Source organism: Balaenoptera ricei, chromosome 1 (genome assembly GCF_028023285.1).
Source record: "Balaenoptera ricei isolate mBalRic1 chromosome 1, mBalRic1.hap2, whole genome shotgun sequence".
Lineage (NCBI taxonomy): Eukaryota > Metazoa > Chordata > Mammalia > Artiodactyla > Balaenopteridae > Balaenoptera > Balaenoptera ricei.
In genome coordinates this window covers 98,091,402-98,234,291 of record NC_082639.1, presented here as the reverse complement: position 1 = coordinate 98,234,291, position 142,890 = coordinate 98,091,402, and the positions used below count along the sequence as shown (strand labels likewise).

At 42.4% G+C, this 142,890-nt stretch overlaps 6 protein-coding genes and 1 pseudogene across 8 annotated transcripts; 4 read left to right on the top strand and 3 right to left on the bottom strand.

Moving 5' to 3' along the window:
• The first annotated feature begins 36,727 nt into the window (after positions 1–36,727).
• ADORA3 (adenosine A3 receptor) lies at positions 36,728–39,420 on the top strand. The gene is made up of 2 exons (XM_059901085.1): positions 36,728–37,110; positions 38,814–39,420. The coding sequence occupies exons 1-2, from the start codon at positions 36,728–36,730 to the stop codon at positions 39,418–39,420; spliced, it is 990 nt and encodes a 329-aa protein (XP_059757068.1).
• A 17,694-nt stretch (positions 39,421–57,114) lies between these two features.
• On the top strand, positions 57,115–64,363 carry TMIGD3 (transmembrane and immunoglobulin domain containing 3). Its single transcript, XM_059918392.1, has 5 exons — positions 57,115–57,235; positions 59,107–59,454; positions 61,588–61,654; positions 62,375–62,475; positions 64,272–64,363. The coding sequence occupies exons 1-5, from the start codon at positions 57,196–57,198 to the stop codon at positions 64,361–64,363; spliced, it is 648 nt and encodes a 215-aa protein (XP_059774375.1). The 5' UTR covers positions 57,115–57,195.
• A 10,284-nt stretch (positions 64,364–74,647) lies between these two features.
• C1H1orf162 (chromosome 1 C1orf162 homolog) lies at positions 74,648–75,883 on the bottom strand. Its single transcript, XM_059918262.1, has 4 exons — positions 75,832–75,883; positions 75,362–75,511; positions 75,025–75,074; positions 74,648–74,809 (listed from the first exon to the last, which is right to left on the bottom strand). Exons 1-4 carry the CDS (start codon positions 75,881–75,883, stop codon positions 74,648–74,650), a joined length of 414 nt encoding a protein of 137 aa, XP_059774245.1.
• Positions 75,884–88,213: 12,330 nt separating this feature from the next.
• On the bottom strand, positions 88,214–102,899 carry ATP5PB (ATP synthase peripheral stalk-membrane subunit b). Its single transcript, XM_059927680.1, has 7 exons — positions 102,804–102,899; positions 102,491–102,527; positions 98,634–98,779; positions 95,873–96,036; positions 95,361–95,486; positions 89,696–89,875; positions 88,214–88,631 (listed from the first exon to the last, which is right to left on the bottom strand). Exons 1-7 carry the CDS (start codon positions 102,841–102,843, stop codon positions 88,554–88,556), a joined length of 771 nt encoding a protein of 256 aa, XP_059783663.1. The 5' UTR covers positions 102,844–102,899; the 3' UTR covers positions 88,214–88,553.
• A 108-nt stretch (positions 102,900–103,007) lies between these two features.
• On the top strand, positions 103,008–120,302 carry WDR77 (WD repeat domain 77). Of its 3 annotated transcripts, XM_059927666.1 has the most exons (11): positions 103,008–103,334; positions 103,596–103,781; positions 104,621–104,762; positions 105,041–105,090; positions 107,476–107,546; positions 107,683–107,737; positions 108,212–108,283; positions 108,885–108,993; positions 109,526–109,594; positions 110,180–110,255; positions 110,311–111,293. In XM_059927666.1, exons 1-11 carry the CDS (start codon positions 103,220–103,222, stop codon positions 110,371–110,373), a joined length of 1,008 nt encoding a protein of 335 aa, XP_059783649.1. In that variant the 5' UTR covers positions 103,008–103,219; the 3' UTR covers positions 110,374–111,293. The 3 variants fall into 3 exon arrangements, 2 of the variants coding, with proteins under 2 accessions (XP_059783649.1, XP_059783634.1); XR_009504174.1 differs by lacking the exons at positions 109,526–109,594; positions 110,180–110,255; positions 110,311–111,293 and adding exons at positions 117,865–117,984; positions 120,114–120,302 and having other exon boundaries at positions 103,009–103,334; XM_059927651.1 differs by having other exon boundaries at positions 103,013–103,334; positions 110,180–111,293.
• Positions 113,484–114,012, bottom strand: LOC132351148 (NEDD8-conjugating enzyme UBE2F-like; annotated as a pseudogene).
• Positions 120,303–120,916: 614 nt separating the features above from the next.
• On the top strand, positions 120,917–134,995 carry LOC132368877 (oviduct-specific glycoprotein-like). The gene is given in 12 exon segments (XM_059927637.1): positions 120,917–120,968; positions 124,292–124,321; positions 124,730–124,934; positions 125,916–125,972; positions 127,628–127,793; positions 128,278–128,402; positions 129,691–129,799; positions 129,900–130,085; positions 131,662–131,778; positions 132,997–133,132; positions 134,118–134,576; positions 134,579–134,995. Coding segments are annotated over 10 exon segments (1,683 nt in total). The 5' UTR covers positions 120,917–120,968; positions 124,292–124,321; positions 124,730–124,854; the 3' UTR covers positions 134,827–134,995.
• The last annotated feature ends 7,895 nt before the right edge of the window (positions 134,996–142,890 follow it).

The window sequence follows — 142,890 nt, the reverse complement described above, 5'->3', positions numbered from 1 at the left end:
TTATCTTTTGCCTTATTTCTATCACTACCTAACCAATCTCTCTGCCTTTCATTTTGTCCTGCTTAAAGCCATCCTTCTTTCTATAGTTGGAGGAAACTACCTCAAACACAAATCAAACCACATCATGTATTCTCCCATTCACTACTCCAGAGTGTTATATATAATTGGTACTGGAGATTGGGAATATTGTGTAAGCTTATGAGTAACTTTCTTGCTTTCTGGGTTCTTAGGGGTTTTTCTGTGGTAAAATTTAAATAACATAAAATTTACTATATTAATCATTTTAAGTAGCAGTTCAGTAGCATTAAATACATTTACATTGTTGTCATACTGTTACCCTCATCCATCTCCAAATTTTTTTCATCTTCCCAAACTGAGACTCCATATCCTTTCAACACTAACTCCCCATTTCTCCCTCTGCCCACCTCCTGGCAACCACCATTCTACTTTCCATCTCTATGAATTTGACTGACTACTCTCAATATTTCACATCAGTGAAATCATACAGTATTTGTCCTTTTGTGAATGCCTTAGTTCACTCAGCATAATATCTTCAAGTTTCAGCCATGTTGTAGCATATATCAGAATTTCCTTTTTTAAAGGCTAAATAATATTCCATTATATTGCATATGGAGCATTTTTTTTATCCATTTATTTGTTGATGGACATTTGGGTTGCTTCTATCTTCTGGCTGTTGTAAGCAATGCTGCTATGAACATGAGGGTACAAATTTGTTTGAGTCTCTGCTTTCAATTCCTTTGGAGATATACCCAGAAGTGGAACTGCTGGATGATACAGTAATTCTGTTTTTAATCTTTTGAGGAACTGCCATACTGTTTTTCACATTCCCAGCAGCAGTGCACAAGGATTCTAACTTCTCTGTATCCTCACCAACACTTGTCATTTTCTGATTTCTTCATTTGTTTGCTTGTTTTTTTTGTTTTGGTAATAGCCATCCTACTGGGTATGAAGTTGTATCTCACTGTGGTTTTGATTTGCATTTCCCTAATGATTAGTGATGTTGAGCCTCCTTTTATGTGTTTATTGACCATTTGTATATCTTTTTGGAGAAATGTCTATTCAACTCAGTTTACCCATTTTTTAATTTGGTTGTTTGTTTTTATGTTGTTGAATTGTAGGATTTCTTTATATATTTATATATAAACCTCTTATCAGCTATATAATTTGCAAAAATTTCTCCAGTTCCATGGGTTGCCTTTTTACTCTGTTGACAGTGTCCTTTGATGCACAAAAGTTTTAAATTTTGATGTAGTACAATTTAGCCATTTTTTCTTTTATTGCCTATGCTTTTGTGTCATATTCAAGAAATCATTGCCAAATCCAATGTCACGAAACTTTCCCCTATGTTTTCTTCTAAGAGTTTTATAGTTTTAGTTCTTATGTTTAAATCTTTGGTTCATTTTGAGTTAATTTTTGTTTTATAGGGTAGGGTAAGTGTCCAACTTAATTCTTTTGTATGTGACTATCTAGTTTTTCCCATCACCATTTGCTGAAAATACTGTCCTTTCTTCATTGAATGGTCTCTACAGCTTTTCATTTGACCATATATGTGAGGGTTTATTGCTGGCTCTCCATTCCATCCCATTGATCTATATGTCTGTTTTTATGCCAGTACCACACTGTTTTGATTACTGTAGCTTTGTATTAAGTTTTGAAATCAAGAAGTGTGAAATCTCCAACATTTTAATTTTTTTTTTTCAAGATTGCTTTGGCTATTTGGGCTTGTTGTTCCTAGTTTTTTTTTTTTTTTTTAATAAAATGAATGCTAATTTTATTGATAATAAAACATTAAAAGGTAAATTTAAAAAATACTATCCACCCAAACAACTCCCTACATAAGCAAAACAAAACTCACCAATGGGTATCCCTTATGTACTGAATAAAGTCCAAACTCTTTAGCATGTCACCCAAGGTTCTCTGTATCCTATCTATCTTCTATAAATCTACTCTCCCTTGTATCACCTCTGTCCCCACCTTCCACCTTGTAGTTCTTTTATAACTACTTAACTAGTGCCTAACTATGTGTACAGCCCATTCTCTTTATGATTCTGTACTTCTGCTTATACTGTTTCCTCTGCCAAGAACACCCTTCCCTTTTTATGATTGACACCCCCTAATTCTTCCTTTAAGAATATCATCTTATATGTCATCTTCTCCAAGAAGCATTTCCCAAGCCCCCATGTTGGGCTATGATGCTCTCTTCTGAATTCCAATGCCCCCCACCCCAACCTGGTCTGTGTTGTTTGGTTAAGACATTATATTGTATAGTAATTGTCTATAAGCTCTTCAAGATCAGGGACCAGATCTTCTTCTTTTGTTTAACTTCCAGTGGCTAAACACAATTATTGGCACATAGATAACATCTGTTAAAATTAATTTAACAGAACCAAAGGGAATTTTGTATCTTCAGGGCAAGGGCCTGCTGCTAAGAGTGGGATAGCTCTGCCATTGGCAAAGAGAGGCTCAAGTGGGAGAAATCCTCAAGCGTTGGTCTTCAGGATCAGGCTCACTAGGGTGTAGAATATATGGACCCTTGCAGAGGAATATGAGTATCACATGGCTTCTGAATCATAGACTGGGAAAATGCTCCTGCTGCCAGGTCACCATGCAGGGCTTCTATTTGAAAAAATATATAAATTTCAGGCCATCCAAAGGCCACTAGGCAAAAGTCCAATTCCTCTGTGGTGTGGTAGTCCTTTCCTGGAGGAATGCCAGAGGTCCTGGGAAGCTTTTTTTTTATTCTCCAGTGCATTTAGAATGAAAAATGTTTTTGTGAAACTTCAGTTCTTTAATTCTTGAGACTGTTTCTCAATATGCATTTCATTAACTGTAGATGTTGCAGTTATTTTGTAGACAATATGGTTCTAAACCCAAAGGAGACCCAGTGAACTTGGTTCCTGGGATCAAAAATGGGCCAGTGCATTTAGGACAAAATGTGAAGTAGTAGTAGGTGCTGCCCAGTACGCAGGGTCAGATGCTGGGAGCAGATCGATTCAGCAGCCCCAATGAAACAGAGACATCCTCACTGAGAGCCTCCTTCTCACAGCCTTCTCAGAGTCATTAGTTACACACAGACATGTGGCGTGTCTAAACAATGAGCCTGGTAATGGAAAGACCTTTCAATTTCTGTAGACACATGAAGGGTGTTGAGTGATGAACTTCCCAACTCAAATCCTCCTCCTGTATTTGGTAAACTTGAGAGCAAGGAGTTGCTCAGGTACAGCTTGGTTTTCTGCACAGCATCTTGTCCATAATATGTATTTGATAATGTCTGTAACAAGAGCTAATTCCAGAAGGCCAAATTATATTTTCCAGTGAAATTGCTCCAGTTTTCTGCATATCATGAGAAGTGTATTTTTAATGGCTGGTATCATCTATGATATCATCCTAATATGTTCAATTTTCTGACCCAATCATTCTTCTAAAATTTGAGAAAATGCTCTATGAGCTGACAAATAGCAAACAAGTCATTGACAATTTTAAATGCTTAGGTATTTAAGGAAAGTATTTAAAGAAAACAGTAAGAGGGCCGTTCTTGTAGTAAAGGCATGGGGATAACATCCTCTTGAATAAACATCCTCTTGAATAAATAAATGGTAATTAAAGTGGTTCAATAAAAAAGATCACATCTATTTTCATCCTGGTTATCATAGCTCCCATGTGTCTCATGTTGCTAACTATACTGTTTTAATTTTTTCTTAAAATGTATTAATTCCAGATTAGATATGTCTTCCTTAGGCTTGGTGAAAGGAGATTGTTTCCCTCGGAAATATAATATTTCTATTCCTTAGCATTTACGAGTGAGTTCAGACTCCCTTCTTTCTAATTCTTTAAAATCATGTGTCAAAAGGGAAGCTTCCCTTTGAAAGGAGAACTCTCTGGTGTTCTAGGACAGTTTGCCCTGGGGATAACTTTCAAAGTGCTGCTTGGATTTGAGTCTCTTTGGCCTAGGTTACCCAAAAAGGGAAGTTTCCCTTTAGCAACAATGCTTTTATGAGCATAGTTTTGTGTCACAATTGCTATTTACATCCTTGCCTGCATCACTGGATGTTGAGCTCTGATGTCAGGTTACCTTCAGGTGCTCAGCAAGTCTTCATTGAGCACCTGCAGAGAACTCAGTGCTGTGCTAGGAGCTATTCATTCACTCCATGCAGGACATTTATTGAGCACCTATGCTCTGCTGGACATTGGAATAGGACATCAAAAGGATGGTCTCTGTGTTCCAAAAGCTCAGAGTCCAGGTAAGGAGATAGCCGATGAACAAATAACCGTACAGCAATCTGAGCAGTCTTGTACTAGAGGTGAGTGCCCAGGGAGGTCTAAGAGGGAGTGACTACTGTGATGCTGGGGAAGAGGAACTTTTCAGAGAGTAGATGAAACCTGACCCCAGGCCTTGAAGGATGAGTGAAATTTCACCAGTTAAAGTAAAGAATAGTTAGGTGGGAATAAAGGGGAAATAAATTTGGGTAGATAAAGTGATTGCAGGAAAATTTGAAAACCAGGGGGAAGAATTTGGACCCAAATTGATTGGTAATAGGAAGCAAGCAACTGCAGGCTGAGGAGCAGAAGCACGATGTGACCAGTGACTGTTCAAGGAAAATTCATCAGACTTGACCTGTTGCAGACAGAGAGGTTGGCCTGGAGGCAGCCAGGTAGTTCTTGTAAATACCGGTCAATTGGAAGTTGATAAAGCCTGGGATTGAGGTGATAGCAGAAGGAACAGAGAGAAAAAGAATGTACCCCAGTGGAAAGGGACAGTGGTTGGCTCATGGTAGGGGATGATAAATGTCTGTTGAGAGAAAGATGGAATATTTACATGAATAATTAATAGCATTTGGTGTATCAAAAAGGAGTGAACACGAGACATGTCTATGACTCTAAAAATTTGAACCAAAGGGACAAAAAGAATGGTTTATTATTTCATTGACAAGAATGAGAAATATTAGAGATGAAGTGAATTCAAAGAAAAGAAAATGAACTAATCACTATAAACTCCTGCAGGGTAGAGTTTTGCTTCCTTCTCCTGAGCACAGGACTCAGTATATAACAATTTATCAGTAAGTGTTAATACCACGTTAATAATGCAAGTAAATGGGGAAATGAGGGCATGGCTTTCAGTGTCTCTGGTGTCCTAAGATGGCTTGTCCTGGGGCTACCTCTCAAAGTGCTGCTCGGGTTGTTAACCTCTTTGGCTTCGGTTTCCTCATCTGCAAAACGGGGAGTTGATTGGTGGCTAGCTAACATCCTTCCAATGTTAAGAATCAGGGACTGTTCTTTTTGCTGGTATCTTTTTCCTTAAAAAACAACTCAGAAAATGAGCCTCAACTCTTCAGATCCATCCCTTCCCTCTGAAGTGAGCAGAGGAAACTAGTGTACGAGGTACAGAATCTAAAGGGCCTGCGAACTGAAGGGCTATTTCTCACTGTTTGAAGGATCCCATTGCCAAAAATGGAAGTGGTGTTTGGAGTGTTGTTTTTGCCATGTCCCCTGGACTTAAATGGAACTAAATTCTCTTACAAAGATGGAAAGGAGAGGGGAGAAGAGGAGGGGGCCTTCGCTGGGAGCTGGCTGCTAATCTATGCACTGAAGGTCCAAGTTCAAAAATGCTTGCAGGAAAGCTTCAGTTCAATTTTTTTTCTCCATACACAATGAAGCTGTTGTGTGTCCAGAAGCTGGGAGAAGGCAGCTGGATTTCTAGAGCTCAACAGCCAGCATCATTTTTATTCCCCTTTGATGCTCCTCTTTTGGAGATACCCCACAGGACACATTAGTCTGGAGAATAAAATTCTAGTCAGTCCCATGTTGTAAAGTCTAGAAAACAAGAAGCACATCATGAGCAGGAGTTATCAGCTCTCATTAGCGTGAGGCCTCAGTGAATATGTGAACAATGACTTTCAGTAAAGCAAGGAACGTTAAACACTTTCCACTCACCTGAACATTTGCCCTGCCTCTGATGACCATTTTAGGTGGGTAAGTTCCTGCAGTGCTGGGTCCTTTTGCTGTGTTAGCTTAATTTTGTAAACTACCCTGTACAGGAATGTGTTGAATAAATGCCCATCTGATTTAAAATCTGGAGGGATTTCTGTGCCTACTGCTTTATGGGATCTAATCAGATGGTCCTTGAAATGGCTCTGACCCTCTCTTTGGGAAACATTTCTAAAATGATAAATTATTTCTTCTGCTAAACCTCTGTGATAGTTTTTCTGTGATTTCTCTTTAAACAGATGAAGCCTAAGGAGATGACACAAAAGGAAACTGGGGTTTAGAGATGGGGGTAGTAGAATACATTTAGATACAATGATAATAATAGTTGACATTCAGAGCTTACCCTGGTGGGGGTATTTTAGGAACTTAATTCATTTAATCCTCAAAGTGACTCTATAGAATAGATATTATTGTCTTTGTCACTTTAAAAAATGAGGAAGCCATGGCTTAGAGAGGTTAAATCATGAAGCTGATAGGTAGCTGAGCCAGGCTCCCAAATGTGGTCCTTAGAGTGGGACATTTTACTAATTTCCTGTGAGCAGGGTGTTTCTCTAACTCTCATGCCTCTTGGTTTCCTGACAGCTATGTTGTATTTTCATTCTAGATACCAGTTTTGACTATTCATTTTCTTTATACTCTGGTTCTGCAACATAAGATGAGCAGAAAGTCATGGGAGAGTCAATAGGGGTGGAGAGGAAGGGAAGAAGTCATGGCATCAAGACCACACACACACACACACACACACACACACATGCACACACGCTCACAATAAAATTTATATATTTTATCCTCACATCACTCATGTGCTCTCAGAGGCTCCTTTCCTGCCAGGTTATACATAGTGTTTCCCTGAGGGCTCAGTCCTTTCCACTCCAGGTCATGGGAAGGGGCGGGAAGGAGATGACTTCCTTTCCAAGGGCCTGCTGGAAAACCATGTTTGGAGAGGCACGCTTGTAAGATTTGATCAATAAGAATAGCAACTGTGGGCTTCCCTGGTGGTGCAGTGGTTAAGAATCTGCCTGCCAATGCAAGGGACACAGGTTCGAGCCCTGGCCCGGGAAGATCCCACATGCCGCGGAGCAACTAAACCCGTGCGCTGCAACTACTGAGCCTGTGCTCTAGAGCCTGCAAGCCACAACTACTGAGCCCACATGCCACAACTATTGAAGCCTGCGTGCCTAGAGCCCATGCTCTGCAACAAGAGAAGCCACGACAATGAGAAGCCTGTGCACTGCAACGAAGAGTAGCCCCCGCTCACTGCAACTAGAAAAAGCCCACGCACAGCAACGAAGACCCAATGCAGCCAAAAAATAAATAAATAAATTTATTTTAAAAAATAATAAAATAAATAAATAAATATTAAAAAAACAAAACAAAACAGAATAGCAACTGTGAAGGACAAACCTCTATGAGTGAGACGGTGCAAACACCAGCTCTCTGAGCATAGAAGGAAGTCAGTCCTGCCCTTGAGGAGCTCAGCACTGACAAAAGCAAACGCCAGTTGTGATGTGTCATCCCCCACACCCCAAGACTGTCATCTTGGGACATATTCTGTGGCATGCTATCATGTACTCTATAGTTTCTTGTACTCTGGATTTAAAAACAAGTCCAACTCTTACAACCATAGTGTGGAACGGTGTGCTGTCATTACAATGAATGAGGGTGCATTAACATTGAAAGTTACCCTTGGTGTGTTCATTAGGTGAAATAAGCTTGCAGAACAATATGCATGGTATACTCCCATTTGCGTAACCAAGATAAAAGCACATGCATAATAACAATAATAAAAATGCTTATTATACACAAGGCATTATTCAAAGTGCTCTACATTTATTAACTTAATCTTCAGAACAATCCTATAAAATGGATACTAATATTAGCTCAATTTTATATGAAGAAATCAAAGTATGGAGAAGTTAAGTAACTTGCTCAAGGTCACCCAGCTAAGTGGCAAAGTCAGGATTCAAACCCAGGCATCCTGGCCCCAGAGTGTCTACTATTAACCAGTATGCTGTACTTTAAATGCCATGGAAGCAGAGAACAATTCTAGACAAATACACGGCAAACTGTTAACAATGGTTAGCAAAGACATGTGGAAATTTGGGGTTGGATGAGGGACAAGAGAGGACATTTTATTTTTATAATACGTACTGCTGTACTTTGGGGCATTATTCTTAAACTATCTGATTATTTGTTTACAAGTTTAAAAAATCCTTTAAGTGTTGCAGGCAACCATTGAATTTGAAGTAGCCTAGTCAAAAGAAGAGATTTAAGAAAATTCTGTTTTTAGGAGGAGAGAATGGGAACTGGGTTGGGTTTATAAATCAAAAGGAAAGAGTATGGATATGGCTTAAAGAGAAGGGGGAGAGATGAAGTACCTAGAGCAGTCGAATTCATAGAGACAGAAAGTGTAATGGTGGCTGCCAGGGGCTGGCAGGAGAGGGAATCGGGAGTTGTTTTTTAATGGGTATAGAGTTTCTGTTTTACCAGATGAAGAGCTCTGGAATTGGATGGTGGTCGTGGTTGCACAGCTACGTGAATGTATTTAACATCGTTGACCTACGCACTTGAAAATGGTAATGCACTTAAGACGGTAAATTTTATGTTGTGTATTTTACTACAATTAAAAAAAAAAACTGGGGGCTTCCCTGGTGGCGCAGTGGTTGAGAATCTGCCTGCCAATGTAGGGGATATGGGTTCAAGCCCTGGTCTGGGAAGATCCCACATGCCGCGGAGCAACTGGGCCCGTGAGCCACAACTACTGAGCCTGCGCGTCTGGAGCCTGTGCTCCGCAACAAGAGAGGCCGCGAAGGTGAGAGGCCCCTGCTCGCCGCAACTAGAGAAAGCCCTCGCACAGAAACGAAGACCCAACACAGCCAAAAATAAATAATTAAAAAAAAAAAAAAAACTGAAGAGAAAAAAAGAGAGAAGAGGGAGAAAGGTGACTGAGGAGCTAGTAGAAGCAACAAAGAAGGGAAAGGAGTGGAAATCAGTGCATGGAAGTGTGACAAGGAACTTGGGCATCTAGCCCTGCCGACTTTAATGATCCACACTAAATATAAGGTCTCAGCAGAGGGAAAAACCTGTTTTCTCCGTCTACAGAAATGAAATATTTTACACACTTTATAAGTTAACCAATAACTGTCCTTTTGGAGGATGGTCCGGAGGGTCCCGGGAAGAATTCCAAGCATAGTGCAGTTGTCTCCATCCTGAGATCTAGTGTCCCGGTTTAGAGGAAAGTTTGCTGTTTTAAAACAGGAGTGGGCTCCCAGTCTCTGAAAAATGCAAATGCAGATTGATCCTCCCCTCTACAGAGCAGTTCAGGTAAACGGGGCCACCCAAGACCACACCAGAGTGAGAGGGAAGGGATCAGGTTTCAGCTGCTGGGACACCTTGCTGGCCTGGTGACAGGCCTCTGTGAGGTGGCCCTGTTCCAGCAGACCCCAGCAGCTCCTTTGCCAGGTCTGCTATCAGCTCCACCACCTTTACCCTTGAGCTAGAGCCAAGGTCTCTGGAGGAAGGAGCGTGCTATTGCCTTTCATATCAGGGCCTTCCTGATGCACAGTGGACAGGCAGTGCTCAGCCCTGAGTGGCTCCCAGGGTCTCATGAGTTGGGCACTGTCATTAGAAAGACTGAATCTCTGGAAAAGGTAGCCTCTAAAGGACTGTCAGTCAGGGCCAAGAAAAATCATCCTCACTTGAGATAATTCTGACAATTTAGAGTTTGGGGAGTACAAAAGAGATTTTCTTAGTTTTTTCCCTAGGCTTGGATGGACTTCTACTTAGAGCATGGCATATTTTCATCTTGACTAGTATAAAGAGGTCCCACCTTCCTATTTTCTTCCTGTTTCATCCCCAGATAGCTACCATAACTGTAATTATAGCCATATTTACTGAATGAATATTATATGCCAGGAATCATACTTGTATACTTCTCGCAACAAAATGCTGCAATAGGGAATATTATCACCATTTTACAAGTGGATGAAACTGATCATCAGAGAAGTTAAGAGTCTTATCCAGGGCCACTCACTTGTGGCAGAGGTGGGATTTGAACTCAGGTCTGTTCAACTCCAAAGCTGGTAAATTTATACATTAAATGTGTACATTATGCATTATGCTAGATTGCTCTTTCAAGTGCAAATAGAAACTATTTTTTAATCAAGTAGCTCCTTAATAAACAGGTTGCCAGAGCTGCAGCATAAATGCAGAGTTGTACCTTGCCTGACACCTCAGATTCTCCTCTAACTTACTAGGTATGACTGGCACTTGCATATGGAATTTTTGGAAGCTACATTTACTCAGCTACTAAATACCATGAGGTCCTAGAAGAGGGTTACTGTATCCCCAAAGTTCCTCATTTCTGATGAGGATATAACTCTATCACTAAGGAGGATTTGCTCTGATTGTGTTCAGAGGCCTGTAGAATAAGCCAAGCTGGTGCATCCCTCTCCCATTCCAAGGCCAATGGCTGGCTCTCTGAGCACATCACTGCCCACAGGGGAGGTAGGAACTACTGTCCCAGTACTTTTGGCTAGGTCTCCAAGGAAGAATCATTGATTATCTTTCAGGGCTAACTGGCATCTAAGAGTTGCTTCTCTGCTCATGGTATCTCCTCATGGTGAAGTTGTTCTGGGTGGTTTGTTAGGGCTGGCCTTGATTTCCCATTGTCTCCTGTACATGATCTGAATGATTATTTACACTATTTGAATTTAAGTTCTCAATCTTTATACAAGTTACTGAGTGCCTTTACAAAGGCAACTTGGGAGCATTCTGTTAAAGAGGTGATTTTCTAAAGCTGGTTGACCTTTGCATGACTGAACTCTGCAATGGATGGAATTTTCATTATTCATGGAAATGTATCTTCAAAGACAGCATTTTTTACACTTCCCCCCACCCCACAACCCATACAAAAAAAAAAAAAAAACATGTTAGACTTTTAATTACAGGCAAGATGAAGTAAAAGGAACCAGATTTAGTTTTCTGCCAGAAATAAGTAATAAACTGAACAAAATATATGAAACAACAATATTTGAACACTGAATATCAAGCTCCCAAGAGAGGGAAAACAAATGAAGTTAGCCCCACAATTACTCCCAGCTTATTTCTGGGAGACTCTCTGAGTTGCAAAGCAGGGAGGAGAAAGCCAGGCAGAGCGTGGTGATTGAGGAGATAGAGGTGGGAGCCTAGGGAGGGCAAGGTGGCTAGAGTCTGCAGAAGAGAGCACGGAACAGGAGAGAGCTTCACAGAGAGAATGCTCTGGAGATCTGCAGAGGGTCTCCCTCTAGTCTTTGGCTGAATATTGGTCAGCACATGCATATGAGGAAACTGCCTAAAGCTGGAGAAAACCACCCAAAAGGAGAGAGGACAGGACCAGAATAGTTCATGTTTCTTCTAGCCAGAGAGGAAATCTTCAAATTAATGGGGTTTTGGTTAGAGTTCTTATAAAGATACTGCCTCGGCATAGGACAAAATTAGTCCTAGACTAAAAGCATCTCTGGTCTTACTGAACAAAACTTAAAAGCAAGCCTGGAGAGGATAAAACTGTTTCCAAGTAACTTAACTGTGCTCCAGAACAAAGCTCAAGGAGGACAAAAATATCTAGCACTAACAAGGTAAAATTAACAAGGCCTGGTATACAATCAAAAAATTACCTAGTATGTAAAGAAACAGGAATATGACCAGTAATGAGGTATAAAGTCAAAAGAAACAGACCCAGAAATAACACATATGATAGAATTAGTAGACAAAGTTTAAAATAGTAGTTATAATACATTCTATATGTTCAAGAAGGCGAAGATTGAGAATGTTAAGTAGAGATGTGGAAAATATTAAAAAGACCCAAATAGAATTCTAGTGAGGAAAATGAAAATATCTGATATGAAAAATACACTGGATGAGATTAACAGATTAGACACTGCACTATAAAAGATTAGTAAATCTGAAGGCTTAGCAATAGAAATGATGCCAAATGAAACTGAGAGAAAGGAATTTAAAAAAATCTAAGAACATCAGTAAGCTGTGGTAAAACCTCAAGCAGCCCAATGTACACGTAAAAAGAGACCCTGAAGGAGAGAGGAAAGAGGAATGAAGAGTGAAAATGTTTGAAGAAGTAATGGTTGAAAATTTCCAAATTTGATGACTACTATAATGCCATAGGCCCAAGAAGCTTAATGAATCCCATGCAAAAAAACCATGAATAATTATACTAAGAGACAATCAAATTTCTCAAAACCAGAGATAAAGATAAAATCTTAAAAGCTGCCAGAAAGGGAAAAAAAGAAGACACATTACATATTGAGGAACAAAGAATGAAAGAAGACATCATGTCAAGAACAGTGTGAGACACAAGACCATAGAGCAACATCTTCATAATGTGGAAAGAAAAGAAAATCTGTCAAAACCCAGCAAAAAAAAATTTCAAAAATAACTTTTGCAGATAATTCAAAAATTGCTTTTCCAGGCATACAAAAACTGAAGGAATTCATTACCAGCAGACCTGAACAAGAAATGTTAAAGGGATTTCTACAGGGAGAAGGAGAATGATATGAGATGGAAATCAAAGGAACAATGAGCACTAGAAATGGTAAATATGTAAGTAAATATACAAGACTTTTTTATTATTAAAAAACTCTTTAAAATAATTGACTTTGGAAAGCAAAAATAATAACAATGTATTGAAAGGTTTATGACATATGTAAAAGTAAAATGTATGGCAATAGCACAAAGTCCGGGAAGGGGTTAACTGGATATATATTGTTTCAAGGTCCTTATAGTATGTGTTAAATTGCATATTATTTGAAGGCAGACTGTATATTGCAAACCTTTTTTATAAAATAATAAAACAAAGAGTTACAGCTAATGAGCTAACAAAGGATATAAAATGGAATCATTAGAATTATAATTTTAATAATTAAAGAGGACAAGGATGCCCCCTTTCATTATTCCATTTCCACCTTGTACTGGAAGTCCTAGCTAATGCAATAAGACAAAAGGAAACAAAAGGTATACAGATTGGGAAGGAAGAAATAAAATTGTCAATTTTTGAAGATGAAATGATTATCTATGTAAAAAATTCCAAAGAATCAACAAAAAGCTCCTGGAATTAATATACAATTATAGGAAGGTTGCAAGATACAAGGTCAATATACAAAACTCAATTGCTTTCCTATATATTAGTAATAAACAGAATTTGAAATTAAAAACATAATATCATTTACATTAGCACCTTAAAAATATTAAATACTTGAGAGTAAATCTAACAAAATATATGCAAGATTTATGTGAGGAAAACTACAAAAACTCTGATGAAAGAAATAAAAAAAAGAACTAAATTAGTGGAAAGATATTTCATGTTCATGAATAGGAAGACTCAGTATTGTCAAGATATCAGTTCTTCCTACTTAGGACTATAGATTCAACATAATCCCAATCAAAATCCCAGCAAGTTTTTTGTCAACATTCTAATTCCAAAGTTTATATGGAAATGCAAAAACCCAGAATAGACAACACGACATTGAAAAAGAAGAGCAAAGTTGGAAGACATACTACCTAACTTACTGTAAAGCTACAGTAATTGAGACAGCATGGTATTAGCAAAAGAGCAGATGAATAGATCAATGGAACAGGGTAGAGAGACCAGAAAAAGACCTACATAAATATAGTCAACTGATCTTTGACAAAGGAGCAAATGCAATACAATAGAGGACAGTCTTTTCAACAAATGGTGCTAGAACAACTGGACACCCACGTGCAAAAAGTAAATCTAAACATAGATCATATACCCTTTGCAAAAATTAACTCAAAGTGGTTCATAGACCTAAATGTAAAATGCAAAATTATAAAACTTCCAGAAGATAACATAGAAGGAAATCTAGATGACATTCGGTGTGGTGGATGGCTTTTTAGATTCAATAGCAAAGGCACAATCCATGAAAGAAATAATTCCTAAGCTGGACTTGTTAAATTGAAAAGGTTCTGCTCTGCAAAAGACACTGTCAAGAGAATGAGAAGACAAACCACAGACTGGGAGAAAGAACTATTCTGATAAAGTTCTGTTAAAGAACTATTAGCAAAAATATACAAAGAACTCAAAACTCAGCAGTAAGAATGAGATTAAAAATGGGCAAAAACACCTCACCAAAGAAAATATGCAGATTTTCAAATAAGTATATGAAAATATGTTCTACATCATATGTCATCAGGTAAATGCAAATTAAAACAACAATGAGGTACCACTACATACCTAACAGAATGGCCAAAATCTAAAACACTGACAACACCAAATGCTGGGAAGGATGTAGAGCAACAGAAATTCTCATTCATTGCTGGTGGGAATGTAAAATGGCACAGTCCCTTTGAAATGCAGTTTGGCAGTTTCTTGGAAAACTAAACATACTCTTACCCTATGATCCAGCTATTGTGTTCCTTGGTGTTTACCCAGATGAGTTGAAAAACTTATGTCTACACAATAACCTACACATGGATTTTTATGGCAGCATTATTCAGATTTGCCAAAACATGGAAGCAACCAAGATGAATTTCAGTAGATGAATGGATAAATAAACTGTGGTACATCCAGATAATGGAATATTATTCAGCACTAAAAATAAATGAGCTCTCAAGCCATGAAAAGATAAGGAGGAACCTAAAATGCATATTACTAAGCGAAAGAAGCCAATCTGAAAAGACTACTATAATTCCAACCATATGACATTCTGGAAAAGGCAAAGCTATGGAGACAGTAAAAAGATCAGTGGTTGCCAGGGGTTGGGAGGGGAGCTTAATAGGTGGAACACAAAGGATTTTTAGGGCAGTGAAACTATTTTGTATGATACTATAATCGTAGATACATATTGTTATACATTTGTTAAAACCCACTGAATGTACAACACCAAGAGTGAACCCTATTGTAAAGTATGAACTTGGGTGATGATTACGTGTCAATGTAGGTTCTTCAATTATAACAAATTGTAACAATAACAACTACAAAAAAACACCCCACACTGTGGTTGTTGATAATGGTGGAGGCTGTATATATGTGGAGCAGGGGATATATGTGAACTCTTTGTACTTCCTGCTCAATTTTGCTGTGAACTTAAAACTGTTCTAAAAAGTAAAGTCTATTTTTAAAAACTTTCTAAAAAATAGTCCAAAAGAAGGCATAAAAAGAGGAAAAAAGGGAATCAAGAACAATGGAACAAATAGAAAACATATAGCAAAATAGTAGATTTAAATCCAACCTTACCAATAATTACATTAAATGTTCATTAAAAGGCAGAGATTGTCAGATTATATACAAAAGCAAGAATGAACTATATATTGCCTCCAAAGAAATCCACTTTAAATATAAAGATAAAACGGATAAAAGTAAAAACATGGAAAATAATACAACATGGAAACACTAATCAAAGGAAAGCTGAAGAGACTCCATTAATATCAAACAAAGTAGATTTCAGAACAGAGAATATTATTAGGGATAAAGAGAGTTATTTCATAGTGATAAAAGGGTCAATTCATCAAGAGGACACAGTAATCCTAAACATTTATGCACTTAATAATAGAACTTCAAAATACATGAAACAAAACTGATAGAACTGAAAGAGGAAATAGACAAATCCACAATTATAGTTGGAATTTTTAACACCCCTCACTCAATAGTTATTAGAATAAATAGAATGTCAGCCAGTATATAGAAAAACTGAATAACAACCATCAATTAAGTAGGCCTAATTAGCATTTATAGAACTATCCATGCAACAACAATAGAATACATACTCTTTCCAAGTACACATAGAACATTTACCAATAAAACATAAAACAAATCCCAATAAACTCAAAAGAATTTAAATCATACAAACTGTTTTCTGCCCACATGGAATTAAATTAGAAATAAATAATAGAAAGATATTAGGAAAATCCCCAAATATTTAGAAATTAACATACTTCTAAATAATGTATGTCATAGAAGAAATCAAAAGGTAAATTAGAAGGTATATTGAAATAAATAAGAATAAAAATATAACATCAAAATTTGTAGACACAGCTAAAGCAGTGTTCAAAAGGAAATTTATAGAATGAAACACCTCTATTAGAAAAGAAGAAAGGTCTCAAATCAATGACCTCAGCTTCTACCTTAAGAAACTAGAAAAAGAAGAATAAATTAAACCCAAAGCAAGCAGAAGAAAGAAAATAATAAAGATAACAGCAGAAATTGATGAAATAGAAAACAGAAAAATAATCAAGAAAATCAACAAACAAAAGCTGGTTCTTTAAACATATCAATAAAATTGACAAACTTCTAGTTTGACTAATCAAGAAAAAAGGAGAAGACAAAGTTACAGGGGACATCGCCACAGGTCCCACACACATTAAAAGAATACACGAAATTATTTATAACTTTGCTGATAAATTCAACAATTTAGATGAAATTATTAAAAATTTTTGAAAGACAAACTACCAAAGCTAAATAAACTTTATTTCTAGTTAAAAAATCTTCCCATAAAGAAAACTTCAGGGCCAGATGACTTCATGAGAAAATTTTATCAAATATTTAAGGATGAAATATCATCAATTTCATCAAAACTTTTCCAGCAAAATGAAGAGAATAGTTCCTAACTGAGTCTGCAAAACTGGTGCTGTTTTGATACTGAAATCAGACATGCACTACAAGAAACTATAGACCAATAGCCTTCATGAAATTAATAAAAAAAAATTCTTAATAATTTTAGTAAAGTGCATTGAACAATACATGAAAAAGATAACATATATGTCCAGTGGGATTTATCCCAGAACCCAATCTATAATTCAAAACCCAATCTGTAATTCATAGGTTAACAGACTAAAAAATAAAAATCTTATCATTATGTCAATAAATGCATAAAAAATATTTGACAAAAATCTACTATCCCTGATATAAATTCTTAGTAAGATAGGAATAGAAGGGAACTTCCTCGATCTGATGTAAGGCAACTATGAAAAACCTACAACAAATATCATATTGGAAGACTAAAGTCTTTCTCCTAAGATCAGAAACAAGGCAAGGATGGCCATTCCCACTATTTCTATCCAACATTGTATTGGAGTTTCCAGCCAGTGGAATAAGGCAAGGAAAAGAAATAAAAGACATTCTGATTGGAAAAGAAGAAGTAAATTGTCTTTATTTGCAGATGACATGACTGTCTATGTAGAAAATCTTATATAAGTTCAATATGCAAAAATTAATTGTACTTCTTTATTCTGGTAATGAACAATCAGAAATTTGAATTTAAAAACAATACCATTTGCAACAGCAGTAGCAACAAACAATACTTGAGGATAAATTTGATGAAAACTATGTAAAATCTGAACACTGAAAGATACAGAACATTGCTGAAAGAAATTAAAGAAGACTTGATGAAATGAAGAGATACATTGTCTTCATACATTGTAAGGTTCTGTGTTGTTGAGATGGCAATTCTCTCCCAAACTGATCTCTCAAATTTTACACCACCTTAATCAAATTCCTGGAGATTTTTTTGAAGAAATTGAAAAGCTGATTTTAAAATGTATATGAAAATTCAAAAGACCCAGACTAGTCAAAACGACTTTGAAAAAGAACAAAGTTGGAGTACTAACACTACTTAATTTCAAGACTGACTATAAAACCACAGCAATCAAGATGGTATGGTATTTGTGTATGAATAGATGAATTGATTGATGGAACAGAATATAGAGTCCAGAAATAGACCCACACATAATGGTCAATTGATTTTCAAGAAAGATGCCAAGGCAACTGAATGGGAAAAGGACAATCTTTTCAGCAAATGGTGCTGGAACAATTGGATAGCCATATGCAATAAATGACCCTCAACACTTATTAACACCTTATACAAAAACCGACTTGCAATGGATCATAGGGACTTCCCTGATGGTCCAGTGGCTAAGACTTTGCGTTCTAATGCAGGGGGTGCGCTTGGGGAGCTAAGATCCCACATGCCTCACGGACAAAAAAAACAAAACATAAAATGGAAGTGATTTTGTAACAAATTCAATAAAAACCTTAAAAATGTTCCACATCAAAAAAAAAAATCTTAAAAAAGAAGAAGTAGACCATAGACTTGAATATGAGGCTAAAACTATAAAATTTCTAAGAGAAAACCTAGGGGAAAGTCTTAGTGGCCTTGGGCTTGGCAAAGACTTCTTAAATATGATGAAAAAGGCACAAACTATACAACCCAAAATAAGTAAACTAGATATAGAAGTAAAAATAAATAATCAAAATTAAATTTTTTGTCCTTCAAAAGGCACTGTTAAAACAATGGAATGGTTAGTTAGTCTTTAGAGACTGGGGGAAAATATTTGCAGAATATATATCTGACACAGGACTTGTAACTAAAATATACAAAGAACTCTAACAATTCCATAAGAAGATGAGTAATCAAATTAAAAATGGGCAAAATATTTAATAGTCACTTCACTATACACAAATTAAATGAGATACTATTGTATAACCACTAGAATGGCTAAAATTAAATCAACTGACCTTTCTAAGCCCTGGCAAAGATCCATGTAGTGGAACTGGAACTGTCATTCATTACTGGTGGGAGTGTAAAATGGTAAAATCATTTTACAAAATGGTTTGGAAGTTTCTGAGGAAGCTAAATATACATCTCTCATATGATTCACTCATTCCATAACCAGGTATTTACCCAAGAAAAACTATGTCCACATAAAAACTTGTATGTAAATGTTCATGGCACTTTTATTTGTAATAGTCCCAAACTGGGAACAATCCAGATGTCCACCAACAGGTGAATGCATAAGCAAATTGTGATAGAGCTACACAACGGAATCCTACTCAGCAATGACAATGAATGAACCACTGATGCACACAGCAACATGCATAAATCTCAAAGTAATTACTCGGATTGAAAAAAGCCAGATAAAAAAGAGTGCGTACTTACTGTATGACCCCATTTTCTATTGCACAAAATACAAACTATAGTAACAGAGAGCAGATCAGTAGTTAAGTGGAAGGAGGGATTACCAAAGGGCATGAGGAAAGTTTGGGGAGCAATGGGTATGTTCCCTTGATTGTGGTGATGGTGTCACAGGTGTATACATGTGTAAAAATTTATCAAATTACATACATTAAGTATGTGAAGTTTTTTGCATGTTACTTATACTTCAGTAAGGGTGTAAAACCAAAGGAATTCATTTTTGATTGCTATCCACTGTACACTCAAACATAACTGAAACGAAATTACAATGTGCAATGTAATCTGATATATACATTTTATTCCATTCCATTTAATTGAAAATATACTCTGATCATGATCTACAAAGTTGATTTCATACTTCTATAGTGGATTGAGATCTGTAGTTTGAAAAACACGGCTTTAAAATATGTTTGAAAAATGAATGGCTTGAGTCCAATACCGTCTCTTACACTGACAAGCCTCTCTGAGTCAGTTTCTATGTCTTGACCACTAACTTTCATCTCCCTTTCTGTTAATGTGGTTGAGAAATTATAGAACCTTAAAGTAGAAGTCCTAATCTTTCAAATTCTTGCATTGGAAACTGAGACTTACACTCCCCCTTTTGCCATGATCTGCCACTGACTTGTTCGGGAGATTGTTGATCTTATGAGCTCATAATGAAAATTCTTCTGTGATGACTGTAGGCAAAAGGAACACTATGGGGGGCTTTTGAGGAACAGTGAGATGGCAGCTACCGACCACACAGTTACTGTGGTTGCCAAGGCTTTTGGACTTTACCAACATGGGTAGCAGCTGCTATTAGTTATCATTTCTCTCATAAAAGAAAGCTAGCAGGCTCTGGCAGTGAACCTACTCTTTGTGATGACTTATTTAGTTTCCTGCAGAATTTACTTTTAGTTTTTGTTTTTGCCCGTGCATGAAGAAGGCCATATGGAAAGTGGTTCCTTGTTTCCTAACATCTAGTACGTTAACAGCGGTAGCTGTCTGTGCACAACAGGGTTTAGCAAAGAAGAGAAAAAACTAGGAGAGGGGAGCAGAGAATAAAAAGTGATGAAAGAAATCTAAGCTTGGGGTAGTTCAATTCCTGCTGTGACTTAGGTTCCCGTATGCAACTTTATATTCATGTGCCTGGCAGTCTCTCTTCAATTACGCACAGTTTTATGTCACAGGAAGTGGTATAATGTGCAAATTCAGTCCATTTTATGGCCATGAAGATTTTATTTTATTTTTTATTGGAGTATAGTTGATTTACAATGTTGTGTTAGTTTCACGTGTACAGGAAAGTGAATCAGTTGTACATATACATATATCCTCTCTTTTTTCTTTTCCCATATAGGTCATTACAGAGTATTGAGTAGAGTTCCCTGTGCTATACAGTAGGTCCTTATTAGTTATCTATTTTATATATAGTGGTGTGTATATGTCAATCCCATTCTCCCAATTTATCCCCCCCGCTTTCCCCCCAGGTGACCATAAGTTTTTTTTTCTACATCTGTGACTATTTCTGTTTTGTAAATAAGTTCATTTGTACCATATTTTTTAGATTCCACATATAAGTGATGATATATGATATTTGTCTTTCTCTGTCTGACTTACTTCACTCAGTATGACAATATGTCCATGAAGCTTTTAATCAATGAACTTGGAATCAAAAGAAGATGGAACTCAGGCAGAAGTTTGGGTTGTGATTCTGGCCTCAGCATGTTTCTAGAAAGTGGCTGTGGACAAGCTACTGGAAGAGTTGCTATTATTTCCCAAGACTGCAGCCTTTCCATGGTTCCAGAAGAACCAGTGCAGTAGATGTCCAAACTAAGCTCATGGCACACATAGGAGAGACAGGATTGTAAAGAAGAGCTTAAATTTCCACGTTTGACAGAGTGGCCTAGGTCTCAGTTGATTTAGCTCCCAAAGTCTAGATCTAGAGTGCTCAGATAAGCAGTAGCCAGAAGTTGTAAGTTCAGAATCTGAACACTCTCCGGGGTGGGGAATCAGTTTATTGATGCTATTGCCTCTGGGCAAATAGATTTCAGTATTGAGTTCACACCTTCCTTATTTAGAACGAGGAGAGAGCATGACAGAGTGAAAAATACCTGGTTTTGGTGTCAGGCACACCTTGATTCAGATTCTGTCTCTGCTGCCTGCCAGCCTTGTGGCCTTGGGAAAATTGCTTAACCTCTCTGAACTTCAGACTTCCCATTTAGAGCAGTAGCTCTCAACTGGGAGTGATTTAGCATCCCCCGCCCAGGGAACATTTCATAACATCTAGAGACATTTTTGATCATCACGACTCACGGCTTGGGGGTGAGGGGGTGATATTGGCACTTGGTGGGTAGAGGCCATGGATGCTGCTAAACATCCTACAATGCACAGAGAGCTCCTCACAGTAAAGAATTATGTCGATAGAGCTGAGGTTGGGAAATCCTTGTTGAGAGATAATGTATGCAAGTGTCTGGCATAAAACAGGTGCTGAATCGGTGGTACTATCGTTACCAAACGATCAATTCAGTGTGGTTAATTGAAAACCAGATTCTGGGGATGCAAGGACTGTGCAAGTGTGCCTTAGGTTCTGGAAAAGTCCCCAACAGTGCTACCTGCAGTCCACTCAACAGTTAATGCAGGTGTAGCAAAGAGGTTCTAAGTGGGGGCTCTGGAGCCAGCCTGCTTGGATCCAAATCCTGGCTTTACCACTTACTACATGTGTATTCTTGCTCAAGTCATTTAACCTCAGTCTACTTATCTATAAAATGGGGACAACAGTGATACCTGCCTCACAGAGACGTGTTAAGACACACAAAGGATGGGTCTGCATAGCTTAGCAGCTGCTCAACTCATACTTTCTATTATTACAAGGGGAGTAGTTACGGAGCCAGTGCTGAGAGGGGCACTGATTTTAATCAGAAGCTCTGAACTTTTTTTATATGAACTATGAAGAGGAACACAAACCAAACAGAAATGGATAATTCACACAGCAATAGAAAGTTCATCAACCCGCTAAGGACCCAGTATGTGTTGCTGGGCAAGTTGCCAGGTCTTTATAAATATCATCTCATTGAATCCCCTTGACAATTCTTTGAAATGGCTTTCATTAACCTATTTCAGGCTTATTTTACAGCTGTGGAAAGAGGCTCCAAACAAAGTAACTTGCCCAGACTCACACAGCCCTAAGGGGTAGAGCTAGGGTTCTGAATCCAGGTAGGACTCTAGCCTGTGCTTTTGTGGGCTGAAATTCAGAAATGCCCACCTCAGGGTAGATTCCAAGATATAAAATATTCAGCTGGTTGGTGTGTTCTGTGTTTAAGGAAGGGAGGAAAAATGTAAAGCCAAGCCCCTGTCTCTAGTACCGGCTGGGACGAGTGGCTTGCGGGATAGGGGGATGAGGCAAGGGGAGCAGGACACAAGTGACAGGAGCAGTCCTTGCTCTTGTCCAGTGACAACTACTAAGTCCAGGAACACCTCCTTGCCTTGCAGAGCAGCGTAGAGCTGCTCATGGAGAACATTTCTTGGTAATGGCCGAGGCTTGGCAGCCTGAGAGAAGGGATGTGGGCCGATAGGTTACTCCCTGTTGGTAGTTTCCGCCACAAGGAGATATTTTCTAGAGGATTCCTGAAATGCCCCTCCTCTCACTAAATGTTTCATGAAGCTAGTGCAGTGTGTGTGTGTGTGTGTGTGTGTGTGTCTAGTGAGATGAGACCACAATAGCCTGGGCCTGGGGAGCCGGCAGAACCAGGAAAAGGTCTCTGGTAAAACGGTGGCCTTCCTCTAAACAAACAGCTCTGTTTAGATAAGGGTGGAAATGGCACCTAAAAATAGCCAAGAGGCCTGAATGTACCCCAGGACTAATGGTGTTAAAGAGTTGCACCCACCGGAGCTCAGGGCTGGGGCTGTGAAATAGGTGTTTCATGGATCTCTGGCTCTCCTGTGGGTCCCCTTCACCCTGTCGCTATTGGAAGGTATCACAAGCTGCTTGCACCCAGAAAACAGTCTGGGCAGACCTCCAGGTCCCCTGCTTCACTGCACAGACCATGCTGCTTGAGGCCTTGTTGGGAACTCTGGGCCGCACTCCCCCAGCACAGGGGAGGAGGAGCCAAGCACAGGCCACTAGGCCTCAGGGTCATCCTTCGCCCGCGGGTTCCATGGGAGGCTGTGTTCCTCCCCCCGCAGCAATGCTCTCTCAAGTTCGCTAGCCTGGCTGTTTAAATATAGGAGAGGAAACAGCTGCTGGCTGGGCGGAAGTTTCTGAGGAGACAGGGTTTTGGCGGGGGCTTGCTAAGGCTGATAAGGACACAGGGTGTGCTCCCAGATGGGCGTCTGCTGATTTGCTTTGGGCCTTTCTGACACTGCCCTGAGCCACCGCTGTCAGAACTTGGCTCCATGTTCACGACTGACATGGCAAGGAGGGTTGTTTTTCAGCTGATCTTTGTGACTTCCTCTTGGCCCTGGTTCTCGCTCTCCTCTCGCCGACGCCCTGAGAGCACCTTCCTGCTTAGGCCAGCTCGAGCCCAGGTGATGTGTGCAGGGTCGCGGAAGGTGAGGGTGGGCTGTGTGCCAAGGCGCGTGCCAAGGGCGCTGTCCTGGCAGGCAGAGCCCAAGCCCGGCTCGTCTTACAACAGGACAGAGGAATCCCAGCCTCAGGCTCCGCTGACGGGAGCTGGGGAGGGAGACACAGCCCCCAGATCAGTCACCTCGGGGGAATCGCGGAAGCTGCAGTTCCGGGACTCTTGGGGCGTGTAAGTGGGTGGGTACCCACGCCCGCCGCAGAGCATGGGTATCACGGCTGGACCTGATCCTAATGGGGGCGTCCCTCTCTGGGCCGGGCTGTGCTGACGAGAGCGGCTCAGGTCTGCGGTGTGCGGGGAACACCCCCTCTCGCGTCCCTTGCTCGCAGACTTCCAGAGGAGCACGTCCGGCCGGGTGTACCACCAGCATCCTCAAATTGCGTGGCGGATGAATCAGCGCCAGAGTTCCACTCCCTCCATCCCCGCGTTAGAGCAGCGGAGCTGAGCTGACGGCGCAGTGACCCCCTGGGGGTGCCTGGGAACCAATACTGCCCCGCACCAAGCCCCCCCCGCCCCCCCGAGAGCTCCACCTCCTCGTCCCTGCTTCCCTCCAGTTCTCAGACCTGCGGTTGGGCTCAGCTGCCTGTGAGGACACGGCCCATGGCCTCAGCGCAGGGCACCTTTAGTTCCTCGCAGGGACCTCCTTCCTTGTCATCTGCTGCGGGGGACACTGACAGCGTCACCCGCTCCCATGAGGAAGCACACAGCCCCTTCCTCGCACAACATCCAGGGGCTGAAAACTCCTCTCCGCTGGTGTTTCCTTCATCAAATAAGCAGGGCTGCGGACCGGCAGGGGGCAGTTTAGGAAACTGGTGTTTCCTCTTCCAGACCCAGGGAATGAGGCTCAGGCTTACTCGGTGGGAGTCCTGGCTGGGCAGCCTCTGTGACCTAGTCTGTGTCCCACCAGCTGTGCCGGCAGCCAGCCCTTGCGATGCTCAGAAAGGCCTTTCCAGGTTAGGGTCTGGGGTCAAGAACTAGCCCTTCCCTCTAAAGGTTCCCACTTTAGGGGAAAAGCAGATCCTGGGGCTGTCTTACTGTTGAATTCCGGATTCGAGCTGCTCACCTCCGGCTCTCATCTGCAGAGACTGGCAAAACCCGCCTCTCAAGGTTGCAACGGGACTGAACGAGCAGCCCGGGGCAGGGGTTGGGCAGATGACTGACCCAGGCGGATGTTGGCTCTACTGTCTACAAGCAGTGCTACCTTGTTGAGTTACATAACCTTTCTTTCTTTTTTTTTTTAAATGTCAATTTCTTATTAATTTATTTATTTTTATATTAATTTTTGGCCGTGTTGGGTCTTCGTTTCTGTGTGAGGGCTTTCTCTAGTTGTGGCAAGCGGGGGCCACTCTTCATCGCGGTGCGCAGGCCTCTCACTATCGTGGCCTCTCTTGTTGCGGAGCACAGGCTCCAGACGCGCAGGCTCAGTAGTTGTGGCTCACGGGCCTAGTTGCTCCGCGGCATGTGGGATCTTCCCAGACCAGGGCTCGAACCCGTGTCCCCTGCATTGGCAGGCAGATTCTCAACCACTGCGCCACCAGGGAATCCCCTACATAACCTTTCTAAACGCAACTTCCCTACTGCAAAGAGCAGATGTGATGAAAAGGATGTGTTCTGCCATAGAGCCATGGCAGGGATCAAGGGAGAGCGTGTGACAGAGCACTAAGCGTTGTGCCAGGCCCGGAGGGCGCCCACAGGAGGGTTAGTGGCTGTCGCTGTATTACTGTGGCTCCTGACACATAGTAGGCGATCTCTACTTGCTATTTTTTCTTTTCCTTCCTCATCCACCTGACTTGGAGGCGGTGTGGTATAGGGTGTGTGTGTGTGGGTGCGTGTGTGCCCACACTGCACACACACTTGCAGCGGGGCAGTGGTGCTGCTGGGTACTAGTTTAGACTTGGCCTCTAACTTACACATCTATTCTGTCTTTGAAGCTTTCTTATCACCTGTGAAATGGGGAGTTTGACCTATTGTTTTCTCAGATCCATTTCAGCTTTAACATAGAATTTAACATTTAAAATGGCATTTATAAAAGGCTATGCATATACTCCGTTCATTTGGTCAAGACGCAGCCGAGTTCATCTTTGGAAGCAAAATCGGGGAGGAGTTGTGAGGCCTGCAGCAGTCTTGGGCCATTACACCAAGGCCCCTGTGCCTCTCTGTGGTTCTCTGCTGAGGCTTCGCCCTTTGCCCTCTTCCCTGAGGTTCTTTCATCTTCCTTCGCAAACCCCTCCTCCATCTCCCCCAGTCCCACCCTAGGCAGCAGCTGCCCTTGCCTCCCTGCAGATGTTTCCAGTTCATAGATTGCGTGGAGTTCACGTTGGTCATTTGTTCCATTTGCTCAGAAACAACAGCCAGCATTATTGGCAGGAAAGGGAGAGTGTGCCAACTCCAGAATCACATAAAAAGCTCTAGTCATGGGCACTGGGCGGGGCACGGGGGTGGGGGACAAAGGGGCGTGGGTTGGACTGTCTTGCAGTGACCTAGAGTTCTGTTGCCCCAGCTGAAGTCATGGTCATTAAAGCGAGGTCTAGCCTTCCACTGGGACTGGCCGGAGCAGGCCAGTTGACTCATCTTGGAGGGACAAGGACAGAATGAGATGCTATTTTGGAAGCCGGGAGTGATTGGAGCGGGCTTCACAGCCCGCCTCTGAGCCTAAACCCTTGACCTAAAACAAACTTATTTCTTTGTTGCTTTGAAATCAGGAAAGATTCCAGGGTTAATGAAAGATTGGATGATGTTTGGTGTTAAGGGTTGAGAGCAAATACAAATGGATGTAATTCAAGTTGAATTGTGGGCCTCATGTGCCCCCAGATTTGCCATGCAGCTGTTTTGGCAGGAGTTGGCTGTAATATTCAGCAACCTTTACACCCTGCGCAGGAGGGGGCCCTTCCCAGTGGTGAATAGTGTCGAGTGATGTGCCAGGCCCTCCAGAATGAATGACACATGAGAAATGGAAACTATGATTATTGCTTGGGATAATCTGGCTCTTGAGACCGGTGCTGGGAGAGTGTCACCTGTGGCACGTCGGGGGCCAGAGTGGCTCTTAGGGGCCAGTGACCTGGCAGGCGGCATGTCTGGAACTGAGCATCTTCAGATCTGAGCTGCCTTTCCCCAGGCTCACAGAGGAGTCATGGGTGGGACTGTTGGGAACCCACCGAGGTCACCTGCTTCTGCTTCCCCGGGGGGGCGGGCGCCATCTCCAATGCTGACAAACCACTCAGAACGGGGTAAGCAAGTTCCCCTGGCAACTGCGGAGAAGGGAGAGGAAGATGATACTGCCTCCTCCAAATATCCTTTGGACACTTCCTGTTTCAGAAGCCGGGAGCCCTGCTGGGGGATTTGGACAGGAGTAGAGCCGCTCCACCGAGAAACTGGGAGAGTCAGTGCCGAAGAGACCAGCATCTCGGGAGTCCTTCCTCTTGGATTCCCAAAAAGCCTGTATCTCATGCTTTGGGGAGGGTGGTAGGTGTGAAATGATTTTCCTTTAAGTCAATATTTATCAAGCACCTCTTAGGTGGAGCCGTGGGCTGGGCGCTGGAGTGGCCCTGACCGTGCAACAAGGACCCTCCCCTGTGGCACTCACACACTGGCAGAGGGGGAGGTGAGCAAGTTCGTGGGCCAGCTGCCGGGCCCACGTTGCTTCCCTCAGCCCTTGGTCAGCTATCTTTGTCATTTATCAAGGGGGAAATGAAGACACAGAATGAACAATTTGTCCACCATCATCCATTTAGAAACGGAGTCTAAAGAAGACAGAGGAGCGTGTCTTGCAGCACAGGACTGGGCCTGACAGTAATCTCTCCCCTGCGGCATGTCGGTGAGGGCGGAGCGGGGCGGGCCTGGCACCTGGATGGAGAGGCACGGACGTGCGCGCTGTCAAGCATCTCACCGTAGCTGAACATCCATTAGGCACAGCCGGGGTGCTCCAGGTGTAACTCATTAGCACCCACCACTGCACCCATCCGCATGGGTTGACAGGCAGACTGGTCAAGGATCAAGTGCAGCCATGAAAGAAGAAAAAATCAACCACAGACTTGGTGGGAGGGTCCTAGGCGCTTTGACTGGGGATTCAGAGAGAGGGGGGACCAGAATGACAAAGGAGCCAGAGAAGCAGAACATGGATAGAGCCCCTCCAGCAAGAGACTGAGAGAATCAACCCTAAGAAAATGCAGGAACTGGGGAGCGCATCGTTATGGATTCCCAGCCATGTGGATTCCCAGCCTTTCTGCTAGCGAAGAACCCTGGCTGCTTGCTCCAGGTTTGACCTTGAACTAGCCACTCTGGGCATCAGATTCCTCTGGTGCTCCCTCCCACCCCAAATCCTCATATTCTGGAAACCCCATACCAAACCCAGTGATCTGGGGCTTCTTAGCCCCATTACATCATGTGTCACACTAAATGGGCTAGCCAGGACCAGAGGTGGTTCTGGGTCCTGCAGATAGAGCAGTGACAAGCCAAGTGAGGAAAGGAATAAACTCTGATGAAGAGCTCTGGTTGTGAAAGGGGTAACACAGGAAATAAACAGAGTGAGATGATGGAGAGTGCATGTGTGTGTGTGTGTGTGTGTGTGTGTGTGTGTGTGTGTATGTGTAGAGGTCTCCATTTTAGATAAATCACAGAGATGAGAGAATGAAATAGGCTATTGTATATAAAAATGCTGAAACCACAAACTGTAATGTAAATAGCAGACATTCTCCCTGAGGGTGCCTTTGACCAGACCCAAACTTTGACCAGAAAAATGTTGCTCTCTATCTGTACTGGTTTGCAATTGAAGTTAGATGCAAAAAGCTATTTTTGGTGAGGAAGAGGTCTTCCTAGATCCCTCCTGACTCCTCGGTGGACGTAGAGACATATGGTCAGCATTCTTGCAAGGTGAGGAGCAGAGAGACCTGAGAATAATACACCACACATTCAGTGAGAATTTATTGTAGGTCTCCTATGTGCCAGGTACTATTTCAGGCTCTTGGTACTTTTGGGAGAAGGGGAGAGGGAGGGAGATATAAAGATGAATAAGGTATAATTTCTTATGGAGTTTACTTAAGGAGTTTACTAGCTACTGGGGTTTGCTAGCTAGTGAGAGGAGCAGTCACGTAAATAAATAACTACAAAGTGGTGTAATAAGTGCTCAGAGGAATGTGTGAGATGACGTGGGAGTACAGAGGGGGAAGCTGTTGACTCAGCCTGGTAGTAACTTCAATCCTTTGTGGAAGTGGGTGGGGTTACATAAATAAAAATAAGTTCCACCTGGAGAATCATTATATTATGCGCTATACAGCATCATTCCTAAGGGAGCATTTACTAGATCCTGCCGGGTACTGATGCTTCAAGTATTGTATTGAAAGCTTTCCTCAGAGGACTCACTGAACCCCAGAGCGCATTTCCAGTGTCAACATATTTTTTCTTTTGCCCAAACTGATCATCTAAAATATGATTGTGGGTCACTTGTCCGGGGAAAAATCCTCACCTCCAAGTCATGGGGGGACTGACAAGAATCTTTGTTTAAGAACATGGGTTGGGCTTCCCTGGTGGCGCAGTGGTTGAGAGTCTGCCTGCCAATGCAGGGGACACGGGTTCGAGCCCTGGTCTGGGAAGATCCCACATGCCGCGGAGCAACTGGGCCCGTGAGCCACAACTACTGAGCCTGCGCGTCTGGAGCCTGTGCTCCGCAACAAGAGAGGCCGCGATAGTGAGAGGCCCGCGCACCGTGATGAAGAGTGGCCCCCGCTTGCCACAACTAGAGAAAGCCCTCGCACAGAAACGAAGACCCAACACAGCCATAAAATAAAAAATAAATTAATTAATTAATTTTTTTAAAAAAAGTTAAAAAAAAAAAAGAACATGGGTTAATCAACCAGCAGACCTGCCTTCAGAATAAACGCTAACGGGCCTTCTAATGTTAGTTCTGTGTGTTCATTATTTACACCTTGCCTACTTCCAGAAAAGGATGGGAGCCGTTCATAATAAAAAAACAAGGCACGATGGAATCCCTGACACAACAGGTGCCAAGGGCTGACGCGGGGCCTATAGATGCCGTGGGATACCTCAGCAGAGTGTGGTTACTGAGACAGAACACCAGTGCGGAGCCTCTTGGCTGCCCACACGAAACCAAATTATACAAAGCTCTACCACTAAGCAGTTCAACAAAGCAGGCTAGTTTATTGAGAAAAGCAACTTTTTTTTTTCTTTTTTTTCTGGCACTAAACTCCTCGGAGAAATGTATCCTGAGAAACTTTCTATAGGGAACATAGCAGCAGATAGTATCTTCGGTCATGATGAAATGCAGTACATACTTCCTCTGACAGCTTTCTGTATTTACCTTTAATAAAACGCAGAGAGGCTGAGGTTATCTGGGAACGTGTCTCAGTAGGGAACTAAAGTAATATGGTTCCAGGACACCATTGTCTCATATGGCCCACTGCAGGAGTTGCACGCAGAGAGTGTGGAGGGGGAGGGGACTGGCTGATCTCGAGGCCCAGGATACCCCCCTGCTGAGCTGAGCTTTGACAGGTGCTGGAACGCAGACAATTGGCCCAATAACACACTGCCCCTAGTAGCTGGCCTGACTTCTGAAGCAAGTCTTATCAATTAGGACACTGAAGGATTTCTGCCCAAATGACAATTTGGGTTTTGGCATAATTGATGTGTAACTGTCCTCATGGGGTTCATCGAGAAGAGCCAGGGCTTTGAAGGCAAGACAGACTGGGGTTTGGGCCCAGTTCTGCCATTTACTGGCTGTGTTGCCCAGAGCAAGTCATTCACTGGCTACCATGCCTTAGTTTCCTCATCTGTGAAATGGATCTAATAATACTCACTTGAGGGTTGCTGTAGACTTGTGAATGATGTGTGTACAACCCCTGGCACAGTGCCTGGTACAGGTTGCTTGGCATACAATCATGCAGCTCTCATGATCATAAATATGACAGGCCTTGTGGAGTAGGAGGGGAAGACACATATGTCCTCAAAACAGGGGCGTTCCCACCCAACCCCTGCAGGAGTGTCATCACATTTGTTAGGTAGAAGGTAAAAAGCAGGGCCCGGGGCATGGTCCTGCTGGCAACATTTAGGATCAGCAGTTGCTCTATCCGGAGTTCATTCCTACACCTTCTGGTGTTTATAGACAAAGGGCGTGGGGATCGAGAGCAGGGTGTACAGTTGGCCACCCTGGGGACTGTGGAGATACCCAGCATGGGTGGTCAGAAGCCTGGGGCTGTGATGAAGAGGAGGCTGGATTGCGAAGAGACCCAAGGTGGTTTGAGAACTCATGTGCACCAAAAGACAGGAAGCACTCCAGCAAAGGCCGGGAAAATGGACCAGTGGGACCTGTGCCCATAGAAGGGAGAGGACAGGTCAGAGATTGGCAGGCACCGAGGGAGGGCCTGGTGACATAGGCATAGGGAGCGAAACATCCCGGTGGGACCTCCGCGGGGGGTTTCTGTCCCCCCCGCCCCCCGAGTCAAGGAGGCCAGAGATGGCTCCATCTTCACACTGCCTCTGACCAGATGGGCGACCTTGAGTAGATCCCTCTGTCTCTCTGCCTCAGTTTCTTCTGCTGGGAGATGAGACGAATGATACCTACCTTGCGGGGTTGTTGTGTTCACTTACTGACGTGGACCGTGTGAGGAGTTTTGCACGCTATGAAGAACACCAAATATTGTTTTTACTGGAACACTCACGGGTTTGAAAGGAGAAACTGCTTCTCAGCCCCTTGAGTCAAGAGGATGGAATTTGGTACTGCCCAGGAATATTCTTTGGGATTGGATTGAATTTAGGCAGATGGCAATCTCTCTGTGTCTCCCTTCCCCTTAGTTCTCTCTTTCCTTTTCTGCGCGGTCTGAGGGGGCTGGCTAGGTGGTGCTCCAAGGCTGTGCTGCTAAATTCTCAGGGATTTTCTTGCTCAGCCTGCACCCTGAGTGGCAGTGGAAATGTGCTGCCACCTGGTGGTCACTGCTGCACATAGCGCCCCCACAGGGACACAGGAATAAAAGCCTCTTACCCGCTAAGACTCCGGCAGTTGGAGCACCTCCTCACTTTCTAAGTGCCTAGAACCTGGAACAAATAGAGTTAGCTGTACCCTTCTCTGGATTCTCCACTAGAGCTCAGAGGCCTTCTGACACACTCAGTGTGGGTGGAGGGTCTGGTGGGTGGGGTGTAGGTGCCACGAACAGTTCCCCTTGGCTGGGCAGGATTTCCTGTTGCTCAGAGTGAAGGAACCTTGACCTCTCTCCTCCCCCATCACACTGGCTCTAAGTGAGTCTCTCTTGAACTCAGGCTATAGGGAGTCCCTGGCTCCTTGGTCACAGCTGAAGTCCTAGTAGGAAGCCCCCTGGGGACAGTGGCTCCAGATCAGCCCAGCCTCCTCCCTCTGGCTTGACTGAGAGGCAGAGAAGGAAGGGGGGCTGGCAGAGGGGGAGTGAGAGCAGACCACGGTCCTGGAGTGACTCTGATCACTTGTTCTTTCTAAGCCTCTGCTGCTGGCTAGCAAGCATCAAGTTCTATAAAAATATAAATCTTTGGGGAAGTGGCGATGGGGCCAAGAGGAAGTGAGCAAAATGATTTTGTGCAACTCTGCAGGCAACAGTCGAGTCAGTGAGAGCCAGCCCCCTGGCAGAAGCCAGCACCTTCCGCCTGCCTGACATCCTGTCTCAGCAGCCACCTGCACCGGTTCTGGGGCTGCAGAGTCCTTTCCTTGGGCCCCTGCTAACACTGCCTCTTGTTGTTACTGCAGGCTGGGTGCTGGGATTTCCCAGGCTTTTCTGAGAAGCTGCAAAGGATCAGATGAACCATCTCTGGCCAGGCTCTTAGGCTACTAAGCAGAAACCCAAGGGCCAGGTTGCGGCCTTGCGGTTGATCTGAGTCCAGTTGCCTCAGCCCACGGTGGCTCCAGGCCAGGGTTTGGGACGCGAGAGGCCTTTCCCTAGGACTCCAGTTGCTTTTTCTCTGATTCAGGCTCATGGTTCCTCCCAGACCCTTCCCTCCTCCAGATTTTCAGGTTTTTTCAGTAGAACCTAAACAGACATGGGCTTTCTTTTAGATGGGAAAATCTGCTGAGCCATGTTTCACTTATAATTTATTTTATTATTAAATTTTTTGTGTGTGGGGCACCTTGGTCCAACAAAAGGTTTTCTTTCTGGTACAGCGCTCCCCTTGGGGCCCAAGCCCTTCTTGCGGTCTGCTCGTACAAGTGTCTCTCTGGTGCCTCCATCTCTTCCTCGCTCAGAGTTGGTGCTGGACCTAGGTTATAATTGTGTTTTGTTCCCATAGTCTTGGTCCCCACTTTCTTTTCCAGACTTGGGTTTAGAACCTCTAGTTGATAATGTGGCAACATCAAATCCAGGGACACCTTGTACTTGTGAAAACTTGTTCACTTGCTTATGCATTTACCGAAGCCAGGAGCCTGGGTTTGAATGCCAGCTCTGCCACTTCCTAGCTCTGCACCCCAGGGGGCAAGTTACTTAACCCTTCTGAGCCTCAACAGTAACGACAGGATCTATTTCATCAGAGAGAATCGAAGGAGATCAGATGTATAAAATGCTCAACACAGCAGCTGGTATAATGGAAAGTGCTTCACAGGTCCTAGCTGATTGGTATTCTATTCCCAGTGCTAAGTTTATGCCCCTGGTTCACTGAGGTTCCTACTCATTCATTTGTCAATATCCAGAGCACCTAGTAGCTGCCAGGCATTGTGGTAAGGCATAGAAATGCAGAAATGAAAAGGGGAGATCCCTGCCTTCCAGGAGCTCAAAGAATAACAGGGGAGGGATTATATAAACCCAGCATGGGACAGGGGCGGGTGGGGTCTGTAAATTTTTCTTCAAGGTTCTGTTTGAGAAGTGTCTAGAAGGAAAAGTGCTTGTTTTCTGGGTGGATGCACAGGAGAAGGGCTTTCCTAGCCAGAAAGGAGCTTGTGCGTAGGGGAGAGGAAGTGAAAGAGCTCGCTCTGAGCCCCGGGACACGTGGCCCAGTGGCACTTATGGTTTCCTGATGGACCAGGCAACAGGAGACTGCAGGGGCTGGGAGACCCCAACACAGAGAGTCTCCAACGCCATTCCAAGGAATCTGGACTAGATCGTGGGGGCAACATGGAGGCTGTAGGGGGACTTGCACCTGGGGCTGGGTTAGGGGGCTCAGAGGTGATGAGGGCAGTTCCCTGACTAAGAGTGGCTGCGGACTGGGGTGGGGAGATGGGGAAAGGGGACAATTCCTCCTGGTTTCTCTGTCCTCTTTCCCTGGCTGCCCTTTGGTGTTCGGTCTAGAATGAAAAGGACACTCAGGGCCCCATCTTACGCCAAAATGCTAAGTGGCTGTGAAAGCCTTCCTCCTCACCCCTCAGATCAGCCCCCTGAGTATCGATGGGCTCTGTCTACTCAGAAAATATAAAGGAAGGGCTTCCTTTATTCATGGAGAGGAAATGCCCCAGGTTTGTGCAGAGGATTCTGGGAACAATTCCTGGGGAGGGGCTGGGGAGAGGTGGCTGGGTCGGTGGCCCCAAGTGTGTCCCCTGTCTCTCCTTGTTCCTGTGTGTTACGGTCTCACAGGCTACCTTGTCCCCACCACGCTGCCCTTGTGACCGGTCCTGGAGCAAAACCCTTCTACTTAGTTTCTCTAACCCAGATGAGATGGGCTGATTCTGGAAGGACTCACCTGGGTCTTAAAGGAGGGGAAATAGGCTGGAATCTGAAAACATACACCAGTAAGGTTTCCAGCTCCAGCTGTCACTTCCATCCCTAACAGCTCGGCTCACTTCTGGTAGGATGGATCTGTGGTTCAGGGACTTTCCCTGGCCTCCACCTCCTTCTCCCTCCCCCGAGCTTCTGGCCCACAGCTGCACAAGGGCCACAGGCTTTTTTCTTTAAATGCAGGAGCTGTCCACTGTCTGCCCAGCTCCCAAACACAGAGCAGCTGTCTGTGCCCCACTCTGCCATGAGCCCACTCGCTCTGTCCTCGGCCACCCCAGGCGGACCCGGGCTTACCAAACCCTCCAGGAAAAATGTTCCTTAGCTACACCATCACCACCGCCAGGCAACACGACTCATCCCTACCCCAGAGGGTCTTTCTCTCACATAAGGTTTTGGTGCTACTGGGTAGCTGAGGGTTGGGAGCCGGGGTACCTTGTTGGCAGTGAGTTACCAAGATTCAACAACTGCTTTATAGCGAGAAGGACTTGTTTTGGTCGCACGCAGCCTCCTAGAAATCGCTCTCTATGTCTTCCTTCTCCCGAGCAGAGATAAAGAGAGCAGCCGCAGTAAAGACATTTATGAGAGGTCACGTTGGAGGCTGGTGACAACTTTCATGTTCCCAAAGTGCAAGGATGTGGGCACGGCTAACACTGGAAAATGCTGGAGCGACAGAAATGCAGTTGGAGAGGACTGCCTCTTAATGTCTGGGGAGTTGGCTCAGCTCCCCGAGCAAGTCTAGCAGAGATGAGCAAGGTACACCAGACAGACTTGGGATGCGGCAGGGGTGGGGAGTGGGGGGGTAGGGGTGTCGACGGATGATGCCGAAGCAGAACAACTAAAGAAGACCCTGGCAGGCCCCATGCTGAGGCATCTCGCCAGTGCCCCAGTGAGAGGTGCTTGTTAGTAAACACCAGAACAGCACTCCTGTGATCGTCGAATTTTATTTTTTGGCTCTACAGAGATTTGTGCTTAGAAGTAAGTATTATCAACCCTTCAATCCACAGTGTGGGCTTAGGTCCAACTGTTCCTTTTGCTGTCTCTCTAAATAACCCCTTTTGGGCGGCACTGAGAAACACCTGAACCAGGTGGACTCCAAATAAAAATTGCATTCAAGTGTCTGATTCCCAGGAGTTCCCAGGTGAGCAACTTCAGGGAGAGGGTCTGATTTTCAGATAGATGGCTGTTCCTGCAGGGTAGGGGTGGGGCTTGGGGCCAGAGGGCAGGAGGTATGCTGTGTGATCATGTGTACATGTTGCCCTTTCCCTCCTTTCTGCATGGCTGGTCATCCCGTTGTCCCTCAAACAGATTTGACACAGGCTGGTTGCTAGTGTGAGGGCATGGTGGGTGTGTGGGCTGAGAAGGGAAGATGAGGGTCAGCAGATGTGATGCTTACGGGAGGTGCTGAAGTTTTGCTCATTTGAACAGGGAATCTTAGTTTGTCTCTTTGGCAAAAAATCTTTGATACAAAGGCTGGGTTCCAGCTATGCCCCAGCAGAGTCAACTCATGTGACCGAATTCTCAGTCCTTACTGTTATGCACTGTCTTAGTCCCTTTGGGCTAATATAACTGAATACCAAAGACTAAGTGACTTAGAAACAAGAGAGATTTATTTCCCACAGTTCTGGAGGCTGGGAAGTCCAAGATCAAGGCATCGGTAGAACCTGTGTCTGGTGAGAGCCAACTTCCTGGTACATAGATGGTGGAAGGGGCAAGGGAGCTCTGTGGGGTCTCTCTTATAAGGACACTAATCCCATTCATGAGGGCTCCACCCTCATGACCTCCTAAAGCCCCCACCTCCAACTACTTTGACTTGAGGGTCAGAATTCAACCTATGAGTTTTGGGGGGACACAGTCAGTCTATGTCATGTGCTCTTTAGAAAGAGTACATTCTGGCTAAGTTTAGGAGCCTGCCACCAAAGTCTATTTCTTTCTCTTCTGTGTGTTCTGTTTGCCTCCTCATTGCGCGATCTTTCTGATAAGCTAGCAGAAAGCCAGAATATTACGTAGTCAGTGTTCCCAGCTCCTCTCTCACCCAGAGTGACATTCTTATCTAGTCCCTGAGTAAATGAATGCTGAGTCTTCTCCATGCCATGAACATGCCCCCACCCAGCCCCCATTCTTTCCACCTTCTTGCTGAGTGTTCCTGGCTCTGTGCTTCCTCTTGGCCCATCTCACTTCCTGAAACACCACTGAAGAACATTGTTTATCTTGATGGAGCTTTAGTAGCCCTCCAGGGGCAGGGGAACTAAGAGCAGCATCATTTTCACTTTCAGCCCACGTAGAACTGTTCTCCAGTCTTCTGGGAGCCCAGGGGTGTACGGCCTGCATTGGGGCTGAAAGTGATGGCCCTGTAATGGACTGTCTCTAAGGAGAGGGGGAGAGGGGGTTCCACCAGAGAAGAGAAGGAATGGGCGAGTTGTGAGTTCTGGATTGTGGCTGCTGCACCTGGACCTCTGGCAAGATGTCTGGCGAGAGCTAGGCTGACTTGTCCACACGGATCTTGTTGGCACACATGTCACCTGGGAGGCTCCACTTGGAAAGCGAGATGCCTGTCAACAGCACTGCCGTGTCCTTGGCCAATGCTACCTACATCACTGTGGAGATTCTCATTGGGCTCTGTGCCATAGTGGGCAATGTGCTGGTCATCTGGGTGGTCAAACTGAACCCCAGCCTGCAGAACACCACCTTCTACTTCATTGTCTCCCTAGCCCTGGCTGACATTGCTGTCGGGGTGCTGGTCATGCCTTTGGCCATTGTCATCAGCCTGGGTGTCACAATCCACTTTTATAGCTGCCTTCTCATGGCCTGCCTGCTGCTGATCTTCACCCACGCCTCCATCATGTCCTTGCTAGCCATTGCCGTGGACCGATACCTGCGGGTCAAGCTCACGGTCAGGTAACTTGCTTGGAGAGGGGTGGTGTGGGGCAGTGATAGAGGTGCCTGGGAAATGGGGCTAAAACCTCCAGATCTCACACTTTTTGAGTGGAAACAAATCCAAATTGGCCTCTTAGCTTGAAAGAGGTTCTCTTCACCATTTGGTGTGTGAAGGGTTTAACAACGATGAGGAGAGACTTGGGAACTAGAAACAGAGGAACACTCCAATCCCTCCCCACTGACTACAGGAGTATATGCTCAATACCCTGGCGGGCTAAAGATGATAAAAAATCGATGCATCTTTAATTAGTGAAAAATGCTCTTGACTTTTAGAAATGATAGAAACATACTAGATGATAACATAAGCAGAGAGAAAAGAAGGAGGTAAACTGATGTTTCTCTTCTTTGCAAATGTAGGCTATTTTAAAGTTATTTTAATTTTGCTTCCTCTTCCATGTTGAGAAGGGGACCAAAAAAGTTCTCCATTGCAGAAAGTAGTAACTTTTCATGTGACCATGTGAACAGAACAGACTGCCAAATGAAGAAATCTAATTCCCCAGGTGTCCTGAATTACATTGGTATCTTGTTGCTCCTCTCTTCTCTTGGGGAAAGAGCATGGTGAGGGAGCTACAGACAACTTTTGATACAAACGAGCCTGGGTTCAAATCCCAGATCTTGAGATCTGATCTTGGGCAAGTTATTTAGCTTTCTGCGTCTCAGTTCCCCATCATAGTGTTAAGATGCTCTGAACTCAGATTCACCTCCATTCCATTTTAGCTCCAACACTTTTAGCTTCTACAAGTTGCTTAACTTGTCTGTTTCATTTTTTTCACCTATAAAATGGGGATGATAATTGCACCTTCCCCATAAGGTCAAATGAGTTAATACACGTAAAGCTCTTAGAAAAATACCCAGCACACAGTCTGTGCTCAGTAAATGGTAGCTGTAACTTCTATGATTTTCACCATTACCATCAGTGAAATGGAGATTGTCATAAAAATATCTCCAGTTTATCATGAGATTTTATTGAGAGAAAGTCTACTGAGTACATAGCCAGTACTTAACAAAATCTGCTTCCTTCTTATAGCCTGTGTAGAATGTTGTCAGGAAGAATGGTTTAAGGAGAAATGGTGACTTTTGATTGGATGAGTCTTTTAAGGTCCTGGAAGCACCTCAACATGACTTTTGCAACTCCATGAGAGTGGAGTCTAACTCAAACCCCAAGTGTGGTGCAAATAGAGAAGCAGGGGCAGACACAGGTAGGGGGTAAGTGTGGGACAGGCAGAGTCTAATTTATGGACAGCAGCACAACAGCCAAAAAACAAAACAAACAAACAAAAAAACCAGTGCAGAGCACAGCAGGCAAACATGCTTTGAGCAGATTATTTCTCCCCAGGTAAGGCGATCCCAGGAGACTTTGATTGATAACTCTTACCTCCCAGGGACTGGAGAATTCTTGGGCTGGAAATGGAACTGTGAATGGGGTACGCAAGCCCCTGACTCTAGGCAACGTACTCCTGCTGCTTTGGAGGTTGTACTTCTTTAGAAAAGTTCCCAGAGAACTTTGCTGGAGTTTTCTCTAATCATTGTCTGCTCATCTTGTCTTCATATCCAGTAGAGTTTAGCTGAAATCACCATAGAATACCAACACCCTCCAGCTCCAACTCCCCCCACCCATTAGCAATTCCTGCTGTGAACTCACCAACTCTCTTCAATTCAAACAGATACAAGAGGGTCACCACTCAAAGAAGAATATGGTTGGCTCTGGGCCTTTGCTGGCTGGTGTCATTCCTGGTGGGATTGACTCCCATGTTTGGCTGGAACGTGAAACTGAACTCAGAGTACCACAGAAATCTCACCTTCCTTTCCTGCCAATTCCGTTCCGTCATGAGGATGGACTACATGGTCTACTTCAGCTTCTTCACTTGGATTTTCATTCCCCTGGTTGTCATGTGTGCCATCTACCTTGACATCTTCTATGTCATCCGGAACAAACTCAATCAGAACTTTTCTAACTCCAAAGAGACAGGTGCATTTTACGGACGGGAGTTCAAGACAGCCAAGTCTCTGTTTCTGGTTCTTTTCTTGTTTGCTTTGTCCTGGCTGCCTTTATCCGTCATCAATTGTATCATCTACTTTAATGGTGAAGTACCACAAGTTGTGCTGTACTTGGGCATCCTGCTGTCCCATGCTAACTCCATGATGAACCCTATCGTCTATGCTTATAAAATAAAGAAGTTCAAGGAAACTTATCTCTTGATCCTCAAAGCCTATGTGATCTGCCAGCCCTCTAATTCCTTGGACTCAAGCACTGAGCAGACTTCTGAGTAGCTATCCATGAAAGATGACTCTCCGTCCCATTGACCTTCAGATTCAGCATGGACAAACACTTGAGGGCCTATCCACCTGGGCCATGGGCTCTCACATGTTTGATTCCTTCCAGTGATGTGGGAAGCATTTGGCTGGCTGCCTCCAATTGTATCTTCCCTACTACCCTCTTTCTCTAATTCAATTTTTTTCTTGTCCTTCTTTTCTAATTCAATTTTCTGGGTGTCTGACTTGAGGACAATGTTCTATTGTTACTACTGCCTGTGTTCCTCCTTCCCAAACAGAAGTCATGGAATCTGAAGGATGCCTCATTGACTTACTGACCAAAGGGTCCCAACTGGGCTGGACGTGTACATAATGGTGACTCAGTTCTACTCCATTATGGAATTAAGCAGAGAACCCTGCTCTCAGCAGATGCCTGGAGGATGGATGGAATGCAAGGAGTGAACTGAGTTTAAGAGGGACTTAACTTGCTAGATTCACCTGTAAATGTATTTGAGTAAATAAAAGATAATAACTAATTGTTGTGTAGCTCTTTGCTGAGGGCCAGGGTCACTTGGAGCTTGAAGACCCAGCTGGCTGCTCCTGGCACTCAGCCTGCTTCTACCTGATGCCATGTGGCATGTTTGCCTATGTAAATTCTAGGACCCTCACCCCTGGCCCCAGAACACCCTGCTCCTTTTTCCAGGGCTGATCAGAGCATTTGTCAACTTTATGAACCATTCATCAAGTGTTAGAGAAGAAATAATTCTTAGAGCTGAGTCTTAATCATCTCCTCTGGTATTTTATTATTTAATAGGAATAGCGGGAGTGGGGCAAAAAGAGACACCAGATAATTATTATTTGTTGAGCACTTTCTATGTACTATTTTGCATGCATTCTCTCTTTTGGTCCTGACAGTCTTTTAGGTACCACCGTTATTACCATCTCTATTTTGCAGAAGAGAAAACTGAGGCACAGAGGTTTTAAGTAACTTGTCCACAGTCACACAGTTAACAAGTATGAGAGCCAGGATTTCAAGGCAGTCCTGCCTTATGGGAGAACCCAAGATTCTTGCTACCTATCCCTAGACATGCAGAGTGACTTGTAATTTCTACAAAGTCCAAACTCTTAAGTTCACCTTATGTACAATTAACAGAATCATGGGTACAAACTATGATTTGTATACTCAAGGACTGCTGGGTTTTTTGCCTTAACTGCTGTTGCCAATTGGGACACCAGACAGGGATGGCGTTCTAGTCAAGTCATTCGGGCATTGAGTGTGGCTCTGGAAGTTCGAGGTGGCATCTCTGATTGGGCTATCCAAACTTGCAGCTGTGGACTCTCACTCCCAAGACAATAAATATATTAACTTGATGAGAGTAGCAGGATGGGGATTTCAGTTAAACCACATCAAAGAGGATAAGTGTACTGAAAATGTTTTTCTTATTAGTTCTTAGCCAATCTTGAAAGGTTATCCTGACCCTAATCTTAGACCAGAGCCTGATAACCTTATTTATCTTGTTAACATTTCACTTCAGGGAAATGTCCTCGTGTCTTCTCTTGTCAGCCCAGGAATAATCAACACTATGTGCGATGTTGAAAAACTCGCACATAGCATTTTCTACTAATGCCAAACCGAGTGCGTCACCCCGCCCACCCACTTCCTGACGCCATTCACAATCTTATGTTAGAGGCAGAGGACTGCAACGCACCCCCGCCCCCCATTCCTAGGGGTCCCTGGACATGGGAGGGGACTTTTGTCCTGACAAATTCCCCATCAACATTTTGGGGGATCTTTTTTCTTTCAAAAGACAGACCTCCCCCACCTCCAATTTTTTCGTAATGGTATCCCCTCTTTTGATTTCAGCATTTTCCCCCAAATTAATTTTTGTGTTTAGTTAAAATGCCCCTCCAGGATGAGGCCCTGGGTCTACTCTGGGGCATTGGGTGCTCCTGGCACACTGTTCTGCCCAGGACTCACCTTTGCCCAGTTGGAGACTTGAGGGAAGTGCTGGTTGGTTCTTGGCCTCTAACCCAGTTTCTATAGCAACATTTGGCATGTGCCCTTTTAGGAAACTTGATTTAAAGGGACCGCTTGCCTCACAAGAAAACAGCGGTCTGTCCTGAGTCATTTGGTGTCATCAGACAAGCTGTAGCTCCTGAGTTTCAGAAAAACTTTTTTTTTCTCCCTTTCTCCTCCTCCCCTACTTCTCTCTCTTTTCCTTTCTGACAGTCACTGCTTAGCAAACCCACTGACAGCTTGTAGGAAGTTGTATTTTGGGGGCTTGGGAGTCAATGAGAATCTCTTGAGCTAAGGGGCTCCACCAGCCCAGAAGAGGCCCTTACAGTGAAATGTGTTTTGGCGTGAACTCAAAAAAGATGAACCAAGACTCACTGGTGAGGAGTTGGGCTGGAAGTGACGAGATCTACCCTGGTTTCAGGTTTAGAGATTAATGTCACTGGAGTTTCCCTGAGTCTGTCTGCTGGCTAGCTCCCTTCAGCTAAACATTGTCAAAGGTGGCTGTTGGGCTTTCATTTTAAAGGAATAAGGTAAAAAGACCACCCAGACAAAACTGAGGTTTGCTTCCTTCTTCCTCCTCCATACAGATTCGCTGGAACAAAGGTAGATGCTGAGTAGCTGGGCTTATTTACTCAATTTTTAAAATCAAATCAACAATAGAAATAAGTGAAGACCAACCAAATGAGAACAAACAAACCCTATTTCTTCTGAGCTTTCTATAGCAAAGGAGTCAGCCACTGCCCCTTGCTTTTTGGCAGAGACTTAAAGGCAGGCAGAAGAGCGGGATACTTTTATAGTGGAAAAAAGAAGGCTTCAGGTGCACCCTGACTGGAGACCGTTGGCCTGGGGAGGCTGTAGGCAGGCCGATTAGAAGTGGAGCATCCTGTGTGATGGGTTAGGGGGCATATTTGACTTTCTCTGGTTGGTTCCTAGATGGAAGCAGGACAAAAATTAGGGAAGCTGTCAGTTATTCATCAAGTCCTGGCCATTCAAGGCCAATTGTTACAGGGATTATTGTTTGGCTTTCTGGATTGTTACTAGGAATAATGGTCTGACTTCCTATAAGTCTGGTTTATATCAGGCTGGCTTCCTGGGCCAGTTACTATAGATAAGGGGCTGGTTTCCTGGGCTGGTAGTGGACCAGAGTTCTATTTTTATATATGGTCTGGTCATGGTCCGTTTGTATCTTCAGTTTCTTACAACTAAATTCACATTTTCTAGAGAAACTCTGCCCTTAGATACTATACTGGGTACAATGGGAATGAGAAAAATTAGGCTGCATCTTGCCCCAACCACTCGGATGACTGGCATAATGTAAAATCTCAACTCTAAAGTTCTCTACAGTGTTGCAATATTGTTACTATTGGGGAAGCAGAATTGAGCGATGGAAAGAACAATGTTTTCTTTCAGATTTAGCATCAGCTCATGGCGGCTGTACTAGCTGTGTGAACTTAAATTTAGCAGTTACTTAAACTGAGCCTCAATTTTTCTCATCTGTAAAATGGGAGACTAGTAACACCTGTGTCAAAGTTTTGTTTTGTTTGTTTTTTGCTTTTTACTTTTTATTATGAAAAATTTCAAACACACAAAAGTGGAGAGATTAGAATAACGAAAGCTCATATACCTATTATCCTGCTTTAATAATGATCAACTTACAGCCAACCTTGTTTCATTAATGACCCCACCAACTTGCCTTACCCTGATTATCTTGAAATTTTGCACATCAAATTATTTCATCTGTAAACATTTTAGTTTGTAGTTCTAAAAGATATTTTAAAAACTTGGTTTATCCTTATTACCCATTTACCTTTTTATTTACACATCAAGTAGAGTGAAAATTAATTCTACCCTTAAGAGGGAGCAACAGAATTAATAACACCAGATAATACTCAGAACGCAAATAGACACACCTGTTTAATCTCTGTAACTCTGAGCCTGTCATTTGCTTTAGAATGTTACTTTTTCAGGTCTTGGGCATTTTCCTGATATCTGTGCATAATCTCCTTCTGTCAGTACTTTCTTCAGTTTCACGGTGTGCCATCTCTGAGCGATACTGAGTGTTTGTTTTACATGCAGCTTTCTCAGCAATAGGGATTACTTTAAAAAAAAAAAATAACAGAATAACTGAGGCAGAAGAACAGATAAGTGACCAGGAAGACACAATGGTGGAATTCACTGCTGAGAAACAGATTAAAGAAAAAAGAATGAAAAGAAATGAAGACAGCCTAAGAGACCTCTGGGACAACATTAAACACAACAACATTTGCATTATAGGGGTCCCAGAAGGAGAAGAGAGAGAGAAAGGACCAGAAGAAATATTTGAAGAGATTATAGTTGAAAACTTCCCTAACATGGGAAAGGAAATAGCCACCCAAGTCCAGGAAGCACAGCAACTCCCATACAGGATAAACCCAAGGAGAAACATGCCGAGACACAGAGTAATCAAATTGGCAAAAATTAAAGACAAAGAAAAATTATTGAAAGCAGCAAGGGAAAAATGACAAATAACGTACAAGGGAACTCCCATAAGGTTAACAGCTGACTTCTCAGCAGAAACTCTACAAGCCAGAAGGGAGTAGCATGATATACTTAAAGTGATGAAAGGGAAGAACCTACAACCAAGATTACTCTACCCGGCAAGGATCTCATTCAGATTCGATGGAGAAATCAAAAGCTTTACAGACAAGCAAAAGCTAAGAGAATTCAGCACCACCAAAACAGCTCTACAACAAATGCTAAAGGAACATCTCTAAGTGGGAAACACAAGAGAAGAAAAGGACCTACAAAAACAAACCCAAAACAATTAAGAAGATGGTCATAGGAACATACATATCGTTAATTACCTTAAATGTGAATGGATTAAATGCTCCAACCAAAAGACACAGGCTTGCTGAATGGATACAAAAACAAGGCCCATATATATGCTGTCTACAACAGACCCACTTCAGACCTAGGGACACATACAGACTGAAAGTGAGGGGATGGAAAAAGATATTCCATGCAAATTGAAATCAAAAGAAAGCTGGAGTAGCTATACTCATGTCAGATAAAATAGACTTTAAAATAAAGAATGTTACAAGAGACAAGGAAGGACACTACGTAATGATCAAGGGATCAATCCAAGAAGAAACTATAACAATTATAAATATATATGCCCCCAACATAGGAGCACCTCAATACATAAGGCAACTGCTAACAGCTATAAAAGAGAAAATCGACAGTAACACAATAATAGTAGGGGACTTTAACACCTCACTTACACCAATGGACAGATCATCCAAAATGACAATAAATAAGGAAACACAAGCTTTAAATGACACACTAGACCAGATAGATTTAATTGATATTTATAGGACATTCCATCCAAAAACAGCAGATTACACTTTCTTCTCAAGTGTGCACGGAACATTCTCCAGGATAGATCACATCTTGGGTCACAAATCAAGCCTCAGTAAATTTAAGAAAATTGAAATCATATCAAGCATCTTTTCTGACCAGAACGCTATGAGATTAGAAATCAATTACAGGGAAAAAAACGTAAAAAAACAAAAACACATGGAGGCTAAACAATACGTTACTAAATAACCAAGAGATCACTGAAGAAATCCAAGAGGAAATCAAAAAATACCTAGAGACAAATGACAATGAAAACACGACGATCCAAAACCTATGGGATACAGCAAAAGCTGTTCTAAGAGGGAAGCTTATAGCTATACAAGCTTACCTCAAGAAATAAGAAAAATTTCAAGTAAACAATCTAACCTTACACCTAAAGGAACTAGAGAAAGAAGAATAAACAAAACCCAAAGTTAGCAGAAGGAAAGAAATCATAAAGATCAGAGCAGAAATAAATGAAATAGAAACAAAGAAAGCAATAGCAAAGATCAATAAAACTAAAAGCTGGTTCTTTGAGAAGATAAACAAAATTGATAAACCATTAGCCAGGCTCATCAAGAAAAAGGGGGAGATAACTCAAATCAATAAAATTAGAAATGAAAAAGGAGAAGTTACAACAGACACTGCAGAAATACAAAGCATTCTAAGAGACTACTACAAGCAACTCTATGCCAATAAAATGGACAACCTGGAAGAACTGGACAAATTCTTAGAAAGGTATAACCTTCCACGACCAAACCAGGAAGAAACAGAAAATATGAACAGACCAATCACAAATAATGAAATTGAAACTGTGATTAAAAATCTTCCAACGAACAAAAGTCCAGGATCAGCTGGCTTCACAGGTGAATTCTATCAAACATTTAGAGAAGAGCTAACACCCATCCTTCTCAAACTCTTCCAAAAAATTGCAGAGGAAGGAACATTCCAAAACTCATTCTATGAGGCCACCATCACCCTGATACCAAAACCAGACAAAGATACTACAAAAAAAGAAAATTACAGACCAATATCACTGATGAATATACATGCAAAAATCCTCAACAAAATACTAGCAAACAGAATCCAACAACACATTAAAAGGATCATGCACCACGATCAAGTGGGGTTTATCCCAGGGATGCAAGGATTCTTCAATATACACAAATCAATAAATGTGATACACCATAGTAATAAATTGAAGGATTAAAAACCATATGATCATCTCAATAGATGCAGAAAAAGCTTTTGACAAAATTCAACACCCATTTATGATAAAAACTCTCCAGAAAGTGGGCATAGAGGGAACCTACCTCAACATAATAAAGGCCATATACGACAAACCCACAGCAAACATCATTCTCAATGGTGAAAAACTGAAAGCATTTCCTCTAAGATCAGGAACAAGACAAGGATGTCCACTCTCACCACTATTATTCAACATAGGTTTGGAAGTCCTAGCCATGGCAATCAGAGAAGAAAAAGAAATAAAAGGAATACAAATTGGAAAAGAAGAAGTAAAACTGTCACTGTTTGCAGATGACATGATACTATACATAGAGAATCCTAAAAATGCCAACAGAAAACTACTAGAGCTAATCAATGAATTTGGTAAAGTAGCAGGATACAAAATTAATGTGCAGAAATCTCTTGCATCCCTATACACTAATGATGAAAAATCTGAAAGAGAAATTATGGAAACACTCCCATTTACCATTGCAACATAATGAATAAAATACCTAGGAATAAACCTACCTAGGGAGACAAAAGACCTGTATGCAGAAAACTATAAGACACTGATGAAAGAAATTAAAGATGATACCAACAGATGGAGAGATATACCATGTTCTTGGATTGGAAGAATCAATATTGTGAAAATGACTATACTACCCAAAGCAATCTACAGATTCAATGCAATCCCTATCAAATTACCAATGGCATTTTTTATGGAACTAGAACAAATCATCTTAAAATTTGTATGGAGACACAAAAGACCCCGAATAGCCAAAGCAGTCTTGAGGGAAAAACACGGAGCTGGAGGAATCAGACTCCCTGACTTCAGACTATACTACAAAGCTACAGTAATCAAGACAATATGGTACTGGCACCAAAACAGAAACATAGATCAAGGGAACAAGATAGAAAGCCCAGAGTTAAACCCATGCATCTATGGTCAACTAATCTATGACAAAGGAGGCAAAGATATACAATGGAGAAAAGACAGCCTCTTCAATAAGTGTTGCTGGGAAAACTGGACAGCTACATGTAAAAGAATGAAATCAGAACACTCCGTAACACCATACACAAAAATAAACTCAAAATGGATTTGAGACCTAAATATAAGATCGGACACTATAAAACTCTTAGAGAAAAACATAGGAAGAACACTCTTTGACATAAATCACAGCAAGATATTTTTTGATCCACCTCCTAGAGTAATGGAAATAAAAACAAAAATAAACAAATGGGACCTAATGAAACTTCAAAGCTTTTGCACAACAAAGGAAACCATAAAAAGATGAAAAGACAACCCTCAGAATGGGAGAAAATATTTGCAAACGAATCAACAGACAAAGGATTAATCTCCAAAATATATAAATAGCTCATGCAGCTCAATATTAAAGAAACAAACAACCCAATCTAAAAATGGGCAGAAGACCTAAATAAACATTTCTCCAAAGAAGACATACAGATGGCCAAGAAGCACATGAAAAGCTGCGCAACATCACTAATTATTAGAGAAATGCAAATCAAAACTACAATGAGGTATCACCTCACACTGGTTAGAATGGGCATCATCAGAAAATCTACAAACAACAAATGCTGGAGAGGGTGTGGAGAAACGGGAACCCTCCTGCACCATTGGTGGGAATGTAAATTGATACAGCCACTATGGAGAACAGTATGGAGGTTCCTTAAAAAACTAAAAATAGAATTACCATATGACCCAGCAATCCCACTACTGGGCATATACCCAGAGAAAACCATAATTCAAAAAGACACATGCACCCCAATGTTCATTGCAGCACTATTTACAATAGCCAGGTCATGGAAGCAACCTAAATGCCCATCGACAGATGAATGGTTAAAGAAGTTGTGGTACATTTATACAATGGAATATTACTCAGCCATAAAAAGGAATGAAACTGAGTCATTTGTTGAGACGTGGATGGATCTAGAGACTGTCATACAGAGTGAAGTAAGTCAGAAAGAGAAAAACAAATATCGTATATTAACGCATGTATGTGGAACCTAGAAAAATGGTACAGATGAACCAGTTTGCAGGGCAGAAATTGAGACACAGATGTAGAGGACAAACGTATGGACACCAAAGGGGGAAAACCGCGGTGGGGTGGGGATGGTATTGTGCTGAACTGGGTGATTGGGATTGACATGTGTACACTGATATGTATAAAATTGATGACTAATAAGAGCCTGCAGTATAAACAAACAAACAAACAAACAACTAATACTAAACTTTCTTTGGGTTATTTATATGGAAATATGTTAATATAAATGTTTCAGACATTACATGAAAATTCTAAAAATCTTGTATGTTCTGATATAATGTTATAAGTCATAATTCTAGTTATTACTTTAAAATGTATATCTCAGAAATAACTAAAAACAAAATAAAAAGTAAAAAAAAAAAGATATTTAAAAAATTTGGTTTATCCTTATTACCCATTTATGTTTTTATTTACACATCAAATAGAGTGAAAATTAATTCTACCCTTAAGAGGGAGCAACAGAACTAATAACACCAGATAATACTCAGAACGCTAATGGACACATCTGTTTATTCTCTGTAACTCTGAGCCTGTCATTTGCTTTAGAATGTTACTTTTTCATGTCTTGGGCATTTTCCTGATATCTGTGTATAATCTCCTTCTGTTGGTACTTTCTTCGGTTTCATGGTGTGCCATCTCTGAACAGTACTGAGTGTTTGTTTTACATTCCACTTTCTCAGCAATAGGAACTATTTAAAAAAAAATAACCACAATGTCAATATTAATTATTGATTGTTATGTAATGAACTACTCCCAAACTTAAAGGCTTAACATGATAATTATTATCTCTTGTGCTTTCTGTGGGTCAGGAATTCAGGAACATCTTGGTTGGGTGGGTCATGCTTGAGGTCTCTCACGAGGTTGCTGGGTCTGTAGTCATCTGGAGGTTTGATGGTGCCAGAGGATTTACTCCCAAGGTGGGTCGTACATGTCTGGCAAGTTGGTCCCTTTCCACATGGGCCTTTGCACAGGTCTGCTTGAGAGTCCTCACAACATAGCATCTGACTTCTGCAAGAAAGAAAGAGCAGTGTGACTTCTGAGGTGGAAGTTGCACACCTTTTATGACCTAGCCTCGGAAGTCATATGCCATCCCTTCTACAATATTTTACTGATCACATGGGCCAGCCCTGATTCAGATTAGGAGGGGATTACACAATGGCATGAATACCAGGAGCCATCTTAGAAGCTGGCTATGACAATATCATTATCACATCTGAAAAAAAAGTAACAATAATTTCTTTCTTTAAAAAAAATTTTTAATAGATCTTTATTGGAGTATAATTGTTTCACAATACTGTGTTAGTTTCTGTTGTACACAAAGTGAATCAGCCATATGCATGCATATGTCCCCATATCCCCACGTTCTTGAGCCTCCCTTCCATCCTCCCTATCCCATCTCTCTAGGTCATCGCAAAGCACCAAGCCGATCTCCCTGTGCTATGCTGCTGCTCCCCACTAGCTAACTATTTTACATTCGGTAGTGTATATATGTCGATGCTACTCTCACTTCACCCCAGCTTCCCCCTCCTACCCTGTGTCCTCAATTCCATTCTCTATATCTACATCTTTATTCCTGCCCTCCAACTAGGTTCATCGGTACCACTTTTTTTTTTTTAGATTCCATATGTATGTGTTAGCATACTGTATTTGTTTTTCTCTTTCTGACTTAATTCACTCTGTATGACAGACTCTAGGTCCATCCACCTCACTACAAATAACTCAATTTCATTTCTTTTTATGGCTGAGTAATATTCCATTGTATATATGTGCCACATCTTCTTTATCCATTCATCTGTCGATGGATATTTAGGTTGGTTCCATGTCCTGGCTATTGTAAATAGTGCTGCATGAACATTGTGGTACATGTCTCTTTTTGAATTATGGTTTTCTCAGGGTATATTTGCCCAGTAGTGGGATTGCTGGGTCATATGGTAGTTCTATTTTTAGTTTTTTAAGGAACCTCCATACTGTTTTCCATAGTGGTTGTATCAATTTACATTCCCACCAGCAGTGCAGGAGGGTTCCCTTTTCACCACACCCTTTCCAGCATTTATTTTTTCTAGAGTTTTTGATAATGGCCATTCTGACCTGCGTGAGGTGATACCTCATTGTAGTTTTGATTTGCATTTCTCTAATAATTAGCGATGTTGAGCATCTTTTCATGTGTCTCCTGGCCAACTGTATGTCTTCCTTGGTGAAATGTCTATTTAGGTCTTCCTTCTGCCCATTTTTTAATTGGATTGTTTGTTTTTTTGATATTGAGCTCTATGAGCTGTTTGTATATTTTGGAGATTAATCCTTTGTCTGTGGTTTCATTTGAAAATATTTTCTCCCATTCTGAGGGTTGTCTTTTTGCCTTGTTTATGGTTTCCTTTGCTGTGCAAAAGCTTTGAAGTTTAATTAAGTCCCATTTGTTTATTTTTCTTTTTATTTCTGTTACTCTAGGGGGTGGGTCAAAAAAGATATTGCTGTGGTTTATGTCAAAGAGTGTTTTTCCTATGTTTTCCTCTAAGAGTTTCATAGTGTCTGGTCTTACATTTAGATCTTTAATCCATTTTGAGTTTATTTTTGTGTATGGTGTTAGGTAGTGTTCTAATTTCATTCTTTTACATGTAGCTGTCCAGTTTTCCCAGCACCACTTATTGAAGAGGCTCTCTTTTCTCCATTGTATGTTCTTGCCTCCTTTGTTGTAAATTAGGTGCCCATATGTGCATGGGTTTATCTCTGGGCATTCTAACCTGTTCTATTGATCTATATTTCTGTTTTTGTGCCAGTACCATACTGTCTTGATTACTCTAGCTTTGTGGTATAGTTTGAAGTTGGGGAGCCTGGTTCCTCCAACTCCGTTTTTCTTTCTCAAGATTGCTTTGGCTATTCGGGGTCTTCTGTGTTTCCACACAAATTGTAAAATTTTCTGTTCTAATTCTGTGAAGAATGCCATTGGTAGTTTAATAGGGATTGCATTGAATCTGTTGATTGCTTTGGGTTGTATAGTCATTTTCACAATATTGATTCTTCCAATATGCATGGTATATTTCTCCATCTGTTTATGTCATCTTTGATTTCTTTCATCAGTGTTTTATAGTTTTCTGAGTACAAGTCTTTCACCTTCTTAGGCAGGTTTATTCCTAGGTATTTTATTCTTTTTGTTGCAATGGTAAATGGGAGTGTTTCCTTAATTTCTCTTTTTGATTTTTCATTGTTGGTGTATAGGAATGCCAGAGATTTCAGTGCATTAATTTTGTATCCTACAACCTTACCAAATGCATTGATTAGTTCTAGTAGTTTTCTGTTGGCATCTTTTTTTTTTTTTTTTTTTTTTTAAATTTTATAGCTACTTTTATTTATTTATTTATTTATTTATTTATTTATTTATTTTGGGTGTGCTGGGTCTTTGGTTCGTGCGAGGGCTTTCTCTAGTTGCGGCAAGTGGGGGCCACTCTTCATCGCGGTGCGGGGACCGCTCTTCATCGCGGTGCGCGGGCCTTTCACTATCGCGGCCCCTCCCGTTGCGGGGCACAGGCTCCAGATGCGCAGGCTCAGTAGTTGTGGCTCACGGGCCCAGCTGCTCCGCGGCATGTGGGATCTTCCCAGACCAGGGCTCGAACCCGTGTCCCCTGCATTAGCAGGCAGATTCTCAACCACTGCGCCACCAGGGAAGCCCTCTGTTGGCATCTTTAGGATTTTCTATGTATAGTATCATGTCACCTGGAAACAGTGACAGCTTTGCTTCTTCTTTTCCAATTTGTATTCCTATTATTTCTTTTTCTTCTCTGATTGCCATGGCTAGGACTCTCAAAACTATGTTGAATGAGAGTGGTGAGAGTGTCTTGCTCCTGATCTTAGTGGAAATGCTTTCAGTTTTTCACCATTGAGTATGATGCTTGCTGTGGGTTTGTCGTATATGGCCTTTATTATGTTGAGGTAGGTTCCCTCTATGCCCATTTTCTGGAGAGTTTTTATCATAAATGGGTGTTGAATTTTGTCAAAAGCTTTTTCTGCATTTATTGAGATGATCATATGGTTTTTATTCCTTAATTTGTTAATGTGGTGTATCACATTGATTGATTTGCATATATTGAAGAATCCTTGCATCCCTGGGATAAATCCCACTTGATCACGATGTATGATCCTTTTAATGTGCTACTGGATTCTGTTCGCTAGCATTTTGTTCAGGATTTTTGCATCTATGTTCATCAGTGATATTGGTCTATAATTTTCTTTTTTTTTAGTATCTTTGTCTTTTTTGGTATTAGGGTGATGGTGGCCTTGTAGAATGAGTTTGAGAGTGTTCCTTCCTCTGAAATTTTTTGGAAGTGTTTGAGAAGAATGGGTATTAGCTCTTCTCTAAATGTTTGATAGAATTCACCTGTGAAGCCATCTGGTCCTGGACTTTTGTTTGTTGGAAGATTTTAAATTATGGTTTCAATTTCATTACTTGTGATAGGTCTGTTTATGTTCTCTAATTCTTCCTGGTTCAGTCTTGGAAAATTGTACCTTTCCAAGAATCTGTCCATTTCTTCGTGGCTGTCCACTTTATTGGCATATAGTTGTTTGTAGTAGTCTCTTATAATCCTTTGTATTTCTTCAGTGTCAGTTGTGATTTCTCCTTTTTCATTTCCTATTTTATTGATTTACTTCCTCTCCCTTTTTTTCTTGATGAGTCTGGCTAATGGTTTATCAATTTTGTTTATCTTCTCAAAGAAGTAGCTTTTAGTTTTATTGTTCTTTGCTATTGTTTTCTCTGTTTCTATTTCATTTATTTCTGCTCTGATTTTTATGATTTATTTCCTTCTACTGACTTTGAGTTTTCTTTGTTCTTCTTTCTCTAGTTGTTTTAAGTGTAGGGTTAGATAGTTTATTTGAGATTTTTCTTGTTTCTTGAGGTGAGATTGAATTGCTATAAGCTTCCCTCTTAGAACTGCTTTTGCTGTATCCCATACGTTTTGGGTCATCGTGTTTTCACTGTTATTTGTTTCTATGTATTTTTAAATTTCTTTTTTGATTTCTTCAGTGATCTCTTGTTTGTTTAGTAGCACACTGTTTAGCCTCCATGTATTTGGGTTTTGTACAGTTTTTTTCCTGTAAATGATTTCCAATCTCATAGTGTTTTGGTCAGAAAAGATGCGTGATACGATTTCAATTTTCTTAAATTTTCCGAGGCTTGATTTGTGATCCAAAATGTGGTCTATCCTGGAGAACGTTCCATGTGCACTTGAGAAGAATGTGTATTCTGCCAATTTTGGGTGGAATGGTCTATAAATATCAATTAAATCTATCTGGTCTACTGTGTCATTTAAAGCTTGTGTTTCCTTATTTATTTTCTGTTTGGATGATCTGTCCATTGGTGTAAGTGGAGTGTTAAAGTCCCCTACTATGATTGTGTTACTGTCAATTTCTCCTTTCATGGTTGTTAGCATTTGCCTTATGTATTGAGGTGCTCCTATGTTGGGTGCATAAACATTTATAATTGTTATATCTTCTTTTGGATTGATCCTTTGATCATTATGTAGTGTCGCTCCTTATCTCTTGTAACAGTCTTTATTTTAAAGTCTATTTTATCTGATACAAGTATTGCTACTTCAGCTTTCTTTTGATTTCCATTTGCCTGGAATATCTTTTTCCATCCCCTCACTTTCAGTCTGTATGTGTCGCTAGGTCTGAAGTGGGTCTCTTGTAGACAGCATATATATGGGTCTTGTTTTTGTATCCATTCAGCCAGTCTGTGTCTTTTGGTTGGGGCATTTAATCCATTTACATTCAAGGTTATTATCAATATATATGTTCCTATTACCATTTTCTTAATTGTTTTGAGGTTTTTTTTGTGGGTCTTTTTCTTCCCTTGTGTTTCCCACTTAGAGAAGTTTCTTCAGCATTTGTTGTAAAGCTGGTTTGGTGGTGCTGAATTCTCTTAGCCTTTGCTTGTCTGAAAAGCTTTAGACTTCTCCATCAAATCTGAATGAGATCCTTGCTGGGTAGAGTAATCTTGGTTGTAGGCTTTTCTCTTTCATCACTTTAAGTATACCCTGCCACTCCCTTCTGGCCTGCAGAGTTTCTGCTGAAAAAGCAGCTGATAATCTTATAGGGATTCCTTTATATGTTATTTTTTGTTTTTCCCTTGCTGTTTTTAATATTTTTTCTTTGAATTTAATTTTTGTTAGTTTGATTAATATGTGTCTTGGTGTGTTTTTCCTAGGATTTATCCTGTATGGGACTGTCTGTGCTTCCTGGACTTGGGTGACTATTTCCTTTCCCATGTTAAGGAAGAGATTATAGAGTTTTCTATAATCCCTTCAAATATTTTCTCAGACACTTTCTTTTTCTCTTCTTCTTCTGGGACACCTATAATTCAAATGTTGGTGCATTTAGTGTTGTCCCAGAGGTCTCTGAGATTGTCTTCAATTCTTTTCATTCTTTTTTCTTTATTCTGCTCCTCAGCAGTTATTTCTACCATTTTATCTTCCAGCTCACTTGTTCGTTCTTCTGCCTCAGTTATTCTGTTATTGATTCCATCTAGTGTATTTTTCATTTCAGTTATTGTGTTGTTCATCTCTGTTTGTTTGTTTTTTAGTTCTTCTAGATCTTCTTTAAACATTTCTTGTATTTTCTGAATCCATGCCTCCATTCTATTTCCGAGATTCTGGATCATCTTTACTCTCATTACTCTGCATTCTTTTTCAGGTAGATTGCCTCTTTCCTCTTCATTTATTTGGTTGTAGGTTTTTACCTTACTCCTTAATCTGTGACATATTTTTTTGCCAACTCATTTTTTTTTTTTTTTTAATGAGTGGGATTGTGTTCCTGTTTTACTGGTTGTTTGGCCTGAGGCTTCCAACAGTGGAGTTTCTAGGCTACTGGGTAGAGCTGGGTCTTGGTGCTGAGATGAAGAACTCTGTGAGACCTCACTCCGATGAATATTCCCTGGGGTCTGAGGTTCTCTGTTAGTCCAGTGCTTTAGACTCAGAGCTCCCACCACAGGAGATTTGGCCCAACCCCCGGGTCATGAACCAAGATCCCATATGCTGCATGGGGTGGCAAAAAATCAAAAAAGAGAACAATAACAAAGTAAAAAATAAAATTAGACTAGGAAACTAACAGATATGTTAGAAAGAATATAAAAATAAAAATATAGATGAATCAACAACTGGAAGGTACATCAGTATCACAACAGTAAAGAAGAGGAGGAGAGAAAAGAAAAAAAAAGGGGAGGGGAAGGCCTTGGCTGTGGAGGGCGGGGCCTAAGCAAGAGAGAGGTTTGGGTGCTGGGCGGGGCCTATGCTTAAGACCCACAGGGCTGGAAAAGGCCCTGGGGGCTGTGGGGGTGGGGCTTAGGCTCAAGGAACAGAAGGGGCCCAGAAGTGTCCCCCACCCTGGGTCTCAGAGCATGGGGGACCTCACCTGGGAGCCCAGCAGGCTTCCTGGGCTTGAGTGGGTGGGGCAAATGCCCTCCTCTCCTCTCCTGCTCCCCTGGTCCCGGAGGGCCCCTCTTGCCTGTCTCTCCTATTCTCCCCTCAGCCTCCTTCCTATGACCCCAGGACCAATGTGGCCGGAGTGGGGTTGGGGGGCCTTGCAGGGCAGGGGACTGGCCTGGGAGCTCAGCAGCCTCCCTGGGCCTGAGTGGGCCAGGCGATCATCCTCCGCTCCTCTCCTGCTCCTCCTAGAGAGTCCCTCCCGCCTGCCTCTCCTGATCTCCCCAGCCTCAGGGGCACTGATCCTGCCTGTCTTCCAATTCTCCTCCCCCCTCCGTGCCCCCATGTCCTACTGGTTCACTTGGGGGTTCCTCCTGTCTACTTGGGCATCAGGGTCCCCCACCAGCGGCCAGCAGGTGCCCTAGTTGTGGGGAGAGCCTAACTCAGCATCTTCCCACACCGCCATCTTGACTCTGCCCCCCAACAATAATTTCTGAATATCATCAACTATCTAGTCACTGTCCAAATTTTCTCAAGTGTTTCCTTCAGTCAGAATCCAAATAAATTCCATATATTGCAATTTTATCAGTATGTCTCTTAAGCCCTTCTAATCTATAGATTCCTGCTTCATTTTTTCCCTGTGCAGTTTAATTGTTGAACTCATAAAGGTTTCATGAGGAATAAATGAGGCAATATAAGCAAAATACCTACCATGGTGCAGATAAAACATGTACCATGATGCAGGCCTGCTGCTGGCCCATATGCTGACTTGGTGTGAATTAGAGAAAGGCTCTCTTTCCTCAAGAGAGGACATTATTGAAAACCTGGACAATCACCCACGTCCAGCCCTTGATGAGAAGTGCTAGCTCTGTGATGTGATAAGTAAGCATTCAGCTTAAATTCAACTGAGGGTGGTTCCATAATTCAAACTTTAAAAATCAGTGGCCAGGCCATATGAGTCCCATTAGGAATAAGGGGAAGCTTCTGCTGCATGGACAGATAGCCTTGCTTTGTCCCAGGAAAGCTTTCAAGATGTCTTTAGGCTGCAGCCTGTCTACTGATGCCCAAAAACCCGCACTTTCACCTGCTCACATGCTCCGGATGCCAGGCACATCTGCTTCAGGCTCCACCCTCTAGCCCCGCTCCCTGGATGAGGCTGCAGTGTCCACTCAGAAGGCAGGATAGTTATGAATCTCCTTACTAGTCTTCCTCTCAGCTAAATAGGAATTGGACTTCCAAGAGTGGTGAACAGACAAGAGGCCTGGCCTCGTATGATACCTGGACCATTGGCAGAACAGGGCACTGTTGCACAGACAAATGTGTGCCAGTGATGGTGTGTGTGCATGTGCCCTTCTGAGTGTGCCTTGTGTGCCAGAGTGGATTTATCCAGGAGGGGGATCTTCACTGCTGTTCTGGGCTCTACCGGGAAGCCCAGAATTTTCTCATATTACTATATAAGTAAGTTTATGTCCGCAAATGGCATCCCTCTGATGAGGTACCCTTGTGCAGTACACAACCTGGGTACCTATACATAGTAGCACTTCTTGGATTAAGTGGTTGGTCCTTCTTTTCCCTGGTCACTCCAAACAGGATAAAACCATCTTAAACTCAAAGATGTCTGTTTCCTGAAAACAGATCTAGGATTCCTAAGACCCCTGGGTCCATCTGGTCATCCCAGTTGAAGGTTCACTTCCTTCCAGTCATGAGGCTCTTCATTCTGCTCTCCTTGACTGTCTTTTCAGGTAAGAGATGGGGAAGGAACATCTCCAGCCCTCCAAGCTTCCCAGAGACTGTGCATTTTCTTTTCCTTTCCTACCTGGAGTTCTTGCTTATTAGCTCAAACCACTTAAGGAGTGGGATGGGAAAATAAAAGGAGGTGGAAATAGATCTTGTCCAAATTAGTCCTTGTTCTTTGATCTGATGAAGGGGTTGTGGGGGAATTTGAGGCCCTCAGCTAAAATGAGGGCTCTGGATTCTCTCTCTCAGTTTAAGTTCCCCCTTCCTTTCCCCCTTCTCCCCTTAAAAACATTTGTGCTGATATATGAGGATGGGACTTTCCACTTTCTGCCCATGCCTGACCCCGAAGATGAGACTCAGAGGACCGGGCTGGCCCCAGCTCTGCCACTGTCCAGCCTTGTGACTTTTGAGGGTCACTGCACCTCTCTCTGGGTCAGTGTTCAGGCCAGTAAACTGAGTATCACACAATCTTTCTTATGGGGTCCATCTGAGAACAAAATATCATACCATGTCAAATGATATCAAGGATGTGAGCCTGTTTTGTAGGCTGGTAGCACCCACTGTGAGCTACACTTGAGGCAGCATTTGAGGGGGCCCCAGTGCACATCTGGAAGGCTGAGGGAGGAGTGGTGTCTGTTGCCCATCTCGTCTCCTTGGTCAGACACTTCCCCAGCCACCGTCAAGCTGGATGTGAAGTACACGACTTCCTTATTATGCAACATCCTGAGATGACTGATATGACCACACTGGTCTGGTATGGAGGAAACATGAAGCTCTTAGCCCCTGAGGACAGACAGAACGAGACATCTCTGTTTTCAGCCCTATACATCCATCAGAAGCCTCTAAACCTCCTTACTTTCTTTTTCTATAATTATTTTCTATTTTTTAAAATTTTATTGAAGTATATTTGATTTACAATGTTGTGTAGTTTCAGGTGTACAGCAAAGTGATTCAGTTATTTATATATATATTCTTTTTTCAGGTTTTTTTCCATTATAGATTATTACAAGATACTGAATATAGTTCCCTGTGCTATACAGTAGGTCTTTGTTGTTTAGCTGTTTTATATATAGTAGTGTGTATCTGTTAACCCCAAACTCCTAATTTATTCCTCCCCCTGCCCTTTTCACTTTGGTAACCATAAGTTTGTTTTCTATGTCTGTGAGTTTGTTTCTCTTTCAAACCTCCTTATTTTCTTTTTGAGGATGCCAAGGTGGAGTGGGGGGCTAGGGGCAGAGGCTCTACTAACAGTAAGCCTCAGGTTCTTCTACCCTCCCCCCCAAGCAACATGAGAAGCCGCCTAAATTCTTGCAGAGGGGGAGACATATTTTACCCACTCTTAGGCCAGGGAAGAAGTCTTCTCCAGGGTTGCTGTATTAGTTTGCTAGGTCTCCTGTAACAACCACAGACTGTGTGGCTTACACAATAGAAATTTGTTTCCTTTCAGTGATGGAGGCCAGAAGTCCAAGATCAAGGTGTTGGCAGGTTTGGTTTCTCCTGAGGTCTCTCTCCTTGGCTTGCAGAAGGCCGCCTTCTCACTGTGTCCTCACATGGTCATCCATCTGTTGTCTGTATCCTAATCTCCTTTTTTATTAGGGCACCAGTCAGATTGGATTAGGGCACATTCCAACGACCCCATTTTAAGTTAATTACCTCTTTGAAGGCTCTAAATCCAAATGTAGTCATATTCTAAAGTACTGGGTGGCTAACACGTCAATGTATAAATTTTAGGGGGACACTATTCAGCCCATAACAGTTGCCAACCCCAATGCAGGCAAAAATCGGCCTCCAATGCTTTAATTAATTTTCCTCCAGGGTGCAGAAACTGCAATGTGTTTAAAAGAACAATAGTGTTTGTCTATGTGTGTTTTCACAGATGCTATGGTCATGGACGAAAAGGTCAAGGAAAGCTTTGTGCTGGACACAGTTTCTGCCATCTGCAACTACGATGCCCACTATAAGGACCACCCCAAATACTGGTGCCGAGGCTATTTCCAGGACTATTGCAACATCATTGCCTTCACACCCAACAGCACTGACCGCGTGGCCCTGAGGGACATAGGAAACCAGCTTATTGTCACTGTGTCCTGCCTGACCAAGGAGGATACGGGCTGGTACTGGTGCGGCATCCAGCGGGACTTTGTCAGGGATGACATGGATTTTACAGAGCTGGTTGTCACTGACAACAGAAGAGCCCTCGCCAACAATTTTTGGTCTGGGAGAGGTAAGAGCCTGTTGGGGGTCCAGCTGGGGGTAACCCACAGCAGTGCATGTTAGCTGGTGTGGTAAATACTCAGAGAGCAACAACTCGGGCTCCCCCTAGGTTCTCTGGGGTAACCTGGCCTCTCCTTCCCTCCATAGTAGGGTAGCTGCTGATGATGCTGACAATTGACTTGGAATTCGGGGAAGAGGAAGGTGCCATTGCCCTGGGGTGCTCTTGACACCTCTCTCCCCTCACAGCCATCTGGCTGATGGAACTTGGGAGGCTGACAGGTGCGAGAGCATTGCCTTGCAGGTCTAGAATCTTGAAGATTCACTTCTTGAGGAGTGACTGAGGCTGTAAAAAGTGGTCTAAGCACCTAGACAAGCACCCTTAAAAAGTGTCCACTTAGGGGGCTTCCCTGGTGGCGCAGTGGTTAGGAATCCACCTGCCAATGCAGGGGACACGGGTTCGTGCCCCGGTCCAGGAAGATCCCACATGCCGAGGAGTGGCTAGGCCCGTGAGCCACAGCTACTGAGCCTGCGCGTCTGGAGCCTGTGCTCGGCAACAAGAGAGGCTGCGATAGTGAGAGGCCCGCGCACCGCGATGAAGAGTGGCCCCCGCTCGCCGCAACTGGAGAAAGCCCTCGCACAGAAACGAAGACCCAACACAGCCAAAAATAAAATTAATTAATTTTAAAAAATAAAATAAAATAAACGTATTATTAAAAAAAAAGTGTCCACTTAAATAATTTCATAATTTACAGGGATAAATATGGTCCAAGAGGTCAGTGTTTTCTTTTAAGGAGTACAGTTTGCACCAAGAGGCTGCCAGAAGGGTGTGGGTGGAGCAGCCTGGAGGGGTGAGTCTGTCTAAGCCAGTGTGTTGCTCCTTTGGGCCAGGGCGAAGGCATAGGGTCTCCAGACGCTCCCCAAAATCCTTCTGTCCAATGCTGAAAACCTCTCTCAGGCACACTGCTTATGGAAAGTACTATCTTTCTTTTCTTCTTCTTTTCCTCCTGTGGCTTCTCATTATTTCCATTTCTAGAAGGGATGTCTTTTTCTTTCTTTTTTTTTTTTTTTTTAATAAATTTATTTATTTATTTGTTTATTTATTTTGGCTGTGTTGGGTCTTCGTTTCTGTGCGAGGGTTTTCTCCAGTTGCGGAGAGCGGGGGCCACTCTTCATCGCGGTGCGCGGGCCTCTCACTATCGCGGCCTCTCCCGTTGCGGAGCACAGTCTCCAGACGCGCAGGCTCAGTAATTGTGGCTCACGGGCCTAGCCGCTCCGCGGCATGTGGGATCTTCCTGGACCGGGGCACGAACCCGTGTCCCCTGCATTGGCAGGCAGATTCTCAACCACTGCGCCACCAGGGAAGCCCGGGATGTCTTTTTCTAGTGCAATCCAGAGCACAATGTCAGTAGGAAAACAGAGGACTAAAGGGAAGCTCCGGGAAGCCTCCTCCTGGTGCTAGAGGGCCTTGCTCACACTTGACCAACTGGTTATTTGTTCAGCAAGCATCTTACTGAATGTGTGATACCCTTCACGCCTACAGTGTTTCTACTTTGTGTGGTTCTACTTTTACTTAACTGTGTAGTCTGTCCTGAGTTTTAGGCTCAGGATGAGAGAAGTCCCACCTAAGTGTGCTCCTTAGTTTAAATGAAACACAGACACACCCCCCACACCCCAGTCTTATCACAGGTGGCAATTTGGGTGACCATGGTGGCCCTTCTCCCATTGGGTTTTGGTGGCTGTCAGAAGCACGATGTGGCAATTATGTTACCTACTGATCAGTTCCTTAAGGATAGGACTGGCACTCAGCCTGGCACTCTCTAACCACAGGCCATATCTAGTCAACACAGTGCCTTTGTGCAAATCTGAAAAAGATGCCCCTTCCTCCAGGTGCATGGATCCCAGTGGCAAGGTGCATGGTTTGGCAAACAGAGTATATGGGCTGGATTACAGCCCTGCTTGTTCCCTCCGCCTTCTTTCCTGTGCAGGGCACACATAAACAGCTGGACTTGACCCAGCAGTCACCCAGGGCACTAATTCTCTGGAGACTGAGGGAATGACAGGCAGAGGTGCAGAGATGCAGAAAGCAAAGGAAGGGCCTGGGGATGGGCCTTATTTGACTCTCAACAAATCCTTTCTGACACAGACCTATCAGGCAACAAGAACAGAAGCTGCAATTCTTCCAAAGTTGTCCACAAGGCAGATCACTCCAGGTGAGTCATGACTTTAGGAGACAAGCACACTTTGGGCGGGCAGTAACAACACAACTTGACGGTGGGTTTGCACCTGCTCCTTTACAGCAGTGTATTGTTTCTCTTCCTGAACTGTCTTCAGTGTGACTATTTATTTTCCTTCAAAAGAATATAGTTTAGGACTCTTGATCACAAGCAGCAAGAACGCTCTCTGGCTATTTTAGTTAAAGAGGGAAATTCTTCATAAGGAGAGAGCAATGTCTGATGAAATACGAGGGCAGGGATGTGGTAGCCCTGAGAAAGGGTCTGGAACGCCATCAGGATTTATCTCCATCTCTAATCTGCTACGCTTATGTGTGTTTGCTTCCTCTCTCTCCCCACTGCCCTTTTATATTTCGTTTTTGCCATAGGAGAAGATAATCCATTTCTAGCTGCCGAGTTTAATTTTCTCCTGTTCAAGAGACTCGCCAGCCTGAGGCTGCATCCTCCCACTCCCAGTCCCATGTTAGTTCCCGAGGAGGGGACTGGGCCCAGGTTGGTCAGACACCCACCCCAGGTCCAATCAAGTGTGGTCTGGAGGAGACGGGTGCTCTGAAGGAATCCAGGTTGCCAGGTGCTGCTGAAACTGGGCGAGAGCAGGGGCAGGGAGAGGGGACGGGTCCCAGAAAAGGGGATCCTGAGCAGAGAACCAAAAGATGGTGTCTTCCAAGGGCCATGGATGCTGTCTCTGATTCCTTCCAGGATGACCATTCTCATCATTTGCATGCTGATCACGGGCTTGGGGATCATCTCTATAATCAGTCATTTGTCCAGAAGAAAGAGAGGTCAAATGAGTAGAAGGGGTAGGTAGCAGTTGGGGTGGTGTGGGTGGGAATTGGGGAAAATGAAAGGGGTCAAGGAACAGCTTTCAAATGGGTGAATGTGACCCTCTTCTTTTTGCCTGGACCCCTGGAATCCTGTGCAGCCTGCCCATGGGCTAGGGGCAATTCTGTTTCACAGTGACAAATGCTCCCTGAGAGGTGGCAGAGAGAGCACTGTAGCCCTCATAAGTGGAGGTGTGTGTAGACCAGAGAGGAGGGAGGCTGAGACGTCAGAGGAGCTTCTGGGGCCCCTGGGTAAGCAGGCATAGAAAGGTCTCCTTGAGAAGAAGGGTCAGGAAAGGAAGAGGACAGGCCCAAGGGCCTCAGGCCCAGCCTTGAGCCATGGGAGGAGTGGCCTTTCAGCTTTGTGCCTCCTTCTGCCCTTGGGCGATTGCAGGTAAAGGCCTAGCCAGAAGCCAGAAAAGAAGCCAAGCTTCCTCTGTGATCCCCACACTTCTGGTAAGTTCTCTCCTTGACTCTTCTATCCTGGGCCCTGTGCCCACCACTCCCTGATCTGTAGGGCGCCCTGTTCCTAAATAGAAGAAGGCCACCATGTGGTGAATTGGCTAACCTCTCAAGTGGACACAGGGTAGAGAGAGCATCACAGACAAGTGCCACTGTTTGTCTACTAGGTTTTTTGTTTTTTTCTTTTTATGCTCAGAAGCCACAGAAATATCCTGGGCAATGGAGAGACTGTAGGCATAATTACAAAACAGACCCCAACCTCCTCTGCGTATGGAAATGTAGAAAACAACATTTTAGAGAATGAGGGAACACAAACAAACCAGAAACACCTGTTAATGAAACACAAGGGTCTACAGCCAGACATATCTGAAATCCAAAGCTAAGGCTGTGAGGTCTCATTCTCTGTCTGTGATAATTTGGCCCTGGGGGCAGAGCGGAAGCCCTAAGAAATCAAAGCAGTGGCTCCCATGGCATTTCTGGTCTTTTGCCGTTTAAGAGCTGTGGGAACTGTGGAGGTGGGGGAAGCAGACAAAGCAACATCTCGCTTGGTTTTACCCAAGACCCCTCCCTTTGGGACACAATTTGAGTCTAGGTTTTTGCAAAAATCATTGTCACTTCCTTAAGGCATGACCTTGGGAAACTTGTTACTTCTCTGGGCCTGTTTTCTTCTCTATAAATTGAGGACCCCATACTCCCCAGGATTTTTTACTAATTCACTCATTCATTCATTCATTCATTCAATAAACAAGTACCATGCCAGATTCTGGGATACGCAGCTGAGCCAAAGAAATAGCATCTGTCTTCATGGAGCATATAATGTAGAGTGGGAAGTAGGCAAACCATCTCAGACACACACACACACACACAAACACAAGTGAGATCATCAACTAGAGTAAGTACTCTGAAGGAGAGATGTGCGGTGCTATGCAAGTTGAAGCAATGGAACCCAACCCTATTCTTTTTTAGCAAGGAGTTGTACAACTTGGTTTAGCCATGGCCTGCTTCCTCACACTTAGGCAATGGGAATGTGACAGCCGCGATCAGGGGCCTTTATGGGCTCTGAAGGAGTCCAGTTGCATTCACGTCACCAGAGCTTGGTGAGAGGTGAACGCAGGCCCCACGCACCAAGCTTTCCTGCTGACTGACTGATGACCTTTAAAGTCATGACGTCTGATTTCCACCCTGAAAACAAACTTTGGTGTTTGGTCTCCATGAAGCACCCATGACAGAGTTTGCCACTTTTGCTGCAGAAACACCCAGCAGAGGTAGGCAACAAATCTCAACTCAATTTTCCTTTTCTGTTTCCAACAAAGTAGATGACTCTTTGAAACCCCTCTCTCATGTCCTGACTCCAAAGGCAATGGCTCATACTGAACAGATGGGACTGAAGATTTCTTTTATTTAGTTGAAAAATAAAATGATGCTACAATAGAGTCACCATGACAACCAGCCCACATCTTGAGGACTGATTCTGATCTCAGGCATTCTGAAGGCCCCTCTAACCTTGCCAGCGATCATTTGCAGTTACATAAGAACAGTGGCAGCCAGAGGGGCTGTGCTAGGCCACGCCTAAGCAAGGCCACGGTCGGATAACATCTCAAGATCTTAGTTCTCACGCACTCGGCTTGTCGGAAGTGAAGAAGAGGGCTGGATCTTGGTCAGGGGGCCAGGAGATCACTTGTGTTGTATTCCTTAGCCAATACATTTCTGACCCAGTGTTGAATGAACTCCAAGGTGTGACTAACTTCTCTCAGGATATCACTGGGAAAGTATTTCTGGAAAAGTTTCTTTTAAAGTATAGTATTCCAATTTACTTCTGAATTGGTATTACATGCTGTTCTACCCAAAGAAAGGGAGAGAGGCTAAATCAGGAGTTCTTAGATTCTCTTGGCTCAAAGACAGTCCTGTATGGGAAACTGCCACCAGACTGAATGGATACTGCTTCTGATCAGTGAGAAACCAAGGTGTGATAAATTAAGAGAAATATTCATTCACATCAGGAAACACAAATCAATACGGGGGCATCAGCAATTGTGGGTGCAGGTGAGGTGATATTGTCATTAATGGCAGAATTACCCAAACTCTTAGCTCCTACCTGAATGTCTGCACCCTCTCTTCCCATAGAGTGTCTCTCCTGCTATTTCAGACCCTGGCAGCTCCCCACCACTGCCTCTGTTGCTCTCATAAAAACCCTGCTCTTCCAGTCTCTTCTGATAGGGTGCTGGCCAGTCTCTGCACTCAGGACACTCAGTGGCCCTCTGGTCTGAGCAGGGCTGGGAGAGGGTTCTGCACATGCCCTGCACGTGTAGGTCCAGGCTCTCACAAACTCTTCTATGAGCACAGTTCCTTCAGCTTCCACCCTAAACCTTCTCTCCATAGGTAGGGAACTCAAAGCTACTCAGCACCCTGATGGGGAGAGGAGGGAGTGTGGATGTCAGTCCATTCCTGCCATCCTCCGTGTTCCCACACAGCTGGTCCCCCTCCCTCCCAGAGTCTCAGATCAAACAACAACAAAAGTGCTGTCTCTCAAATGCAAACCGAAACTACAATGAGGTATCACCTCACACCGGTCAGAATGGCCTTCGTCAAAAAATCTACAAACAATAAATGCTGGAGAGGGTGTGGAGAAAAGGGAACTCTTTTGCACTGTTGGTGGGAATGTAAATTGATACAGCCACTATGGAGTACAGTATGGAGGTTCCTTAAAAAACTACAAATAGAACTACCATATGACCCAGCAATCCCACTACTGGGCAAATATACCCTGAGAAAACCATCATTCAAAAAGAGTCATGTACCACAATGTTCATTGCAGCACTATTTACAATAGCCAGGACATGGAAGTAACCTAAGTGTCCATCGACAGAGGAATGGATAAAGAAGATGTGGCACATATATACAATGGAATTGTACGCGCCATAAAAAGAAATGAAATTGAGTTATTTGTAGTGAGGTGGACGAACCTACAGTCTGTCATACAGAGTGAAGTAACTCAGAAAGAGAAAAACAAATACCGTATGCTAACACATATATATGGAATCTAAAAAAATTAAAAAAAAAAAATGGTTCTGAAGAACCTAGAGGCAGGACAGGAATAAAGACACAGATGTAGAGAATGGACTTGAGGACATGGGGAGGGAGAAGGGTAAGCTGGGATGAAGTGAGAGAGTGGCATGGACTTATATAAACTACCAAATGTAAAATAGATAGCTAGTGGGAAGCAGCCGCATAGCACAGGGAAATCAGCTCAGTGCTTTGTGACCACCTAGACGGGTGGGATAGGGAGGGTAGGAGGGAAACGCAAGAGGGAGGAGATATGGGGATATATGTATATGTATAGCTGATTCACTTTGTTATACAGTAGAAACTAACACACCATTGTAAAGTAATTTACTCCAATAAGGATGTTTAAAAAAAAAAATCGTGCTGTCTCTCGCCTCAGCCACAAAACAACCCCAATCCTTCCCCTGTGGCCATGTATTGAATTTGCATAAAGAAGCCACTAGCCCACCAGTTCTGCAAATAGCAATCCAGTCCGGGCTGGCCTTGTACACTGGATGTACAAGTGGGCTTGTACATCCCACTACACAAGGCAAGATAGTAGACAGCAATCTTCCACAACAGATGAAGACATCCATAGATGTCTTGGAAGGTTTACACTTACCTATCTGGAAAACTATTTCCCCTGAGAATCCTACAGGTTTGCTCTGGTTCCATGATCCAGCATCCACAACCATTTTTCTTCCCATACCAAGCAAAGACTTGTTGAATCTGTGGTCAATTATTTAATTACTCATTTCATCTTCCAGCAAGGCTAGCCATGCACCAGTTTTCATGATAAGAAGACAAAAAACCAAGACTTTGTAAATGCAAGCCTGTGCTATTAAAACTGGGAAGCTTCAAGAAAACAGACGGAGGAGCAATTAATCTGATATTTCACGTATTGTGTGGCCATAGGACGATGTTTATGTCTCCTCTTGTAGCTGCTCATAAGGTACTGGCCCTGAACTGGAAAGCTGATGTGGCTTCTAGCTTCAATGTTGGTAGAATTGCTTGATGTCAGCTCAGAGTTTCAGCTGAAACTGAGAGAGTCCTACCCAAGGATGCACGCCACAGCCAGCCAGGGGAGAAGGGCATTCCTGGCGCTCTGCTGACCTTGTGCAGCTGGCTGCACTGTGGGTGGTGATGGGGGCTCCTTTATCAACTCTCTCTTCCTCTGTCTTCCCCTCCATATCCAGCTGTCAGGAGTAGCCGCTCCATCTCAGAGTGAACATGCTCTCTCGAACACATCCCCTGGCTTTACTCTTCTAGTTTCTCTGCCACTATACGTACTCTGGGACAGCTTGGTGTGGAGGCAAGATGCAAGGAATTTGAAGTGAGAGGACTTGATTTAAATTTTGTTCTGCCACTTACTAGCTGGGAGACATTGGGTAAATTATGTCATCTCTTTGCACTTTAATTTCCTTACCTTGATATTCAAAAATATTACTTAATGTTTTTTAAGAGAGATTCGTGGAGGAAGCTTCCTTCCCTGTGGACTGAGCTCTTCTGGGGGGACACTCCTCAGTGACACCCCAGCAGACGTGGAGTGGTCTGTCTGATGAGTGAGTCTGGGGGTAGGAACCAGGTGTGCCTACTCTGCCCTTCTTCTTCTTTTTTTTTTTTAAATTTTATTTCATTTTTTTATACAGCATGTTCTTATTAGTTATCTATTTTATACATATTAGTGTATATATGTCAATCCCAATCTCCCAGTTCATCCCACCACCAACCCGAGCCCCTGTGCTTTCCCCCCTTGGTGTCCATACTTTTGATCTCTATATCTGGGTCTCTACTTCGGCTTTGCAAACTGCTTCCTCTGTACCATTTTTCTAGATTCCACGTATATGTGTTAATATATCATATTTGTTTTTCTCTGACTTACTTCACTCTGTATGACAGTCTCTAGGTCCATCCATGTCTCTGCAAACGACCCAATTTCATTCCTTTGTGTGGCTGAGTAATATTGCATTGTGTATATGTACCACATCTTTTTTATCCATTCGTTTGTTGACAGGCATTTAGGTTGCTCCCATGACCTGGCTATTGTAAATAGTGCTGCAATGAACACTGGTGTGCATGTGTCTTTTTGAATTATGCTTTTCTCTGGATATATGCCCTGTAGTGGGATTGCTGGGTCATATGGTAATTCTATTTTTAGTTTTTTAAGGAACCTCTACACTGTTCTACATAGTGGCTGTATCAATTTACATTCCCACCAACAGTGAAAGAGGGTTCCCTTTTCTCCACACCCTCTCCAGCATTTATTGTTTGTAGATTTTCTGATGATGCCCATTCTGACTGGTGTGAGGTGATACCTCATTGTAGTTTTGATTTGCATTTCTCTAATAATTAGTGGTGCTGTGCAGCTTTTCATGTGCTTCTTGGCCATCTGTATATCTTCTTTGGAGAAATGTCTATTTAGATCTGCCCATTTTTTGATTGGGTTGTTTGTTTTTTTAATATTGAGCTGCATGAGCTGTTCATATATTTTGGAGATTAATCCTTTATCCGTTGATTTGTTTGCAAATATTTTCTCCCATTCTGAGGGTTGTCTTTTCATCTTGTTTAGAGTTTCCTTTGCTGTGCAAAAACTTTTAAGTTTCATTAGGTCCCAGTTGTTTATTTTTGTTTTTATTTCCATTACTCTAGGAGGTGGGTCAAAAAAGATAGTGCTGTGATTCATGTCAAAGAGGGTTCTTCCTGGGCTTCCCTGGTGGCACAGTGGTTGAGGGTCCACCTGCCAATGCAGGGGACATGGGTTCGAGCCCTGGTCTGGGAGGATCCCGCATGCCGCGGAACAACTGGGCCCGTGAGCCACAAATACTGAGCCTGTGCTTCTGGAGCCTGTGCTCCGCAACGAGAGAGGCCGCGATGGTGAGAGGCCCACGCACTGTGATGAAGAGTGGTCCCCGCTTGCCGCAACTAGAGAAAGCCCTCGCACAGAAATGAAGACCCAGCACAGCCAAAGACAAATGAAGAAATAAATAAATTAAAAAAAAAAAAAAAGAAAACCCTGGAAAAATCTTAAAAAAAAAAAAAAGAAGAAGTTTCTTCCTATGTTTTCCTTTAGGAGTTTTATAGTGTCTGGTCTTGTGTTTAGGTCTTTAATCCATTTTGAGTTTATTTTTGTATATGGTATTAGGGAGTGTTCTAATTTCATTCTTTTACATGTGGCTGTCCAGTTTTCCCAGCACCACTTATTGAAGAGGCTGTCTTTTCTCCATTGTATAGCCTTGTCTCCTTTGTCATAGATTAGTTGACCATAGGTGCGTGGGTTTATCTCTGGGCTTTCTATGCTGTTCCATTGATCTATATTTCTGTTTTTGTGCCAGTACCATATTGTCTTGATTACTGTAACTTTGTAGTATAGTCTGAAGTCAGGGAGTCTGATTCCTCCAGCTCCGTTTTTTTCCCTCAAGATCGATTTGGCTACTGGGGGTTTTCTGTGAATCCATACAAATTTTAAGATTTTTAAATTCTAGTTCTGTAAAATATGACATTGGTAATTTGATAGGGACAGCATTGAATCTGTAGATTGCTTTGGGTAGTATAGTCATTTTCACAATATTGATTCTTCTAATCCAGGAACATGGTATATCTCTCCATCTGTTTGTGTCATTTTTGATTTCTTTCATCAGTGTCTTATAGTTTTCTGAGTACAGGTCTCTTACCTTCTTAGGTAGGTTTATTCCTAGGTATTTTATTCTTTTTGTTGCAATGGTGAATGGGATCGTTTCCTTAATTTCTGTTTCTGATCTTTTGTTGTTAGTGTATAGGAATGCAAGAGATTTCTGTGCATTAATTTTGTATCCTGCAACTTTACCAGATTCATTAATTAGCTCTAGTAGTTTTCTGTTGGCATCTTTAGGATTATCTATATATAGTATCATGTCATCTGCAAACAGTGACAGTTTTACTTCTTCTTTCCAATTTGTATTCCTTTTATTTCTTTTTCTTCTCTGATTGCCATGGCTAGGACTTCCAAAACTATGTTGAATAATAATGGTGAGAGTGGACATCCTTGTCTTGTTCCTGATCTTAGAGGAAATGCTTTCAGTTTTTCACCATTGAGAATGATGTTTGCTGTGGGTTTGTCATATATGGCCTTTATTATGTTGAGGTAGGTTTCCTCTCTGCCCACTTTCTGGAGAGTTTTTTATCAAAATGGGTGTTGAATTTTGTCAAAAGCTTTTTCTGCATCTATTGAGATGATCATATGGTTTTTATTCTTCAATTTGTTAATATGGTGTATCACAATGATTGATTTGCGTATATTGAAGAATCCTTGCATCCCTGCAATAAATCCCACTTGATCATGTAGTATGATCCTTTTAATGTGTTGTTGGATTCTGTTTACTAGTATTTTGTTAAGGATTTTCGCATCTATATTCATCAGTGATATTGGTCTGTAATTTTCTTTTTTGTAGTATCTTTGTCTGGTTTTGGTATTAGGGTGATGGTGGCCTTGTAGAATGAGTTTGGGAATGTTCCTTCCTCTGCAATTTTTTGGAAGAGTTTGAGAAGAATGGGTGTTAGCTCTTCTCTAAATGTTTGATAGAGTTCACCTGTGAAGCCATCTGGTCCTGGACTTCTGTTTGTTGGAAGATTTTTAATCACAGTTTCAATTTCATTACTTGCAATTGGTCTGTTCATGTTTTCTATTTCTTCCTGGCTCAGTCTTGGAATTTGTCCATTTCTTCCAGGTTGTCCATTTTATTGGCATAGAGTTGCTTGTAGTAGTCTCTTATGATGCTTTGTATTTCTGCGGTGTCCGTTGTAACTTCTCCTTTTTCATTTCTAATTTTATTGATTTGAGTCCTCTCCTTTTTCTTGATGAGTCTGGCTAAAGGTTTATCAATTTTGGTTATCTTCTCAAAGAACCAGTTTTAGTTTTACTGATCTTTTCTATTGTTTTCTCTTTTTTTAAATTAATTAATTAATTTATTTATTTTTGGCTGCCTTGGGTCTTCTTTGTTGTGCGCAGGCTTTTCTGTAGCTGTGGTGAGCAGGGGCTACTCTTCGTTGTGGTGCACGGGCTTCTCATTGTGGTGGCTTCTCTTGTTGCAGAGCACGGGCTCTAGGCGTGTAGGCTTCAGTAGTTGTGGCACGTGGGCTCAGGTTGCCTATATCCACTTCATTTAGTTGTTTTTCTGGGGTTTTATCTTGTTCCTTCATCTGGTATATAGCACTCTGCCTTTTCTTCTTGTCTATCTTCCTGTGAATGTGGTTTTTGTTCCACAGGCTGCAGGATTGTAGTTCATCTTGCTTCTGCTGTCTGCCCTCTGGTGGATGAGGCTAAGAGGCTTGTGCAAGTTTCCTGATGGGAGGGACTGTTGGTGGGTACAGCTGGGTGTTGCTCTAGTGGGCAGAGCTCAGTAAAACTTTAGTCAACTTGTCTGCTGATGGGTGGGGCTGAGTTCCCTCCTTGTTCGTTGTTTGGCCTGAGGCGGCCCAGCCCTGGAGGCCACAGGCTCTTTGGTGGCGCTAATGGCGGACTCTGGGAGGGCTCACACCGAGGAGCACTTCCCAGAACCTTTGCTGCCAGTGTCCTTGTCCCCACCGTGAGCCACAGCCACCCCCTGCCTCTGCAGGAGACCCTCCAACACCAGCAAGTAGGTTTGGTGCAGTCTCGTATGGGGTCACTGCTCCCTCCGCCTGGGTCCTGATGTGCACACTACCCTGTGTGTGACCTCCAAGAGTGGAGTCTCTGTTTCCCCCAGTCCTGTCAAAGTCCTGCAATCAAATCCCGCCAGCCTTCAAAGCCCGATTCTCTGGGAATTCCTCCTCCCATTGCTGGACCCCCAGGTTGGGAAGACTGACTTGGGGCTCAGAACCCTCACTCCAGTGGGTGGACTTCTGTGGTATGTGTTCTCCAGTTTGTGAGTCACCCACCGAGTGGTTATGGGATTTGATTTTATTGTGATTGTGCCCCGCCCACCATTTCACTGTGGCTTCTCTGTTGTCTTTGGATGTGGGGTATCTTTTCCGGTGAGTTCCAGTGTCTTCCTGCCAATGATTGTCCAGCAGTTAGCTGTGATTCAGGTGTTCTTGCAAGGGGGAGTGAGCGCATGTCCTTCTACTCTGCCATCTTGAACCAATCTCCTTCCTCTTCATTTTTAAATCTCTTGTGTGCAGCTTTCAAAGAGCACATGGTCTCTTCTGCAACTCCTGGGGGCAGGTGAGCCTCTGTTTGGGTTGCCGGGAGGGGCGGGGGCTCGCCATGGTGCATGGAGTTCAGGGTTCTGAAGCCCACTTCTCTGCAGCTATGGTTTATGCTTATATTCTCCTATGTTTGTAATAAAGATACTACTTTGTTCTCCAGATCCTGAGTCCTCTTATTTCTCAGTTGGTCTAGAATTCAGGTGGGAAATGTGAACACTAGGTATCAGGCTCCCTGAAAATCCTCAACAAGGTAAATGAAGAACTTCAAAAGTTACAAAAATGTTTTTAAGGGAAAGCATACCTCCTCCCATCCCTGCCCCTCAGTCCCTCAGTTATCACATTCCTCTCCCCAGGGGCAATTACTAAGATCAGTTAGTGGTGTTTTCTTTTAGAGACAGACTAAATAAGTACAAATACAGGTGCAAACTCAGTAATAGTGTGTAACAGTGTGAACTCAGGTGAGTTGTTTGACCTCTCTGTGCCTCCATTTTTGTATCTAAAAATGAGAATAATAATAACTGTAACCTCCTAGTGTCTTGTGGGGATTCCATGACCACACACCAAGCACTCAGAATAGTGATTGGAGTATAACAAGACTCACTAAGTTTTAGTCAGTTTGATGAATGCTGCAATTCAAGTTACATAGTGACTTCCCACATGTTTAAGTAGGATACATTCTTAGAAATAGAATTAGAAATGTTGTTAGCTGTTGCCAAAATGCTTTTCACAGTAGTTGTGTCAACTCACTCTCCTACCAGTAGTATATGTGTGTCTTAGTTCCCCGCAATCTTGCCCAAACGTTTTGTTAGCAAACTTTTTGAATTTTGCTAATCTTATTGATGAAAAATATCATCTAATTGTAGCTCTAATTATGATTTCTCTTAATATGAGTAAAGTTGAGTTTCTCTTCATATGTTTAAAGGGATTTATATTTCCTCTTCTGTGACTAGCCCAACATTATCCATTGTTCTTTTTCTTTTCTATTGAGTTGTTGTTTTTTTCCCTGTTGATTTATAGGAACTCTTAATAGATTAAGAAAATCAGCCCTTTGTCTACAAGATGCTCTGCAAGTATTTTCCCAACATGTCATTTGTCTTTTGTCTTTTGAATATTACTTTGTAAGTCAAGCTAATTAGTCTTTCCTGGTTTATTAAACAGGTGTCCTTCATTCAAAGTCATGCTCCACTCTGTTGTTTTAAAAGTCCTCCCATATTTTCTTCCAGTACTTTTACGATTTTTAAAAAATTTTTCACACATCTGGAATTTTGATACCAGGAGTAAGATATAGATCTGATCTTATTCTCATCTACATGGTTACCTAATAGTCTCAACACCATTTATGAATAAACTAATTTCCCCCAAATGATTTGATATGCCATCTTCATCATACTCTAAACTTCCCCATGTATTTTTGGTCTATTTCTGGTCTTTCTATTTTATCCCTTTATTTATTTATTCATGAACCATTAACATGTTTTAATTAGACATTCTTAAGAAAACAGTAATTTTAGTTAGCTGTTAAGGCCAGCCTTCCCATATTTTATTTGCTTATTTTTATGAATTTTCCTGGATTTGCTTTCTTGTTTATTGTTTACATAGGAGAGTTAGAATAATCTTACCTAGTAAAAAATAATCTTATTCATATTTTTACTAAGATCGTCTATGGGGTTATTCATTGGGATTTGGCAGAGGTGGTTAACATTTAGATTAATCTTTAGTTCCCATAGAGTGTTAGGCATATATCATATGCTATAGAACGGAGATGGACATCCACATTTGAATAGTGCTTTAGCCAATAGAGACCTTGTATTTGTGTAGAGCTCTGGGATGTACAGAGTACTTACATGTATGATATCTCATTTATTCTTACATTAAGAGATAAGTGTTATTAGTTCTGTTTTCAAGATGAGGAAATTGAAGCTTCAAAACTTTAACATACTTGCCGCAATGAATGAAGGCAGCTAGTTAGTGGTAGAGTTTGAGACCTGTGCCCCAATCGATCCTGAGTTAGTTCCAGAGTACCATCACCTCCTTAGGCTTTTCTGGCTGTGGATGAGCTCTGCACCTCTGGAGGTGATGGGGAAAGACACACCAATGATGGAGAAAGAGCCAGCATTGCAGAGAGTTTGCTTTTATTTGTAACCCTCTCTAGATTGTTCATTTGGTTGACTTGTCCCAAGTTGATCAATGTTGCTGAGGGAATACTCTTTGTGCCCTGAGCTCTGTGCCACACACTTGGAAGGGGACAAGGAAGGCAGTCTCAGCCCTCAAGGGGCTAATTGGCTGTCTGTCCAAGTGGAAGGGCCAGCAATCTTTTCTCAGGCCAGGAAAAAGACTGACCCTTGGTCTTCAAAACTGCTGGCTAGCATTGCCTGATCACACCCAGACAACTCCGACTGTGGTTTCACCCAGGTCGTAGTCCAAAATTTGTTAAAAGGGAAAGTGATGTATGAAGACAATGGAGCTGAGATGAGAGGAACGGGACTCACACCTCACTGGAAAGGCAAGGTGAGTTTGTTACTTTAATTTGAGCATAGACAATGGAGTCCGAGTCTGAAGAATGGTTCATGGTCAGGTGATTGCTCTTTTTTTTCGAGATTTTGAAAGTCATGTTGGCATAGGTAAGTGCCTCCTCTGGGGGTGAAAACTACACAGGAAGAAGGAGGAGGAATGAGTGAGTTCAATTTGGAGGAAGGTATCTCTTAGAAGCAAGTGACATTTAGAAGCAACTTAAAGAGATCAGAAGAGCCCTTCAAAGAATCACTTGCCCAGTGTCCAGAGAAATAACACTACTCTAGTCGATAGAAGGAAATTCCACTGGCAGCAGGCCTCCATATCCAGGAAACAGCATGGTCGTCTTACCTCGGCTGGAGGAACTGAGTGAGGATCCAGGACCCGGGGACTGGAGTGACCTGCCACAAGTGCCAGGAAGAAGAGGGACAAGTCTCACCAATGGGGTCTGGAGGAATTGGAAGCTTCTCTCTTCAATCTTGGGTGAAGGGATGGGGTGGGGTGGAGGTGTTGGAGGTGGGCAGGGTGGAGGGTGGGGTGGAGGGTGGGGAGGGCCAGGAGAGAAGTAAAGGGATTTGAGTCCTCGGTCTGTAGAGAGGGTGGGCTATGCAAATTTTACTCCCCTTTAAAGCTAACTCTATTCTAGAAGACAGAAAAAGAAGGGCTGTCGCAGCTCTTGGAGACTTACATTTTCTGTAGCTCTTTATGATGAGGAAGGCAAGGGCCATCAGCAGCAGTGTCAGTAGAACCCCACCAAGAAAGGTTAAGACCAAATATTCATTGCTGTTGTGGCGAAGAAAATGAGCAGATGACCCGCTGGGCTTTTTGAAGTCCTTTCCTAAAGACCAGAGGGTGACCTTTCCCACCTATGGGTAAATCCCTGAAATAGCTTTCACAGTGGTTAGTTAACTTTCAATCTCACCCCTGGGTTTTCAACTTTTGGTTTTGGGGTTCCAGATCCATTTGAGGGCTCAATAAAAGCTGTGGCTCTCTTCCCCCTTAAAAATGTTCACAGGACTGCACACAGCAAATTTTATCTATAAGCTTAGGGAATTCATGAATCTCTCGAGGCTTGGGGGACCCCAGGTTAAGAAACACACTCTGAAGGTAAAAAACTGATTTAGTTCCTCCTCTGTTTCTGGTCCCTTCTCCTCAGACCTCCCTCCCCAAGTCCATAAGGCAAAGCATTCAACACAAAATCAAATGCCATGCGGTATGAGATGAAATGGGTGGGAGGATGCTTGCTTACTCGGGGTGGCAAGAGAAGCAGGGTGCAGAGGTCACTGCCGGGGCTGCTGTGGAGTGGGTGCTTTGTCTGTCTTTGAGAGAACACGAAGGGCATTAGTGCATCTGCCACGTCTCTCTCCAGCTTAAGGGCACCCACATACCCCACCTTATCCAAGCAACCAGTGGAGACTAACGATAGGGCTACAGCTCCTCAAAAGGAGAGAACATTGTGTACTTTAACGTGAAAACTAGATCAGGAACTTAAACAACGATCAGCTACACAAATGAAAGAAGAGCCTAGTATTTCCGCAGCCCCATATGTCCCTTTGATAAAAACATTGCAGGATGCTCCCTTAAAGATTTTAATAAGACCCTAGGGACAAATGCTTCCTGGGACTTAAGCAGAGAATTTCAAGGCCAGGGGGTAAAGAACCAAAAGTGAAACCCAGAACTAGCATTTCCCAAAGTCCTGGGGAATCTGACCTTCGGAATTGCTGCCTTTTTTTGTTCATTTGTTTTTCAGGGCAGCTATTAACAGTGACTAGCCAAAGGCAGCCTTAGTGAGCTTTCCTAATACTTATGCCACAAATAGAATAGCAGTTAGGGAAGGGAGCCAGAGTCTCGTAAACTACCCAGATGGTCTAATATTGAGCACAGAGACACCCTTTACTCAAATTTGGAGGATCAGATCATTCTTCCTTGTTCCCCTTTTCACTCTTCTTGGCATTAGACCCTGTGTCATGGTAAAATCTGATTTTTCCAACTTTGGAAATGTTGTCTCTATACAGCCCTTCAGCAGTTTCCAGTGATTCCTGTCCCTTTTAACTCAGCAGTGAGACAGGTAATGGGTTCTGTCCCGGACTTACTATTGTTTGGTTCAAGTTTGGAAATATTGCTTCCCATGTTGCTTTCTCCTGAGAATTAAAAAAGGTACCTCTTAGAAAGCTTGGAAAGGAGAGGCAGCAGAGTGGCCAATTCTGAGACTGTGATCTTAAAATTAGAGCCGTAATGTGGGAGAGAGACAAGTGGTGGGTGTGTGTTCTAGTGAGATCAGTGGTCACATACTTTACAGTGTGAGTACTGTAGCTCAGCAGGCAGTCCTCAGCTTTGTAGGTTCATAAATTTGATCATATCAGGGCACCAAGAATTGACTGATTGCTCCAGAGCTGACTCATACCAACCAACTCACAGGAAACTGATGTATGAACTAGAATAACATAAGAAACAAGTTGGTATAACCAGTGCATTCTATCAAAATGTATGAGAAAGCCAATTAAAACCATAATTTTGCTTGATAAACATCGAACTGAAGTATGATAGAAGCAGAATGGTTGATTTTAACATTGAGTGCCATCTAGGTCTGATGCATTTGCTTCACTCTTCCTTGGCAGTGCTGGATAAACCGACTAACTTGTTCTTGAAGGTCCTTCCTCTAGGCTGCATCAGATACTTCTATTTTGTTCACACATTATATTTTCGAGGGTGAAAATTCCCTTATCTAAGCTATAGTTCTATTACGTTAAGCTTTCTGTATTTCCCTCATTTATTTATACTAAAAAGTATAAAGTACCCAAAAGCAGAAAAGTAAAATCACTCAAAATTCCACTACCTATTGTTAATATTTTAGTGTATTTCCTCTGTGTTGTAATTCATGCATTTTTTTTTTAAACCCCACATTTGTTTATTTATTTATTTTTGGCTGTGTTGGGTCTTCATTTCTGTGCAAGGGCTTTCTCTAGTTGTGGCAAGCGGGGGCCACTCTTCATCGCAGTGCGCGGGCCTCTCACTATCGTGGCCTCTCTTGTTGCGGAGCACAGGCTCCAGACGTGCAGGCTCAGTAGTTGTGGCTCACGGGCCTAGTTGCTCTGCGGTATGTGGGATCTTCCCAGACCAGGGCTCGAACCCATGTCCCCTGCATTAGCAGGCAGATTCTCAACCACTGTGCCACCAGGGAAGCCACATGCATTTTTTAAAAGTTAGTTGAGATACTTTTTCATATCTTCTTGTTTCATTTTTTTTTTTACTAAGATTTTTACCATAAACATTTTCCCATCTTACTGAAAATTTCTTTAAGCCTTTTAGTGGTGATAGGTCTTTCTGTTATAGCTATGTACTACAGTTTGCTTTTCCAGTTTCCTGTTTGTTGATAAAAATTATTCCCACTTTTATTTAAACAAAATCAAATAACAAAAAATTTTAGGAGCCCACAATTTTACTTTATACTTAGGCAAACCGATGATAAGAATTTTTGGCTCTGCTATATCTACTGTATTTTAAGGTAATTTAATTAGGCAATAAATGCCATCAATCATTTGTGTTTAATTGTTCAGCTCTCCAAAGTGGATCAATTTCTAAGTCCTTGGACATAGAGAGGATTGGGAGAAGGACACCTCATTGCCATGTACCAGTTAGAACAGCAACAGCAACATTATCAAGTGCCTTACAATCAAACTTTTTGAGAGCATGTAATCTAAGATAAAAAGAAAGGTGCCAACAGAGAAATTTGGTGAGGATTCTGAGCCATGAGAATAGAAAGCCCACCATCCATGGCAGAATCAACAGTGGCAACAATTTTTCTAGCACTTTTTTCTCCTTTTCTAATTTAAAAGTCAACGGTGCTCTTTGTAGAGCACTGTGAAATATTTATATAGTATTTTAAAAATATTGAAATACGTGTTTGCACTAAACATAGTATAAACATATCCTATGAACTTTTACTAGACCATATCACTGGGGAGGTGGAAGAGGGGAGGATCATAGGTTTCCATAAAATCTTAACCTTCCCATGAGTGGCTCTGAATTTACAATCATCCCAAAGAAATGTTAGCACAGCCATCTGAAACAAAAGCTCGGTCCCCCACCGTGAAAGACAAAACCATCACATGATGCCACAGGGAAATAGTTACTTACAGAGCCAGGCCAAAAAAAGCAGGAAACACATTCCCTTTGAAAACGACACTCCAAACATTTGATAGAAGTATAAATTAAAATAGAAACAATGCTATATATATATACTTTTTCACATTTTGTCCGGCATTGGTGAACCTTACTGACTGCCATAAAATCTACCAACTAAATTCAGCCATTCAAATACAACCCTTCCCCCATCAAATAAAGTTAAAAAGAAAAAAGTTACAGAAACCACTATAAACTAGGTAACGTTTTCTTTTGGTGATTATTTCATCTAGATTAAAAACATGGGGTAAACACGTTTACCTTTTAAGAAAAAGTCTGGTCATAGGATGTCATTGTCTAAGACTGAACTTTTCACTTGCTGCTTCTGTTACCACCCCTATTTTTCAGAATGATGAAATAGTGATTACTGCCACTGCCACTGCCACTGCTACATCAAGCTGTGTGTCGCAAAGATCTTGTCTAAACTCCAGGGCAGACTTCCTCTCTGTGGCCAACACTGTATTTTTTTTTTAATTAATTAATTAATTAATTTTTGGTTGTGTTGGGTCTTCGTTTCTGTGCGAGGGCTTTCTCTAGTTGCGGCGAGCGGGGGCCACTCTACATCGCCGTGTGCGGGCCTCTCACTATCGCGGCCTCTATTATTGCGGAGCACAGGCTCCAGACGCGCAGGCTCAGTAGTTGTGGCTCACGGGCCCAGTTGCTCCGTGGCATGTGGGATCTTCCCAGACCAGGGCTCGAACCCGTGTCCCCTGCATTGGCAGGCGGATTCTCAACCACTGCACCACCAGGGAAGCCCAACACTGTATTTTTTTAATTCCATAAGCAGAGAGCTGCTTTTGTATCTTTTGACACATGAATGCCAGAACACAGGGAGATAAGTTTATTTCTGATTAAGTATTTATTGAGTATGTAACCACCATGCCAGATATAGTGGGGGTCACAGTGGTGTGACATTATCATTGTCATCAAGCATGTCATAGTCCCATTTATTCTAGCCAGGGAAATGCTATTGATAAAGAAAAACAAAGAGCAAACGGTGTTAAGAGTTAAGTGCGGGCTGGACAGACTTTAAGTGTTTTAAGATTACGGAGATCTCTTCAAAGGGAAGGTGAATCATTTACTTGTAAACATTTATCGGTAAAATAATATTAATAAATATGCTCATTAAATAAACACAGTGGGCCATGCAGTGGGCTAAGTGCTGTGGGTATTTCAGAGAGAAGGCAGAAAAGCTCCTCATGGGGCCTACCGTCTAATTGAGAAGAGCAACGACAAACAAGAAAACAACAGATTAATCACGGATGTGTTACAGGCCATGAAGGAAAGAAGCAAAGTGCCATGCCAGAGAATAAATGATGGGAGAACATCTTTAGATAAAATGGATGACCAGGGAAGGCCTATCCAAGGAGCGATATTTACCCTGAGAACCAGAGGATGAGGAAGAGCTGGCGGGGCAAAGAACCTCCTGGGGAAGACAGTTTCAGGCCGAGGGCAGAGCAACTTGCAGGTCTGGAAGAAGGGAAGGGCTGGCAGAGCTGGCAGAATCAGGCAGGACTGTGTGCAGGGAGACTTGGAGGGTGGATGGGGTAGAAGAAAGGGACTGCGTGAGGAAATGCCCAAGCCCAGGATTGGTTGCTGGGCGTTGAGTGATGGATTTCTGGGATATCAGCATGGTTCAAGAGTGGGGCCTTGGTAAAGGGTGAGACATAGAAAATAGTTGCATAGATAGATCTGAGACATATTGTGGAGGTCTTTAAATCCAAGCAAAAAATATATTTTAAGCATTAATGACAAACAACTAAAGGTTTTTGAATTGGGGTATAATATGATAAACATGGCCTTTAAGGAAGATTATATCACATCAAATAAGATAAATTGCGGGTAAAGAAAGAGACAAGGAAATAAGCTGGGGGAGTATGGCAATATCTCAGGTATTTAATAAGGGCGGGAGCATCAGGAATGGGGAGGCATCCACAGGTGTAATAAGATTGGAAGTTCTAAGACTTGGGACCTGGAAACAGGGAATGAAATAGCAGGATGAGTCCATGATTACTCCAAGTGTCTGAATCTCAGTGACCAAGAGAATTCGTTTGTTCATTCACTCCAAAATCGCTTACTGAACGTTTACTATGTGCCATGTACTGAGTTCTAAGTTCTGAGGACATAATGGTGGGCAAAGAAACAGCCTTTTGTGCAGGATCCCTGGCTGTATATGCCTATGATACAGGGAACCAGGGACAGTTTCCTGGAAGAGAATAAGCCAAAATCTTTTGTGAGCTGGAGTTCCACTAGGCCACGATGGGGGTGGGTGGTGCTGGTGGTGGTAGTAACGATCAAAGGGAAGAGAACATTGAAATTCAAAAGCTCTGTGCAAGAAAGGAGGGCAGGAAGTGCCCCCCCCACACTGCCCCACCCCCAGAAAAGGCTAGTGTGAAAGAGCAAGGAAGTGTGTGAGGTGATGCTGGGGTGCTGGGGGTGGGTATGGAGTATGGTGGGGATGAAGTTGAAGAACCAGGCGGGGGGCCAGTTCCCTGAGAGCTTTTGTTTTTATGACAAGAGAGGTGGGCTTATCTGCACTGAAGGTATTTAAACAAGGGTGATGTGATCAGACTTGCTTTCTAAACAATCACAAAGACTGGGGGTGGGGGGGTGAGAATAAATTGGAAGGGAGCCAGAATAGATATGACAAGACTGGTTAAGAGATTATTACAGTGATCCAGTTGAGGGATAATAGTAACTTGGACTAGGGTGGTAGGTAGCAGTGGAGAGACAAAGAAATGTAAATGAACTTGAGAGATGTTTAGGAGCGTGGTAGAAAAAACAAGGGAGGATAAAAAGTCAAAGACTATGATCAGAGATATCACCAAAGGGCAGAAGGAGGAAGAGGAACCAGAGAAGGAAACAGCAGTAGTTCCAGACTTAGAGTGCGGATTAATTAATCAGACATTTACTGAGCACCTACTATGACCCAAACATACTGTTAAGTTCGGGAGTAAGTAAGTGTAATGAAATGTTGTAGATGCTGTGTCAGACATACAGGATGGAGTGGGACTCAAAGAGAAAGGGCTCAGGTTGCACAATAAGGAGGGAGGGTGGGTGTCAAGAAAAGCATCATAGAGAAAATGATGTTTGAGTTGCATCTTGAAAGATGAATCACATTTTGTAGGCAGACAGAGGAAGGAAGCATATTCCAGGCAGAGGAACAGCATGAGCAAACACATGCTTTGTCATGTTTGTGATGTTCAGGGAAATGTAAGTATTTCACCATCACTGGTGCTACAGGGAATGAGGGTGGGTGGGGATGGGGAATGGAAAGAGAAAGGCTATAGAGGAAGGACAAGATCACATGGTGGAGGACCCTAAACAAACTTCACCTTAGAGGCAATGGAGAGAGTGCTGAAGGATGTAACATGATTACATTTGGATTTGGGCAACAGAGTGTAGGAGGGACTGGTGAGGGGCAGTGGGACAGACAGTGAGCAGGGAGTCCTTTAGTATGGCAGAGTTCTAGATGAGAAACAGGGATGATCTGATTAGAGGCACAGGCCGTGGGGAAGAGGAGGTAGGGCAGAAAGGTGATGAATCTAGTCTTTTTTCAGTTGTGAGAGGAAGGTAAGGGGGAGAGAGGAGCTCAAGATAACTCCCAGGTTTCTGCCTTGGATTACCAACTGATGGTGAGAATACAGAAGGGGGGTGTAGGATTGGGCATATATAATGAGTTTACTTTTGGACACATTGAGTCTAGGGTGCCTATGGAACATTCAGGTAGAGATGTCGAGAGGGGTGTTGGATGCACAGGTTGGGGGCTCATGAAGGAAATCTAGATTTGTGTGGTAGGGAGTACTAGTTCTCACCCCTAACCAGAGCTCCTCTCCTCCTGGCCTCCGAGCCTCACTTGTGGTTTAGTAGTGCCATGTGATAAGCTCTGGCTAATGGACTATGAATGAAAGTGATGTATTTCCCTTTTAGTTGAAGCATTTAATTGCTTAAGGAAGACCTCCTCTGATCCCTTCCCCTTCAGGGTGATTATGGAGATTTTGTGATGAGAAGGTGAGGTTGCAAGCTCTAAAGTTGAATCACTGAGTCACCATATGGAGGATAGTTTCTCTGGAGGGTCACCTGGACCTGCAGTGGATTCTGTGTGAGCAAGAAATAAACTTTTTCATGTTACACTACTGAGATTTTGGGATAGATTCTTACCTCACTTAACCTAACCTACCCTAATACAACGTGAGGTATAGATTAGGAAGCCATCAGCATACACGTGATAGTATCAACAGAAGCCATGGGGATGGATAAGATCATCCAGGTACAGTTTGTAGAATGAGAAGAAAACATTCCTAGAACTCTGAGGAATACCACTATTTAACAGGGAGGCAGAAAAAGCAGAGTCAGCTAAGGAAATTGCACGGAAACAGTGACAGCAGTAATAGCATACATATGCTACTAGAAGCCAGGGAGGAAAAGAAGGAAGGAAAAGCTGTGGCCAACAGTGCCAGGTGCTGCTGAGAGAGAGGCTGAGTAAGGTGAGGACTGGAAAGAGTTGATTGAATTTGGAAATGAAGAGATCCTGATCTCTTTTGCTAAAGCAGCTTGGGGTGTAGTAGTGGTGGGGAGTAAGGCTTCAGTGGGTTAAAGAGTGAATGGAAATCCCTAGACCTACAGCAGATTAGAGCTTTTAAAGAGATCCTCTTGTTAAAGAACACCAACAAATGCTGGATAAAACATTTGAAACACCATAATTTAAAAATGCATGGCTGAACTAGATGTTGGAAATCCTCAAAGATCAGAAAGAGAGAGTTGAGTGAGACCTGGAGCTAAGGTTTGCTCTGGGAATAGCCACCAATTTTTGGTGACCTGAAGATTGGGTCTGAAGGCCTTGTATGAGGTCAGGAAATCAAGTCTAAAGCCTGCACCAAAGTGGGAAATTGGATCGGTCCCCCTGAAAGGGAACCCACAGTGGGTGAATCAGGAAAAATCATGCCAGATGGAAATGGTAGGGATCCTTGCTGTATCAGTTTTCTATTGCAGTATAACAAATTATCACAAACGTAGATGGTTAAAACAGTACACATTTCTTTTCTCACAGTTTCTGTGGGTTAGAGGCTGGGACACAGCTTAGTAGGGTTCTCTGTTTCAGGGTCTCACCGGGCTGCAGTTCAGGTATTACCTGGGGCTTTGGTTTCATCAGAGGCTTGACTGGGGGAAAATCCACTTCCCCTATTTGCTGGACAAATAAATTTTCTTGCGGCTGTATAACTGAGGGCCCTGGCTGTCAGCTAGAGTCTGTCTTCAGGTCCTTGAAGCTGCCTGCAGTTCCCTGCCATGTGGTCCTGTCCACAGGCAGTTCACAACCTGGCAGTTTGATTCTTCAAGGCCAGCAGGAGAGTCTCTCTCCAGCCTGCTAAGATGGAGTCTTAACACAACGTAATGTAGTGATCGGAGTGCAAGTCTAGAATCACGTTATCTTCATCCAAACAAGGTTTCTTTTATTGCTTTTGCCAGCCACCTGGGGGCACCAGCAATCTGGGATAACCTTAGTCCAAGTTCAGGGCTTGAGTTTTTACTGGGTCATCTGTTCACAGCAGGACACTGTTCATTAAGGACTGGTTATTTTTTAATCTATTTATTTTTGGCCACGCCCCACAGCTTGTAGGATCTCAGTTCCCCGACCAGGGGTTGAACCCGGGCCACAGCAGTGAAAGCCCGGAGTCCTAACCACTAGGCCACCAGGGAACTCCCAAGGGCTGGTTATTTCTGTCTTCATCTTTATTCCTAGAGTGCAGATGACTGTGTGTATGGTAGTGGTGGTGGTAGGCAGTGGTGGTTTACTAGGGTCTCTATTCTTGATGGGTCCTGGACTCCCATCTTTTGTTCCTCTAGCCCTGTGAAGCGACCAAAAACACGACTAAGTGTCTTAGCCATCTCTTTCAGATGGGCAAATGCTCCCAGGACCAAAATGGTCCTGAGGGCTAACCTCACCTGTCTGAATTTCCACTGTCTCTCAGTTCTTGATCTGATGATTTCTCATGATCTCTTGGTGCTTTAATATTTTTTAAATTAATTTTTATTGGAGTATAGATGATTTACAATGTTGTTAGTTTCTGCTGTACAGCAAAGTGAATCAGTTATACATATACATATACCCACTCTTTTTTAGATTCTATTCCCATATAGGTCATTATGGAGAAGTGAGTAGAGTTCCCTGTGCTATACAGTATGTTATTAGTTATCTATTTTATTTTATTCTATTTTTTTTTGGGGGGGGAGATAATCTTTTTAGTAGACTGTGCTGAAACAATTGGGAATTCATATGAAAAACAAAAAAGCCTTAAACTCTTTATTTCACACCATCTACAAATTATGTAACATATCCTTACCTGTAGGAGCTAAAATTACAAAACTTCTGGGTTAGGCAGAGATTTTTTTTTTTTTTTTTAATTTTTATTGCAGTATAGTTGATTTACAGTGTTTTTAGCTTCAGGTGTACAGCAGTGAATCAGTTATACATATACATATAGCCACTCTTTTTAGGTTCTTTTCCCATATAGGCTATTACAAGTATTGAGTAGAGTTCCCCATGCTATATAGTAGGTTCTTATTAGTTATCTATTTTATATATAGTAGTGTGTATGTCAATCCCAACCTCCCAATTTATCCCCCCCTCTCCCCCACACTTTCCCCCTGGGTAACCATAAGTTTGTTTTCTGCATCTGTGACTCTATTTCTGTTTTGTAAATAGGTTCATTTGTACCATTTTTTTAGATTCCACATAAAAGCGATATCATATGATATTTGTCTTTGTCTGACTTACTTCATTCAATATGACAATCTCTAGGGCCATCCGGTGCTTTAATATTTTTAAGATACGTTTTATATTTCACCCAGATGTGAAAAATTTCTTCAGTAGGAGAGTTGGTCTGAATTACCTAGTCTACCATTACTGGAAGCAAATGTTACAGCATTTTGCATCTTAATTGCATTTAACCTCAGCAACAAAGTTGCAGGAATCTGACTCTTAATCTTCTCACTCCAACAAACAGAAAACTTACTTTTAAGCCAGGTACGTTTTATAATCTTAATAAAGAATAGAAAGTCTTTAGAATAAATCTTACAAAAAAAGGTACAGGATCTTAACAGAAAACATTAAAAATTTTAATGAAAAACACTATGACCCAATAAATGGAAGCATAATCCCTAATTTAATTACTTCCCCTGGTGTCATTTATATTGTCCCTCTATCTCCTGCATTTCCTGGAAACTGGAATTTACATCTTAAATCCTGAGAGATTCAGGTTAAATACATCTGGCTAGATTACATCACAGGTGATACTGTCTACTTCGTATTTCAGCAGATCAGGAAAGATATCTGGTTATTCCACCATGAATGATGCTAAGAATAACCAGTGAATTAGGTAATTGACCACCTGATGGAATGATCTACAGATTCTTATTAGTTATCATTGATGAGAAATTTTTATGGTCATTACAAAATTTATGACAAAAGTAAAGAATCCAACATTTCCCTTTTATCATTGACAAATGTAATCCATTTCTTTTGCTAATACAAAAATACTTCAAATCAATTGAACTTTTTCATACCATACATTTAAAAAATAACTGTGATACTCTTGAGACTGCACAACCAATTACCATGCAGCCAATTTGTACATACCAAACCACATCCACCACATAGAAATGAATTTCTGGTATTCTGAAGGTAGAGATTTGGGGCTGTAGTCTGTGGAGTTTTGTCTCTAGGAAACCTGCTCAGCTTATTACCTCCTTCTCATTCCTGACTGGCTTCCCTTTGGGTTGTGATACCATGCTCCTTGGGCACAGGTAAACAAACTCCTCCAGCACATCCTTGTCCAAAAGGAGCAGCATATGCTCTACAGCTGGCTGCAGCAGTCATGTCCAGGTGGCAGAGCATCATGTTGGCTATCCACAGCATGTTGTAAGTGTTGCTGTGAGTACACGATGTGATTCATCCGGCTCCCTGGTTCTGGGGACTATGGGGCACACTGTCAGTCTCTGCTTGGATCTGGTAGCCTTATGAGGAGACCCAGATGAAACTGTTCTCATTCTGAAGTGACTGGCCAGAGGACCTCGACAGCCTCATGCCTAGCCTAGCTGCCTTTGCGAATGCAAAGAAGCAACTTTGTGGCTTATACATACTGGTGCTAATCTCTTGACTCACCAATTGTAGTTGGGCCTATAACTTCCCAACCCTTCCCTGGGTCATCCTTCAGCTTTTCTAACCTTTGGACCAGGTGTGTGAGGAAAGGCCTGGGGTTTTGCAGGACAATCATACGAAGATCTGAGGTAATACAAATTGACAAGGGTTTCAGTCTGTGCTTGTGATTTCCACTTGTTCCTATCCCCTCCCACTTCACATCCATCTTCCCTTCTTAAATGTCTGCTCCATGCACGTCAAGTTCCTTCATCAGAAACAAAGATTAAGAGCTTACAGAGATTGCTTAACCAGCTCCCACGACAGCATAAAGTCAAATCCCTTACCTATAAACATATATCCTAGTAGTTCTGCTTCTCTGACTGAATGCTGACTGATACAGTTATACACAAGGAAAATGATGAGGTTACTGAGACTACCTAAAATGGTGCTTGTCATTACACTCTCAAAACACCTAAAATCTGTACTGTATCACATAGTCTTACTGCCTTTCCAGTAGATATTTAACTCCCTGAGGTAGGAACTTTTTATCTCTGTATGACCAGTGCAGGATTGTGCTTAGCACAGCAATTCTTTGTTTAATGAGTAATCTGGAACACCTCTGCTGACCCTATCAAAATCTCCTTTAGGTAACATCTTAATAATGATATCAGTCTGATTTCTATATAAGATGAATACATTAGCCATCAATAAATAAATAAATACTGACTTAAATGATTGTTATATAATTAAAACCTTAGGAAGTCAATGAAAATGGCAATTATCCATATGGTACGTATTTTCAAGTATTTCCTATTAGTTCCTATAGTTCCATAACTATTATGTAAGTTATCCATTTGTTTACAAGTAAATCCTTATACAAATATGGGAGAATTAAATATAGACAAACCAATGGAAGGGCAGAATTTTCTAACTTATCTGCTGGATTCTTCAGAGTGATTTTATGACACATTGAGTCCATAATATTTTCTGTTGACATACTACTAAAATGAAAATAAAGTCAATGATATAATTTGATATACAAGATTTCCTTTAGTTATTTTAAGAATACTGAAAAGTTTTAAATTTCCCATAACCTGTCAGCAAGAAATAGCTTACCACCAATAGTTTTATAAACAATATTATCAGCTCAATGACCCATAATTTTTACCCATATAATAAATGTTGAAATAACATTTCAGAAAATTATGCATCTTGAAAAACTTTGTTTCAACCGTCACTTTATTGTAAGATGGTTGAATTAATTCAAATTTAAACTATAACTTGACAATTTTTAGTCAGGTACCAAATTTTATTCAAAGCAAACTGCTTATTCAAAAGTGATCATGGAACAACTCAAAATGCAGAGCAAGAAGGATGAGAGAAACATCTTACTGGCCAATAGATTGTTTTAATTCTCTCATTATATGAAACTCAAACTTTTCATTTTTAGGAAAGGGAAACTAACTTCAGTAGAGAGCAATACAGAAAGATTTTGTCACAAAGACTAGTTTCCATTTAGTCAGTCAACTGTTTCTAGCTGTCTCAATTGGGACAGATGCATTTACAGAGCTGGCTGTGCTTGAGCCTTCTTTGCAAGCAGCTTTAGATCTGCAATGCACTTGGCAATTGTCTCCTTCTCCTGTGATAAGGAAAGAGAAAGCTGGTTAGACCTTTTCAAATCATGGAAGGGTATAAACACTGTAATTCTAAAGGATACCTCCTATAAGAGATTCCTCGGAATCTCAAGATGGATTACTGGCTTGATATGATAGACTACTACAAATTATTTAATTATTTAACATAGGGGAGATGCAAAATTTATTTTAAGCAAATGCAGGGAATTTAAAGTCCCCTGGCTCATAGCTTTTATGAGTGAAACCTGTTCAGAAGTTGAAGCTAGATACTCTTGTAACCATGTGCCACTGATGTTAGGTTTTACAGCTAACAGCTGCTTAAAAAAGACCAACCTAACAAACATTAGTAATACAGAAATGTTAAGAAAGAATAAAAATAACTTTTAGTCTCTTTTGTATACTTTAGTCTTTTCAAGTTTCTTAAATAAGTATGTCACTTTTATGTAAAAGACAGTTTATTTTAAAAAACCCAATTCATTAAATGTTGACAGACCCTGTTTTTCTAGTCCTGCATGGTTATGCAGAAAATGACCAGAAATGCCTAAGTATACTATATATCTAGGAAAGAAGAAATCAAGTCAAAAGTAAATAAAGAACATAAAATTTAAAAAGGAAATCACATTTAGGTAAAAAACAGAAAACATTTCTGTTCAAGACCAATGAATTAAGTGGCTGGGAAGAGGAAATGGCATGGAATAGAAACCATGGAATTATTCAGAAAATGGAAGAGGCTAAGAAGTAGACTTGTCCAGCCTCTGTTTTACAGAGAAATGAAATATGTTGCTTACTATTTCCCAAATGTTGGAACTTGAACATACGTCTGTTCAACGAGTGTTCTCAACAATCTTTCCACTCTTTTTGATCCATGAGGTGAGAGACCCTTTGGTAGCCAAACTTTGAGGAAGGAGGCAACCTACCAAAGCAGTTGTACAGCATCTTCTAGGTTACCACTAACCAGAAAAATGAACCAGGACCACCCCAATGTCTCTAGGCTAAAGACTCCTTACCAGCTATTTCTGTCCTATCAGAGATATCAATACAACTCCAGAAGCTTCAAAACATCATGTACCTGCTGCGCAGAGATGCTCTGTACCACGTTCTTCTCCACCCAGTTTATCATGTGCTCTTGTTCCTTTTGACGCATCATATTCTGCACAGAGATGTGATAGTCCAGGCGATTCTTCACCTCCTTGTATACTCTATGCAGCCGTTCCCGGTAACTAACTTCCAAGGCCATGGCAATGTTATTCTGAAGCAAAATTAAGAAGTGACAAAAATTGTTTGCATACTTAAAGGATCACTTCCATTCTGAGGATTCTGCCCATTAGAATACCCATCATTACCTGTATTTTATGCAAAATTCATTTGTTTAATATGAATAGGTAACACATGCATGTGGTAGAAAAATTCTAACAGCATATAGTAAAAATATATTTAAAAGTATATACAGGGCTTCCCTGGTGGCGCAGTGGTTGAGAGTCTGCCTGCCAATGCAGGGGACACAGGTTTGAGCCCTGGTCTGGGAAGATCCCATGTGCCGCGGAGCAGCTGGGCCCGTGAGCCACAATTACTGAGCCTGCGCGTCTGGAGCCTGTGCTCCGCAACAAGAGAGGCCACGATAGTGAGAGGCCCGCGCACGGCGATGAAGAGTGGCCCCTGCTTGCTAGAGAAAGCCCTTGCACAGAAACGAAGACCCAACACAGCCATAAATAAATAAACACTTTAAAAAAATAAAAAGTATATACAGTAAAAAATTAGTCTCTTCCAGCCCCTCCATAGGCTACCATCTTCCTCTATTTCTTGTATTCTCTCCCAGAAATATTTAATAAACAAAACACAGGTATATGTGCACAAACGAACATCACTTTTACTGATTACGACACAAAGACCCACCTTAATTTTAAAAGTTACATTGGATTCTACTATTTTGGTGTCTCATAATCCATAATTTACTTAAGCTCTATTAATAGATTAGGTTGCTTCTAACTCTTTAACAAATAATGCTGCTGCGTATATTGTATATGTCTTTGCACTTATGTGTGAATAATTGCTGGGTCAAATAGCTAATAACTGTTGAGTACCTACTATGTTCTAAATAAACACTGTGTGTCAATTCAATTAAATCTTAAAATCACACCATGGGATAGTTGCTATTATTATATTCATTTTACAGTGAGGAAGAAACTGAGGCAGATGCTAAAGAATTTGTCCAAGGTTATAGAGCTAATGAACTGTGAAGTCAAGACCTGACTACAAGGAGTCAGGCTACAAAGCCCATGCTCTTAAAGATCCATTTTAACTTGTGATTAACGCTGTCCAATTCCACAGAAAAGTTGTACTGCTTCATGCTCTCACCAGCAACACAAATGCTTGTTACTCTAAACCCTGACCAATGGTGTTTATAAAACATTTTACTCTCCACTATTCTGATAAGCAGAAAAAAATATCAGTTTTAATTGTCATTATCTAAGGAGAAAATTTACGTGTTTAGAAGTCATTTACATTTACTTATATCTTTATAAATTGTTCATGTCCTACACCTAGTTTTCTACTGAGATGCTGGTCTATCCTAAGGTAACTACCCTTTTGTGTCACATGGAATGCATGTATTCTTCCTAGTTTGTCTCTTAGCTTTATGGTAATTTCTACATGTAAAACTTAAAAAATTTTTAATGAGATCAACTTAATTTTTCCTCTTACATTTTTAAATGTAAATTTCCTCTTAAATTTTTCCTGGATTTTTAAAAATTGAAGTATAACTGACATACAATATTACAGTAATTTCAGGTATACAAACACAATGATTCGGTATTTGTATATATTGTGAAATGATCACCACAATGGGTCTAGTTAACATACGTCACCACACAAGTTTCTGCATTTTGTTGTCTTTATTAGAAAGGCTTTGCCACTCCAAGGGTACTGTACTGTTTTTCATGTTCTCTTTTTCTACTTTTATGGTCTCATTTCTTATCTAAAGATCTTTAATTCATCTGAAATTCGTTTTGGTATAAGGCAAAAAGTAGGAAAACAACTCTGTAGCTACAAAGATACCCGTCTGTCTTTCCCCCTCTAAGATGAAAATGCCACCGATGTAAACTACCTTATGCGTTTAGGTCTATCTCTAGACCCTCTCTCTCAAGTGCTGTGCCAATCTGACTTTCTATTCATGTAGTGTGCCAAGCTATTTAAAGTTCCTTTATAATTTTGAGCTTTAATATTTGGTAGGGCTGTTCATTATTTCTCTTTTTCAGAATACTCCTGAATATTTTTTACTTTTTCTAGTAATAATCAATTTGTTCAAGTCCCAACACCCCCTACCCCTGGTCTATTAGTATTTTCTTTCTAGGAATGTGTAAAATTTAGAGATTAAAGTAGGGAGAATTTGATATCCTTATACTATTGAGTCTAGGTTCTTAGAACCTTATACCTCACAAGCATTTCACATTTTTCAAAGTAAAAAGACTGTACATTTCTAGTTAAGTTTACTCCTAGGCATCTCTTCCTAAATGGTTTATCTTCTTCTCGTATATTTTCTGACTGATATTTGTATATAGAAGGCTACTGATTTTGTTTATTAGATATTAATTTTGTACCCAGATACCTTACTGAATTTGCTTATGGTTTTAAGAGTTATGTTGATTCTCTCAGGTTTCCTAGGTATATAATCAGGTAATCTATAAGTAAGGATAACTTTATGTTTTCTAATTTTTATACCTCTTATTTCTTTCTCTTAATACCAGCTACTACTGCCAGAATAACACTGAATTAGTAATGGTGACAGGTATATTGTCATCTTCTAGTCTGTAATGAAAATCCTTATAGGTCTTCCTGTTTTATATAAAGCCTTGAAATATTTTTTTTTTTTTTTTTTTTAACGAATGACCAGTCCCTCAACTCTTTTTTTTTTTTTTTTAAACTTTGGGTTTATTTTATTTATTTATTTATTTATTTATGGCTGTGCTGGGTCCTCGTTTCTGTGCGAGGGCCCTCTCCAGCTGCGGAAAGTGGGGGCCACTCTTCATCGCGGTGCGCGGGCCTCTCACTATCGTGGCCTTTCTTGTTGCGGAGCACAGGCTCCAGACGCGCAGGCTCAGCAATTGTGGCTCACGGGCCTAGTCGCTCCGTGGCATGTGGGATCTTCCCAGACCAGGGCTCGAACCCGTGTCCCCTGCATTGGCAGGCAGACTCCCAACCACTGCGCCACCAGGGAAGCCCCAAGCCTTGAAATATTAATCTCAAGTAGGCCCTTAATACTCCTAGGTACATTTTTTTTTTTTTTTTTTTTTACTCCATTCACTCTCCTGAAATCTCTAGTATATCTCCTTGACTACTTTCCTTTTCAACAAATGACCTACCTTCCTATTTCACTGAGAAAAAGGAAACAAAGAACTTCACAAACTTCTACCACCATATAAACCAATCTACCTGGACCCATACTCACATACTTTGCCTTCCTTTCTTTAACTATGGCTGAACTGTCTCTGCTCTTGAAGGCAACCCTTCCACCTGTGTATTCTAAACTCTCTGGCCTACTGAAGGACATTGCTCCAGCAAATTCCTCCCTACTCCCACCCCTTTCTTGCATCAATTTTTCTCTCTCTACTAACTTCTATCAGATGCTAACATGTAATTATACTTTCCATCTTTTAAAAAATCTCTCTTGATTACCACATCCTACCTTCTGAACTACTGAGTAATTTCTTTGCCCAATACAGTAAAACTCCTTCACAGTTTTGACAGTGGTCTATACTCAGACTCCAATTTCTTTTCTTCCATTTTTTTTCCTTCAACTTACTCAAATAGCCCTTACCAAGGTCACCAACCTCCAGGTTGCTAAATCCTATGCCAAATTCTTAGACCCTTACTACTTGACCATAAGTAGGGCAACTACAAATTAAAATAATCCTTGTTTCCCTCAGTTATTTTCCTTCATGTTCCAGTCTTACAGCTGTGCCTCTTGTAAGCTCATGATTCCCTCATCTCCAGTCTGGAATTCTCCCCAGTGATTCCAGACTCATATATCAAATGGTCTACCTAACAACTCTATTTGGCTAACTCATTGGCATTTCAAACCAATGCATACAAGATTGAAGGCTACTTTCAACAAGGCAATCAGAGTCACCCTTCAAAACACGAGTGAGATTGTATCACTCCTCTGCCTAAAAGATTCAATGACTTTCTCTCTCATTCTGAGTACAAGTCAAAGTTCTCACAGAAGCCTGTAAGACTTTACATGATCTAGCCCTTGGCCACTCTCTGCCTTGCTTCCTTTTACCTTCCTCCTCAGCCATTCCACTTCAGCTACAGTGGCTTCCTTACTTTTCCTTGTCTACACCAAGCAGGCTTCCAGGATTAGGGCCCTTGCAATTGTTCTTCCCTCTGCCTGGAATACTATTTCCTCAGAAATCCACACAGCCTGCACCATCACTTTGACAGCTCTCTCTTCAAATATCACATTAGAAGCCTTTCTAGACTGCCCAATATAAATAGTAACTCCCTCCTTCTAAAATCTCTTTTCCTTTAACATAAGTTCATTATTCTACATGTACTTCACACCAGTTGACATTCACATATGCTTAATTATTTTTCTCCTGTCCTTCTCTCAACCCCTGGCTAGGAAAGAGACCCCAGGAAGGCAGACTTTGTTTTGCTCTCTGCTGTATTCCCAGCACCTTGTCTTGACCAGTGTCCACACATAAAATATACCTATTAAATAAATATTTCATAAATAAATAAAAATTTTAATGACTATCATTTGAATCTTATAAAAAAGCTACATCTTCAAAAGCCAGATTTTGTTTGTGCATACATAGTTTCTATGAGGCAGGAAGCATTTAGATTGTAACCTAAATCTGCACAGAAAGATATTTTAAAAATTTCTGAGGATTTCAAACATTTATGTGCTTAAGAATCTTTCAGGATCCTATTTAAAAAAATATAGACTCTTGGATAGCTCCTAACAGAGGTTCTAATCCCATAGGTCTTGGAATGGGTCCAAAAATTTGCATCAAAGATGACTGATGCACATGGTACCAAGACTACACTAGGAAATACTGGCCCAGACCCTTAATATTTCAGATACTTATTTTACCTTAGCACCTAATTTTTCATTTCATAGGTGTTTCTATACATAAAATTTCAATATAAGGACATCTCACTTTAAATATCAGGCATAAAGTACTGGGCTCAAAGTAAATAACAACAAAATGCTTGAGCACGTTCCTTAAGTTGTTTTAGAAACTAAATATTTTAGAATCTAATTATGCTTTGATCATGGTAAAAAGCTCTCCTGCCATCTGAATCTGCTTTGTGAATTTGGAATGTAAGGTATCAGGTTTTCTTATAGCAAGTATGTTAAGTAAGACTTTCTTATAGCGAGCACGTATGAAATGCACAGCATGTATTTCACCTACTGTATTTTACAGTGAATGCCATTTTTTAATCCGCTATAACTTAATGAATTATTTTCCCTCTGTGTGGATTCAAAATGTGTCCTTTTATACTTTTTACTCTTTCTAGTTTTAGAGTAATAATTCTAGTTATTTTTCTACTTGATAGGTCCACTGAACAGTTAATAGCTGTAACTGCTATTTAGACCCCCAACCAAATATTCTCTTTTCTAAACAAAATATGCTCAACCTATCCAACTATTCCTCATAAGATTCTAATTTTTTGTGTTAAATGCACACAAATGAGTAACTTCACTTGCCTTAGAAAGTTCTGAAACCTACCCTCTGGACATCAAAAAGGTAATGGCGCTTTTGAACCAGTGCCTGCTGTGACTTCTCCAGATCAATTGCATCTTGGATTTGTTTGATGGTAGCCTGTTTCACTTCTTCCAGTTCGGCAATTTTTTGCTGCAATTATGATATTTACAACAAAGATCACTGAAAGTACCAAGGGTAATAAAAAAGATTCATTTTATGCTTCTTCGAAGTCATACCCCTCATTTGTGAAAACACCCACACAATAGGGAGTACACAAATCCTTAAAAAGAGTTGCCCAAAATAGCTATGCAGTATCTTGTTGAAAGAACAAAACTATGGAAAAGCTGGAGAAAGTTTGGTAGATTTTTAAAACTTGATCTCAAGTTAGTAATAACATTAACACTTATAATTGAAATCATTATAATTAGATTCATTTCTATATGCTCTGCCCCTATCATTCGTACCAAAAACATCACTTGATGGCTTTGACACGACTACTATGGTCTAAAATGGGAAATAAGGTTTATGGTTCTTACCTCATTGAGTTTATCAGCAAATTCCCCAATAGAGGCACCATATTTTTTAATTACATAGATAAGCACCCCTATTGTTGAAATGGCAGAGAAGGTCTCTGCAGTTATCACATATATTTCTTTGGAGAGTAAATATAAGATAAGCCCAGTTCCGAGCACGTAGGGTCCTAAAAGAAGAAAAAGTTATTTTATGATGGATATGCTATGTCTAAAAGGGGAAGACAGAGATACTTCCGCATTTAATTAGTTGAAGGCAAAGTTAATAATGACTTTAAATAATCAGATTCAAAGACGGAACACTAGGTGAGAACCAGTATGGTAGCGTTGCAAGAACAAGGATCTGGACCCATGGAAATCTGACTCTGCAACTTATAAAACACTGAGCAATATAGATGAACTCTGAGCTTAGTTTCCTTAACTGTAAAATGGGAATAGTACCTTCTTCATAGGGTTGACGAAATTGAGAAATAATGTATATTAAGTGTCTGGTACAATTGCTCAACAAACAGGAAGTATTTTATAAAGATGTCAGGTTACTACCAGAAGTAATTTGTGCAGCAAAATATACTATTTATTGAGTGGGGACATTGGTCAGAATAAAATTTATCCACTCTTGCCTATTTACTGAATAGGAACCTGCCACTGGAAATAAGCAAACAAAACAGATACAACTATGAAGCAGCATGTATGTAAAAGAACTAAATAACAGGATTCTCAATTCCTGTAGCGTCTTATTATAATGCTTCAAATATAGCCACCTTTTTCTTTAACCAGGCCATGAATTCTGAAAGGACACAAACCATACGGTACATTTCTTTAGGATTTTCCTCTATGACTACTAGATGCTAGGTAAGGTCAAAGCAGGTCTTTGGGGAAGCAGTTTACTGTGTTTTTGAGCAATACAGGTACCAAAAGATGTTAGGATGTACTATGAGAATAAAAGGGTTACATTCTCAAATATATTTTACCCAGTTTCCCATACAAAGTTTCAACAGTTTATTTTTTTAAAAATTTGCCTTCAATGTATAAATTTTAAATGTGAATTTATAAGAAAGGCCTATCATATGTAGCATTTTTATCAGCTATGGAGGTCTGAGGAAATTAATGTTTCTTGCAATTTTAGTTACAAAAATGCTATCTTAGGCCACTCCCTGGAGAGATTAAAAAAAAAATCTTTGGTTGTCAGTGTTTCATGGTCATAGCAATACTTGGGTACAGCAAGAGAGGCAGTGCGTGTAGCAGAAAGAACACTAAACTTAACTGTAGAACCTGTGTTTAAGTCCAACTCAGTCACTAAAGAGAGAATAAATCTCCGTAAATTCTTTGTTTTCTAGTTCTGGGTAATAAAAATGTCTTCATAGGGCTTCCCTGGTGGCATAGTGGTTGAGAATCCGCCTGCCAATGAAGGGGACACCGGTTCGAGCCCTGGTCTGGGAAGATCCCACATGCCGTGGAGCAACTAAGCCCATGCGCCACAACTACTGAGCCTGTGCTCTAAAGCCCGCGAGCCACAATTACTGAGCCTGTGTGCCTAGAGCCCACGCTCTGCAACAAGAGAAGCCGTCGCAGTGAGAAGCTGGCGCACCGCAGCCAGGAGTAGCCCCCGCTCGCCGCAACTAGAGAAAGCCCGTACGCAGTAACGAAGACCCAATGCAGCCAAAAATAAATAAATAAATTTATTAAAAAAAAAAAAGTCTTCATAGAACTGTTGTATGGATTAAATAAAGTGAAAGCATATCGTATTATAAAAATGTAAGGTTTCAGTACAGTTTATGCCTTTTTATTTATTTATTTTAAATAAAATAATTTATTTATTTATTTATTTGGCTGTGTTGGGTCTTCATTGCTGTGCGTGGGCTTTCTCTAGTTGCGGCACGCAGGCTTCTCACTGCAGTGGCTTCTCTTGTTGCGGAGCAGGGGCTCTAGGTGCGCGGACTTCAGTAGCTGTGGCTCGCAGGCTCTAGAGCACAGGCTCAGTAGTTGTGTCACAGGGGCTTAGTTGCTCCGTGGCATGTGGGATCTTCCCGGACCAGGGCTCAAACCCGTGTCCCCTGCACTGGCAGGTGGATTCTTAACCACTACACCACCAGGGAAGTCCCTATGCCTTTTTTTTTTTCCTATGCCTTTTTAAAAGGAAAAAAAAAAACTGATAAATATGGTCCAGCTCTTTTTTTCATAATTATACATACAACACATAGTCTCTATTGCCTTACCTGGCTTTATTTTAATCCACAGCTCTTTCTATCATTACCTGAAAGTGTATTATACAGTTACTCAATTTTTCTTTTTTTGGCCGCTCTGTGCGGCTTGCAGGATCTTAGTTCCTTGACCAGGGATGGAAGCCGGGCCCCTGCAGTGAAAGCACCGAGTCCTAACCACTGGACCGCCAGAGAATTCCCCAGTTACTCATTTCCTTATTGTCTATCCTACAAAAGAATGTATGTTTCATGATGGCAGGCACTTTAGTTCACCACCGTATGCCTAGAACAGTGTCTAGCATAGAGCAGGCAGTCAATAAATTTGGTGTAACAAGAAATGGAGACAATGGTACAAAATCAAGTTAAAATCCCAAACAAATTTATTCCAAAGACAAGTTAAAGTAACCAAATCAATTCTTATATTGAATCACTTCCACACTTTAGTTTTAAAACCAGCTGACTTGATTTTTCTGGTACGTGTGGAAGAGGTAAGAGGCCACTAAAAGGCTAGATTAACATAAACCATACCATCTAAACATACTATCAAACACTGGGCAAATGCTCACCTGTTACACCGGTTTTAGGATAAAGGAACTGGAAAAATTCCTCAGGGATCAGCCCAAAACGAACTTTTCCTCCATATTCAGGAAGAGGTGGTACAGGGGCAAGACTTGGCTGCCCTTTGTGAAAGATCCTTGTTGCCTGCAATACCCTACAGGTAGGAATTACACAAATTTAAGGTCTATTCTTTAAAGAGAACACAATGTATGAACAACTGTAGAAAAGAGCAAATAGGGATGAGGATTGAGGCTGTTTCCCACTGTCCTAACAATGGGAACAGAACAGACCAAGAACAGGAAGGTTAGGGTCCCATAATTAGCTGTGTAATAAGGGGAAACAACTTACTTAAGGCTGTATGTAACCTTCTACCCAATACTAGAATCCCTTCTGTTAAGTCTCACGTGTCATCTCTCTAGGACTTTATATGTCTATTACTAGCAATGAATTATGTAAGAACATACTCTCCATCCAGACTATCTGGATTCAAATTTTAATTTACGCTTTTGTAGTCTCTGATTTCTCTAAAGTAAAGTGGGAACAAAGAATATGACCTTAGAGGGTTGTTGTGAGGATTAACTGAGTTAATAAATGTAAAGTATATAGAATGGTGCTTGGCATATGGTAAAGTTTTATGTAAGTGGTTAGCTATTACATGTCCACTGTGTTGTGAGCTCCCTGATGGCAAGAACTTTGACCTTTTTGAATATTCTCTGTATCGGGGTGCTAAATAACCACTAAGTGAAACATGTTTTTTCAGTGTTGCATAGCTCTAACTATGTTCACCCTTTGAATTGAACTGCTACATACATCCTTGAAACCCCTATCCATTGGTTCTAATATTATTTTTCGATGTAAGATAACACTCATGTATCTGGGTTAAACATCTCAGTTCCTTCACAATCCTGACTGTCCACAAGCAGCAAACTGGTTTTGTTTACAAAAATGAAGTATACAGAACTGAACATAATACTGAACTGAAATACAGCTTGACTAATTCATTCATCCTACAAATATCAATACATATTGAGAACTTGCTATTGTCATTATTGGGCTTGAACCACTGTACTATTATCATGGATTTGCAAACTGTTCTTGTCTTTAAAGTAGCCTAAGATTGCATTTGTAGCAGTTACAGCATACTGGTACATAGGATTCTGATGAAATAAAATCCTCTAGCCTTTTCATATCTGCTGCCAAGCTAAATCTCCTTCAAATTCTCAGTATGTCTTTGTCCCTCACCTCCCCTCTTATCTCCTTGCAATGTAAGAGTTTACATTATTTCATTGATTATTGTTCACTGCTTGTCTTTTGAATATTATTTCTGCTTCCCAATATATTGAGTTACTGCACCAAATTTTGAAATCTGAGAATCATGCTCAAGATTCTTTCATTTTAATCAGGGTTTCTAAACCTCAGCACTATTGACATTTTGAACTATTGACAACTCTTTGTTGTGGAAGGCTGTTCTGTGCACTTAAGAGTAATTAGGAGTATCCCTGTGGCCTTTGTACACCAGATGCCAGTAGCAGCCCCCCTCCTACCCAGTGGTGACAACCGAAAATGTCTCCAGACATTGCCAAAAGTCCCTCAGAGGGCAAAACTGCCCCAGGTTGAGAACCACTGACTTAAATCAGAGCACTAAAGAACTTGCTTTAGGTGAACACAAATCCTCTCCTTAACTGGCTGTCTCAGTTCAAGCCCTCATCTACTCCTGCCTAAACAAGTAAGCAACCCAAAATCTGTTCTCTTGGCTTCTCCTCAAATACCCCTTGAACCTAGGCCCCTTCCTGCTGCTTTGAAAGTTTCTAAAATGCAAATTTGACTTTAAAACTCTTCAACAGGCTCTCTCCTGCCCACAGAAAACAAACTACTTAATTCAGCTTACGTGATTCAGCACCTGTGAAATTTTATGTCCTCATCTTCCTTCATTCTCCTACTCTCCAGCCATATGGAACTACTTACTGCTTTCAAAAACCAAAAAAAAAAAAAAAAAAAAAAAAAAAAAAAAAAATCCATACCTCATGCTGCTCCTTCTGCCTGGTGTACCTTTCACTTAATGACTGCCAAGACCAACCAGCCTTCAGAACATCTTGAGTATATCCTCTATAAAGGCCTTCCAATCTTGGGTTGACAATTAGTCACTCAACAAAACATTTACTGACTTTCTACTTATATCAGGCACCGGGAGTATAACAATAAGCAGACAAAGTCCCAGCCTCTGACATTCTAGTGGGAGTTTGGGAAGTGTGAGTGTATACACAATTCACAATACACAATTTCAGACAGTTTTAAGTTCCACGAAGAAAAATAGGTGAAGGAAGGGGCTAAGGAGCAATGGAGTGGGGGAAAGCCTTTTTCGGTAGATCAGATGACATTTGAGCCAATGACCTGGGGAAAAGAGAGAAGAGCAAGTACAAAGATCCTGAGGCAACAATAAGCTTGGCAGTTTTCAGAGGAATAGCAAGAAGGCCAGTAAGGCTAGAGAATGAGCTAAAAAGAGAAAGTAAGAAGGTAAATCAAGAGGTAGGATGGGGTCAACTCATGTTGAACTTTCTGTGTTATCGTAAGTTTGGATTTTATTTCAAGTGGGATGGGCACCTCTAGAGGGCTTTGCAGGGGAAGGGTGGGGGGACTGACATAATCCCTATGGCTACTGTGAGGATGGCCTGTAATGGGACAGGAATATAGATTCAAGGAGACTAGTTAGGAGACAACTGAAATAGTCTAGGTGAAACGTGATGGTGGTTCACACTCCAGTAGTAGTGGTAGTGAAAGAAGTGGTCAGAGTTTGGATATAATCTGAAGAAAGAGCCTTACTGATGTATTAGACATGAAATGTGAAAGAGAAATCAAGGATGTTCCTTGCATGTTGTATATGTATTTATTACCTATATTACAATTATTTGTTTACTTGTCTATATGGAATCTTTCTTCTCTGAGAAGTTGGAAGCAGCCAATTATAGCCTCACTTTATTGCTTACACAAAAATTACAGATAAACCAAAGCCACTTTTTCAAGCCACAGGATTGCTATCAAATTTTGCAAGATTTAGGACTAAGTCTGGAAGTAAAAAGAGAAATCCCAAAGAAAACTGACATGTTTTATGAAATATCAGTAACACCTTCTAATATTTACTAAGCACATACTATGTACCAAGCACTGTTTTTAGAGTTCCCAGGAATTAACTCCCTTAATTTTCACAATCCATAATGTACTATTCTCTCTATTTTGCAGATGGGGAAATTAAGGTCCCACAGCTTGTAAGTGGAGGAGCCCGGTGTACCCTCTTTCAGCTTTGGAATCCTCCTCACTGTAAACCACTACTTTACAGCTGCCTCCTCTGGTAGACTGTGCGTGAGGTCCACGAAGGCAGGTACTTAACCTTACTCATTTTTGTATCTTCGGTTATGTGGGTGGCAAGATAAATATTTACTGAAACGACGAATAATTTCTCTGACCTGACAGTAAAAGTTGGAATCTGGGAGACAGATTAAAAACAAGATGCTTCATTGTTTTATTTAACAAAACTTGTCCTAGGGTATGCAATCTAGTAACCCTGACTAGGGCTGCCGCAGCTGTGCCTAGCTGAAGGTCACAAGGGAGAAGGGCGGGGCTTAGGGGACACCAAAACCAGTTTCTAGTTTAGTAAGAACACATCACTTGTTCTCTTAACCTTTGCTATTAGGTGACACAACGGTGTTCCAGGCAGTTACAGGAGCACACATGTTTGAATGAGACTGGAAGCGTTCCAAAATAACCTAAAGAAAGGTAATTACCGGCCTAAAGCTAAGAGCAGATTACCCAGAAGTGAAATAGGTGATAAAACAAAGACAAAAGGGAGTATTACACCCCTTACACTTACCCTGGACCGAGGAGGGCTGCGTTCTTCAGAGAGGGAGCTACAAATACACAAGGCACAGGTTAGCAAGGTCACGGTGAAATCTGGTTTGCCCCTTCCTCGGTCCCCGCGGAGCCCAATCACTAAGGCCATGCGTCCCCCATTCCTATCCCCCGAGACCCCACACTCTCCTTCTGAGCGGCACTAATCAACTCTCCACTCAGGCCCAAATCTCGCCGCGCCTTTCACCCCCTTTCCTCCCACCCGCTCCAAGTAACCCTAGACGCGCTGGTTTGCAATCACTCTGCTAGCCCGGACCAGGGTCTGTACCTCTCACCTGCTGCGGTGGCGGCAGAAAGTACCACCCGGGACAGCATTGTCAGGCAGCGTCCACACAACAGTCTTCGCGCCCCAGTGACCGCTACAGGAGACTCTGTCAGGGGCAGAAACAAGATGGTCGCTCACAAGTCTCGCGAGAAGAGAACATCGTGCCCTTTTCCATCAACTTCCGGTCGAATTTTTTTTTTTTTTTTTTTTTTTGGCGATAAGAAGCGCAGAGCATTGAGAGCCTGCGGCAAGAGGTCGCTCGCTGGAAAGCGGAAAGGAATTGTAGAAGCAATTCTCGCGAGATTTAGAGAGGCTGTAGCCTGGCCAGAGGGGCGGAGGCCTATAGAGGGACCACGTGGTGGCTCGCGGAGCTGAGTCTCCGGCGGGCGTCCAGTTTGGGTCTAGGTTGGAGTTGGAATCGTGGAGATGCGGAAGGAAACTCCGCCCCCGCTAGTGCCCCCGGAGGCCCGGGAGTGGAACCTTCCCCCTAATGCGCCCGCTTGTATGGAGCGGCAGTTGGAGGCTGCGCGGTACCGGTCGGGTGAGCCTAGGTCCTGGGTCTGGGAGTTCCCTCACCCCACCCCGAATGCCCTTTCCCGGGACTAAACCTTCCAGCCTGCCCCCAGCCCCCCGCTTACCCCGCATGCCATCCTCACACCTGCCTCGCGTCGCTGAGCTCAGTCCCCAGCCGTGCTCGGCGTTCCTGGGCTCCGATCCAGACACGGCCAGCTGGCTGCTGGGCGGTCACCAGGGAGATTAGCCCTTCCACTCCTCACGCGCTGACAGCTTATATCTCCCTTAGATGGGGCGCTTCTGCTCGGGGCTTCTAGCCTGAGTGGCCGCTGCTGGGCTGGCTCCCTCTGGCTTTTCAAGGACCCTTGTGCCGCCCCCAACGAAGGTTTCTGCTCCGCTGGAGTCCAGACGGAGGCCGGAGTGGCTGACCTCACTTGGGTAGGGGACAGAGGTATCCTAGTGGCTTCCGATTCAGGTGAGTCACTTTCTCCTCAACCTTCCAGGTGGGATGGAGGCCAGGGGTATAGGTCGGGCTGGGCTCAATTTTTAAAATCCCATACTCAGTGCTTGGGGGAGCTTGAGGGTGTTGGTCCCGAAGGAGAGTAACTGTGTAGGTAGGAAATACCTTTCCCAAGATTCTAAATTGTTTGGTGGAACTTCCTAGCAAAATCCATAACAAAATTAACAAATTAATTGGAACTATTTTTCTTCTCTGTATCCACCCAACCCCAAACCAAGGATAATCTTGATCCTAAAGATGATGCCGAGGCCAATCTGTGCACTTTCCATTTCTTCCCATTTTATTCTTAAATGTCTTTATTCTGCTTTCTTTGCCTTGAATGTCAGACTCAGCAATGGAAGCTTTGACATTAAAAAAAAAAAAAGAAATCAGAATATGGACGTTGGCAGACATTGCATGGAAGGATAAAGGTGGGACATTAAAGATTGAGCCTCTCTGGCAATTGAGCTTGAACACTCTATATTCAGGGCAGCTATTTGGGGATTTTCTGTACTTAGTCACTGTACAACATATTTTATGTTATTCAACATACTTTTATGACTGTAAGACATATATTCAAATTGTTCAACAAATACTTTAGTATTAGTATTTAGTATTTAGTACTAAAATACTTTAGTATTTAGTATTTTTAGTGTCCAAATAATTGGGAATATTTAATCGTACGGACTGTGTGCTACTCAGATCATTGGGGAGATTTCCTCCTTGTTTCCTGAGAGCTTAGAATCCTAGAAGCGAATTGCTGTCTTGGCATAATCCAAGCTTGTTTCCCTCACCCTCCTCCCCACCCCCAACAGGTGCTGTTGAATTGTGGGAGCTGGATGAGAATGAGACACTCATTGTCAGCAAGTTCTGCAAGTATGAGCACGATGACATCGTGTCTACAGTCAGTGTCCTGAGCTCTGGCACACAAGCTGTCAGTGGTAGCAAAGACTTCTGGTGGGTCCCTCCTCTCATCGCTCCTGTTTCTGGGCCTCCTTTGGGTGTCTTTAGCATCATATTAGCCTCATTAAATACTGTTTTGGGCTCATTATAAGAACCCAGTGACTAATTATGACATGCCTCTAAGGTTTTCTTAGAGATTTTTGCAATCCACTGTAAAAGTAGGCTGTACCAGAAGTCCAGTAGGCAAAGACATAGGACGTTCTTATTTGAACACACGTTTTTATGTAGGTAGTGTAGGTCAAATTAAGTCTCTGTTTCCTTTTGCTTCTTAGCATCAAAGTTTGGGACCTTGCTCAGCAGATGATTCTGAACTCATACCGAGGTGAGTGCATGTTCTTTCCTTTTCAGTCCTGGCCTTGGCTGTTTTGTTTTTATTCTCCCCTTTGTGCTGTTTGAACTTTGCTTGCATGTTAGTGATATCAATTCTTTGCTCTCCTGCCTGGTACTGTATGTCTTCCAAAACTACGGTCAGGCTCCAATGTCGATTCTAGCCCTTTTCATAATTTCCCTATTTTTTTTTTTATTGACAGCCTCACCACCTTCTTGGTCACCTGAGGCTGAAAATCCCAGTCCTCTTCCACTCCTCCTGTTTCCCACTATCAGTTGGTCCCCAAGTTCTTTGGAGTCTTTTTCCATTTCGTCAGTGACCTTCCATTCCATTTCTTATGCTCCCATTTATTTTCAGGCTTTATCTTGTACAGACGGTGGCACTCATCTCATCGTTCTACCTGTAATCTTTAGTCTTTCATTGGTTTCTTGTGGCTTGCAGGTTAAAATCTCATGTTCATGTCCTGGCATTCAAGCCTTTTTACTGTCACTCCTTCAAGCATACCATGCTATCTAAACCTGATCACAGTAGATCTTTGGCATTCTCCAAGTATAAACCCTGATACTTGTGAATCTTGAACGTTTGAATATTCACCTCCATAAAATCTCATTTTTTTGGTGAGAACCATCACCTTCTATTAATGTTCCTTTTTCTGCTCACTTTCATTAGCAGCACTAGCAGCTGACTTTATTTTGGGAGCCATTCCTCTTGAAGATACCAAATTTTAATGAAGATAATGTATAGAGCGTTAATATGTGTGTGGCTAAGAGATGTAGATATGGGTGGTCACTGGTTCCCCCAGTGACTAAGTGCCTTTCTCTGCCAGTTCTAACTTCAAAGTGCGTGATTCAGATATGGGCGAAGCAGAATCATAAACTCATGTATCTCCTGGAGCTTCAGGGTCACTTGCAGATAGTTAGACAATAATGTTAAAATGTCAGTGCTCAAAGTCTGCTATACTTGCCTTTTGTTTCCTAGACTTACGGTATGTTTTTCTGGTCAATGCTAAATAACTTTTTCAGCACTTGTTCCTTTCAGCCTTTTTAATTAGTTCTTTGTGTTTATTCTTATTCCCCCCACTGATTCCAAATTCCTTGAGGGCAGAGGAACCACATATTTTTTTCATCTTTTGTACTCCCCCATGTTGTTTGTCCCAAAGCTTTGCTTTTTTCAAGTGAGCGATACATTACTTTTCCTCGTGTTGGCTTTCCATGGATTCTGTGCAAGGTAGTTTGAGCCCACACTTCTGTCTCAGGGCAGAGCCACATTCAGACTATCTCAGAAAGTCTGGTTAAATCACTTTGGAGAAGGTGGTTTCCACAGCCTGTAATTAACATTTAGCGGAGACCTTTAACATTTTTAGCATGTAGCCCTAAAAGAATTTTGAAAAACTGTACCCTCTCACACATTTTAAAATTAGTATCTAATTTAAATTTAACTAGTTGCAAAGAAAGTTATATCTAGCCATGTCATTTATTGTACACTTTTATAAAATATGTTTGTCAAAATTTTGGATTTGCAGATTAAGCTCATTTAATTTACGTAAAACATCTACCAAATAACCTAACTGCCAAAAACCATATGCACTGTTAAGCCAGTTGGCCAAGTGAGACTTAACTTTCAGTCAGAAAAAGTCTGACTTCATTTTTAAATTCAGATAAGCTTATGAGATGTCCTTATGACAACCACCTGTCATATGTTTCAAAATTCTCATTATTAAAGAGATCAGTCACAGAACCACACTTGTGTTTGTGGTGTGGCTGAGAAAGGCCAGCCTCCTTCACAGAATTTTACTCGGGTGCTCTTTCTTTGTCTCAGGAAAAGCCCCTTTTGTTTCATACCTTAGGGTTTTATACTCCTGAGCATCATGGTAAGGTTTAGGGTGGGTGAGAGGTGTGTATTTCTTCTACACGTGGGAGAAGGGTGACTGTGAGAGTAGAGGTCAGCACTGCTGGCAGATTATAGGCAGCTTCTCAGTTCAATATGGAAGAAGAACACTGGAGAAATTCCCTTAAAACTCTCAGTGTCCAGAACTCCCTCAGAAGTCTTTGTGTGCTACCTGGAGGCATGTGTGCTACTGCTATTCTAGGATGTCTTTACTGTAAATTCCTCTCCTGCATTCAGCTCATTCAGCATTTAATTTATCTTTCATGTCTTTAGTGATTCATTTTCCTCCAAGCCTTTTGAGTTTTTATGAGGATATCAACATTTCCTCTTAGGTTTCATCTAATCCAAAAATCTCACAGAATTTGTAAATTTGCATCATGAGACTAGGCCTATTTCTCACACCCTCCCTCCTACCCCTTCATAATATCTGGTGTGCTTGATAGCAATGCCTGCATCTTCTCTGTCTTATTTCTTGTTCTGTCTCCTTTACAGCTCACTCTGGGCAGGTCACCTGTGTTGCTGCCTCTCCCCACAAGGATTCTGTGTTTCTTTCATGCGGTGAGGTGAGATATAATCTCTTTTTCCCTTCCCACCTCCTAACCGCACTCAGACCCTTTAGACCTAAGTCTAGTGTGGAGGGCTTCTGGCCAGCAGCTGCTTCTTTGGATTGTGAAGCCCTTTTTCTGTTCCTTCTTTTAGGACAATAGAATTTTACTGTGGGATACCCGCTGTCCCAAGCCAGCATCACAGATGGGTGAGTCTGAGAGCCAGTGGTGGGAGGGTGATACTAGGAACCCATGTGGAAGAGGCGTTCCTTGGCCAGAGTCAGAGGCAAAGCTGCCAGATGCCCAGTCCCTGACACAAATGACACAATTGCTTTCTTTCCCACTGAGGCACATTGTGTGCAGTGGGTCCCAAGAAGAAGGGCTGGTTCCTGAAGGGTGGGGGGTAATTTACTTTACATTTCCTGGATGGGCGAACAAAGGGGCCAGAGTTGTTATCTTCATGCTTTGTTTTGAAACTTGCCCGTGACTCACGTCTGGGAGGGGCAGGAGGCTGATGGGTAGATGTAGGTTGTGAGGGTCAAGGATGAGGACAGGACTGCCTTAGCAGGGCTTGGGAAACTGAATAAAGGTGCTCCTGGGATTTCGAGTGACTTCGCCTGAGAAGCTTCGGCTCAGAGCTGGGCTCGGAGTCTTGTTCCAGACCCCTCTTCTCCCCTTTGCAGGCTGCAGTGCCTCTGGCTACCTTCCCGCCTCCCTGGCTTGGCATCCTCAGCAGAGTGAAGTCTTTGTCTTTGGTAAGGCAGCATGTCGAACTGTGTGTTGACTCTGGGAAGGGGAGGATGAGCGAGAGAGCTGACTCCATAATTCGAGACTCTGGCTGCTCAGCCTCATCAGCACACTCGGGCGCAAGGTGAATTATATTCATGGGGGTGCAGGGAGGTGGGATGATCCAAAAGTGGCTTTAGTTTAGCTTTGGAGAACATGATGATTGTTGTCCTAGTAGATTTGATTCCTGACTGTTTGCTGTGGCTCTTGTATTCATGGCTAGAAGTCAGTGGGCCGCAAAGCAAGTGGATTGCTACATGGGGAATACGCTTGTATAGTAGGGACAGTTGCGTTAACATGGTGATACGGCTGTGTGTATGGTGACATAGTTTATGATAACAATTATGTCATCCATTAATTTAATTTCCACAACCCCCAAATGACCAATTATTCCTACTTTACCAAAGAGGAAACTGATGCTCAGTTTCTCCCCTTGCTCTGTAATGTTTCTCTGTAATGCTCAGAGGGGTTAACTTGTTCAAGATGGAGGACCTAGCATTCAAATCCAGATTTGGCTGAGTCCAAAGCCCATGCTCGTAACTTCTGTGATGTACTCCCTCTTTCCTTCAGGTGATGAGAATGGGACTGTCTCCCTTGTGGACACCAAGAGTGCAGGCTGTGCCCTCAGCTCAGCTGTGCACTCCCAGTGTGTCACTGGGCTGGTATTCTCCCCGCACAGGTACTGTTCTTTGTCGTCAAGGGCCTGATGGGTATGAATAGGAAGAATGAGGGGGGATGCTTGTGTTTGCGTAGCATTAGCTGATTGGGTAGCTCCTTAAAGCAGGCACTGTTGTAGCTGGGGTTTTGGAATGTGAAAGATCTCAAGACTGTAGTCCATTTTTTGGGTTGTATGGTCTCTGACTGCAAGTGGGTAAAATATGGTCTTGTTCCTGCTCAACATCCAAAATGGTTAATATTGTGGGCTTGTAGGGCTGTGTGGTTGGAAAGCCCGTGTTTCTGGATCATCACTGAAGCTACAGGGAGGGGCTAGATGGGATGGTTAGTTGCCAGGATGGCTGTCCACCCTGACTTTGCTCCATTTTCCTCATCTTTCCTTGGAACTTGCACCTAGACTTGACTGGCCTTAACCCAAAGTGGGGATCAAGCCACCTTCTCTGATCATTTTAGAGTGGGCTTTGGGGACTGCCCAGTCAGGTTTTGTCTTGAGACCTGTGGGCTTTATGTTTCCCAACCCCCTCCTTCTCTCCTAGTGCTCCCTTCCTGGCCTCTGTCAGTGAAGACTGCTCCCTTGCTGTGCTGGACTCAGGCCTTTCTGAGGTGTAAGTGTGACGTGGAACCCTGTGATCAGGAATCAGGGAGGGGAGCAACAGGTGGCAGGGGCCTTTTTCTCTTTGGAAAACTGGGTTGTCTCTTTCAAGGAGACTTGGTGATGGAAGCAGGCCGACTGCTGACTGTCACCCTGTTCTGGGGGCTGACTCACAACCAGCTCTGTCCCTGCTAGAGGAGGAATGTGGTGGTGGGTGTGATTTCTGAGCCTGGCATTCCAGCTGACTCCCAGAAAGGGACAGTCTACCCTTTTCACACAAAGAACCTCATGTAGGAAATGCAACCTGCTATAGGATGAAAGGCACCAGACAGAAGATCTGATTGTACTTCCTTCTTTGCCATGAGATGCTGTCTGATACTGGCTCATATCACCACCCTTGGTCTAGCTATCATTTCTTCTATGAAAATAGGGCCCTAGATTGGATGATGAAGTCTTCTGTGGGTAGCTACACCACTATGCTGGTGACTAGGCCATATATATGGTGAAGTGTGCCCTGGGTGTGTTGGGTCTCTTCTTTCCATTTCTGCTTTTTCCTCTGTCTCTTACTATGCCCACACTTTTCTTTGTTCTCTTGTAGGTTTAGAAGCCGAGCCCACAGAGACTTTGTGAGAGATGCTACTTGGTCCCCGCTCAATCACTCCCTTCTTACCACAGTGGGCTGGGACCATCAGGTCATCCACCATATCGTGCCCACAGAACCTCTCCCAGAGCCTGGACCTAAGAGTGTTGCTGAGTAGATTGGATTTCAGACAAAAAGCAAATCCCCAATGAGTATCCACTCCCTTTGCCCCTTCCCTCTCAGTTTGTGAGACAACACAGGAGCCTTTTACAGTATGTTGGTACACCAGATCTGTGCAGTTAATAGGCATTGTCTCTCAGCCTGGGGTAGGCTGGATTCTGGGGTCCTGTAGCCAGGGAAGAAAAACTTCCTTGAACATGGATATGTATGTATTTGAGTGTGTATGTAGATAAATAGTTTTTGTTGATGGGGGGAATAAAAAATCCATCCCGCATCTTTCCCAAGGCCCAATCCCCATTCCCCACCCCCCCCCCAGCGCCCGCCCCAAAGTTAACAAAAGATTTTATGCTTCCCATGTAGCTTTGCATGAGGAATTGGCCATGTCTGTATGAGGTATGGGATGTGGGCATCCCTGGATTCTTGGAAGCAGCTCATAGAGATAGGAGCAATTTTATTTTTTTATAGAGCTTAATTCACCTTTGTCATGGGCTGTGCTTCCATTCACATCCAGCCCAGCTCACCTTGAGGAAGAGCCAGGACACTCACCACGGTTTTGCACATCCCTTGTTATTAAACTGAACCAGAAGTCCAGTTTCTGGCTGAATAAGAAGTTTGGCTGGTACCTGTGTAATGCCCCCACCCCACCCCCGACCCCCATGGAGTTGTGTATATGAGAGATGAGAGTGTATTTCTGCCATAGATGCCATAAAAGAGTTTCAGGATGGAGAGTTTAAAGGCATTTCAGTTAAAAACTGACACAGACTTGCATAGGAATGTCTGCCACTTTCCCACCTGAAAACAGTCTGGGGCCTGACCTTTTTTGCCTGTGGGCCCCTGTCTCTGGATATAGGAAGCCTGAATGCTATTTTGGGGGACTCTGAAAATTTTAAATACGGCATCAGAGAAAGAATCGGAAGTACCGGTCAGTGAAATAAAAAGTTGATTCATTGTTGGCTTGTCTTTTGAAGCGTGTGTGTCATGTGCCGTTAGACATGCCACTTATGTGAGCCATCAGGGTATCTCTTATAGCCTATTACTTTTTTGTGTGCTTCCCCAACCCCCCAGAGTAGCTAGTTGGAACTTAAGGTAAATATTTGGTTACTTGGTTGGTGGCTACTGCCACTTAGAAGTTATGGATCAATTGCTGATTGTATTAAAACTAAATTAAATCAGTTATGTACTTCTGTGCTTTGCAAGTTTCGTTTAGCTAAAATACCATGAAACTGGGGCAGTTTCACGGGCAAAGTATTTGTAAGTAAAGCTTCTGTGTTTCACCCTTGCTGAGCGTGAGCTCTGTTCTCACAATTACCCTGGAGTGAAAACATGGGAATTTGTTGTCATATGATCTAACTGTCAGGTTTGGGGGGAGGTGGAATCGAAGCCCTCACTGTTCGTAAGTGTAACTTCTTGGGAGGTAATAGGATGTGTTGGTAGAAACACTTAAGTTCTTCCCAGCGGTAAAAGCTTAAAATTTGTGATCACTTAGAGAAAGTGAGGTAGAGGGTGAGGTGGGTAGGAATTAAATTTTCATGGGCATGTTCCTCATGGACTTAAGAATGGTAGAGAGAAAAGTCAGTGAAAGAGATAAGAGTCCAAGGAAATGAATATAATGTGTCAAGGTGGTTAAAATGACATCAGAGAAGGAAAACCTAGAGTTTGAAGAACGATGTTACTTAACGTAAAAAATATTAGTTTAGATTCAGATAGATCTGTGCTGATGCAAGTAATTCACATCTATTTATGATCATCACCAAGACATTTGCAAATGTAATCGAAGTCACAGTAGGAATGACCCTCACAATTGTGATTGAATGTGTCTATTACAGTGAGAAAAAGATGGTTCAAAATAGAAGGTGACCTCAAAATAATCAGAAATGTAGTATCACATGCAGTGTTGTTTACTAGGCTATTGACTTGGGAGTGGTTTCAGTACAGTGAGCACAGATTTGCTGACCACAGGTGGAAATGGGCTCATTTTGTTTTCTTTGTTTAAAACCATACAAGCATATATTTTGCATTTAATCTCACTGGTTCAAATATCCAAATGCTGGAGTAAGTCCATTTCCCTATCCTCATTGTTCTTACTGTGAAGTCCACTAACCTGACCAACTATATTCCACTGCTGATTTCTGGTGCTCAGAACAACAAACACTGAGGTTGGCTCAAGTACTGTTTCGGGTAGCTCCAGACATCAGGCTGGTTCTCCAGGATCTGTCCTGCCCCACAGGACGGTAGGAGGCTGGTCTTTAATTACCAGCTCTATAGGCATTACCTGCTGATCCACAGTCGCATTAAGGCAGCAAAATCACCCAAGCTCTGACTGCTCTGGACTCCCAGCCATGTTTTCTCTGGGCAGCATTATAGAAAGGGCAGGAGATTGGGAGGGTGGGGGTGGGAGGGTCCCTGTAGTTTATTTTTTAATCACTCAGTTACAGAGGGCTCCAAAACTCTCTTGCCACATCTAGACCCAAAAGTAAAGGGCTCTGATTTGTAAAATGCACATTTCTTGTTGCATTTGGACAGCATGAGCAACGTGCTTTCATATTCTTTGTATTTCCGTAGTTGTTTGACTTAACTGTATCTACAAACTAAAAGAATAGAAAAAAAAAAGGTTTGTTCCAAACTATACTTACATAAGCATTTCTTTCAGTAAGACGTGCATCAAATATTTGTATGCATCCTAGGGAAGTTTTAGGGCACCTAAAGAGAGCCAACATACGTGAAAGAAGCTGAAAGAATTCATATCAAATCACCGTTTGTAGCAACTTTCGTACTGCCAATCTTGGGTCACACTGAAATTTAGAATCACTTGTGCAGGGAACTGATTTTGTTTGGAAAAAGGGTAAGGAAGCTCTAGTCTCTATTTTGATGTAATTAAAATCTCTCAAGAGTGTCAGCAGTCTATATAGCTTGATTTTGGAAAAGTAAAGTAAGCAGACCAGTTTTGAGCCCCAAACACATTTTCTTATTGAGTTCTCCATCAAAAGTGGGCAGTTGTGGAGTTTTTCATCTTCATTACATGGTTGTAGGACTAGTGCAATCCAGAGAGTGAAGGAGGTGCAAAGATCAGGACAGGAAGCGTTAACTCATTTTAAGTTATAGAGGCATGTTAAGATACAGTCACTGATCCTAAAATCTTTTATCATCTAGAGTAAGGTTTAATGTAGTCCTCAACGTATTCTGGAAACTCTCCTTGTCTTGTAAATGATGTTCTGCTTCTTCAGTATGTAATAGATCGTCAAAATTCAAAAGGTCAGTAAGTAAAGGGTTTCACCCCCAAACACCATCCTTTCAACTTTCTGGTGGGAAAGCCAGTGCTACTGGGTGCAAGTTCCTTCAGTGAATGTAGACATTTCATTGTCACTGTGATGTTGGTTGTCAGATTCTGGTATATTTCACTTTGGGAGGCACCATGTTATAAGCATTAGGAACTTCAAACTAAAATTTTCCACTCCAATGGTAACCCTTATCTAGGATCTCAGCTGAAAGGAATGAAGCTTGTTTGAATCAGAAAATGTACTTTACATGTGTAAGTATATCAGCTTCAAATTCTGCCAGATCTTTAACAAGCAGCTTGTCTCTCACAGAAACCCTCTGATTAGGATAGAAACTGGCTGATGTACAGGCCCCTGACCATTATCCAATGTCAATTTGCCTGGCAGAGTTAGCATTAATGCTACCTTTGACCTCGGCACCTGGAGACACAGGCTGGGTGCCCAACACCATTCCTGGGCCCCTGTTGCGGTCTGTACTTGGCAGGGCCAACATGGGCCTTGTTTGTTTTTCTTAAGTTGTTTTTTAAAAAAACATTATGGTAAAATATAAAATTTACCATTTTAACCATTTTAAGTGTACAATTCACTGGCATTAAGTACATTCACATTGTGCAACCACCATCCATCATCCCAAGTTGAAACTTTGTACTCATTAAACAATAACTCTCCTTCTCCAGGACCTTGACAACCACCATTCTACTTTCAGGTCTATGAATTTGACTATTCTAGGTACCTCTATGAGTGGAATCGTACAGTGTTTGTGCTATGTGTCTGGCTTATCATTTGATTTCATAAGGTGTTGACTTGCTCCTCAAAGTGTGGTCTGTGCACCAGCAGCATTGGCATCACCTGGAACCTGTTAGAAGGGCAGAATGTTCAGACCTCCTAAATCAGAGTTTATATTTTCACAACTTCCCCAGTGACTCCTGCATGTTAAAGTTTGAGAAGCATTGGCTTTATCTACTTAGAATTCTAGATGGGTCAGGAACCAGGCAGGGAAGTCACCAGCCATTCAAGAGTGAGCAGCTGTGGTGTATCAGAAGCTTTTGGGCCTTGTGGTGTGTGGTAGTGAGCAAGACAGACATGGTCAGCCCATACTTCGGCAGCTTAGTCTAGAGAGAGAGACAGGAAGGAAATAATGTTTTAGTGCTAGCCAAAAGAAATAAAGATTGCTAAACAGAAGGATGATAGCCAGTCATGAAGAAGTGGTAAATCTTCCCTGATGAAGTGACATTTGGATTGAGTCCTAAAGGTTGGATGTGGGTTAGCTGATGCTTGGGGCTGGGGAAGAATTCCAGATGGAAGTGGCAGTGTGAGAGTCCTGCTGTGGAAGGAGCTTAGAGCTTCCTAGAGAAGGAGGGCACTGCAGCTAGGGGTAAATATGGAGGTGGGGGTGCAGGATAAAAGGAGATGAGGTTGGTTGCCGCTGGATGGTGGGTGCTGTGAGCCATGCTGAAGATCTCAAACAGCGAAGTAACGTGTTGGATGTGCTTTTGAAATGGATTCCATTGATGTGCTTTGGAGGGGAGACTATGGAAGCTTAAAGGGGCCTAGGTTTTGTTTTGTTTTTTTCTTTGACCTAAGCCACCAGGGTTTAGGCAGCTGAACTAGGCTTGGCCATTTGGCTACTTCCATCTAGGACTTAAATCTGGAGGCAGTGCAGCAAAGATTCAAAGAATGGGTATCTGGCAATGACGAGTGACAGCCCAGTGGCGGCATCACCAGTCCCACCAGTGGAACTTTCTAACCAGACTGTCCATGACAGGACCCCGGCAGTCTATTTTTTTTTTATAAATAGTCTTTCTTGGATCCTGACTGTGTTTTAAGACTGATTCTTGATACTGAGTTTTATGAGCTGTTTATAAATTTTGGAAATTAACTCCTTATAGGTCATATCATTTGCAAGTATTTTCTCCCATTCAGTAAGATGTTCTTTCATTTTGTTGATGGTTTCCTTTGCTGTGCAAAAAGCTTTTAAGTTTGATTAGGTCCCCTTTGTTTAATTTTGCTTTTATTTATTTTGCCTTAAGAGACAGATCTAAAAAAATATTGTTATTTATGTCAAAGAGTGTTGTGCCTGTGTTCTCTTCTAGGAGTTTTATGGTTTCAAGTCTCACATTTAGGTCTTTAATACATTTTGAGTTTATTTTTGAATATGGTGTTAGAGAATGTTGTAATTTCATTCTTTTACATGTAGCTGTCCAGTTTTCCCAGCACCACTTATTGAAGAGACTGTCTTTTCTCCACTGTATATTCTTGCCTCCTTTGTCATAGATTAATTGACAGTAAGTGTGTAGGTTTATTTCTGGGATCTCTATCCTGTTCCATTGATTAATGTGTCTGTTTTTTGTGCCAGTACTATACTGTTTTGATTAATATAGCTTTGTAGTCAAGCTTTGTAGTATGATTGTGCTGAACACCTGAATTAAGGGAGTGTGATACCTCCAGCTTAGTTCTTTTTTCTCAAGGTTGCTTTGGCAATTTGGGGTCATTTGTGGTTCCATATAGATTTTAGGATTACTTGTTTTAGTTCTGTGAAAAATGTCATTGGTATTTCGATAGGTATTGCATTAAATCTGTAGATTGCTGTGGGTAGTATGGACATTTTAACCATGTTAATTCTTCCAATCCAAGAACATGGGATATCGTTCCATTTCTTTGTATCACTTTAAAATTCCTTCATCAGTGTTTTATAGCTTTCAGAGTATATGTCTTTCACATACCTGGTTAAGTTTATTCCTAGGTATTTTTTAATTTTTAATGTGATTATAAATGGGATTGTTTCCTTAATTTCTCTTTCTCATAGTTCATTATTACAAACAAAGAACCCAATTAAAAAATGGGCAGAAGGCCTGAATAGACATTTTTACAAAGAAGATATATAGATGGCCAACAGACACGTGAAAAACTGCTCAGCATCACTAATCATCAGAGAAATGCGAATCAAAACCACAATGAGATACCACCTCACACCTGTTAGAATGGCTATCACCAAAAAGTCTACAAATAACAAATGTTGGTGAGGGTGTGGAGGAAAGGGAACCCTAGTACACTGTCGGTGAGATTGTGAATTGATGCAGCCACTATGGAAAACATTATGCAGGTTTCTCAAAAAACTAAAAATACAACTACCATATGATCCAGCAATTCCACTCCTGCGTATGTATCCGAAGAAAGCAAAAACACTAATCTGAGAAGAATCTTGCACCCTAATGATCATAGCAGCATTATTTACAATAGCCAAGGTATGGAAGCAACTTAAGTGTCCATCAACAGATGAATGGGTAAAGAAGATGTGATGTACATACACACAATGGAATATTACTGAGCCATAAAATGAAATTCTGCCATTTACAACAATGTGGATGGACCTAGAGAGTATTATGCTTAGTGAAATAAATCAGACAGATAAAAATAAATACTCTGTGTTATCACTTATATGTGGAATCTAAAAAATAAAACAAGTGAATGTATATAGCAAAACAGAAACAGACTTGCAGATACAAAGAACAAACTAGTGGTTACCAGTGCAGAGGAGGAAGGGAGGGAGAGGCGAGATAGGGGTATGGGATTAACAGACACAAAATACTATGTATAAAATAAATAATCAACAAGGGTGTATTGTACAGCACAGGGACATATAGCCATTCTTTTGTAATGACTTTAAATGGAAAAATAAAAATAAAAATAATGAATCACTGTGTTGTACACCTGAAACTAATATAATATTATAAATCAACTGTACCTCAATTAAAAACAACAGACTGATTCTACAACATGCCCATTGATTCTAAGTTGCCTTACAGGCTTTCCTTTGAATTCCTGTTTTGATTGATTTAGCCAGAGCTGGTGTCTGTTGTTTGCAACCTCACCACCCTGACAATTACTGTCTTGGTCAGTGGGGAAAATGCTGCATGTTCTGTGAGGTTGGAAGTGAATGGAAGCTGTTGTCAGAGTTACGGGAATCTTCCTGCAAGGTCATCACTGTCATCAGGAGTAACAGCCCCTCTTCGTTGATTTCTATGAAGGGTATTTTCTGTCTTGTTCTGACCCTGCTCTGCTGACTCCACCCCCCCCCCCTTCCCCAAGAGTCTTTCTGGGCTCCATCCACTCTCATGTGCCACCAAAGGTTGGGCAGCTGCTCATTACTGTATACTTTAATAACAGTGTAGCAGGTGCAGTTGGCTGTCTAATAACTATTCTCCCTCCTTCCTCCATATTTACCAACAGGACTTTGATTTTGTTCAGGTACGAGTGGCCATGTCCTTTAGAGAAGAAACACATCAAGAACTTGGGTCCTGGATGATTGTGCTGAACACCTGAATTAAGCAGTGCTGATTAAGCCACCTCTTTTGGATTTCTTTTAATGTGAGTTAATAAGTTTTAATTTTGATTAAATTGCTTCTAGTTGAGTTTTCTGTTGCACCTAACAAATGCAAATAGTTAATAGTGCATTATATTTTTGAGTATTTACCTTTTAAACACTCTATTTAAAGTAATACTTTTAATCATCTGAATACTCTGTAAGATAATTATTACTATTTTTGTTATATTCATTCATTTTTTTGTTTGTTTTTTAGATTCCACATGTAAGTGAAAACATACAGTATTAGTCTTTCCTTATCTCATTTCACTAAGCATAATACCCTCCAGGTCCATCCATGTTGTTGCAGATAGCAACATTTCATTTTTTTTGATGGCAGAGTAACATTCCATTGTACATATATACCTCATCTTCTTTAGCCATTCATCAGTTGATGGACACTTAGGTTGCTTCCAAATCATGGCTATTGTAAATAATGCTGCTATGAACATTGGGGTGCATGTATTTTTGTCAAATTAGTGTTTTCATTTTCTTTAGACACATACTCAGGAGTGGAATTGTTGGATCATATAGTAGTTCTATTTTTAATTTTGTGAACAACCTCCATACTGTTTTTCGTGGCGGCTGTACTAATTTACATTCCCACCAAAAGTGTACTAGGGTTCCCTTTTCTCCATATCCTTGCCAACATTTATTATTGTTGTCTTTTTTGGTGATAGCCATTCTGACAGGTGTGAGGTGATATCTCATTGTGGTTTTGATTTGCGTTTCCCTGATGATTAGCAATGTTGAGCATCTTTTCACGTGCCTGTTGGCCATCTGTATATCTTCTTTGGAAAAATGTCTATTGAGGTCTTCACCCATTTTTTTAATTGAGTTGTTTGTTTTTTGATATTGAATTGGCTGAATTTTTTGTATATTTTTGAATTTACTCCCTGGTCAGACATATCATTTGCAAATCTCTCTCCCATTCAGTAGGTTGTCTTTTCTGAAGCATAATTATTAATATTTTAATGTTATAGGTGGGAAAACAGGCTCATAAAGATTAAGCAACATGATCCAAGATTATATGGTCTGTCAGTCAGGGTCCTAAGGAAAACAGGTGGTACACTCAAATTAAGATAATTTGAGGAGGGTTTATTTACAAAGAGACTAACTACAGAGTTTTGGGAGTGGTGTAGGGGAATCATAGAGCTAGTATAGGAAGCCAGGGCTAGAAGAGTGGAGCTGTTACAGGGAGAGGTTACCTGAAACTGGAAGAAGAGATAGTCAGGTCGAGCAGTCTTCCTTGAGAGGAACAGTGAACCTCGAAGGAGGGTTATGGTCATCTTGATGTGACTTCATAGGGAGTGATCCCTAGGGGAATAAACACCCTGACCTCACTCTCCTTCCTCCCTCTACTCTTCTGTCAGGCAGAGCCCACTGAGCTATTGGATGTAGTCCAAACAGACTAACTTGCAGGGGCAGAGAGCAAGGTGGAGAAGGATGGGGAGGTAGAGGGACAATTGGAAAATATCTGTTGTGGTCCAGGCTGTTTGCCCCTTACTGTCCTCTCTTGTCCGAAATGCAGGTCAAATGTCGTGACCTCAACACAAGAGTTGCCCAAAGTTCCATCAGCTATTTATCATCATGGGATGATGTTCATTTGTTCATACTTTCACCTTAAACCTAAACAATTAGCCATCAACAGTGCCCTCATATAAAGTAACAGGAGGGAAATGGGAAGATAAAAACAAGTAATATAAAATATAGCTGTTACAATCCCTGCTTCTATAACTGGACCCAATGCCAGTTGCCTCTTTCTAAGCCGGAGTGTGCTCCTTGGCTGTGCTTTTTCTTAGCTCATTCATTCCAAAGGCAGACCATTTAATTGCTGGTTCTGGAGCTACAAAGATAAATCAGTCACATATCCTGACTAAAAGAGCTCACATTGCAATAGATGAAATAGTTATTTAATTTTAAATGTAGGCTAATAAGGGGTAAGTAGATACCTGATCTCTGGTTTGTGATGAAATTAAAAGAACAAGAACAACAATGAAAGCAACTCTGCTTTAACTGGGTTTTTTTTCACCCTTGGGATTATTAATTATCAATACTGGATAATTCTTTGCTGTGGGAGGCTGTCTTGTGTCTTGTAGGGTGTTTAGCACCATTCCTGTCTTCTACCCACTAGGTACTGGTAGCACCCCTGCCTCCATCGTGACAAGCAAAAATGTCTCCAGACTTTGCCAAGTGTCCCATGGGGGGCAAATTATTGCCCAATTGAGAACAACTGGCTTAAAAAGTAAAGAAAGAGGCCATTGCATGGATGTGTAGCAACATATTTATATGTCTCCAAATCATGGTTATTTAGTCAGTTGGGATTTCCCTTTTGTTTTGTTTGTTTTTTGTTGTTACAAATAAACCTGCAGTGAACATACTTTCTTTGTGTACTTGGGCAGATATGTCTGCATGGCAAATTTCTAAAAGTGAAGTTGCTGAGTTATAGGATGTGTTTAGGATTGTAATGTTCTCAAAATGACTTCTAAGGAGATTGAATAAATAGTGTTACCTTTACTGCTTTATTAAAATATTCTTTTTCGAATTGCCTCAAGTTTTACACTTAAATAATATCTAAGAAATCATGGGTTTTTTGGATAATTACATTTTCGAACACACATTAAAATAAACACATAAATATTAAAATTAAAAAATCCTAATGCACAACCCGAGATCATCTTTTATATTAAATATTGGGAAACAATGCTCTAGTCTATCTCCTTCATTTTAGAGATGTGGTAAAGCTGTTTCAAGCTTACACTGATCTGGAGTCAACACTCTTTTTGTTCTTATGTTATTCAACCAATTGCTTTTGTTCGAATCATACTTCTCCAATTCTTCCACATGAGAATCATGAAAAATTTGGTCAAATGCTTTGTTAAACCCACAGCCCTTCACGTCTGTGATCTTGCCTTCATCTAGTTGAGTGTTGTAGAATGTGGAAGAGGTTGTGCTGCAGTGGGGATTTCTTCAGCAAGCCAACTAAAAGGTATTGTACGTGCCTTTTGTCATTTCGTGAGAACAGGCTGAGCATTAGGAAGGAGTGTTTTCTAAGTATCTGGGTGGGTGTGTAAAAATACAAAGCAACGGTTGTACTTTTGACAGCAGGAACCCAAGGAGGAGGATTGGGAGCGAACAGTGCGACATGGCACAGTGATTTTCAACCTGACCCTCACTCAGCATTTCACTATTCATCATCTCCTACACACAGAGGCTTAGTTGCCAATTCTTTGGCACAGTCATCCCTGAATGAAGCAGAGGTCACTCCTGGGCATCCATTGTTATATCTTGCCGTTCTTCTCAGCATCATTAGTCACTTTTGAATGGATGGAAGAGGGAGGTCTGGGATCCAGCCTTGCCCACTGCAGCAGACTAGGAGCCCAGAACACTGAGCCAGGTGCAGATAAAGGAGGTTCAGTTGGCAAGCAGATTTGGCCCTGTGATGGGTACAGCATGAACGGCTAGTGCCCCTGGAAGGAGTCTGGGTGGAAGGGCACAAACCTCGTGGGAAATCTCAGTGATGTGGTATCTGGGGAGCAGGAGGTGGGGTGAAGGGAGGCTTAGAAGCAGAGAGAAGCAGGCATTGACATCAGGGTGATCTTAAAAGACACGCAGTAAGGCCCCAGGAGCCTGGCAAGAATGAGTCAGGACCCAGGCCCTAGGAACCAACTGTGGTGCCTACAGTTATAAACCAGGAAGAGAAATCAAAGCAGAGACCCAGAAACAAGAATTAGGGCACAAGGGCTAGGAACTGGGAAACAAGTAAGAGCTTGGTCACTAGAGTTAGAAACTGCACCAGGGGTAATCTACCAATGGTGCGAGATGTTGCCAAATCTAATCCAGCACTGCATTTATGAGGCTTAAGTATCTCCTGATTCTGATTAATATTAGCTGAAGGTATGGAGGGTGGCATTGAACATGCAGGTGAGACCTAATGATAGTACAGAGCAGGAATTGGATCTCAAGTTTGTTTGGAAACAAAACTCATGTGATTTCCACTGCACTCATCCAAGAGATAAAAGAGAGGGACACACACTGGCTCTGAGGAGTGTGATCCATGTGTTCACTAAACTAGAAGCTCCTTGAGCAGAAACTGTCTTCATCACCACATACCTAGGGTGCCTATCAGGGCCTGGCCTGTGCTGAGTGAATATTCATTGAATACATAAAGGAAGGCAAAGAGGGCTGAACAAATGGAGATACAGCCTCTGTTGGGTGGAGTATTCTCTGGCTTTCCCAAGTTTCAGTGAAATATCCTTGCCCTAAACATTCTATACCAACTTATTGTTCTTACTGCATGATATCCAAGCAACCTGCTGATACAAATTAAACTTTCCTAGTTTCTTCATATTGGAAATGAAGTGAATTCAACCACTAGTCATTGTTACTTCCCAGTGTCATTTATTATATTGACGTCTGGTTAGCACCTCACTGGCATGTGGATTAGGTCAGCTGTGTAAGTCTCCAAGAGGACGGGCATAGTGGATACACTGAGAACATCCAGTTTCTGGTCCCCCCAGATTGAGGTTCACACCCTGTAATATGGGACCTTCTCATGATCTGAGAGCCTCTATAGCAGAAAAGAAAACTGGTAGATCATGAGAACACTGGAGTATAGACCTATGTTATTTATCCTTCATATTATTGTTGTATTTTTAAAAAATTGGCTCCCAGGTGTCCAAAATTGGGTTCATTATATTCCTTAGGTTCATGACACCTCTCATGACAGTGTCACCATTGGCTCACATACTGGCTCAAACATTGTTGACTCATACAAAAATTCAGATTTTTGTCTTCTCTTGAGAAATTGAAGAATCCTCTAAAAGATTGGTTCTATTTCACTGCAAGGCAAAAATTAGTGGCTACTCAGAGTTCTGTCCCTGTTCATACCAATCTCTGTTGTCTCCTGACCAAGAGAAGTTGAAGTGTATCTCTGGGCTTGAACTGTTATTCTAATCAAGTGGAGAGTAAACTATTCTCTTGTGTCCACTTCACCGATTTACATTACCTGCCTGTCAGCGTTTGAGTTTGAGAACCCTGCTCTGGGAGGAAACTCCTGTGCCATCCCTAATAACTACTACCATTCGCTGAGCCCTTACTCTAGGCAAAGCACTGAACTAACAGTTTTTCACACATTATCTCTTTATTCATATAAAACCCTATGAGGTAAGTTCAAGTGTTATCTCCATTTTATAGGTGTAGAAACTGAAGCTCAAAGAGCTAAATAACTGCCCAAAATGATAAAACTTGTAATTTTTGACACTGGGATTCAAACTTTGGCCTGCCTGAGTCCATAGCTTGGCCTTTTTAACTTTACATTACACAGGTTTTCTAACCACTAATCTTATAACATTAGAATTACTGCTGCCCTTCAGTGTTTCTTCCTCATACTCAGTCCACGTGGGGCTGAATTCCAGGAGGAGGGGCTGAGTACCACCCTGCCCTCGCCAGGGCCCATGGTGGACACCCACTCTGTGCCAGTGTCAGAGGGAGTTGTTGCTTTGTTGGATCTGAGAGCTATAGCTCTGCTGGGCGGGAGGACAGGAGATGCTGGGGTCACTGTGACTCTGGGGCAGCTGCCCATTAATCACTGTCCCTGGTTTTGTGTGTGTTTAGCTGGGCTATCCCAGTGCTGTCCCAGGGTCATATCTGGGGAAGTGCATATAAAGGGGCTCGAGGTCTAGACCTGCAGCTCTCAGACCACAGAGATGGGGAAGCTGTTGCTGTGGGTTGGTGAGTGTGGTGGGTCCCAGCCCCACAGTGTCTCTTAGTTCAGGAGGTGCCAGGCTTCATAAGCTCATTGTCTCTGTGGTTCCTGGGAAGCATCCTGCGACTCGGGGCCCTGGATTAGGTAGAGGTGGGACAGGACACAGTGAAGGGCCAGAGGGGCCCAGGGAGGAGTGGTCAGAGCAGTGGTTGTGCTCTGGCTGCACATTAAACATTTTTATGCCTGGCTTCCACCTCGGAGCAGTTCATTCAGAATCTCTGGGGGAGGAGCCAGGATATCACTACTTTTAAATTAGCATCCAGGGTTGAGAACCATTGACCTTGAGCTTTTGCTGGGACTTCTAAATGTCATGGTTGTCCCTGTGCAAAGCACGTGTGTATACGTGTGGTGTTTATTGAAGTGGAAAGGAGCTTAGATAGATCTGGCTTCACCTGCTCAGTGTAGAGAAGAGGAAAGAGGGAAGGGTGTGTGTGTCTCCATTTGCTTGAGTTGGTGGGTGCACGCAGAACTGGAGGGTGTGCTGGAGTGTGTCACTCTGGGTGTGCCTGTGAATCTGCGTGTGATTCCTCCTTTGTCTCCCACAGGGCTGGTTCTTGTGCTGAAACACCACAATGGTAAGGACACTGTGTGGTCCTCTCCAGAGCCAGGGAGAGTGTCCACCTGAGAAGTGCTCCATGTCTAGTGCTCCTGCAGCCCCGCCCTGCCCTGGCTCCGTGTCAGGGGTCACTGACCCAATGCAGTTCAGCAGAGGATTTTCAGTCACCTGCTGTTTGGCTCACTCCTTGTGCCAGGATCCAGGCTCGAGGATCCATTCTGATGAGGGTTTCACAAGGCATTCTTCCCCCCGCCCCCGGGGACCCCAGCAGTGGGGGGAGGGACCTGCCTTCAGTGTAGCTTTGGGGAGTGAGTGGGGAGGTGTTACAGTGGCCTTGCCTCTTGAGCTGTGTCCACGCTGCTCTGTGGAAGCTGCTCTCCACCCCCACCTTGGTTTCTGCCAACAAATGCCTGCTCTGCCCTGCCAGGTGCTGCCCACAAACTGGTGTGTTATTTCACCAACTGGGCATTTAGTCGGCCCAGCCCTGCTTCGATCCTGCCCCGGGACCTGGACCCCTTTCTCTGCACCCACCTGGTATTTGCCTTTGCCTCAATGAACAACAATCAGATTGTTCCTAAGGATCCCCAGGATGAGAAAATCCTCTACGCAGAGTTCAACAAGCTCAAGGAGAGGTGTGTTCATTTTGGATGTGGGGTTGTATTTTACAAATGGAAGAGAGTTAATCCTTTTCTCCTGTGAGTCGTCAACTTTCCTCTGATCCTTGTGTCCTAGCCTCCTGTCCAGGGCGCTCCGGATCATCCCTGCCTTGGGAGCTCCCCGCTGCTCAGCACTCTGAGCTCGTCCTTGCCCCCTTGCCTTCGTGGCTGCTGTGGCCCCTGCTTGGAATGCCCTCCTCTCTCTTCTCTGCCTGGCATCCCCCAACTCACCCTTCAAGCCCCGTGTTGAGGATTCTATGTGTTAATGCTGTTCAAGCGCTTCAGAGAGGGCTGTGCATCACAAATGCTTCACAAATGCTAGTGTTTCTGTTACCATCTATCACCTGCAAATGAGCCCCCCAAGGGAAGGGCCAATGTCTGTGAAATCTTTGTACACCAGTGGCTGGGTCAGTGCCCGGCAGAGAGCTGGTGCTCAGTACTCCCTCCCCAGGACTCCTGGGCTCTCCTGCCCAGGGGGTGGTCTGTCACTGCATGCATGGTTATAGAAGGGTGGAGAAAATCCATGTCACTAGATTACAAGCTCTGGAGAGGAGAGCAGGGAGCTTGTCCTCTGTTCACTGCTGTATCTCAAGCAGCTAAAGCAGTCAGTGGCAAATAATAATGGCTCAGTAAACGTTTGTTGACTAAGAAAGTGAGTGAAGAGGAATTTTAGGCTGCTTTTTCTTTTCCTTTTTATGGGACTGTCATGGGAGCGGGGAGTCTGGGGGGCTTTGGGCAGCCTGGGCTTCCTGGGTGTGATGACTTGTTTGTGGGCTGCTTGTTCTCCCTCTTTTCCTTCTTCCCTTCTTGGGTTCTGCTGGGCTCTGCTCTTTTCTTCCTTAGGTTCCCCCACCCGTCTCCCCCTTTCCGTTCCTGTCCTCCCATCCCCCCTACTTCCCACAGTTCCCCAAATGAATGAATGAGAACCCAGCTCACGGACTCTGTCCTGCATCACAGGAACAGGGAGCTGAAAACACTGCTGTCCATCGGGGGCTGGAACTTCGGCACATCGAGGTGAGACTGTGCTGTCAGGTCTTCTCTCTGGGGTGGGGGCGATGTATGGGGGAGGAGCAGGCAGGCCGGAGGTGAGGACAGAGTGGGGAGCCAGCTGGGCCGTGGGGAGACACGCTAGTACCCCCCCGAGTCCTGACCTGGCCCTGGAGTCCAGGGTCCCCCGACCTCTCCTCCATGGTGAGTGAGGGGAGACGAGGCAGGTCCAGGAGGTGGTGAGAAAGGGGCTGGGGGGAAATGAGGGGAAAAATGGGGTGCTCATAGTTGTCCCCTCAATGCTTCATAAGAGGCAGGGCTTTTGCCTCAGAGAGGGGAGGAGTCTTCTTTAGGACATGGATAAACCCCAAGCCTCCCAGGGCCTGGGTTTCCTCGCTTTATAAATGGAGCCAGTGGTATCAAGCTGAAAGGATGGGAGGAAAGGAAGTGATATAAACAGGATGCTCAGCTGAGCCCCTGGACACATGGTCTGTGTCCAGTGCACGGTGGCTACTCCTCGTCGCCCTCCACTAGGCAGCGTGGAGGTGACAAACTGCCTTCATGTTCTCTGAAGAAACTTTCCCCCTATTTCATGGCTGAGGCCAAGGGTAGAGAGTTGCCTCCCTTCCTGCCTTAGAGGAAGGAGCTGTAGGAGAGGGACACCTGGAGGCCTGAGAGTGCGGGAACGTGAGGAAGCAACTGGCACAGAACCCAGGAGCAATGCAGGGAGGATGCAGGGAGCTGGATGAGAGCCGGCTCTGCCTGACCCCAGGCCTCGCCTCTCCACGGGCCGCCTCTTCTTGAACATTTTGCTGTGTCCAGATGCTGGCCAGGGGATTTACATGCATTATCTCATGATTACTCAGGAGAGGCTTACAAAGTGGTTGTTTGGATCTCAAATTTGTAGGAAAAAATCAAGAGTCAGAAATTAAGGAACCTGCAGTATTTCACCCAGGTGTCCCTGAGATCACCCAGCTAGGAGGTGGCAAACAGATAATGGAACCAGGCCTGCCTAAGTCTGAATCTGGTTAATTTTCTAATCATTGCACTCAGGACTAGTCCCAAATTGCTTAAAGTTCAATAAGTTACAAGTTTTCCAATAGTGTCTTTACTATGGGAGAGAAAACACTAGAAAAAATAGAAAACAATCAAACAGCCAAAGAACAAAAGAGCAAAGAGTCCAGAACCCTTAGTCAGAGCATGGCCCTCTTGTGCCACGTTAGCTCAGAGATCTTTCTGGAAATGCTGGCCCTTGGCTCATGTTCCCTCCCCGAATCTGTTCAGGCAGAGAAAGTCAGTGCCAGGACAGGGTGTCAGGACTAAGCTGTTACCCACGAGGAAACAGCAGAGGGACAGTGCCTGGCTAGGGGCGGACCATGTTTTCAGAGGCCAAGCTGGCCTGAGCCTGCTCTCTCCACCCCAGGCTGTGTGCTTGTTTCCATCTGGCAGGGGGAGTTGTGGTTTGCAAATCCTCCCTGGAGGCTGAAGTCCCCGTTCCTGGGTATTGGAGCCCCGTGCTAGGAGGGGCTTTAAGAGACTCTGAGAGTTTCAAAGACCTGCCTTCCTTTCCTCAGTCACATCCACTGTGCCCTCCACGGGGTGCGAACCAAGGGGTCTTGTAAGGGATGCTGAGGTTGTGGCTGAGGCCAACGCTCCTGGCCTCACCCCTGGTCTCCCTGCAGGTTCACCACGATGCTGTCCACATTTGCCAACCGGGAGAAGTTTGTCAATTCAGTGATAGCCCTTCTGAGGACACATGGCTTTGATGGTCTGGACCTCTTCTTCTTGTACCCTGGACTCAGAGGCAGCCCCAGGCGTGACCGCTGGACCTTTGTCTTCTTACTTGAAGTAAGGCCAGCCTGGCAGCTCCCGAATGCAGAAATGATTCTACTTTGATCATATCTGGGCTCAGGGCAGAGGGGAAGCCTAAGGCCGGGGACAAGGGCAAGACAGCGGTAACAGAAGGTTGTTTACTGCCATCACCTGCAGGTGTTGGACAAAGAGCTGCCTAGCAAGGGCCCTGTGGCAGCTCTTTCTCTCTGTCACATCCGGGCCTTGGCCCAGCCCTCCAGCCTGAGTGATGCCTTCTCCTTGCAGCTCCTGGACTCCCTCAGGTGGGCTGTCTGAACTCTGCTCCTGGGCCTGCTGCCAGCCTTCTGTTCAATGACTTACCACATTGGCTCACGTCCGCCTTTCTCACGAGCCTGTGGGCAGGGCTGGTGTCTGACTCTCCAGGCTCAAGGGGCTCCGTAAATAAAGGTTTCTTGGATGAGTCTTGTTTTCCCAGACTCTGCTTTGTCTGGTTCTCGCATCTGCCTCTCTTTCTTCCCAGGAGCTCCTGTTTGCTTTCAGGAAGGAGGCGCAGCTCACCATGCGTCCAAGGCTGCTGCTCTCTGCTGCTGTCTCTGGGGACCCCCGTGTTATCCAAAAAGCCTATGATGTGCACCTTCTGGGAAGGTGAGTGGGTGCTGCCTTGGTGGACAGGACATTGGAGGGAAGGAGGCATCTCAAGCTCAGAACCCCAGAGGTGCCCAAGCACTGTCCTTGAGCTTTCCAAGTTCCTGCCCTGCTGTGAGTGCACCGTTGGGAGGTGGGCTGATCAGGAGCATGGGTGGGGACAAGGATTATTCCAGTATATTCTGGGCTTTGCTTAGGAGATCAGCGGGAGGTGATGTAGTATCAGTCCTCACCACAGCATCTTCTTGGGTAGAGATCTATAGCACCCATCGCTGGGTCTCTAGGAGAGAATCCAGTGGTCTGGCCTCTGCTGTCCCAGAGTCCCCTGTAGGCATTCACTGGGTCCCAGATAGCTCGTATCACATAGACGGATTAGTTGCCAACTACTGCCACTGCAACAAAAATAGGAATGCCCAGTCAGGCCCTGTTTTCAGAGCACAGGTCTTCATGCAAAAGTTACAAAATCAGGCAAAGAGAGCTCCTAACTTTCTGGACAGCTCTGGACTAATTTTCTCAAAGCTAAAGAATCAAGTATTTACAGATGTGATAACTGAGGCAGATGCAGAACACAAGAAATCACACGCAATTTTTGCATGTGATTACACTTAGGGAGAGTGGTTCCATTGTGGCAGGAAAGGTGAGAGACCCAGTGGGGCACAATTGGCTAGTGTTGGTCTTACAGCCAGGCAGGATTGAGTGAGACCACCTTCACCTAGCTGGGTCACCTTAGACAAATTAGATAACGGTATGAGTTTCAGTTTCTTCATTTTAAAATGGAGACAATTGTAGTACTTAGGGCATTGGACAGATTAAAATTAAATTAGATAATCCATGTTAACCTGTACACCTGTGACCTGGTAAGGCTCAATTACACTTTGTCATTTGGAAAGCTTTCTGGAAGAGATGGGTTTCAATGGTTCCTTGAATGGTAGAAGGACAGAAGCTTTTTCATGCTGTGGGTCAGAACTGCTTACACATGACGATTTATGCAGACGTCTATTGCACTTGTATCAGCCTGAATGCCTTTGTTTTCTGTTCTGACCCCTGCTCACTCCCTTGGATACTCTCAGCATGGCATAGGTCCTGATGCACCACCGTCCCTAACCAGCTGTGTGTTCCAGGGGCAGCCTCTCAAGTGGAGGGCACAGCTTGGGCAGTCCCCACAGGCAGAAATGGCAGGGAAGTTGGGTGCCCAATGTACAGCTAGTTAGCTAGTCATCGCTGTGATGATTGGACTTGAAAATCTAGCTAGCACGATCTTCATATCTCCTCTTCCTGCCCCTTACAGACTACTGGATTTCATCAGCGTCTTGTCTTATGACTTACATGGAAGCTGGGAAAAGTTCACAGGGCACAATAGCCCGCTGTTCTCTATGCCCAAGGACCCCAAATCTTCGGTAAGAAAAAGAAAGCTCTCATGTGTCCCAAAAATCTGTCCCTGAGCCAGGCCATTGGCTCTTGGTAAGAAGGAGGGGTTTGTATTCTTCCTACCTGTAGGCATATGCCATGAACTACTGGCGAAAGCTTGGGGCAGCACCTGAGAAGCTCCTTATGGGGCTCCCCACCTATGGACGTACTTTTCACCTCCTCAAAGCCTCTAAGAATGAGTTGTGGGCAGAAGCTGTGGGACCAGCATCTCCAGGGAAGTACACCAAGCAAGCTGGCTTCTTGGCTTATTATGAGGTGACAGGAATGGGGACCTCTGTATATTAGTTAGGGCTCCCACACCCCAGCCCAGGGCAAGAGCAAGGACAGGGAGAAAGGCAAGAGTGAGGGCTAGAGACAGGACAAGGAGGTGGTTTACTGGGGCAAGGGAAACCCACTCTCTGGGATATTCTGTTTCTTCTGGGGAAGTTGAGTCCTTTGTTAGGGGTGAGGAACTAGGTGGAGTCTGAATAGATGAGGACAGATATTTTACCCCTTAGAAGAATCTTAAAAGATATTTAAGTCAATCCTGACTCAATATATGGCCTAAACATAATTAATATTTGCTATATATATATATATATATAATTTCAAACAATTGCCAAGGTAAAAGAATAGTATAATGTCCTCTCACTCTCCCTGATTTCCAAATACCCCTCACCCAGCTTCAATCAATAACCACTCATGACCAATCTTGTTTCTTCTCTGCTCCCTAAATCGCTCCCTCCCACTACTAGATAATTTTGAAGTAATTCAAGACATCTCCCATCACAGATTCTTTCTCCTCTACCCTAATTCCACTCCCTAATCCCCATCCCAGCAAAGCTTACTGTTGACTGAAGGAAAGAGACATGGACCCAAGGGATGTGAAACAAAAGAGAAGACAGTAAGAGGCACCGAGTATGTGGCTGTAGTACCTGGGAAGGTCTTATGGCGCATGAGCAGATCTTTGAAGCACAGGTAGAGTCCTGATGGACACGAACGACAAGATGGGAAGGACCTCCTAGGCAGAGAACTGCAGGCACATAGACACAGGTGTGTAGGGGCGCCAGGGAGTGAGCTGCGTCTTTACCTGAGGTAGTAGTGGAGGTGCTGGTGTCTCTCCAATCTCTATTCTGTGCTGGCTGCCTGGAGGTGTTTTCCTGCTAGTCCAGTGAAGCATGGTTATGAGTGATGACATAGTTGAAGGAGTGTTCTTGAAGGACACTATGGGTCAAAGAAATTTTGGTAGACTAAACTTTTAATTTCAAAAAAAAAACCTTACACATTAACTTCTGCAGCCCAACTTGAACACATCTACGTCTTTGCAGCCTATGGTCTCCAGCTCAGTGATGGGTACCCAGTCCACACTCAGTGCTTCTTTGATTGTAATAACCTAGTTCTCCCTGCCTTCGAGATCCTTTATATTTATTATAGATTCGAAAGTTAGTTTGATAACTACCTAGATGGGGCAGTTTATGTTGGTTTTAATGAACACAGGAGACACTTGTTCATGAAAATTCTTTGAAAAAGATACAGGTTTGGTCCAGAGTCAGGTTTGTTACTGTAGTAGTTTGGTATTGACATTATTTACCAAACCCTGGTTTGGTTACTTAAGGATGTCAGCCACTCCTTGGTTCTCTCTCTGTTTATCCATCACGGATGTCAGAGGAAGGAATGTGTGGTAGTAGGAATTTCGCAGAATAGAGAGAAGGTCCCTTGTGAGTGGCTTCCCCACCCCCTCTTTGGTCTACCTTCTTCTCACTCCCTGGTGAGGGATTCTTGGGTTCTTTATCCTTGCTGGTGCTTCCCTCCATGGCACTTCACAGAACTGACCTGGTGATCTTCTTGGCAGATTTGCTCCTTCATCTGGGGAGCGAAGAAGCGCTGGATTGATGATCAGTATGTCCCATATGCCTACAAGGGGAAGGAGTGGGTTGGCTATGATGATGCCGTCAGCTTCAGTTACAAGGTGAGACCTTGTTCCTTTCTTGCTCCAGCACAGAGTTTCCCTCTGCTTCCATGAGGCCTTTGTCTGTACCGTCTGTGAGTGTGTGTGTGTGTGTGTGTATGTGAGTGTATGTGTGTGTGTATAACTATAAAACTGGCAGGTTAACTTGTTAGCCTGTAAGTAGAAAAAAATCTCAGAATCTTCAGTTTCAAACTTAACAATTATGGGGTTCATTCTTATTTTACATTTGGGAAAAGTAAAGCCGAGAAGGAGCCAACTGATTTGGCCTTGGAGCTGTTTGGATATGACAGATTGTGTCTTTTCCATCAGCCTTACAGAAAACACTCATAAAGTAATAATAAAACCTGGATTCAAGGCTAAACATATGCCTTTTAGTTATATCTGAAGTTTAAAAAATCATGGATAAAAACCTTTATTTCTTATATGTGTAAAATGTACAATATTATCTGCTCTTCTCCTCCTTTCTAGCGTCACTATGGTATAAGGTATGTTGATGTGATTTATAAAAAATAAAGCAATATCTGTCATTTAATATGATGATAATGGTGATTAGCAGGCTGGGGAGACAGTGTTTAACATTTACTATGTGCAAAGCATTGCTCCAAATGTTTTACATGTAGGAATTTAAAAATTGTTTTTCAAATCGTGGCAAAATATATACAACATAAAAGTCACCATTTTACCTATTTTGTTACAGTTCAGTAGCATTAAGTACATTCACATTGTTGTGTAACTATCACCCTTATCCATCTCAGAACTTTCTTGCCTTCCCAAACTGAAACTCCACACCCATTAAACAACTCCCCATTCCTCCCTCACGCAGCTCCTGCTAATCCCAACTCTACCTTCCATCTCTATGAATTTAACTACTCTAAGTACTTCTATGAGTGGAATCATAGTATTTGTCTTTTTGTAGCTGGCTTATTTCACTTAGCATAATGTCTTCCAATTCCATCCATGTTGTAACATGTGCATGTAGGAGTTCTTTGGATCCTAAAAATGTTGGAAATGTTATTATCCACTTTTTTTTACCCATGAGGCAACTAAGAGACATAGCTTTATGTAACTTTTTTCAAGATCCCATAGCTGATAAGCAGTAGAGGCTAGATTCAAATACAGACTACATGCCTAACCATCCTGCCATATTGCCTTCTGAGAGCCCATCTGTTTTTGCCATTGTACCTAGTACAGTGGGTTGACTGACTACTGCTTTTTCAGGCATTTTTCATAATGAGAGAGCATTTTGGGGGGGCCATGGTGTGGACATTGGACCTGGATGACGTCAGGGGCACTTTCTGTGGCACTGGCCCTTTCCCCCTTGTCTACACATTGAATAATCTCCTGGTGAAGGCTGGTGAGTAGCTATGACCTGGAAGCTGGGGTTGGCTGTTGCACACCCAGCTACTGGTGCGTGCTTTCTGTTAGATCTAAAGGCTTTGGTGAGGCAACATGACACTGAAGAAAGACAATAAGCTTTGATGCCATGCTAGTCTGCTTTCTGATCTTGGTTTGAATGCATGCTCTATTTGACCTCTGTGAGCTTTGTTTTACCCATCTACAGAATGGGAGTAATCCTTATACTCAGGACATGATACAAACTAAATGAGATACGGAATGAAAACATGCTGGCTCATAGTGAACACAATATATGTTAATTTATTTCTCTATTTCTTTTTCCTGTTTTCATGGGACAAGAGCCAGAAAAGGAAATTAGGTTTCTTTTTGATATCTCTTTGATAGTAGAGACTGCCTTGGCAGTTAGGAGATGGAACCTGGCATGCTAGAGCTGCAACAGTCTTGGAGATGTTCTATAACCCTCATTTTGTGAGGAGACTAGGGCTCAGAAAGATAATACAGCAAGTCAGAGGTGGAAATGGGAATCCAACCCAATTCTTTACAGCATGCTGTCTAGAGCAGCTTCCTTGCCCTCAGCCTTGTTCCTGGTGCCTCCCACAATGGGGGACACAAAAGGGTTCTCCTTGAGGATTCCACAAGTAAGAAACAGGCTTTGGGGGCAAGGTCTTGCTCAAGGTGCAAAGGTCAAATCAAGGGCTTAAGCATAGAGAACTGGCAGACTCGCCCTTGGGGTTACTCACCGGAAATGTAGCAGACCCACTGAGTGCCCATGGGTCCCTGGGATCATGTTACCATGATGAGGTAGGGGAGCAGGGCTTCTATGTGTTGAGATTTTGTCTATGTCCTCAAGTGGGTGCATTAGGAAATCCTCCAATTCTGGTGTGGGAGCAAGTACTTCAGCCCTGGAGTGGGTCTAGTCCTGCCAGTGGTAGGATGGGAAAGAAGGGGTAGGAATCTCAACCTTTTCTGATGATTTCCTCTAGAGTTCAGCTCAACTCCTTCACCAAAATTTTGGCTCTCAACTACTGTGAATTCTTCAAGAATTGGCCCTGAAAGGCTGACTGTGATCAAGGATTTGACCACTGATTTGGGGATCTTGCCCCCCGGAGGAGAGGCTGTGGCCACGGAGATCCATAGAAAGTCTGAAACTTTGACCACAGTCCCCAGAGGTGGGCTTGTGACCCCTACAAGGGAAACTCTGTCCTTTGGAAAGCACCCTGTAACTCCAGAATGGAAGACTGTGACCCCTGGAGAGGAGACCATGACCTCTGTGGGCCACCAGGCTGTGACCCCTGGAGGGATAACTGTGGCTCCTGTGCATCTTCAGACTGGAGAGAAAATCATGCCCCCAAGAAGGAAGGCTGAAGCCCCTGAGAAGATGACCGTCCCCTCAGGAAAGATGACAGTCACCCCTGCTGGGCAGACTGAGACTCTTGAGAGGCGATTTTGACTTCTGAGGTGGACCCTGACCCCCTGGTGGGTTACTTTGGTCTTCACACAGAAGCTGAAAACTGGATGCTGCTCTCTGGTCCTGTCATCTCGCCCCCAGGACACACTGCTCTTGCTTTTGACAAGCCCTTTGTTCCCACTGATGGAAATCATTCCTCTGATGATTCAGTAACCCTTCCAATGAGTCCTCTCTCTCTAAAGAAAGAAAATCCAGAAAACTCTGCTGTGGACCGAGGATCCTAAAATCTGTTGTTGGCAGAAACTGGGGAAAGTCCTTGCCTTTTCTTCTGGGTCCCCTGACAGAAGCTGCTTGTGCCCAGCCATTCATAAACCATTCTTGGGACAAAGCAGGCCCCAGGCCACACTGAGTTCATCTCTTTTCTGTTGAATAAACTGGAAGCATAAGAATTCATTTGAGTTCTCTGAAGTTCTTTTCTTGAAATGACCTGTGCTAGCCAGTTGTCAGCTTCTCCCTTTCAAGCTCACTTTCCTCTCCTGTTATTTTTGGAAAGAGGGAGTTTGTGTCTAGCCCATGCTGATGTGGATTCCAGTGTCCACTATGTGCTTCCCTCTCTGCCGTGAACAACTGCTGACTTCACTGTTGGTCAGAGCCAGAATCTCCTCTAGAGAAGTTTTCCATACTCCTCAAGGGGGCTGAGAGAAGAAGGAAGGTGTTGTGCCTTCCAATTATATTCCCTACTTTGTAAAGTCTTAATTGTCTCTGAAAAAACACCCCCACCTATTCTCTCCATAAGAAGTGGTGGAGGGGAAGACAAAAGCAGTCTTTTTTGTGTTACCTGCAAACTTCTCCTAGGTCTCCTCCAGAAACACCAGTTCCTATACTACACACTGCAGTCCTCCTACAGAGTATTTTCCTGGGCATGATTGACCCTCATAGTCAATATAGACACAGGACCAATTTCTAACCCCCCTTTTCTGGGAAACAGTGATGCTAGTGAGTGTCAGATCTACCACCAATGTTACCTTTTCTTTTGGAAGTGCAGCCTCCAAGACTTTAAGATAAGGGTCTCATTAAAATACCTGTGGGAGCAGGCACCTATCATAAATGATTAAAGCAGGTGAAGACTGTATCCACACATGTGTGGGCACGTGTCCCCGGGACCATGTTGCCACAGCATAAATCCCAAATCAGTTAAGCTGAAAAACCAACCTCAAAACTTAGTGGCTTACAAAACAGCTATTTATTTAGCTTATAATTCTAAACATTGGTAATTTAGGCTGTGTTCAATTAGGTGTGTGGTTTTTTTTTTGGAAGAATTATTATTTTTTTTAAATTGAAAAACTAGGTGGTTTTTATGGTCTGAACTGGTCTTGGCTGGTCATGGCTGGAATGGCTCAGGCATCTACAGTCAGCTAGTGGGTTGGGTTGGGGTTGGCTTGTTTATCATGGCCTCAGCTGGGCTGACTGAGGTCTCTTTGCATGAGACCTTGCATTCTTCAACTGGCTAGTTTACATGGTTGTGGTCTCATTGTTACTAGAAAGCAAGAGAGAAATCTCCAATAGACAATTAATTTTTAAGTCTCTGCTTGAATTATATTTACTATTGTTCCATTGGCCGAAGCAAGTCAAATGACCAAACCCAGAGTTAGAATGGTAGGGAATTATCCAAGTGGATACAGGGAGGCAAAAATAAATTGGAGGATATTATCGCAATAACCTACCATACAAGCTCAACATCCCTGTGTTTAAGAGAAGCTAAACTTACGTGTGTGTGTGTGTGTGTGTGTGTGTGTGTGCACGTGCTTTGATAGGATGATTGGATCAAAGGGTTCCATGTTCGTATTAAGGTTTGATGGAATAGAGGTGGGTTGGCATTTCATTCTGGACACCGGATTATCTTGTTTCTTCTTCTACTTTTTGTATAAACCCTATGCTCATTTCCTTAAAGGTTAGGGCTTATATATTTAATTGGTCTTTCTTATAATATAGGAAAGAGATAGAGGTGGAGCTTTTTCCACTAGCTCCTATATGGACAATAAATATTTCTGGTGAATCTTTGTGATTTTTTTTTTCTGTCCCCTTTTCTACATGTGCTTTATTCAAGGGTAATGTGTCTGGCAGTTTCTATTTATCTCTATATTTTAAAAATCTTATAAGCTTCTGGGAACTTATCTTTTAGCTGTAAATTGGTTGGGACTTCCAACTTCATCATCCCTCTCAGAACATAGATCAGTGGGCAGTCAAGGTTCTACCCTGTATTGGTCACAAGTAAAGGGGAAGCGGGGAGTTCAATGTTGAGGTCACACATTCTCTTGTGAGCTTGTTCTGAAAGTGAACTCATTCTGCAATGAAACCTGACAAATACTGGTTTTATTCTGGTAGGCCATGGACTCAGGTAAATATTAGGATTTTTATACTATGACGTATATAAAAGTAAGGACAGATATTGGGGGTAAATAGCAGTCTTTGCCATACATCTGCCCTTTTGGCCATTCAAATATCTGTGCAAACCCTTCTTTTATGTTTAGAAACCACTTATCTTCCTGGAAATTGACTCCAAAGTCCCTTCAATTACTGCCTGCAGCTCAAAGGCCAAGGTTTTTGGGTGGTACACAGTCCTCGTGATTATGTCCTAAGTTGACCCCCATGGCCTGATAACCTATAAACTACAAGGCAAGTTATTTTCATCTCCCCCAGTAAAAATTCCCTTTGGAAAAATAAAAGAATGGGAAACATTACAAAGTTCATATCCTGTTGACTATGAATTACAAAGACTCCCTCCTTGGCAGGGTGTGAGTTCTTTGGTTAGTTCACCTGCCAGCCCCTAGTTCTCTCTGATAGGAATCTCTTGTCCATTTCAGAGAAGAAGCAGAGTGTGTGGTTAATGTGTGTATCCAGACCAGACTGTGTTTATTCTGATCTTGGCTTTTTTGTGACCTTGGGTAGGTTACTTACCTTCTTCATGCTTCAGTTGCCTTGTTGGTAAATGTGAGGACTCAGTGTGTGAATTAATATGCTTAAAACACTTAGAAGAGTGCCTGGCACATGATATGCATGCCATATTCCTGACTGCTTTCTTGGAGCCTTCTCTTGCCCATTTCCTTCATGACCACTTCTGAAGTAGGCTTTGGAGAGTCTACACTTCCAATGGGCTGTGCAGTATTTGTAGCTTGTTTTTTTTTTTTAATGTGTACAACATTATTATTTCTACTTCTGTATACACTACAGTGTGCTTACCACCAAAAGTTTAGTTTCCATCCATCACCATGTAGCTTGTTTCTTGATGGTGCAGTTTTGGGGGGTGAGGAGTTGTTTTAAGATTTGAAAAATCACAGAATTTTCAGGCTAAGCTAGAGTGCTTTAGAAATACAAATTCCCCAAAGCATGGCAGGGATAGAAATATATGAACAGAATCCAAATTTAAAGTAAGATGATGCTAATAATTGTCAGGCTGAGAAATCACACAACCCAAGAAGAAGATGTGCATTTTCTGTTTTACCCCACTGTACCTGCTCTGGGGTGGTCAGTAGAGCTGATCTCTCTCTCTCTCTCTCTCTCTCCTCTCTCTCTTACACACACACACACACACACAATTTCTGCTTGCTTTTATTTCCTTTAATTTTGCAGACAATCTTCTTCATCTGATCAAGTCGATTGCTGCTGGAATCCCAAAGTAATATCTTCCCAGTGGAAGGAATACTTATCTCACATGATAACTCTATGTCAATTGCAAGAAAGACCCTGGTGGCCTCATGAGGGTCATGTGCTAATCCTGGTATCAGTCATTGTTTCTAGGGAATGAGGCTCCAAAATTTTTCTGGGCCTAAATAATGTACCCATCACTGAGACCGGAAGTGAGTCAGGGAGCACTAACAAGGTTTGCCTCTCTTGAAGGAAGTGGAGGTAGGGGAAGGGTGAATTCCTAAGGTAGGAGTTTGGAGCTGACAAAATCTAATATAACTCATGGTATTGTTGTGAATGCTTGTTGAACTATAGTATATAAAACACCTGGTATTTCGCTCTCTCTGACATATTAAGATCAGCTGGAGGTATGGATTTATTTTTTTTGACATTTCTTGAGGATAGAGGCTAACCTAACAGTGAGAAGGAAGAGTTAGAATGTTAGATCTGAACTCAGACCCCATCTCTAGAATCTTGATGGAGCATGCTGTCCTGCAGAGTACAATTCTGCCCCATGCCTTCCCTGGGTCTCACTCAGTGCCTACAACAACATGGACCACAAGAAGATTTTTCCTCGGGATACAGCAAGCAGCAATTCAAACCCAGTAAGTCTGGCTCCCGAATTTAGATCAGGTCTTCAAGTTGGGAAAATATTATCCATAACTTTAGCTGGGAGTTTATTGGAAATGACTGAAGGTGGCTACTCATGTCCCTAGACTTAACTACCATCAATTGGGGACCCCTTTGTGGGAAATAAGGCACTATTTTCTGCTGATTTCCTTTGATGCTCATCCTCAATTTTTCACTGCAATATAGCTTCCACCTACTCCCAATTTTTCACTAACATCTTAAGAAGGGGAACTATAATCTCTGGAGAGGGGAGATTGTGACTTTGGAGAAGAGATTGTACTGATCTCTGCACATAGGATGCTCTCAATAGAGGGCAGATTAGCAGTGAGTACTAAAGTTATAGCCTTTCCAGACCTCACTTCCTACCACCCAGTATCAGTGGTTGGTAAGTACTTCATTAACTTAAGAACTTATAATTGTACCATAGTAATTTAGACAATTATGAATTAACAACTGAAAAGTTGTATTGTACACAAACTGCTAGAATCATTCTTGAAATATCCACTCTGAGGGGACTAAGTTTCATGATCATACAGTCTGTTCATTGTTGGTAGAATAAAAACTTCACCCTTGCATCTTCCTCACAAAGCTCAGTTTGCAAGCCCTCAAAAATGGCACCAGTATAATAATCAAAGGACTCAGTGGTAGCAAATGCTTAGATAAGCAATACCCCAAAGCCTTCAGTGCCTAATTGCAAGCTTTTCCCTACTGATTCTCTGAAGGTCAGGGAGCCATAGAACCAAGCACCTCCTTCTAATTCATTGTTTTCTTTGCGCTACCTTTCCAGATGGGTGCCCTCACTCAGACTGGATAACCCTGAACTAAGAAATGGAAGAATTTTTCAGTTCTTGAATGATGCTTCATAAGAATTATAATACCTGCTGAATATGCCCCACCCCAACTCTTTAAACTCTTCATACTTATTGTGATAAGAACAACTGGCCACAACAGTGGTCTTTTTATACACACTGTGATCAATTCCCACAGAGATATGGCACATCACACAACTTTACTTAGGTCTGAAAGAACCACAGTTGTCAAGGAGCAATGTCAGTGCTTGTCTCCTAACAGACCCATTGCCTTGAAGAGAAGATGCCTGTGCAACACTTTTAATGGGGAACAGAAGCCTGAGTAATGTTCCCCTCTTTCCTCTCTTGGGTGGAAAATTCTGAGTACTTATTCTGAGTGGAAGCCACTGTGCTATGGGCAGTAGGTTGGTATTTCAGGAACAAAGTTTCTACAAGACTTTAAACAACAGTGAGAGAGATAAGACAATCACTCAAATGATTATCTAAGAGAACTTAGAGGTCACTCTGTGCTTTAAGACATTATTTCACTTGTGCAAAGAACAGAGTCAGAGAGCTTAGGTACTAATATCATACTGCAAAGAAGACTTTCTATGTGCATTAATAGAGACTGGAGTGTGTGGGTTGACAAGAGGCCAGAGACACAGATGTGCAGTGGGAGAAGTCTTAGGAACTGCTGGCAAGGAGATGGTTTGGCTAATCTAACATGGATAGTAAGGGCTCACAGGGGCATGACTAGTGAGCAGGCACCAGCTGTATCTACCTAGGAAAGCAAGCTGTGGATGCTATGTGCTTTGGTCACTTTCTAATTTGAATTTGAAGAGCCACATAAAAGGTTCCTTTCAACGTTTCTAGAACCTTTTTTTGTAAATTAGAAATATTGCCACCAGGTGGCAGGAGCATACATGGTTACTTTTTTTTTTTTTTTAATGGAGGCAGGAAAAAAACTAGGAGTATGATAAAAGCAATTAGAATACCTTTCTATAAAATTAAATCAAATATAAATCTCTTTGTCATTATCATTAAAGTTGATACTTTCTTTAACATTGAAGCAAAGAGAGCTTGCACACAGAGGGCCTAGAGGAGGAGGTCGTGGTTAGACAGAAGTTGAGTTCAGACAAACCAGACTTGAAATCTCAGCTCTGCCTTTTATTGACTATGTGATCATGGAGAAGCTAAATGAGCCTCATAAAGCTGTTACAATGGTTAGAGGAAATATGTGCTTGGTGTAAAGTTGGTGTTCAGTAAGTGGGAGTTATTGCTATAAGCATATCCTCTGTAGCTCTTAAGTTCCCCTTTAAGAATTTACTTCTATAAAGAAACATTAAATCATACAAGTGAAATTGGAACCTTCTTGGGCTTGTGCATAGGTCAAAAGCTTCAGAGTAGATTCATGACAAAGTTCCAGCCACTTCCCTCTGCCAGCTACAACTTTACTAGGGAATCATTTTGGTAACTGGCCTCTTTCACTAAATGCTTCTGAAAGGCTGTACTTTAAAAAACTATGTATAAATGATATATAGAAGGTATTAAGTGTGTCATTCACTAGATAAAAAAAAAAACTTTAATGACCCCTTTCATGTACAGAATAAAGTCAGTACTGCTTCATATGACATATAGGCATTTTTTTAAAAGGAAAATAGCATGATATTTCAAACTCAGGACCAAGGTATGTGAAGATGAAAAATGTGCTTAGCAAAAATACATGGTGAATAATGTGTATTTTTACATTTTCCAGTTATAATGCACTTGGTATATTATTGCTTAGCCAACTCATTAAATTTTCACATACTTCTTAAAAAGTAAAGAATTATGGACTAGAAATCAACTACAATTAAAAAACTGGAAGAAACACAATCACATGGAGGCTAAACAATATGCTACTAAACAACCAATGGATCACTGAAAAAATCAAGGAGGAAATCAAAATTGAAAGAGACAAATGAAAACGAAAACATGATTATCCAAAACCTATGGGATGCAGCAAAAGCAGTTCTAGGAAGAACGTTTATAGTGATACAAGTTTACCTCAGGAAACAAGAAAATTCTCAAGTAAACAACCTAACGTCATGCTTAAAGGAACTAGAGAAAGAAGAACAAACAAAACCCAAAGTTAGTAGAAGGAAAGAAATCATAAAGATTGGAACAGAAATAAATGAAATAGAGACTAAAAAATAATAGAAAAGATCAATGAAACCAAAAACTGGTTCTTTGAAAAGATAAACAAAATTGATAAACCTTTAGCCAGACTCATTGAGAAAAAAAGGGAGAGAGCTCAAATCAATAAAATCAGAAATGAAAAAGAAGTTACAATGGACACCACAGAAATACAAAAGATCATAAGAGACTACCTCAAGCAACTATATGGCAATAAAATGGCAACCTGGAAGAAATGGACAAATTCCTAGAAAGGTACAATCTCCCAAGACTGAACCAGGGAGAAATAGAAAATATGAACCAACTAATCACAAGTACTGAAATTGAAACTGTGATTAAAAAACTCCCAACAAACAAAAGTCCGGGACCAGATGGCTTCACAGGCGAATTATATCAAACATTTAGAGAAGAATTAACACCTATCCTGAAACTATTCCAAAAAATTGCAGAAGAAGGAACACTCCCAAACTCATTCTATGAGACCACCATCACCCTGATACCAAAACCAGACAAAGATACCACAGAAAAAGAAAACTACAGGCTGATATCACTGATGAACATAGACAGAAAAATCCTCAACAATATACTAGCAATCCAAATCCAACAAAACATTAAAAGGATCATACACCATGATCAAGTGGGATTTATCCCAGGGATGCAAGTATTTTTCAATACCCACAAATCAATCAGTGTGATACACCACATCAGCAAATTGAAGAATAAAAACCATATGATCATCTCAATAGTTGCAGAAAAAGCTTTTGACAAAATTCAACACTCATTTATAATAAAAAGTCTCCAGAAAGGGGGCACAGAAGGAATATAACTCAACATAATGAAGACCATATATGACAAACCTACAGCTAACGTCATACTCAGTGGTGAACACCTGAAAGCCTTTCCTTTAAGATCAGGAACAAGACAAGAATGTACACTCTTGCCACTTTTATTCAACATAGTTTTGGAACTCTTAGCCAAGGCAACAAGAGAAGAAAAAGAAATAAAAGGAATCCAAATTGGAAAAGAAGAAGTAAAACTGTCACTGTTTGCAGATGACACGATACTATACAT

Bases quoted from the DNA above. Each gene is read 5' to 3' on its own strand.
- ADORA3 (XM_059901085.1), top strand. From the start codon at position 36,728: ATGTCACCTGGGAGGCTCCACTTGGAAAGCGAGATGCCTGTCAACAGC. The intron at 37,111-38,813 runs GTAACTTGCTTG...CAATTCAAACAG, and splicing joins CGGGTCAAGCTCACGGTCAG to ATACAAGAGGGTCACCACTC.
- TMIGD3 (XM_059918392.1), top strand. From the start codon at position 57,196: ATGAGGCTCTTCATTCTGCTCTCCTTGACTGTCTTTTCAG. The intron at 57,236-59,106 runs GTAAGAGATGGG...GTGTTTTCACAG, and splicing joins CTCCTTGACTGTCTTTTCAG to ATGCTATGGTCATGGACGAA. The intron at 59,455-61,587 runs GTAAGAGCCTGT...TTTCTGACACAG, and splicing joins CAATTTTTGGTCTGGGAGAG to ACCTATCAGGCAACAAGAAC.
- C1H1orf162 (XM_059918262.1), bottom strand. From the start codon at position 75,883: ATGGCATTTGATTTTGTGTTGAATGCTTTGCCTTATGGACTTGGGGAG. The intron at 75,512-75,831 runs GTCTGAGGAGAA...TCTGGTCTTTAG, and splicing joins TTATGGACTTGGGGAGGGAG to GAAAGGACTTCAAAAAGCCC. The intron at 74,810-75,024 runs GTAAGACGACCA...CTTCCTGTGTAG, and splicing joins ACTCAGTTCCTCCAGCCGAG to TTTTCACCCCCAGAGGAGGC.
- ATP5PB (XM_059927680.1), bottom strand. From the start codon at position 102,843: ATGCTGTCCCGGGTGGTACTTTCTGCCGCCACCGCAGCAG. The intron at 95,487-95,872 runs GTAAGAACCATA...TCATAATTGCAG, and splicing joins TTGCTGATAAACTCAATGAG to CAAAAAATTGCCGAACTGGA. The intron at 88,632-89,695 runs GTACATGATGTT...TCCTTATCACAG, and splicing joins AGAGCATCTCTGCGCAGCAG to GAGAAGGAGACAATTGCCAA.
- WDR77 (XM_059927651.1), top strand. From the start codon at position 103,220: ATGCGGAAGGAAACTCCGCCCCCGCTAGTGCCCCCGGAGGCCCGGGAG. The intron at 108,994-109,525 runs GTACTGTTCTTT...CTTCTCTCCTAG, and splicing joins CTGGTATTCTCCCCGCACAG to TGCTCCCTTCCTGGCCTCTG. The intron at 109,595-110,179 runs GTAAGTGTGACG...GTTCTCTTGTAG, and splicing joins GACTCAGGCCTTTCTGAGGT to GTTTAGAAGCCGAGCCCACA.